The 144179-nt window shown below is 44.7% G+C and overlaps 2 protein-coding genes across 2 annotated transcripts in view; one reads left to right on the top strand and one right to left on the bottom strand.

Annotated features, from left to right (window-relative positions):
* Positions 1–41502: 41502 nt before the first annotated feature.
* Positions 41503–97450, bottom strand: LOC144695821 (class I histocompatibility antigen, F10 alpha chain-like). Its single transcript, XM_078566837.1, has 7 exons — positions 97266–97450; positions 91894–92154; positions 64766–65041; positions 64370–64648; positions 44941–45042; positions 43694–43759; positions 41503–43583 (listed from the first exon to the last, which is right to left on the bottom strand). Exons 1-7 carry the CDS (start codon positions 97315–97317, stop codon positions 43507–43509), a joined length of 1113 nt encoding a protein of 370 aa, XP_078422963.1. The 5' UTR covers positions 97318–97450; the 3' UTR covers positions 41503–43506.
* Positions 97451–142452: 45002 nt separating this feature from the next.
* Positions 142453–144179, top strand: part of LOC144695814 (interferon-induced very large GTPase 1-like) — a 5535-nt gene continuing 3808 nt past the window's right edge. The window contains exon 1 of the mRNA XM_078566824.1: positions 142453–144179. This exon is cut by the window's right edge and continues 3808 nt beyond it. Within this exon, the coding sequence (XP_078422950.1) occupies positions 142466–144179 (1714 nt within the window). The 5' untranslated portion in view covers positions 142453–142465.

The following is a 144179-nucleotide window of genomic DNA, read 5'->3' as shown; positions in this document are numbered from 1 at the left end:
GCACCTCATACAGAAACTGGTCTGTTTAAACTTTATGTAATGTCAAATTTGAACTGTTATATAACTATAACAAATTTTATGAATAAAGCACATTTCAGAGGAATAACACAGTGAAAGAACATTGGGGATCTCTACTGAGGGAACATTTTCTACCCCTATATAATAGCTGGATTGAATTATTTAAATCAGTGAAGCAGGATTAGGGATACAAACAGAAAATGCTGGAAATACTCTGCAGCATCTGTGGAGAGAGAAATAGAGTTAATGTTTCAAGTCATACATGACCTTTCATCAGAACTGACCTGTAGAATAAAGGATTATTTCATCAACCCAAGTAAAATCTGTCCTCTATATTTTGCCCCGATATTTAGGAAAATAACCTCATTACTGGTTCCAAACTTGAGTGGAGCCAACAACCATGGAGCACTTTATTTGATTTTCAAGCTTTAATATGCAGAAGCTCTGAAATGTTTTAAACAGAATACAGTTTAGAATCAGATAAAAACAAAATACTGCGGATGCTGAAAATCTGAAACAAAAACAAAAACAGCTGGAAAAACTCAGCAGGTCTGACAGCATTTTGTGGCGAGGAAGACAGAGTCAACGTTTTGAGTTCATATGACTCTTCATCAGGACTAAAGAAAAATAGAAATGAGGTGAAATATAAGCTGTTTAAGTGGGTGGGACAGGTGGAGCTGGATAGAGGGCCAGTGATAGGTGGAGACAAAGGAGAGATTTGCCTTTGCCTTCACCTATCACTCACCTCTATCTAGCTCTACCTGTCCCACCCCCTTAAACAGCTTATATTTCATCTCATTTCTATTTTTCTTTAGTCCTGATGAAGAGTCATATGGACTCGAAACGTTGACTCTATCTTCCTCTCCACAGATGCTGTCAGACCTGCTGGGTTTTTCCAGCAGTTTTTGTTTTTGTTACAGTTTAGAATCAGATTGCCAAAATTATTCGTTCTGAAAGAGTGAGTGTTATAGCATTCAGACAAGTGGTCCATCTTGACTTCATCTTCTGCTTCTCCTCGTAGCCACTCCTGGTTGCCTTGTGATTGTCCTTCTGAGAATAGCTGGTTTGTTCTCCTTTGTATACAGCTTTGAGGTAACTTGCTTAAAGGGTATTGATGAGGCTTTCTTTTCCTTAGCCTTATGGCTGCTGACTGGTGTTCAGGTACTGGTGTTCCCATGGAGCTACCCTTGCCCTTCTAGATGGTAGAGGTCATGGGTTTGGAAGGTGCTGTTGAAGGAGCCTTGGTGAATTGCTGCAATGCATCTTGTAGATGGTACACACTGCTGCCACTGTGCATTGGTGGTGGTGGAGGGAGTGAATGTTTGTGGATGGGATGCTGATCAAGTGCTTTGCCCTGGATAATGTCAAGATTCTTGAGTGTTGTGGGAGCTGAACTCATCCAGGCAAGTGGAGAGCATTCCATCACACTCCAGACTTGTGCCTTGTAGATGGTGGACAGGCTTTGGGGAGCCAGAAGGTGAGTTACTCTCCACAAAAATTCCCAGCCTCTGACCTGCTGTTGTTGCCATAGTATTTATATGGCTGGTCCAGTTCAGTTTTTGATCAATGGTAAGCCACAAGATGTCGATGTCCACCAGGAAACTGATGAGATCAGGTACAAAGCTGGCTCCATTACGTGAAAGCCCTTATAGTCAATTTTCAAGAAAAGGATATTTTGCTGGAACATTTTGCTTCACCTTATCTAGATCCAAGTCCTAGCCTTCATAAAGTAAAGCACCAGAGTCTCTAGTTTGTTGTATTAGCTCAGTTATTTACCTTGATAGCACTTTTTTCTCATTTCTCAGTTTGTTATGTTCAACAAGTGTAATTTTAAAAGCCTGGCAAAAATCTTGTCATCAGCACTTTCCTAGGTTAACAAGACTGGCTGAATGTCAATCTTAAAAGGAGCCAAAGCTTCTGAGGAGTGGTAATCACCGTTGGATTGCCATTCCACTCCTATGTTTTTAACCAGTGCTGGAATTCTGCATTTCTGGCCCAGACTTCAGAAATGTAGAGTGTACCTGCTCTAGGTGTGATGCCTTGTAGGGCAGGATCACCAGAAAGTGAAGCCACGACCTGTTTTTACGGCATTAGCTGCCGTTTTTTGGCAAGTCTTCATTCACTATCACGGCGCAAAGCTTTGGAAGATTTAAAGAGCTTTTCAGTGTGTTAGTGAATGAGTGCAAGTGAGGTAAGTGGGTCAGGTGGGTAGGTGGTAGGGTGGGTAGGAAGGCAAGGTGGGTAGGAAGGCAGGTTGGGTAGGAAGGCAGGGTGGGTAGGAAGGCAGGGTGGGTAGGAAGGCAGGGTGGGTAGAGTGGGTAGGAAGGCAGGGTGGGTAGAGTGGGTAGGAAGGCAGGGTGGGTAGAGTGGGTAGGAAGGCAGGGTGGGTAGGAAGGCAGGGTGGGTAGAGTGGGTAGGAAGGCAGGGTGGGTAGAGTGGATAGGAAGGCAGGGTGGGTAGAGTGGGTAGGAAGGCAGGGTGGGTAGAGTGGGTAGGAAGGCAGGGTGGGTAGAGTGGATAGGAAGGCAGGGTGGGTAGAGTGGGTAGGAAGGCAGGGTGGGTAGAGTGGGTAGGAAGGCAGGGTGGGTAGAGTGGATAGGAAGGCAGGGTGGGTAGAGTGGGTAGGAAGGCAGGGTGGGTAGAGTGGGTAGGAAGGCAGGGTGGGTAGGAAGGCAGGGTGGGTAGGGAGGCAGGTTCGGTAGGAAGGCAGGGTGGGTAGGAAGGCAGGGTGGGTAGGAAGGCAGGGTGGGTAGGAAGGCAGGGTGGGCAGGAAGGCAGGGTGGGTAGGGTGGGGTAGGAAGGCAGGGTGGGTAGGGTGGCAGGTTCGGTAGGAAGGCAGGGTGGATAGGGTGGGTAGGAAGGCAGGGTGGGCAGGAAGGCAGGGTGGGTAGGGTGGGGTAGGAAGGCAGGGTGGGTCAGGTGGCAGAGTGGTAGGGGGTAGGGTGGATAGAGTGGTGAGATCAGGCCAGGTTGCGTCGTGCAGGAGCCAGGGGTTCGGGGAGAGTTCAAGAGTTGGGAGTGGTTGGACTTTTGGAGGAAGCCGAAGGGTCGGGGGTGCTGGAGGGTCGAGGGTAACCAAAGGCTTGGGAGGGGTGTAGGAGGTTCAAAAGAGCTGGAGGGTTGGGAGGAGTCAGAGCGTTAGGGTTCTGAGGGTCAGGAGGGGTAGTCAGGTCAGGTCGGGGGAATTGGGGAGAGGGGGTGCGGGGGATCAGTGTGAGTGATTGGGGAATCAGTTGTAGTTAACCAGGAGATTGACCTGTTTTTTTTTAACTGTCTAACATTTCCTGGGTTTAACTGTCCAGGTGAGTAAGTCAAATCCATCTGAAGTATCCAACTCTAACTCAGAGTTGAAGTCTTTTTTGGAGGGCTCTGGATGCAGGGGATTTGCCCTTGGAAGTTCAAGCTTCCCAGGCAATTCCCACATAGCCAGTGTGTCAGGAATTCCGAGGGGTCCCATAGCCCATCTTCCAGGATATATCCAGTCTCCAATCATCCAGCGATTAGAAGTCCTGGGCCAAGATCTTTTGTTTTCTGAATTTCTGAATTCTCTGTTTTTAGTTCATTATTCCTCTCTCTCAATAAGTATAACTCATTGTAGTCTTCAGTTTCCAGACTACTTTCTATTCCTTAGCTTTATAACCTCTGTAATGAACTACGTGTTTTGCAGTTGTGAACAGCATTGGCAGTTGTCTCTGGGCCATGTCTGCCATTGGGAGACAGGGGCTCGCATCCTGTTTGGCCATTATGGCCGCCATGATTTGATTGTTAATCATTTTAATCCAATGTCTCCCATCTGGCAATACAAAGGGATAGAAGCTATCCTGGCTCCTTATCCTTTAAGACTTTGTGCCCATATTTTTTACAGCCAACCTGCAATGTCCACACCTATTCTAGTTTGACAGGGTGAACAGGATGGCTTAATACAAAACTGAGAATGATTGATTGGGAAGTATAACAGAGCAGATTGTAACTGTAACTGGCATTTTCCCCCTGACAAGAGGGAAGTGGACTTCTCTTCTGGACCTTATTGACTGCAGTAGGACTTCAAGGGAAGAGTTGAGAATGGCGAGGGTGAGGTGCGCAGCCTTCCCACGTCCTCCTTCCATCCTGTTATTTTCGAATTATATCAGGCCTCAACCTTCCCTGCAGCCATATTTTCCCTTGCTGCGGTCCCTTTAAATGCTGGGCCTTCATTGAGAGAGGATGGGTCAGCAGCACACCCACAATCTGTGACTGGTCAGGAAACCTGTAAACAGGATGTTGAAGTCCACTACCAACCCACTCCTGGCCTCTCTGCTGCTCCCTGTGGGTCGATTTTGATAACATTCTGCCCGTGGAGTGAGAGATCATGAGACACTGACCTGGCCTGCATAGGTGGGCTGGCTGGTGGAGGGATCATGTGTAGCACACCAATGGATGACAGAGCTAGGAGCACAGCTATCAGGAGTAGCCACATGGATATAACACGTCTAAACAGAGTGTGACAGTAATGCAACTATTGCATCTTGATATTACTGCTCGGACATTAGCATGTGTCAAGTCTTATTTATACTGGATAAAATATAAGCATGGTCACTAATACAAGGATCACTTGTTATGATCCTGACCCAGAGTCCCAAATTTTGGTATGATCCAGTTAAGGACTAGTAACTTTTTGTTTAAAGTGGATAAAGTTTGAGATCGCAGGTACTTGCTAAGAGAATAAGCCACAAGATTCCACAGTTTGAAACAAGCAAAATAAACTTTACTATACAAGGTCAGAAAAGTAAAATAATTTACAATATCTATCTTATACTCTAACATTCAGGATTATCATGAGGTATGTTTGAATTAACAGGCAAACTGTGGTCAAACATTCACACTACACCTTAAATAGCAAATGCGACCAAGAGAGATCCCACAGATTTCTCAGCTACACACCCATAAGTCAGTGAACACTGAGTCAAAATTCTCTCTTCTGCACAAGGGATTCCAAACTTTTCACTTTTGAAGATCAAGTCTCTGAATTCCCTCAAAGCCGCTCCAACTCAAAATGCCTCAACAACTGCTCACCTCCCAGCATTTAAATCTTGTCTCCTAGACGATGTTCCCCTGGATTCCCAAGTGTGCACTCCAGCACCCACTCACGGGCACAACTCCAGCTCTTTAGCCATGCCAAGCAGAACACCACTGCTCCAAAGATTTACCTTTGACCCATCAGCATGGCGTCACCGACCTTCCGCTGCCTTTTCAGCTTTTAAGGGCTTCTCCTGAGCCCTCACTACCTAAAGCCTGACAACAGTTAAACTCGTTCTGCATGGGGCCTCTTTCTTTATTCCTCTCCCCAATGATTTCTCTCCCTGGTGGTTTCAACTGGCGTTCTCCTCCTGGTGGCTTCTCCTGGTGGTCTCCCTCTATAGCACCTCTCCCTGGGTTCCCTCTCTCAGTCCTAGGACTCCGCTAGTTACGACACAAAACCTGGGTCCGGTGATCCTTGCTTCCACACCATGCAGGTGGAATGTCCCGTATGGCTGAGCCCTTGAACTGAAAAAGAACAAACCAGGAACAGAGCACGCGCGGCTTGTCACCTTGCCACGTTCTGCATGTGCCTGGAACCCTTGGGCCTGCCAGGAAACAGAGCTCTCAGCCTCCACCTGGACTAAGGTAAGTTCCTACTTCTGAATACACATTAAATCATTTCCAGACTTAAGAGTTAATTGGCTCAGACCACAAATTCTTATTCTCGCATTTGCTGCTTTTGTTCTTCTAGGTGGTAGAGGTACCAGGTTTGGAAGTTGCTGTCAAAGGAGCCTTGGTGAGTTGCTCAGTGCATCTTATAGATGATACACAATGCTGCTACTTTGTACTGGTTGTGGAGGGAGTAAATGTTGAAGGTGGTGGATGTGTTGCCAATCAAGCAGCTGCTTTGGTCTGGGCGGTAAGACCATAAAACGCAGGAGCAGAAGTAGGCCATTAGGCCCATCGAGTCTGCTCTGTCATTCAATGAGATCATGGCTGATCTGATAATCCTGAACTCCACTTTCCTGCCTTTTCCCCATAACCCTTGATTCCCTTACTAATTAAAAATCCGTCTATCTCAGCCTCGAATATATTTAATGACCCAGCCTCTACAGCCCTCCGCGGTAAAGAATTCCACAGATTCACTACCCTCTGAGAGAAGAAATTCCTCCTCATCTCTGTTTTAAATGGGTGACCTCTTACTCTGAGATTATGCCCCCTGGTCCTAGACTCTCCCACAAGGGGAAACAACCTCTCAGCATCTACCCTGCCAAGTCCCCTAAGAATCTTATATGTTTCAATAAAGTCACTTCTCATTCTTCTAAACTCCAATGAGTACAGGGCCAACCTACTCAACCTCTTCGCATAAGAAAATTCCTCCATACCTGGGATCAATCTAGTGAACCTTCTCTGGGCTGCCTCCAATGCCAGTATATCTTTCCTTAGATAAGGGGACCAAAACTGTTCACAGTATTCTAGGTGTGGTCTAACTAGTGCCTTGTATAGTTTTAGCAAGACTTCCCTATTTTTATACTCCATTCCCTTTGAAATAAAGGCCAACATTCCATTTGCCTTCCCTATTATCTGCTGAACTTATATGTTAGCATTTTGGGATTCATGCACGAGAACCCCCAAATCACCCTGTGCTGCAGCTTTCTATAGTCTTTCTCCATTTAAATAATATTCAGCTCCACTATTCTTCCTGTCAAAGTGCATAACTTCCATTATATTCCATCTGCCAAGTTTTTGCCCACTCCCTTAACCTGTCTATATTCCTCTGTAGACTCTTAAATCCTCACCACTTGCCTTCCCACCTAATTTTTGTGTCATCTACAAACTTGGCGATTGTACATCCACTTCCCACATCCAAGTCATTAATATATATTGTAAATAATTGTGGCCCCAACACTGACCGACTGGTGTTGACTTGTGAGTCGTAAATGATGGAAAGGCTTTTGGGAGTCAGGAAGTGAGTCATTTGCTGCAGAGTACCCAGTCTCTGCTCTTGTAGGTGCAGTATTTATATGTCCGATCCAGGTACGTTTCTGGTCAATGTTGTTAAATATGGTAGTTTTAAGAATCAGCCGATATTGAATTGTGAACCCTCAGCAGATGGTTATTTCTCTTTTGCTCTCTCTTTCACTTTGCGGCCGTGGATAAAGATAGACAAAGATGATAGCCAAGGAAAATGACGTTCTCCCTAGAGGGCCATATTGAGGTCACTTAACATTATAGACATTCCTGAGCTGATAAGGTGGACTCTTGTACCTTTTTATTATGCAATGCTGACAGGAGTTCATAAATGGCATCCAACAGGAGACAAGCTGAAAGATGAACTTGAGGGAAAATAATGGACAAGGAGAGGGTTTACAATGGTACCTGTCCCTCGGTAACTGGTCAGATGGGAGCGAAGGGATGATTGACACAGGATGACCACCAGCCCCTAGGAATAAAGAATATGAACAGGTGCTTGGGAGGGAACCCATCGGTATTTTTCAGATGGAAGAAAACCGGGAGAGAGAGACCTCGGTTAGCTCAAGAAGGCTGAAATCAGAAGAAATTGCAGCCACCAGCGATACTGATTAGCTTCATCCACCCATTCAATCTCCAGGACCGGAAAACTGTTCCAACTGTCATGGCTCATATCCTTTTCCCGTTTATTTAGCTGATCAACTGTTGCTTCTTATTAAACCATTTGATAAACTACTTTAAAATTACTTATGAGCTCAACCCCATGGTTTTTGGGTAATCTGAGATTACCAGTCAAATCTTACAAGCAATGTCAGACATAGTATACACTGTGGCCAAGATCATAGGCTTGAGAAGCAACAGTTTTACTTAAATGCACCTGCAGTTCTTAAGTGAACCAGTTGCATACAATGGGTGGAATCATCTCAGCTTTGCACTAAGTGTGTTAGCGGGTGGGTAAAACGATATTTTACCTGCCGGCCGCAATGGCGGATTTTCACACTGTATCGTCCCAAACCCGCTGCATTAATTATGCATTTATCCTGGGTCCCCCACCCTATTCCAGACCCTGGTCCTGGGTCTCTGTCCCTATTCCCGACCCTGGTCCTGGGTTTCTCTCCCTATTCCAGACCCTGGTCCTGTGTTTCTCTCCCTATTCCAGACCCTGGTCCTGAGTTTCTCTCCCTATTCCAGACCCTGGTCCGGGGTTTCTCTCACTATTCCAGACCCTGGTCCTGGGTCTCTGTCCCTATTCCAGACCCTGGTCCTGGGTTTCTCACTCTCCCTATTCCAGACCCTGGTCCTGGGTTTCTCTCCCTATTCCAGACCCTGGTCCTGAGTTTCTCTCCCTATTCCAGACCCTGGTCCGGGGTTTCTCTCCCTATTCCAGACCCTGGTCCTGAGTTTCTCTCCCTATTCCAGACCCTGGTCCGGGGTTTCTCTCACTATTCCAGACCCTGGTCCTGGGTCTCTGTCCCTATTTCAGACCCTGGTCCTGGGTTTCTCACTCTACCTATTCCAGACCCTGGCCCTGGGTTTCTCTCCCTATTCCAGACCCTGGTCCGGGGTCTCTCTCCCTATTCCAGACCCTGGTCCTGGGTTTCTCTCCCTATTCCAGACCCTGGTCCTGGGTTTCTCTCCCTATTCCAGACCCTGGACCTGAGATTCTCTCCCTATTCCAGACCCTGGTCCGGGGTTTCTCTCACTATTCCAGACCCTGGTCCTGGGTCTCTGTCCCTATTCCAGACCCTGGTCCTGGGTCTCTCTCCCTATTCCAGACCCTGGTCAGGGGTTTCTTTCCCTATTCCTGACCCTGGACCTGGGTCTCTGTCCCTATTCCAGACTCTGTTCCTGGGTCTCTGTGCCTATTCCAGACCCTGGTCCTGGGTTTCTCTCCCTATTCCAGACCCTGCTGCTGGGTTTCTCTCCCTATTCCAGACCCTGGTCCTGGGTTTCTCTCACTATTCCAGACCCTGGTCTGGGGTTTCTCTCACTATTCCAGACCCTGCTCCTGGGTCTCTGTCCCTATTCCAGACACTGGCCCTGGGTCTCCCTCCCTATTCCAGCCCCTGCTCCTGGGTCTCTGTCCCTATTCCAGACCCTGGTCCGGGGTTTCTCTCACTATTCCAGACCCTGCTCCTGCGTCTCTGTCCCTATTCCAGACCCTGGCCCTGGGTCTCTCTCCCTATTCCTGACCCTGGTCTGGGGTTTCTCTCCCTATTCCTGACCCTGGTCCGGGGTCTCTCTCCCTATTCCAGACCCTGGTCCTGGGTTTCTCTCCCTATTCCAGACCCTGGTCCTGAGTTTCTCTCCCTATTCCAGACCCTGGTCTGGGGTTTCTCTCACTATTCCAGACCCTGCTCCTGCGTCTCTGTCCCTATTGCAGACCCTGGCCCTGGGTTTCTCTTCCTATTCCAGGCCCTGCTCCTGGGTCTCTGTCCCTATTCCAGACCCTGTTCCAGGTTCTCTCTCCCTATTCCAGACCCTAGCCCTGGGTCTCTGTCCCTATTCCAGACTCTGGTCCTGGATCTCTCTCCCTATTACAGACCCTGGTCCTGGGTTTCTCTCCCTATTCCTGACCCTGATCCTGGGTCTCTCTCCCTATTCCTAAACCTGTTCCTGGGTTTCTCTCCCTATTCCTGACCCTGGTCCTGGGTTTCTCTCCCTATTCCTGACCCTGGTCCTGGGTTTCTCTCCCTATTCCAGACTCTGGTCCTGGGTTTCTCTCCCTATGCCAGACCCTGGTCCGGGGTTTCTCTCCCTATTCCAGACCCTGCTCTTGGGTCTCTGTGCCTATTCCAGACCCTGGTCCGGGGTTTCTTTCCCTATTCCAGACCCTGCTCCTGCGTCTCTTTCCCTATTCCAGACCCTGGTCCTGGGTTTCTCTCCCTATTCCAGACCCTGGTCCTGGGTTTCTCTCCCTATTCCAGACCCTGGTCCTGAGTTTCTCTCCCTATTCCAGACCCTGGTCCTGGGTTTCTTTCCTTATTCCTGACCCTGGTCCTGGGTCTCTCTTCCTATTCTACACCCTGGCCCTGGGTTTCTCTCCTTATTCCAGGCCCTGCTCCTGGGTCTCTGTCCCTATTCCAGACCCTGTTCCAGGTTCTCTCTCCCTATTCCAGACCCTGGCCCTGGGTTTCTCTTCCTATTCCAGGCCCTGGCCCTGGGTTTCTCTTCCTATTCCAGGCCCTGTTCCTGGGTCTCTCTTCCTATTCCAGACCCTGGCTCTGGGTTTCTCTCCCTATTCCAGACCCTGATCCGGGGTCTCTGTCCCTATTCCAGACCCTGGCCCTGGGTTTCTTTCCTTATTCCAGGCCCTGGTCCTGGGTCTCTCTTCCTATTCCAGACCCTGGTCCTGGATCTCTCTTCCTATTCCACACCCTGGCCCTGGGTTTCTCTCCCTATTCCAGACCCTGGTCCGGGGTTTCTTTCCCTATTCCAGACCCTGATCCTGGGTCTCTCTCCCTATTCCTAACCCTGTTCCTGGGTTTCTCTCCCTATTCCAGACCCTGGTCCTGGATCTCTCTTCCTATTCCAGACCCTGGTCCTGAGTCACTCGCCCTATTCCAGACCCTGGCCCTGGGTTTCTCTCCTTATTCCAGGCCCTGCTCCTGGGTCTCTGTCCCTATTCCAGACCGTGTTCCAGGTTCTCTCTCCCTATTCCAGACCCTGGCCCTGGGTTTCTCTCACTATTCCAGACCCTGGTCCTGGGTATCTCTCCCTATTCCAGACCCTGGTCCTGGGTTTCTCTCCCTATTCCTGACCCTGGTCCTGGGTTTCTCTCCCTATTCCTGACCCTGGTCCTGGGTTTCTCTCCCTATTCCAGACCCTGGTCCTGGGTCTCTCTCCCTATTCCTGACCCTGGTCCTGTGTCTCTCTCCCTATTCCTGACCCTGGTCCTGGGTTTCTCTCCCCATTCCAGACCCTGGTCCTGGGTCTCTCTCCCTATTCCTGACCCTAGTCCTTGGTTTTTCTCCCTATTCCAGACCCTGGTCCTGGGTTTCTCTCCCTATTCCAGACTCTGGTCCTGGGTCTCTCTCCCTATTCCTGACCCTGGTCCTGGGTTTCTCTCCCTATTCCAGACTCTGGTCCTGGGTCTCTCTCCCTTTTCCAGACCCTGGTCCTGGGTTTCTCTCCCTATTCCTGACCCTGATCCTGGGTCTCTCTCCCTATTCCTGACCCTGGTCCTGGGTTTCTCTCCCTATTCCAGACTCTGGTCCTGGGTTTCTCTCCCTATTCCTGACCCTGGTCCTGGGTTTCTCTCCCTATTCCAGACCCTGGTAATGGGTTTCTCTCCCTATTCCAGGCCCCTAGTCCTGGGTTTCTCTCTCTGTGCTTGGCTCTGGTGCCATATTAATTGGTGTAAAATGTCACCTATATAGTAATGAGAGATGTGGTCCAACTTGTTGCAGTCAGCTGAGTGAGTCGTGGCCAGCTCTTTGTGCAGTGACTTCAATGGAAAATGTGAACTGGATTTTTAAAGGTTATGTTCTAATTTCTGAATTTCGCAGGATATTGTTCCTTATACACAGCATGTAAAACAACATGAAAACTCTGGAAAACAGCTTCCCAGAACAGCAATGGCACGGCATGAGACAGTGTAGGCTGAGGAGATTGCTGATACCAGGTTAGTGACAGACACCAACATGATTACTGTGATATCCCTGTGAAGAATCACAGACACAAGCTTCCACTGCCTGCTCACATACTCTTTGCTCACTCCTTGCTTTGCTGCAGATTGACCACACTAACAGGAAGAACAGGGGGAGGAAGATGCTGATGAACAGGAGAAGGAGGGAGGAAGGGAGCCTATTACTGGACACAACCAGGAGCATCGATAGACATAACAATGACCATTGTTGCCATAATTCAGACTATCAATGGACACAACCCAGCAACAGCACACCTCCCCATGTGAACCTTGGGGTCACGGGATTTTGATTGTGATTGTCTCCTTGATATTTATCTGTTTTTGTTGTCGGTTTTGTTCTCTTTAAGAAGATCGCTCTTAAATTCAGACTTTAAGCAAACTGTGTTGATAGTGTTGATAACAATGGTCAGTTTGCTATGTCCCACAAAGTAGTAATCAATCCTACTAGAATGTTATTAACACATAATGTCACTTAACATATCACATGTTGCTGCTGATTGTGAATTTCTGAACTCTGATAACTCTGTGACATCACTTAACTTTGTCGCTGTCTAGATCGTCTGCTGCTGGAACCCTCATTCATGCCCTCGTTACCTCTAGACCCGACATCTTCCACTGAATGTGTCCCACATTCTACCCTCCATAAACTCGAGGTCACCCAAAACTCTGCTGCCCTTATCTTGACTTGCAGCAAGTCCCATTCCCCTATCACCCCTGTGTTTGCTGACCAATGTTTGCTCCTGGTTAAACAAGGCCACAATTTTAAAATTCTCATCTTTGCTTTCAAACCTCTCCATGGTCACTCTCCTCCATATTTCTGGAGCCTCCTCCAACCTTACAACCTTTTGCAATCTCTGTGCTCATCCATTCCTGGTCCCTTGCTTATACCCAATTTTAATCACTCTACCATTTGTGGCTATATCTTCAGCTGCCTCAGTCCTAAGCTCTGGAATTGCCTCCATACACATTTCCAACTCTCTGTCCTCTTGGAAACGTCCCATAAAATCTATTTCTTTGACTAAGCCTTTGGTCACCTCTCCTAATAAGTCTGTATGTGTCTCAACATAATTTTTCTTCTGCTACCACTTTTGTGAAGTTCCTTGGGACACTTTACTACATTAAAAATTCTATATATATGCCACTTGTTGTTGTTGACAGCCCAGTAATAAACACTCTCATCCAGAATTGAAACTTAGGAAGTTTATTTTCAATTGTATTACATTCAGTATTATTAGAGAAAGGAGGCACTGCTAGATCTGGTACTTGGGAATGAGGTGGGCCAAGTGTCAGGAGAAGAAATATTTAGGGACAGTGATCATTGTATCTTAAGGTTTAGGCTGACTATGGATAAGGACAAAGAACAATCCAGAATGAAAATGATTAACTTGGGGAAAGCGAACTTCAGTGGGATAAAAACGGATCTGGGCCAAATAAATTGGAGTCAAGGTTGGCAGGAAAAACAGTAGCTGAACAATGGGCTGTCTTCAAAGAGGAAGTATTTCAGGCAGACAAGGTATATTCCCTCAAAAGAGAAAGGTAAGGAAAACTAAGTCAGAGCTCCTGAATGACGAAAGAAATAGAAATTAAGATAAAGAAGTAAAAGTGTGCTTATGACAGGTGTCAGGTAAAAAATACACTGAGAACCAGGGTGAATATAGAAAGATCAGAGGGGAAGTGAAAAAGCGAATAAGAGAAGCAAAGATGGAGAATGAAAAGAAACTGGTGGCCAACATAAAAGGGAGTCCCAAAGTCTTTTATAGGCAAATAAGCAGTAAAAAGTAGGTAAAAGAGGAGTAGGGCTGATTAGGGACCAAAAAGGGGAGTTACACATGGAGGCAGGGGACATGGCTGAGGAATTAAATGAATACATTGCATCTGTCCTAACCAAAGAAGAAATTGGTAGCAAGAGGAGGTAATTAATAGACTACAGGAGTTTAAAATTGATTAGGAGGAGGTATTAGATAGGCTGTCTGTACATAAATTGCATAAAGTATCAGGACCAAATGAGATGCATCTAAGGATATTGAAGGAAATGAGAGTGGAAATTGCGGATGCACAGGCCATAATTTTTAAGTCTTCCTGAGACTCAGGGGTGGTCCCGGAGGTCTGGAGAATTGCAAATGTTACACCGTTGTTCAACAAAAGCGGCTAAAGATAAGCCCAGCAATTACACAGTGGTAAGGAAACATCTAGAAAATTAATAGTCATGTGGACAAGTGTGGGTTAATTAAGGAAAGTCAGCATGGATTGCCTAAGAGAAAAATCATGTTTAACTAACTGACTGGGGTTTTTTGTAGAGGTAACAGAAGATAGTTGATGCGGGCAATGCAGTTGATGTGGTGTACATGGACTACTAAAGGCATTTGATACAGTGCACACAAGAGGCTTGTGGGCAAAATTATAACTTTTGGTATAAAAGGGGCAGTAGCAACATACAGAATTGGCTGAATGACAGGAAACAAAGCATAGTGATTAATGGATGTTTTTTGGTCTGGAAGAAGGTTTGTTGTGGAATTTCCCAGGGGTCAGTGTTGGGATTGTTGCTTCCCCTGATATATATTAATGAGCTAGACCTTGAAGTACAGGATACAATTTCAAAGTTTGCAGATGATACAAAACTTTAGAAGCAATGTAAACTGTGAGGAGGATAGCATAGAACTTCAAAAGGACATAGACAAGTTGGTGGAATAGGCAGACAGATGGAAGATGAAGTTCAATCTGGAAAATGCAAAGTAATTTGTTTTATAACCATAGAACCATTGAAAAGTTACAGCACAGAAGGAGGCCATTTGGCCCATTTTGTCCATGCCAGCCCAAGGACACCCAGGTGCCCTTTCTAATCCCACCTTCCTGCACCCGGCCCATAGCCCTGTAGTTTACAGCACTTTAGGTGCAGATCCAGGTACTTTTTAAAAGAGTTTAGAGTTTCTGCCTCTACCACCAACTTAGGCAGCGAATTCCAGACACCCACTACCCTCTGCGTAAAAATGTTCTTCCTAATGTCCCCCCTACAACTTCTGCCACTTATCTTGAATCTATGTCCCCTGGTTCTACAACTCTCCACCAAGGGAAACAATTTTATCCTGTCCACTCTATCTATTCCCCTCATAGTTTTGTACACCTCAATCTAGTCACCTCTCAGCCTTCTTTGTTCTAAGGAAAATAACCCCAACCTATCCAATCTCTCCTCATAGCTACACTTTTCTAACCCTGGCAACATTCTTGTAAACCTCCTCTGCACTCTCTCCACAACTACTACGTCCTCCCCGTAATGTGGTGACCAGAACTGCACACAATACTTCAGTTGTGGCCTCACTAGTGTTTTATACAATTCCAACATTATATCCTTACTTTTATATTCTATACCTCTGCCAATGAAGGAGATCATTCCATACGCCTTCTTTGCAACCTTGTCTACTTGAACTACTGCCTTCAAGAACATGTGTACTTGTACGCCAAGATCTCTCACTTCATCTACCCCTCTTAGTATAATCCCATTTATTGTATAATCCCTGTAACTGTTTGACCTCCTTAAATTTATGACCTCACACTTCTCTATGTTAAAATCCATCTGCTACTTTACCACTCACTCCACCAACCCATCTATATCGTTTTGAGATTTTGGCTCTCCTCTACACTATCCACTACTCGGCCAATCTTTGTGTCATCTGCAAATTTCCCAATCGTGCCCCCCATGTTCAGGTCCAAATCGTTTATATATAACACAAACAGCAAGGGTCCCAACACCGAGCCCTGTGGAACACCACTTGAGACAACTTTCCATTCGCAAGGGCATCCTTCGACCATTACCCTTTGTTTCCTGTTACAAAACCAACCTTTTATCCAGTTTGCCACATTACCCTGAATCCCATGAGCTTTTACTTTCCTGGCCAATCTGCCATGTGGGACCTTGTCAAATGCCTTGCTAAAATCCATGTACACAACATCCACTGCACTACCTTCATCAACCCTTCTTGTCACTTCCTCAAAGAATTCAATCAAATTTGTGAGGCAAGACCTTCCTTGAACAAATCCATGCTGACCATCCCTGACTAGTCCATGCCTTTCCACATGACAGATAATCCTATCTCTCAGGATTGATTCGATTAATTTGCTCACCACCGATGTAAGACTCACTGGCCTATAATTGTTTGGCATTTCCTTTGATTCCTTTTTAAACTATGGAACAACGTTTGCATTTCTCCAGTCCTCCGGTACCTCCCCTGTATCTAGTGAAGATTGGAAAATCATCCTCAGAGCATCTGCTATCTCCTCCCTGACTTCCTTCAGCAGCCTCGGAAACAATCCATCTGGCCCTGGTGACTTATCAACTTTCAAGGATTTCAACCCTTCGAGTACTCCCTCCCTCTTTATGACTATCCTGTCCAATATCTCACAGTGTTCCTCCTGGACTAATATATCTACATCCTCCCTTTCCTTTGTAAACACAGAGACAAAATATTCATTCAAAACCCTTCCCACAGCCTCTGCATCTACACACAAGTTTTCATCTTCATCTCTGATAGGTCCTGCTTTTTCCTTAACTAACTTTTGAGCATTAATGTATTGGTAAAACACCTTTGGGTTTTCTTTAACTTTACTTGCTAATCTTTTTTCATGCCCTCTCTTTGATTTCCTTATTTCCTTTTTTACTTCGTCCCTGCACTTCCTATCTTCCTCTAGGCTATCAGCAGTGCTTAGTTCTTTGTGCCTATCGTACGCTTTCTTTTTCTGTTTGATCTTCCCCTGTATTCCTCTAAACAACAAATTTTGGTAGGAAGAACGTGGAGAGATAACATAAAATAAAGTATATAATTCTGAAGGGGGTGCAGTAGCGGAGGTGTACATGTACATAAGTCATTGAAGTTGGCTGGAAAGATTGAGAAAATGGTTAAACTTGTATAAACCACTGATTCAACCTCAACTGGAGTATTGCATCCAGTTCTGGATGCCGTACTTTAGGAAGGATGTGAAGGTATTGGAGAGAGTACAAAAAAGATTCATGAGAATTGTTTCAGGATGAGAAATTGCAGGTATGAAGATAGATTGAAAAGGTGAGGGTAGCTTTCCTTGGAGAAAAGAAGACTGAGAGGAGATTTCACAGTGGTATTAAAAATCATGAGGGGTCTGGACAGAGTAGGTAGGGATAAACTGTTTCCATTCGCAAAAGTATTGAGAACAAGGGTGCACAGATTTAAAATAATTAGCAAAAGAAACAAGAGCGATATGAGAAAAAACGTTTTCATGCAGCGAGTGGTTAAGGTCTGGATTGCACTGCCAGAATGGTGGAGGCAGGTTCAGTTGAAGCATTCAGACTGTTATATGAAAAGGAAGAATGTGCAGGCTTACAGGGAGAAGGTGGGAGAATGGCACTAAATGAATTGCTCATCCAGAGAGCCGGTGCAGACATGATAGGCCGAATGACCTCCTTCTGCACTGTAACTATTCTATTATTCTGTCAGGATTAGTATCAACCATTTATCACCTTACAGGAGAACAGATGTATTGAGCTGGAAATCCTCAATTAATCCCATTTAACAACACTGGAGACTCCTTTGTTTAAAAGGATCTGCAATCAGATGGTTATACCAGGTGCAACGACCTGACTAAACAACATGTTGCAAGTGTCAATTTCAGTTCTAAAGGGCAGTGATTATTATAATCCTTTCAGTTCAAATTCCAGTAGCTTCTATTTTGAACAGGTCCGTGTACAATACAATAGTGCATCTGTTTGGTTAAAAGACGAATTTAAATATGAACATATGAACATCTATTTCAGGTGCAGAGAGTTAGTCCACATCCAAACCATCAAAGGATGCTCATGGAGGGGAGACATGAATACTCTTTTGGCCTTGGCTCACATTGGTCGATATGTATGGTCATTTGGGCTGCTTTGTAGGTGAAAATAGTCCCTCTCAGTCACTAAAGTAATGTTCCTGATATTAGTCTCAACATGGCACTTAGAAAAATATAGTATGATTAGAACAAGTCAACATGGTTTTACAAAAGGGAAATCTGTTTGACAAATTTATTAGAGTTTTTTGAGTATGTAACTAGTAGGGTAGATAAAGGGGACCAGTAGATGTAGTATACTTGGATTTCCAAAAAGCATTCGATCTAGTGCCACACAAAAAGTTAATAGGCAAGATAAGAGCTCATGGAGTTGGGGGTGATATGTTAGCATGATAGAGGATTAGTTAATGGATAGAAAACAGAGAGTAGGCCTAATCAATTTGGCAGTGTGTGACAAATGGAGTGCTGCAAGGATCAGTGGTGGGGCTTCAGCTATTTACAATCTATATTAATGACTTAGACAAAGGGACAGAGAGTGATGTATCTAAATTTGCAGATAATGCAAAGCTAGGTGGAAATGCAAGCTGTGAGGAGAACACAAAGAGGCTGCAAAAGATAGAGACAAGTTAATTGAGTGGGCAACAAGATGGCAGATGGAGTAGAATGTGGAGATTTGTGACTTTGGTCATCAGAATAGAAAGGCAGAATATTCTTTAAAAGGTGTGAAACTTGTAAATATTGATGTTCAGAGAGACTTGGGTATACTTGTGCAAGGAACACAGAGTGAGCTTGCAGTTACAGCAAGCAATTGGGAAGGCAAATGGCATGTTGGCCTTTATTGTAAGGGAATTGGAATACAAAAATAAAGAAGTCTTGCTACAAATGTATGGGCTTTGGTAAGATAACATCTGGAATTCTGTGTGCAGTTTTGGTTTCCATATTTAAGGAAGGACAGACTTACATTGGAGCAGATACAACAAAGATTTACTAAATTGAGTCTTGTGATGAGGGAGTTATCCTATGATGAGAGGCTGAGAAAATTGGGTCTACATTCTCTGGAGCTTAGAAGATTGAGAGGTGATCTCATTGAAACAGTCAAGATTATATATATTTAAATATATATATTATATATATATATGTTTACCTGGGGAAGCAGTTATAATTCAATGTTGAAAGCAATAATCCATTCAATGTCTTCAGCTGACACAGTGTGAATGTTGTGATGCCATCAGGAATGGATTGCTCAGGGCAGGAGTTCAGTATATGAGCAATAGTCTTTGGATGACCACAGTCACAATCTGAACTGGTCCTCTTGTTCTGTTTGTAGAGCAAGTGGCCACATCTTCCCCCCGACCTCAAGCAGCTGAAGGTTGTCCAGATTTTTCATGGCAGGTTGAAACCTGGGACTTCACCCACCTGGGTCGGTTGCTAGGTTGGTGATGTTTGCAGACAACCCGGAGGTGTTCCTTCAAAAAGTGGGGCTGTCATCAATTTTTAGGGTGTGGGGTGTATTCCACTAGGAGCTACGGGATTTCACACAGGTGGTGGGGTTTTTCTTGAGGTCCTGTGTCAATGGGAGTGCTGTTTGCTTCATTGGCTGTCAGCAGATGGTGTTCTCTGAGGAGGATGTTTCCCCTGCAGACATCAGGAGGTTCGATGTGTGTTAGCACAGGGAAGACACTCCAGCCTGAAAAGTCCCAGAATAATCCTCGTCACTTCCAGGAGTTGGATATCTACCATGTTTGTGTGGCAGCTCCTGAGCCAGTTTGAACAGCAGTACTCTGCTGTTGGGTAGATCAGGGCGAGTGAAGCAATGCATAGCATGTTGCCTCTGCTGCTCCAGGTGGTACCAACCAGTTTCCATACGAGATCCACTCTCACCTTGACCTTGGCTCCGGTGATCTGGAGGTGTTGCTGGTAGGTCAATGTGCGATCAAGAGTGATGCCAAGATTTTTTGGCATTCATGGGTGAGTGGTCGGCCACAGTACTGGACATGCAGTACTTCCCTGGCCTCCGAGTTGAAGGGAAGCAGTGGCCTTCAAGTGATCCACCTGTTAAAGTTAAGTTTTCTAACCTGAAAATCTGCACACTAATGCTGTCAAATAAGGTGACCAAACCTTGGCCACTGGACTCCTGATCCGAGCAGTAAAACATTCACAGGAAAATTCAAGATTATGAATGAGCTTGACATGGTAGATATTGAGAAGTTGATTCCCCTGATTGGGGAAACTAAAATATGGGGGTAATATTCTCAGGCTAAGGGGATGGTCATTTCGGACTGAGATGAGAACTTTCTTCACTGAAAGGGTTTGAATATTTGGAATTCTTTAATCCTAAAGGTTGTGGATATGACATCACTGATTATATTTTAGGCTGAGATAGACAGATTTTTGGTCTCTCAGGGAATCAAGGGGAGTGGACTGGAAAACTTAATTGAAGCTGAAGATCAGATTAAATTGAATAGCAGAGCAGACTCAATGGGCCATATGGTCTTCTCCTGTTCCTATTTCTTATGTTCTTATGTGAATGGCTTCAGAATTATCAAACAGTGACTCACTGTGAACAAGGTTACCAGAGATCAACCAGTGAACATCTGCTGTCCATAAAGGAAACAACTGGATAAAGTTAGATAAATTAGTGAAGGAGATATTAACTGAGGAAAAATTTCCCATATTGGATACAGCTGGATGGAGTTGGATAAATCAGTGAAGTAGAATTAGGAACTTTTTTATTAATTGATGAACATAGTTGCTTTCTGGAAACAGCTGGATAATATCATCTGTCAATTAGATATTCTCTTATTTCTCATTATTTATTCCAGGCTGGAAGGGGCAAAGGCAGCAATTGCACACTTCAAAAGCCGCTCCTTTAACTTTCTTCCCAACACTTTTTCCTTCATTTGTAGCTCCACGTTCCGTTCCGGTTAACAGTTGCTCTTTCCCAGCAACTTCTGCTATTAGCTGAGCCCATTCTGTTCAGTGACTGAATTCTCTCCAGGAACCCAAGTTTCTCAGATTGAATCAGCAGCTTGATGTAAGATGGGGTTGATAACAGATTTGGGGATCTAAGAGCCATTTCTTCAAGACTTAAAATGTTCTGAGAAGATTGTTCAATCAGCTCCAACACTACATCCTGAACACCAGCCACTTCCTGCTGAAGTTTCTCCATGATTTTCTGCTGTGTCATTTTTCACCCAATGCCTTCTCTTACTTTTCTTTCAGATCATTGTACGTTCTCTTCACCTTTTATGGTTTTAATTTCTGTATTTTTATTATAATGAACAGACCACATGCATTCATGAGGACAGACTGAGAAGTGTCCACTCCAGTTCATTGCTACACATCCCAATTTATTATCATCATTAGGAATAGTGCAGGGACGGTGACAGGTGAAGTGACATTTCTGACAGTTGGTTATATAATTACCAGTCCCACTGATATCTATCTGTACAGGAACTGTGATTTCAACTTCATACTCAAAATCTTTATTTGCATTCAGATCGACCTGATGTTGGTTCAAAGCCTGTTGTGTCTTCCTGATCTCCTCCAGTTTCGTCAGACCCGCTTTGATCTGAGGCTGCAATCCCTCTATTGCAGATTCCAGCTGCTGACGTTCCCTGAGAACTTCCTTTGTCAAGCGTAAACTCTTTGTTTCCATTTTGCTCAGAGCTCTAAAGAATTTCTTCATACTGTTTGATCCCATCTTCCAGAACATTGCATCAAAGTTATCATCATCCTCCTCATCTTCCTCCTCATTGCTATCCTCAGGGCTCCTCTTGTTGACAGAGTTTCCAGAAGCTGAACTTTGAGCAAATATGGCCGAATTGTTGAACTTGAAGTGAACTGGAAAACCTTTTTTATCTTTGGGACACGGTACCTCAGCAACATTGATGGCCTCCAGAACTGGGGGAACTTGCCCATCTGCAAATGTCACCAGGATTTGGATGTTCTCTGCAAGTGGAAAGAATTGAATCAAAGACATATTTCTGTGTGAGAGTCAATCGAGCCAAAGAGGCTTGAGCAACAAAACACACGGTGTCGATCTGATCAACACCAGCTGGGGAAGTAAAGAACTCTTGTATCTGATCAGTGATCAATTTATCTTGGGTTATCCCCCTGGTATCTCCAAATCCCGGAGTGTCAATGATATGAGAGAGTAATCTATCTGGAATCCTTGATGGTAGAGTATATAAGCAGTGATTGAGGATGTCTGACTTTCAGCCTGGGATCTTTCTGTCCCTTCGTATATTAATTTATATCTGAAGTTGTCCTCCCATTCCACACCCAGGATGTAGTTGATCATTCCATTGATGAGGGTTGATTTTCCTGCTCCTGTTGCTCCAAGAACCATAATTGTCCTCACATTATGTTTTTTGGTAGGTTTTCCAAAAGAGCATTTTACACGGTGTCCATCCTTGTCAATTGTCTTCTTCTCTAAGGGGATTGTGTAAATGGAAGGGTTCCCTTTGAAAGTTGATGTACTTTCTCTGCGAAGTTTCTCAGTCAGTCTCATTGGCTCATTTTCTATTTCTATTGATGCACTTCTCCACAGTCAGCAGACACTCGCACTCTGTAGTTTGTCTTGGGTTTCAATCCCTCTAAAGTGTAACGACATTCACTGTCTGTTGTCTTTATTTCCTCCCATAATCCATTCTCTGTGCTGGAGGTAATTGCCCTTCCCTCTCTATGTTCTATCCTGTACTGAACTATATCAACACCAGCTCTAATCTCAGTCGGCCTGTCCCAGGTGACTATTACATCATACCAGTAAACCTGGAGTGGTAAAGATTTACCAGGTGGACTTATGGGAAATGTGGTAACACAGGAACTCTCACTGACCATGCTGACCCCTCCCTTAGTCACTGCTCTGTATTGGAATTGATACTCCTGGCTGTAACCCAGATATTGTGTAGGAATCAGATTTATCCAATGTATCCACAGTTGTCCATTCCTCCTGTTGAGTAGCTCGGTACTCCACCTCGTACCCAACAATCTCACCAGCATCGTATCTCAGTGGCTGTAATTGGAGTGTCACACTGTCATGTGTTGTTTCACTAACCACAGGTCTCTCTGGCAGTGACGGGAGTTCGAAGCAGTGACTCACCACAAACCCTCTCTCATACAGGTAAATCGATGCTCCTACATTACTGTCATCCTGCACAGAAGCAACAGTGAACTTTGTTTTCCCTCGTGCTCTGTTGGCTGTGAAAAAATCCAGGAATAAGCGAGAGCATTCCCTCATCTTCTGGGATACAGACACTGAGTTAAACCACTGCTGGTTATGATGTTCTACACTAACCCGGTTAGCAGGATTTGGTATCTGCATTTCCTTAGCTGTGTGAGATTGTAGGTAGCTGTCTGCTCCTGACAGATAGAAATCCTCTTGATGCAGTGATGTGAATGTGAAGCAGACCACATACTCTGTGTCTGGATTCAACACTTCTCTATCCAACTCACTCCTTGATTTCACAACGTGTATATCTTTCATTGTTGTGAGAGAAGATCTCACCACATTCACTTCCCACTCCTTGTCATCCAGCCACTTGATCAGTGACTGGTGTTTGACTGGTGACTGCTCCTTGTTCTTCAGAATATCCACCAATAATCCTTCCTCCTCCCCACCTCCTCGGATAGATGGTAACACTCTGGCTAAAGTCTTCTGGAAAACCAGTTTGTATTCCAGACACACCTCTTGGAATTTCGTTATCCTGTTCCCAATCTCTGGATATTTAACAGTGACACTGTCTCTCATCATATCATTGCATCTCATCACTGTCTCATTGAGCTGCTCCAGCACAGACTGGGAGCGATTGACCAGTCCGATACTTATGTCTCGTACCAGCTGAGCAGCTTTGGAGTCCAATTTGTTGAGTGGGTAGAGCCAGACACTCATCGGCACTGCGTGCTCTCCATCTGGTCCCAGTAACTTTGGGAGGGTTTTGTAGATTTTCATGGCATCTTTGAATGTGGTGGGATTGTTTCCTAAAGTGAAATCCCCATAAAAGGTGCAGTTCAATTTCTGGATTTTGGCTTGTTGTTCATCTGTCATTTTTAAGGAGGCCCAATCCTCAATAGCAATCTTAGCAAGTTCATTAATCATCCCCTCCATGTTACTCTGAATATCCTGTAGAGCCTCTGTTGATGAAACACAAAGAAAGCCTGAGCCCCATATAGCACTGCTGTAACCATGTGAGTAGCTGTCCCCTGATCAAACACGTACGGGTAGGTTACATTCTGCCACCCTAAAGTACTGAAAGGTCACTCAGGCCTGTCGCTTTGAGCTCTTTGTGCCGCTGAGATATTTTGCAGATCCTTTCACCTCTACCAGCCCACCCGGGAAAATTGCTTTCAATGATCCCGTCACATCCATAGCAGAGATTTTCTCTTCAATGGAGTTGGATCCAATGATAGGAAATTCTGTGTTATGCTGAGATAGTACATCACGGTCCTTTTTCAACCTCTCTAAGTCCCACAACATGACCCCTACAGAAGAAACAAAATAAATTGATCAATACTGATCAATACTGTTTAATGTTGATAAATGAAAAGAGAGCAAGGTCAATCCACTGTAGAAATTTCTGGAAGGAAAATCTGATCTGGGTGTTCCTACAGAGATTAATGTCTGTTGTCCCATCAGTTAGTATTACTGTATTACCTGGGATAAGGATGTCGGATCGACAGTCGTACAGCATTCCCGGCTGGAAAGAACAACCCAGGGCTGCCAGTTCAATAGCCATGGTTTCTCCCTGAGTCATTGTTCCGGAATATTCAATCCACAGAGAATTGAAGGTTTGAGACTGAATATCTGTCACAAAGCATCAAACAAATCACCAACATCAGAGCTTAGACTTTACAAATCAGAAGCAACATGTGACGTGTTAAGTTCCATAACATGTTCATAACATTCCAGTGGGATTGCCTATCACTTTGTTGGACACAGCCCACTGATAGTTATCAGCAGCATACTGTTTGTTTAAAGTCTGAATTTACGTGAAACAGTTTCTTAAAATGGAACAAAACTGGCAACTCAACAAGGCAGGGAAGTCAAGGTCACATGTTAAAGAGATGTCAAGAATCAGAATGAAGCAGCCTTCTGGTGTCAGCTGGGACTCATTTCATTGCACTCTCAGCTCAGAGTCAGAAAGTTGTGTGTTTACGTCTAAATCCGTACAAAAATCAAGCCTCACAATCCAGGGTAATACTGAGAGAGTGCTGCACTGTCAGAGGTACCGTCTTTCAGATGAGAGGAGAAACCTGTCTGCCCTTTCAGGTGGATGTAAAAAATCCCGAAGTATTATTTTGTAGAAGAGCAGTGTTATCCCCAGTGTCCTCACCAAAACTTAACCCTTAATCAACGTCAGAAAAACAGATTATCAAGTCATTATCTGGTCATTAACACAATTATTGTTCTGTGAGAGCTTGCTGTGTGCAAATCGGCTGCCACATTTCCTACATTACAACAGTGACTAAAATTCAAAAAGTACTTAATTGGCTATAAAGGGGGATGATCATGAGGAGGAAGGTCAAACTCTTCCATGATTCTTTCTGAATTGTGAGGATGACTAAGGTGAGGGTGATAATGATGATGAAGAGCGTGAGGAAGTCTGAATCAAGGCCATTCATGAGTTCCTGCTGTCTTTTCTTTCAATGATGCACACAGGCTGTCAACATTGTGGCTGAGCTAATTTTATAGATAACACATTTTCCTAACATGAACACATATCTGCAGTAATTGAGTTCTATCAAGACAGGCTCCAATATGTGCTATCTGACCTTCAACCCCATATCTAGTACAGACTACTGTATAGTATCTAATACTGGAGTCCACAACCGCAATCAACTATTATCATGACATTTCCCTTTTTTAAAACTTTTACACAACTCAAGTACACAATGTCTCTTATCTATTCTTTCTCACTCTGTTTTGATCAGTCTGTTTTGTCTTTTACTCATCTCCATATCTCTGTGGCTTTTTCACAGTTCTTCCACTGCATGTTCTGAATGGTGACAGAGGTGATTTTGAAGGACAAGGGGCCTTCTCCAGCTTTGAGTCGCTATCACCCCTTGGATAGTTTTCAGGACTCTCAGGCTTTGTCTGGTTATCTTCATTAGTGCATTCTGCTTTTTGATCTTCAGCTACACTTTCTGGTTCAGAGCAGGGTTGCATTTCACTTGTTTTCCGTAAGAATATCCAGTTTCTCCTGTACTCTTGTCCGTTTGGAGTCTGCATTATGTAAGACTTTGGTTCCCCTGTGATTCCTGTGACTACAGCAGGATTCCAGATCCCTTCATGCTGAATTCTGTCTCTGTCTCTCCCATATTCAGGTCAGGTAGAGGTCGGGCACCTCGATCAAAGTAATGTTTCTGCTTCTGCTGTCTCAGCTTGAGCAGGTCCTGCATGCTGCAGCTCACTGGCTGTGGAAATAACAGTTGGGGCACAGTTGGAAACTGAGTTTTTAGTCTTCTCCCCATCAGGAGCTGTGCTGGAGATGATCCAATGCCCTCTAATGGAGTATTCCTGAAATCCAGCAGAGCCAGGTCAGGGGCTCTTCTTTGCCTTCTTCAACCGGTGTTTTAAGGAGTGCATGTTACGTTCCACCATTCCGTTGGATTGTGGATATTTGGGACTTGATGTAGTGTGGCAAATTTGCAAAACTAAGTGCATGAGAATTGTCAACCGTTATCTGAGATGAGCACTTCAGGTATGCCGTGGCGAGCAAAAATTGATTTTAAATGGTTTATTACAGTGATGCTCTTACTATCATTTCTCAGCAGCACAGACTCAAAAAAAAGTTTGAGTGATAATCTACTGCTAGTAGGTACTCACTGTTGTCAAGTGTGAACAAGTCCACTCCAATTTTCTGCCAGGTCCTCTCTGGAACACTGTGTGGTTGAAGTGGTTCTTTTTGTTGCGATTTACTGTACTTTTGGCACACTGCACAGGCATTCACCATTTCCCTGATCTGTGCTCCCATTCCAGGCCAATACATTACATCTTGAGCTCTTCTCCTGCGTGTTTCTATGCCGAGGTGACTTTCATGTATGCGCTGCAGCATTTCTTTCCTCGATGTTGCAGGAATTAAGCTTTTTTTCTTCCTTGAAAAGTATTCCTTCTGCTACATGAAGTTCCTCATGAAAGTTCCAGTACTCTTGTACAGCAGAAGGGGCTCAGCTCCGATGTGTGGGCCAGGCAGTTTGCACAATCTGCTACAGTTTTCTGAGGGCAGCATCGTCCTTGGTGGCATCCCTGATCTCATCCAGTTTGGTTACAGCCACAGGTAAGTTCTGTGTCAGCATGTGAACCTGTGCTTCCTTTTCTTTATCCTCTACCTCTGTGATGGATAGGTGCACATGTGTCAGAATGTACATTTCCTTGCCCGGTTTGTATTTAACTCAGACCTGGTGTTTCTGCAGACGCATTAGTAATCTTTGGATTCTTGGTTGTGCACAGTTCAGGGGCTTTTTAAGTATAGCTTCTAAAGGTTTATGATTAGAATCTACCTCTACATCTTTGCCATAGACAAACTGATGGAAGCATTCTAGGCCAAACACAATAGCTAGTGTTTCTTTCTCTATTTGGGAATACTGCTGCTGTGTTTCAGTCATTGCGTTTGAAGCACATGCCACTGGTGCTTCATTTTTCAAGAGGACAGCTCCCAGGCCAGTCTTTGAAGCATCCACTGAGATCTTGACCGGCTGACTGACATCATAATACTTTAACACTGGTACCTGTGTTCTCAGTGTTCTCTTCAGACTGGTCAAAGCTTCCTGGTGACTTTGTTCCCAGTGCCATTCCACATCATTTTGTAGAAGTTCTCTGAGAAGGTACTGTCAGGTCTGACATGTTCGGAATGAATTTCCAGGATAGGTCACCATTCACAAAATCCTCTCCGAGTCTTTCTTACATTCTGGGGGCATGTTCACGACTGCTCGATTTTACTCAGGTCCGGCTTCAGTCCCTCACTTGTTAGCACGTGTATCAATTGCTTGATTTCATGAAAACCTATTTTGTACTTTTCCTTCTTCAACTTGAGGTTCCTTTCTCTAGCTCTGGCCAGCACCTGCCTCAGTCTGTGGCCGTGTTCTTCTCGTGAGGCAACCCAGACCAGCACATTGTCGATATAGGTTTCCACATCCTCTAACCCTTCAAACAGCTGCTTCACTGTTCTGTGGAACACCTCTGGAGCTGAATTAATACCTGTATGGTATGCTGAAGGTACAGAGATAGGAGCTGCGTTTATCCAGTTTGACCTGTCGGAAGCCTGAACTCGCATACAAGACCGAATAGTATTTAGCATCAGCTAGCTTACACGTGACCTCTTGTACTGTGGGCAGCTGGTAATGCTCTCTTTGTACTGCCTGGTTTAGATCTCTCAGATCCAGTCAGACTCGTAGATTCCCATCTGAGTTTTCTACAATTACAATTGGATTAACCCACTTTGTTGGTTCTTCAATTTTTTTGATGATGTTCCATTCTGTGCAACTCTGCTTTCAGCTGGTCTCTCAGCATTACTGGTATTTTCCTGCGTGGCTGTATTCTGGGTGTCACAGTTTCGTCAATCTTGATGGTGTGTTCTCCTATTAGGTAGCCAATCCCCTGGAACACATCTTTATACTCGCTCGGGATGTCATCAGTGGTGACACTCATTATCCTCTTGATTAGTGTCAGATTTTCACAAGCTTTGATTCCAAGAATGTGTTTTGCATCAGTTTTCACCACAATGAATGGAAGTGCTTAAGACTGTTTTTTGTAGTTCATTTTAAGTGTGCACTTTCCTCCTACTGTAATCTTTCACCTGTATAAGTAGACAGCTTCACTTCTGTTTTAGTAGCATTCGCGCCACACAAGTGTCAGGTAATGACCATCTCCAACAAGAGAGAATCCAACCAGCACCCCTTGATGTTCAATGGCATTACCATTACTGAATCCCCCACTATCAACGTCCTGGGGGTTACCATTGACCTGAAACTGAACTGGACTAGCCATGTAAATGCTGTGGCTACAAGAACAGGTCAGAGGCTAGGAATCGTGTGATGAGTAACTCACCTCCTGACTCCCCAAAGCCTGTCCACCATCTATAAAGCACAAGTCAGGAGTGTGATGGAATGCTCCCCACTTGCCTGGATGAGTGCAGCTCCCACAACACTGAAGAAGCTGGACATCATCCAGGACAAAGCAGCCCACTTGATTGGCACCAAATCCATAAACATTCACTCCCACCGCCACCGATGCACAGTAGCAGCAGTGTGTACCATCTACAAGATGCACTGCAGGAATTCACCAAGTCTCTTTAGACAGCACATTCCAAACCCAAGACCACTACCACCTATAAGGGCAGCAGATAGATGGGAACGCCACCACCCGGAAGTTCCGCTCCAAGTCACTCACCATCCTGACTTGGAAATATATCGCCGTTCCTTCAATGTTGCTGGGTCAAAATCCTGGAACTCCCTTCCTAACAGCACTGTGGGTGTACTGCAGTGTTTCAAGAAGGCAGCTGACCACCACCTTCTCAAGGGCACTTAGGGATGGCCCAGCCAGTGAAGCTCACATCCCGTGAATGAATAAAAAAAAAGTTAGCTGTTTCTCTTTGCTTATCTTGCTATACAGGCTAATGGGAATGACATTTGTTTGTGCACCTGTGTCAAGCTTGAAATTCACCATCATGTTGGCAATTCATAAATCAACCTTCAATTCGTCTTCTTTGGAATTTGTTGTTACTGCACCAACAAATAGTTCAGTTTCAGTGTTGGTGTCAATCGTGTGCATTTCCTTTGATTTAAACATCTTAGTGAAGTTCATCACAGCTCTTACACTGCTTTCCATAGGCTGGATAACTACGTGGTAAATGCTTTTCTGCATCAGCTACATTTAAATGTTTTAATGGCGGTTTTGTCCTTTTTACGTTCAGACTGTCTATTTGTTCTTTCCCAGGGCTTTTTCTGTTTAACTGCGTCTAACTGCTTGACCATGTGTGGCTTATCATCTTCTGTCATCTGTTTAATCTGGAATTTTGTTGTTTCTGCTGCTCTGAAGATATTTATTGCTTTCTACAGCGTGAGATCAACTTCTCTCAAAAGCCGTTCTCTCAGAGAGTCATTTGCGATTCTGCAAATTATTCTATCTCGGATGAGTGATCCTTCAAGCTCTCCAAATTCACACAATGTAGCTCATTTTCTCAACTCATGTCGACTACAGTTGTCACTGCCTTGCGTGCACGTAAAAAACCTTTGGCTTTCACACGTGATGTTTTTCTTAGGGCTGCAGTAGGCTTCAAAATTTTCCATTCTTTCTTTCATGCCATTTTGTTTCTCATCACTTTCAAACATGAATATGTTATAGACTTTTAGGGCTGCTTCCCCTGCTACATGAAGAAAGATGGAAGACTGTACCTGAGGGTCTTTTTTATCACTGCCCGTCACTGTGAAGTGCAGCTCAAATTGCTGCTGGAACCTCCTCCAGTTTTTGGTGAGATTTCCCTCCAAACTGAGCTCTGTCAGTTATTTCAGAACTCCATTGTTGCATTTAGTTTACTTCTGATACCATGTCTTGTTTTCTGTTTTAATGATGCACACAGGCCGTCAACATTGTAGCTGAGCTAACTTTATTGATAACACATTTTCATAACGTCAACACATATCTACAAAATCTGAATTCCATCAAGACAGGCTCCAACATGTGCTATCTAACCTTCAAACCCCAGGTCAGGTGACCCCATATCTTGTACAGAGTACTGCATAGTATCTAATATTGGAGCTCACTACTGCAATTAACTATTAAAATGACATATACTTTAAAATGGAATACCAGTAAAAACTGGGAAATAAGAGTATTTGTCCGAACTGTGTTTTTCTCCTAGGCAGTGTGATATGACTTGGGGGGGCGGGCTTCTTTCTCGCCTGTTGGCTGCCAGCTGACTTTCTTTCCAGGGGAGACATGAACAGTCTCCTCCTGCCAGTAAAATCCAGCCCACTGTCCCTGTGTGTCAGCGTGAATATGTTTTTGATTTTGTGTCCATCAGTGTGAGTCTGTAGTGGGTGCCTGTAGGCATTGGTGTGTGTGTGTGTGTGTGTGTCTGTGTGTGTGTATCAGTGTGTGTGTGAGTCAGTGTGTATTTTAATGTGTGTGAAAATGGTTGTGTGCGCGCATCAATGCCTATGTGTCTGTGTGCACGTGTGTGTGCCAGTGTACTTGTGTTAGTGTGACAGTATGTTTTCTGTTTTTCTTCAAAAAGGGATAACAGGAACATAGGAACAGGAGGAAGCCATTTGGCTCATCGAGCCTGCTCTGCCATTCAATTATATCATGACTGATTATCTACCTCAATGCCATTTTCCTGCGCTATCTCCATATCCCTCGATGTCATTAGTTTCCAGAAATCTATTGATTTCTGTCTTGAACATGCTGAATGACTGAGCTTCCACAGCCCTCTGGGGTAGAGACTTCCAAGGATTCACCACCCTCTGAGAAAAGAAATTCCTCCTCATCTCAATCCCTCAGTCTGTGAAAGCTAATGTTTTGAAGCTGATATCAGCAGGAATATTTCAATGATTGCCCTGGTCTTTGCGATCTCTTAAGTTCTTGTAAGAAAATGGTTTCCAGTTGATATCTTTATTCATGAAATTTGTCTTGTTCACAACACTCTCTGATAGTAGTTTCTCAGTAACGATATTTCTGTACCCGTTCAGCTCTTAGCTCCGGTGATATTCAGCACTGTGCTGCAAATGCTCCCTGTTTGTACAGTCACACAGGACACCACAGAATCGAACCTCTCCCCACAGCCACCTAACAATGTGCACAATTCTCTGGATGCATCTGTGGTGAGGGAAGTGATTTTCCCAGCAATATTCTTATCTCCGCTTTTAACCCTTTCAGTCAGATCATTCGTACCGATAAAACTTTCAAATTCTTGTTTAAAGTTTTGAGGGGTAATCTTTTTAGACTGAAAAGTAACAGGCCCCAAGTTCTCCTGTGGAACCTGTATCTCATCACCCAGCTTCTCTTTAAATTCCTGAATAATACCGGCCACTGAATTCTCGTTAATTGGAGGTGTTCTCTCCTCGAGAGCTTCCCTTACCCGATTGATAACCTCGCCCAGAATATCCAGCACAAGAGAGCACAGCAGAGGAACTGGTTTATCATTTGTGGCTGCACAGTGCTGTCTAACTTGTTCTTTCAGCCAGTCTTTTTCGAATGACATGGTGTGGTTTATATATCGGTGATAATCATCAAAACTGTCTCTTTCCTTCAGATGTAACATCAGAGCCAATTGATGTGGTGCCTCATATGCTGCACAATTTTCAGTTCTAGTTTTTTTACCAATGATTTTTTTCTCTCACTATTTGAAACCCGGAAATGACGATTTCCAATCCTGTATTCGTGAAAGTTTTTGCTACAATTATAAATGTTTTCAGACCTTGTGAGTATAGTTTGTCATTCTCATCTGTTGTAATATTCCTTTAAGGGATAGAAGCATGACATCACTTTAAGGGAAGTGTGTCATGTGATCCAGTCTCAGTTTCACTTTGGCCTGGAGCAGAACACAGACACACAGCTCTGAAGTCCTCAAGCTTTATACCTTTACAACTATGTTCACATGTGCCTAGAATTAACAAATTAATCCACAACATGTTTGCACAATTCATTATGAGTGACTGGTGCCTTTATATCATTATAAAAGCACACGACATGGTGTGCAGCAGTGGTTACTTCTAAGCAACATATTTCTCAGCCTGGCAGCAAGATTAAATACAGCTATGACATGGCGAGTGGTTTTAGATCATACTACATGGCATGAGATGATTCTCAATGTTCTGGTCAGACGGCAATGGAGTTGCAGCGTTAGAGAGAATTAAAATCACAGCGTAGTGACAGTACAGAAAAGCTTCAAAGACACAGCGCCAGGATAGTGCTCAAGTAAAGAGCTGGTGAGCAGACGGATCCCTCATGCTGAAATTGCAGTGCAAAGCCTGTCAGTTCAGTGAGTGGGTCAGTGCGTCGAGAGGACCAGCGCCAGGTTAGCTCCGTCAGGAAAGGGGAGCGTCCAGGGTGTGGGCTGGACTGATAGCGAGTGAGGGAAAGTCCAACAAATCAAAAAACAAACAAAGCTGTCATAAAAACCAGGCCAGAGAAAGTTGTGATTATAACAGGCGGAATTTCGGAAAAAAGTATAAAAGCAGCTACAGCAGCACTCATCCCAGGCACTACAGGAAAAGGAAGGTCAAAGGGTTATTGTCAAAATGTTCACAACAATCCCCAGTTTGAATTAGGAAGCAGCTGACCCACTGCCCGAATTAAACATGTTTAAACAGCGTACAGAGATATGGTTTCTTGATTCATGTGCGTCTGAGCCAGACAAGTAAGCCATAAAAATTCACCTAGCAATTGGGAATGAAGGTCTACACAGGCTGAACACATCAGGATTGACAGCAGAAGAGCTAAAGGCTGGGATTTTCCAGCCCTGCTGTGGCAGGACCTGCTGTGGGAGATTCAGTGGCCCAGCCGAAACTCCATTGGCTTTCGGTCCCCAAAAGATATGGATTACATTAGAAGACCAGTTCAGAAACAGGTTAAACTTCATATTCACCGACTAGAATTCATGCGTTTTAGACAACAGTCTACTGAATCCATGGACCACTTGGTCAGTAGATACAGAGAAACGGGTACATACTGTGATTTTTCAAATGCAGAGCTAGCAGACAAAATTATTGAGTTGGTCATCATATCCACTCCCATGAAAACCTTCCAGAAAGATCTGCTAGACAAGACCAAAATATAGAGCATCAAAGAGCTAATTAAGGATGGACGTAAGCATGAACTGATCCTCGCAGGTCGACAAAGCTGACAGGTCCTATGTACCACCCCAACTGCTGACACAATTACTAGAATACCCAAACCCAGCAAGACGTGGAAAGTGTGGATTTCTGCATGCACTAAGACAATCTTACTGAAATGGTTCCATGGGCATGGATGTGATCACCAACTCAACAATTCTATCTGCTAGTTCTACGTTTGAAAAATCACAGTGTGGTACGCTCTGCATCTCTGATGAAGTGGTCTATGGATCCTGTGCACTGTTGTCGAAGTGACATGAACTCTTGTCGATCAATTCGGAAGTTTAACCTGATTCTGAACTGGGCTTCCATTGTAGTCCATATCTTTGGGGGATCCTTTAGCTCTCCTTCTGTTAATCCTGAGGTGTTCAACCTGTGTAGAACTTGATTCTCAGCTTTCCATCAATTCTGCAAAGCATGTCCCTCCCTCCTGTCAATCACTCATCATGTGATATGATTACAGGGCCTTCGACCAATAAGCTTGTTGAGTAGGTAATCCTGTGGGCGGGGCTTCCGACAGAGAGATCGCGTTGAGTGTGCAAGCACCTCTACATGTCTCCTAAATAAAGTTTAGCCTTTTCTTTACCCAACCTGCTGCTCCATCAAGTGAATAGATTTGGAGACATGGATAAACCAGACTTCTGCTGTGTACTTCACCCTGGCTGATGTGAGTAAAATTAAGTTGAACAATATTTACCAGTCATGCCGCTGTTTGGAAGAATCGATCCATTCGATGCTAACATTGAAGATTGGAGTCAGTGTGTTGAGCGCCTCGGGTTTTATTTTGTGGTGAATGAAATTCCCGCTGAAGAAAAACGTAAAGTTCTCCTGCTGAGTGCACGTGGAAGCAACACATATAACCTGATTGGAAACCTGACTGCCCCGAACGCACCCAGTTCTAAGTCATACAGTGAGTTAGTGGAACTCGTGAAATTGCACTTTCAACCCAAGCCGCATGTGACCATTCAGTGCCTTTGTTGCTGAGGAAGAACCACCACTGGTTCACAGCAAGAAGAAGCCTTTGTAACGGCAAAAGAAACTGCTTCATTCATCATGCTTGTTGGTACGTTGTGACCCATTTAAAGAGCTAGTGTTGACGTGTGATGCTTTTTATGGTGTAGGAGTCATTCTATCACATTAAATGGAGGACGGATCAGAAAGACCAATTGGCTACATTTCAAGAACACTTTCCCAAGCTAAAAAGGGCTATTCTCAATTGGAAAAAGAAGGTTGGTTGTATTTGGTGTCAGGAGGTTTCACCAATACCTTAGGACGACATTTTACAATTGTGTCTGAGCATGAGCCACTGACGGGTTTGTTCAGCAAAGACACAGCTATTCCACCTATAGCTTCAGCGAGAATCCAACATTGGGCTTTGATGCTATCAGTTTATGAGTACACATTCATGTACCGCCCTGGCTGGCATAAAGCCAATGCAGATGCACTTAGTCATCTTCCATTACCGGGTACTCTTATCAATACACCCGTTCCACAAGAGTTAGTGTTATTGTTAAATTTCTTAGATCCATCACCTGTATGTGCCAAACAGATCAAGAATTAGATGAACAGAGACCCATTACCGTAAAAAGTCAAAGACTTTGTTTTACAAGGACGGTCAAGAACACTTGTGTCTGATGACTCACGGCCATTTTATTCCAGAAACACTGAACTGAGTTGTCAGGATGGAATTTTGCTGTGGGGCCCTCTCACAGGGTAAAGTGTCAATCTTGGCAGAGCCCCACAGTGCACACCCAGGCATATCGAAGATGAAGATGCTGGCACGTGGCTATGTCTGGTGGCCAGGAATAGACAGTGACATCGAGAGCGTGGTTAAACACTGTTCCCTTTGCCAGCAGCAACTGAAGCTGCCTGTTTCAGCTCCTCTTCACCCATGGGAATGGCCTGATCCACCTTGGGTTAGACTGCATATTGACTATGTGGGACTGTTTCTAGGCACCATGTTCCTATTAATCATCGATGCACATTTGAAATGGCTTGATGTCTACGAAGTAAAAACGCCAACTCCAGCCGCAACTATTGAAAAGCTGCGTCATTCCTTCAGTATGTATGGTTTACCTGAGATTATTGTTTCTGACAATGGAACAGCTTTCACCAGAGACTGTACAAACGCTTGCTGGATTTTCTGATTTTTTTTATTGTAAATGTAAGAAACTTAAAGGGGGAGGAAGTATAGTAACTAGATGTATTGTCTCTCCCTCCTGTCAATCACTTATCATGTGATGCGATTGCGGGGTCTTCGACCAATAAGCTTATTGCATGGGTAATCCTGTGAGTGGGGCTTCTGACAGAGAGATCACATCTAGCATGTAAGGACCTCTACATGTCTCCTAGATAAAGTTTAGCCTTTTCTTCACCAAACCTGCTACCCCATCAAGTTATTACACAGCGGCAGTGCACTAGAGCAAAGACTGATGCAGCTACAAAGAGAAATCCAAACAGACCATACACAATGGGTACCTTCAAATAACAGAAATGAATGTCTGGTATCCCATGGAAAACATGTACATGAGGTGGTTGACAAGTGACAATGATGTGCATGACGAGGCGAAGAGAGGTGAACATGTTTTACACCATCAACCTTGTGGAACACAAAAGTTCCATCTCACCATCCAAAGTGTTTGCCAAGATTCAAATTATCTGTCCTAAGAAAGTCGGCAACTACCTGTTATTGGCCAAGATTGACACAGGGTAAGTGCCAACATACTATCCCTGCGAATTCGAAAAGACGTGTATCTACAGACATGGAAGCTGTAAAACTCTCCGTGTGCAATCCTAGTGCATCTAGGACAAGGTCCCAAATGCAACCAAGAACAACATCCAATAATGACAATCTCACAAATCACTGTGATCAATTAAAGAAACCTCCAGACAACGTTACCATTACAAGATCTGGGCACGCTAGCAGATTACCTCTATACTTTAGAGACTCATAGATTCATCATTTCTATAGTAAGTAAGCTTAGATGGTAATTTTTCAAAGCAACAATCAATCATTTTCTGTCTAAACTCACTGAATAAACTAACAGGGCCAAAGGAAACCCTCTTATAAGTAACATGTGATTCCTTGACAGTAATTGCTTTACATATTGTCATACTGACAATGAATTAGACAAGCCAGCAACAGATGATTTTAAGATAGTGAACTTCAATTAATTTTGAAGACAAGAAGAATTAATAGTTGTTATAAAAGTCTTGACTATATGTAGTAGTTAGTTTCTGATAAACGATAGGACTGTAGCTGTAAGAATAATCCTAACTTGTAAGATCACATGATCTGTGTAAACCAATCAGTTAGCAGCACAAGGAATCTCTAGGGGAAAGTTCTCCTTTAGTTATAGAGTTTGATATACACATGTAGCTGCTGCTGCTGTCTTGTAAATAGAGTTAAATGTTTCCACCAAAAGAAGTTGCCTGGAAAATCAACTCTATAACAAACTGGCGACAAGGATCAATCAGATCCAGTGCTGTCCTTTGCCCAGCGATTGTGAGTAGCTAAGATAATTAAAAGGAAAGGAAGATATACTCATCCGAGATGCCACAGTTTGGCAGAATCGATCTCTCTGAGGCAGCCACAGATGACTGGTCTCAATATATAAAACATCTTGAGTTTTACTTTCAAGCCATCAAAATCATGAGGGAGGAAAAGAGGAGACCGATACTCCTAGGTATTTGTGGGAGCAAAACCTACAGATTAATTAGAAGCTTGATGGCCCCCAGTGCCCCTGATTTGAAGGCCTTCAGTGAATTAATAGACCTCGTGATAGGACATTTCCAACCCGAGCCCTCAGTCACAATGCAGAGGCTCAGGTTCAATTCACGGAATAGAGCCCCGAGGGAGACAATTGCTATCTATGTGGTGAAATGAAAACAACTAATGGAATATTGTGATTTCAGTGAAGCCCTGAATGAGATGCTCAGGGATCGTTTGGTCTATGGCGTGCAAGAGGATGCTATTCTGTGAAGATTGCTAGCAAAAGTTGATATTGATTTAGGAAAGCGTTAGAAATAGCGCTTGTGATGTAAAACGTTGTAAGGAATTCACAAGTGATTCAGGATGCGCAAAATGGCACTGTTTTCCTAGTTGGACGGTCAGCCGAAGGTGGTGCGAAAAGCCGGGACTCTGCCGCGAAACGGGAAACAAGTGCCACTAACCGAAAATTTAGAGGAAACAACTCAACAGCAAATTTGAAAACTAATTTTTATCAATGTGAAAGCAATCATACTCCTCACAATTGGCAATTTAAAAACGTGGACTGTTATTTTTGTCACAAAAGTGGACACACATTGAAACATTGCAAAGTGAGATTAAAACAGGCTTCCAGGCAACAAATGAGGTCCAATAAAGCATATAGTGTGGAAGTGCCAGAAACAACCAATTCTGACATTTATTCCTTATCCAGCATGAAAGTTAGGAAGACAGAGTCAATTATTGTCACATTACAAACCCTTAAAAATGGAAGTAGACAGGGGTGCTTCTACCACTATAGTAGGAGAACACACTTTCAGATATTTAAATAAAAGTGCTCAACAATTAAATTTGGAACAAACTTCTGCCAAGTTGAAAACCTACACAGGTGAAGAAATACAGGTAAACGGTATCACCAGTGTACCTGTTATGATAGACACCAATCGGCACAGTTACCAGTGATGTTGATAGAAGTTGAAGGTTGTGATTGGTTGAAAAGGATTAAATTAAACTGGTCCAAAATCTTCCAGTTGCGAGCAGGGGGAGCTGCCAGAGCTGCTAAAAATATATGACATCGTCTTCAAGGATAAACTGGCAAAAATCCAAGGCCTATAGGCCAAGATTTAAGTGGACCCAGAAGCAACTCCTCGCTTCTTGAAAGCAAGACCAGTGCCATACGCCCTGAGAGAGAAGGTTGACACAGTTGAACCAGCTAGAGAGGTTGGTTGTCATAAAAGCAGTTCAGTTCTCAGAGTGGGCAGCACCCATAATCCCTGCCCTAAAACCAAATCAGACCGTCTGGATCTGTGGGGACTATAAACTAACGGGCAACAGAGCAGCCAAACTGGACAAGTACCCTATTCCCAAGATTGAAGACCTCTATGCCAAACTAGCAGAAGGGACACCATATACAAAGCTTGACATGAGTCACGCATATCAGCAACTGGGACTGGAAGATGCCTCCTGAGAATTTGTGACCATAAACACCCACAAAGGGTTACATCAATACACACACCTGCCCTTCAGTGTTTCTTCGGCCCTTGCCATTTTTCAAAGAACGATGGAGTTAGCAACTGGATTCATGGAAATGGAACACTTGGCTAATCTAGTGGAAGTCCTGAAATGATTTTTAGAAGCAGGAATGTGCCTAAAGAAGGAAAAAGTACTTTTCAGGAAAATGAAGTCATTCCTTCTAGCCACTGGTATATGCCCAAGGGTTACACCCTGTTGAAGAGAAGGTTAAAGCAATCAGAGAGGCACCTGCACCTAAGAATGCCTCTGAACTTAAATCATTTTTAAGGATGGTAAATTATTGTGGCCGATTTCTACCAAATTTATCCACAGTTCTGGCCCCTCTACATTCACTGCTAAAGAAAAACCAGCATTTGGTTTGGAAGTCACCCCAAGAAGAAGCCTTCATGAAAGTAAAACAGCTCTTGCACTCTTCAAATTTGTTACTGCACTACAACCCGACAAAGGAATTGGTGCCAACCTGCGATGCGTCCCCCTATGGAGTGGGAGCGGTACTATCTCACAAGATGGACGACGGTACAGAGGCCGATAGGCTATGTATCCAGGACACTTATCACAGCTGTAAAGGATACTCTCAGATTGAAAAGGAAGGTCTGGCGATTATTTTTGGTGTAAAAAAATTCCACCATTACATGCATGGGTGACACTTAATGATAGTATTAGACCACAAACTACTTTTGGGCTTATTTAGCAAGGAAAAGGCTATCCCTCTCATAGTTTCGGCACAAATTCAAAGATGGGCCCTAATTTTAGCAGCATATGAATATACCTTTGTGCATAGACCAGGGATTCATGTAGCCTATGCCGATGCCCTAAGTCGCTCTCCTTTGCAAGAGAACAATATCCATGTCTCAATTCCCCAAGCGCTCATATTAGTGATGAATTTCCTGGATTCCTCACCAGTCTGTACCAGGCAGTTAAGAAACAGGGCGAATTGTGATCCTGTCTCGAGTGAGAGGCCAAGTGTCACATGGATGGTCCCAGGAACCAGTCTCTGATGAATTGAAGTCATTTTTCAACCAAAGACATGAAATGAGCAGTCAAGATGGTATTCCATTATGAACTTAGTAGAGTTGCAGAGTGCCGATCTGGGGATCTCAAGAATGAAGACAATAGCGCAAAGTTATCTTTGGTGGCTGGGAACGGACAGTGATGTTGTGAAGATGGTTAAACAGTGTGTGCAATGCCAACAGCTACAGAAGTTGCCAATGGCAGCTCCATTACACCCATGGGAGTGGCCTGGTAGACTCTGGGTGAAATTGGGCATAGGTTACATTGGTCCTTTACTTGGAACCATATTGTTACTGATTATAGATGCTCATCCCAAGTGGTTGAACGTTTATGAGGTTAAGTTGCAAATGTCAGGTGCTACTATAGAAAAATTACGACAAAACTTTTCTAAAATGGATTGCCAGAAGTAATCGTCTCAGATAATGGTACTGCATTTACTAGCGCTAAATTTCAAAGGTTTGTCAGCCTGAATGGTGTCAACCACGTGAAAACTACACCATACCATCCATCATCTAACGGATTGGTGGAAAGAGCAGTACAAACTTTTAAGGCGGGAATGAAAAAGTTAACAGGTGAATCGTTGGAAACTAAACTTGCTCATTTCCATTTCACTACAGAACAACCCCCCCACTACTACAGGTGCAATACCTGCAGAGTTACTGATGAGGCGCCGTTTTTGAACAAGACTAAGCCTGATACTTCCCAATTTGGATGGGAAGGTGGAGAAAAGCCAAGGGAATCAAAAAACAACTCATGATTTGCATAGTCATGAGCGACAATTTACTGCTGGAGAAGTAGTATATGTAAGGAATTTTGGTGGAGGACCAAAGTGGTTAGCTGGTAAAGTGAGTTCTGTGACTGGACCATTGTCGTACCACATAGAAGTTGAGCGCTGGATCACACGTAAGCATGTGGATCATTTAAGAAGAAGGGAGATACCCCATCAAAATGATGTTCCACCTGTTGAACCTGTGGGTCCTGTTGAAGTTGCTCAACCAAGGACAGACAGGCCCGATGTCTCTATCGGAATGGTCGACACTGAACTGCATATGCCTGATGTTAATGCGATTCCAGAGAATGTGGTTCCTGTCAAAGAATCAGAAGTCGTGGAGCTACGACATTCCACATGGATCAAGAAACCACCTGAAAGACTGAACTTGTAATTTTATTACCTGTGTAAATATTGTAATGTCATAAGATAAAAATACTTGTAAATACAAAATGCAAAGAAAAGTTAAGGAGGGAGGAATGTAGTAATTATAGTTTCTGATAAACATTAGGATTGTAGTTTTAAGAATAATCCTGTATTGTAAGATCACATGATCTGTGTAAACCAATCAGTTAGCAGTGTGGGGAACCTCTAGGGGGAGTTTTTTTTCTAGTTATAGAGTTTGATGCACACATGTAGCTGCTGCTGCTGTCTTGTAAATAAAGTTCAATGTTTCCACCAAGAAAAGTTGCCTGGAAAATTAATTCTATAACACTAGATTAATACCACTTTTGAAAATCAGTCACTTAAAATACATGACACTGTAATTTTGAAAAACTTCTGTTAAGTTCACCTAATTACTGCATGTACCTTACAGTAATACAATGTATTGAAATGTGTGCCAATAATATCAAATTGCAAGCAGTATGTCTTTTAATGGCAATTGAAGATTTAACCCTTGATCATTAAGAGAACTGACATTATTAGTTATACTTATTACGTTACTGTTGTCTTTACATTAAATTAAGATTAGCTCGCCAGAATTACTTTTGTAGTTTTAAATGAAGACAGATCTGCACAGGTCTGTATATAGCTATGAAAACAACAGATAAGGACCATTGGCAGCGGAGACTTTGATCCATCAACTCATATGAATAGTTGGACCCCAGCCCAGAAACTAAGGTTAAATAAACTAATTAAGTTATAATTAAATAACTATCAATTAATTAGTAGTTTTACCACAAGATTAGCCTTTAAAACCACACAGGTTATTCATAAGTGATTTTAACTTAGTTTATTAAGAAGTAACAGTTTAGATATGATGCATTAGCTAAATAGACAGAAAAAGTGCATGACCCGTGACAGTTGAGAGCGGTACACTGATCCCAGAGGATGAATGGACAGTTGGCACAGAGTGTGCTGATCTCAGTAGCTTGTCATAGCAGCATTCTGCTCTCTAGTCGAAGTGTTAGGGAACTCTTCCCTCGGTTTTCCTCCAGCTTTCCTGGTCCATCTTTCACCTGAAGAAGGCAGTTGCCTGATGAGCACTGCCAGCTGACAAGGACTTGTTCATATACTTTATTTATGGGGGGCTGGTATTTTACCCTGTGTCAATCACCTGATCAAATGATTCTGACCAATGGATACAGGTCAGGTATACAAGATGGCAGGGTGGTTACTTCCCCCCGCTGTTCAACACCCCGGCTTGAGGTCACTGTGGTACGCAGGGTGCCAGCAGGCTTTCTGCTGTGGTTCAGGAAATGTTTCTAGATATTTAGAGACCTCAATGGGGGGAGCGCAATCATTGTGACCTTTATCTCCACCTTGTCTTGGTCCCTGACTCTTAAAAATTGTTTATGTTTTATTTTCAGAGTGTGAGAGAGAGAATTAAATGCTGTGCCAGCTAGTTCCATTAGCATTCTATATAATTCTAAAAAATACCATTTCTAGCATTATGTAATGATAAACAAAACATGAATATGTATTGTAAACAGGTATACTTCATTGGAAGGGGTCAAGTATCTTTAAAAAGAAAGGGTATGTTGTAATATTGAAACATATAAGACCCTGAGGGACCTTGACAGGGAGGATGTGGAGAGGATGTGTCCTCTTGTGGAAGAATCTAGAACTAGGGGTCACTATTTAAAAATAAGGGGTCACCCATGTTAAACAGAGATGAGGTGAAATTATTTTACTCAGAGAGTCGTGAGTCTTTGGAACTCTCTTCCTGAAAAGATGGTGGAAGCAGAGTCTTTGAATATTTTTAAGGCAGAGGTAGAAAGATTCTTCGTAATCAAGGGGTGATAGGTTATTGGTGGTAGGTGGGATGCAGATTTGAGGTTATTATCATATCAGCCATGATATTATTAAATGGCAGAGCAGGCTCAAGGGGCTGAATGGCCTACTCCTGCTCCTTGTTCGTATGTTCATAACATTCCTTTAAGGGATAGTAGCATGACATAAATTTAAGGGAAGTGTGTCAGGTGATCCAGCCTCAGTTTCACTTCGTCCTGAAGCAGAACACAGACACACAGCTCTGATGTCTTCGAGCTTTATACCTTTATAAGTATGTTCACATGTGTCTAGAATTAACAAATGAACCAGAACCTGTTTGCACAATCTCTTATGAATGATTGGTGCTTTTACATCACTTGTGGCTGCACAGTGTTGGACAACTTGTTCTTAAAGACAATTGTTTTCAAATGACAAATTCAGTTGTACATATCGGTAATACTTATTAAAACTGTGTCTCTCCTTCAAATGTAACATCAGAGCCAAAATCCCACCTTTGATGTACTGCACAGTTTCCAGTTCTAGTTTTTTCCCAATGATTTTTTTCCCTCACTGTTTGAAACCCTGAAATGATGATTTCCAATTCTGCATTGGTAAATAGGTTCTTTTTCCATACGATTGTAAATGTTTTCTGACCTTGTGGATACAGCTTGTCATCCTCATCTGTTTCTGTTCCCATGTCCCTGGCAATGACTGCCAGTCCCTCCAAATTCTCAGGGCTCTGATTAGTTTTCTAATGTTGGGTTACTTCCAGGGCTTTTTTCAACGTGGATCACAGTGCCTCAGTAAACTCTGTGTTATTTCCCCTTCCTCGTAATTTGTTAGGAGTTCTGTCATGTTGTTACCTAGGTTACATTTTATTGTATTTACATCAGAAACATTGTTTGCAGGATTTGAAGCGTCTATTTGGACTGAACTCTGTTCCTGCTCAGCTGTGGGTTTGTTACCTTCCACTGGGTCTGAAGAGGCTCTGGTTAGAGCTGAGGGTGGGGTTCAGTCAGCTCCAGTTCCACTTATTATCCATGGTGATGATAGAGTAGGGTCGGTCTCCAGAAATGGTTGTGCTGAATCTAATTAAAATATTAAGCACAGTCAACTGCACTATTTTTGAGAAAAGTGTAAACATGAACATTAATAGGCTAATAATTTAAACAGTATTTTGTAAAACTTGGAATCTCACCAATTTGATGTCCTTTCCCAGGATTCATATGGCATGGTTGCTGTGGGATTCCTGTTTTATCAGTTTCTATGGACAAGAGTAAGGAGCTTTAATTGCAAATACTTTTCCACTACATGTTATCCACTGAGATATGTTAACTCTGGTGAATTTTAAACTGAAGTATATTTTTTATCCTGGGCAAAAGTGGTTGAGAGGTTACAATGGAAACCTGTGAACATAAGAACAGTGGAAATGGGAACAGGGAGTTGACCATATGGCCTGTCAAGCCTGCTCCACCATTCAATATGATCATGGCTGATCTTTGGTTTTTAACTCCATTTTCCCAGCTGCTTCTCATATCCTTTGATTCACTAAGGGACAAAAAAGGCCTGTTTATCTCAGTCTTAAATATGTTCAATGATGGAGCATCCACAACCCTTCTGGGTAGAAAATTCCAAAGATTGACAACACTCTGAGTGAAGTTATTTTTCCTCATCTCAGTCCTAAATGATTGTCCCCTGAGAATGTGTCCCCTAAGTTCTAGTTTCCCCAGCCAGGGGAAACAACCTTTCTGTGTCTACCCTATTAATGCTCTTCAGAATCTTTTATGTTTCAATGAGATCACCTCTCATTCTTCAAAACTCAAGAGAAAATAAGCCCATTTACTCAACCTCTCATCATAGGGCAACTCTCTCACCCCAGGGACCAATCTAATGAACCTTCACTCGATCGCCTCCAATGCAAATAAGATCCTAAAAAATAGAGGCAAGAGAAGGCCATTTGGCCCTTTGAGCCTGCTCTACCATTCAATAAGATCATAGTTTATCTAATGTGGCATTAACTCCACACTGCTGCCTGCACACTGCCCAATTTCTAATTCAATAACAAAAATGAGAAAATGGGCTAATATTGACAGAGAGTTGATGATTTTAACAAAAACAGCAAAACTGAAACCAAAGAAAGAGGCATACATTCAATCTGTGGACATTAAAGGAGAAAGTGACAATAGAGAATACAAAGAAAGGAATAACACAATACGCTGAAAGGTTTGGATAAAGTATGGTAGGAGGAGGCATTTGTGAAGTATAAACCCTGGCAAAAAGCTGTTGGCCCAAATAGCCTGTTCTTTTCAATAAATGCTATTTATTTCCATATAATTCCCCTCTCTCTCACTATCTCCTCTCAGTGTCCTGTACTCGCAGTACTGGAGATTGCCCCACACTCACTCTGTCCCCTCAGTTCCACATTCCCCTCTCTCTGATTCTTACTTCTCCATGATCGCTTCACGATGACTATTCCAATTATTCCAAATATAACAGTCACTGCAGCAATCACTGGTCCAGTTATAATTCCATTGTTTTCTGGGATATCTGAAACACATATGAATAATATCAGTATTGTCTCTCTGTTCCTGGGTAAATTCCCAGCCTGTGTTAGTTTGTTTGTTTGTTGCTCTATCTCCCATTATTATATCGGGCGGAATCGTCCCAGATTTGCACTGTGTGTGGCAGCGAGTGGGTAAAAAGACATTTTACTCACTGGCCGCAATGGCGGGTTTTCACACGGTATTGTCCAAAACCCGCCACATTATTTCTGCATTCCCGGGAAACATGGCATATCCAAACATGGGCTCTCATTCGTTGCATCGTCACATCTGGCACCAGATTTAAGGTACAGCCATGCTCAGTGCTTCCAGCCCAGGACTGCAGCAAAGAGGACGTGGCCCTGAAAGGCAAGAAGACGGCAGCTCTCGAGTGCTTTTTGGACACTGGAGGCCTGCTGCGATGTCCTCTACCCGCATTCTGGCTGCAGGAGGGGCAACTACATTACCATTTCAGCTTGGTAAGTGATGGCAGTGGTGATCAATGCCAATGCTGCAGGGGAGACTTTGGCCATCCAATGCAGTTAGGGGATGAATGATCTCATCTATGAAGCCAGGGTATGGCAGCCATTTCATCTCTCTAAACTCACACACTCAACCCCATCACACATTCACTGGCAACTCACTCACTGCCAGCTCAAGGGTCATCACCACCCATTCTCACACACATACCCTCACAAGTCCATCTGGCCTCATCTCCTCTGGAGACTGCTTCCTCAGCCCTCACCACCTTGAGGCCTCTTGCACAGATCAACTTGTGTCCCACACACACCCTGGGATACCCTCCTTCCCCCATACAGCCTTCGTCCTGCAGCCTCTTCCCTTGCCTGAGGCCACTTCTCCCCCTTCACGAAGCAGGCCCTAGTCCTGCAGTCATTGAAAAGCCACCCACACATGGCTGATCAGGTAGGTAGAGACCTGCCGTGAGCTCCCCCTAAAAGTGATGAGGTGCTGTCCATGAAGCCTGGCACTGATGACTGCGAGTATTGCCCGAAGCAAAGTAGGCAAACAAGCCTTGAAGTCCCTAGTGAAGTGCAGCCCATCAGGTGCACATTGCTTGTGTGCTGTTGTGAAACATGCCAGCGTGTTTTCCCGCCGACGTAAGCAGACAATCCAGCAGTGGGGGGTGGGAGGAGGGGGGGCTGGCCTGGTAATGATATGCTGCTATATTATAATGAGGTTCCTGATGTTCGATGGTGGAGAATGTGGCCCATCATCGGCTTGTTGAGTGGATGATTGGGAACTGGTTTCATGCTGTGAAACCAATAGCACCATATTGTCCACTCATGCCCAACACGACCAACACCAGCGGGCATGGGAAATTCTGGCCATTGTATGGCCCAGGAGTCAGCATCACTCCAGATTCCCACATGTCTGCTGATAGGAGATACCAATTTTCTATTGAAATAAAGGCAAACTTTATACATGAACAGCAATTTAAAACATCGACCCCTGGAACTCAGATTAGTAGCCTGACAACACTGGGTTAGGGCAGGGATCGAGAGAGGTCATGGACAGGTAGCAGTGAGCACATTTGAGACACAATTGAGGCTTCAGCACAAAATCTAAGCTGTCACTCCAATGTAGCACTGAGGGGGTGCTGCACTGTCAGTACTGAGGGAGTTCTGCACTGTCAGTGAGTGAGTATTGAGGGAGTTCTGCACTGTCGGAGGGCCAGTACTGAGGGAGTGCTGCAGTTTCAGAGCATGAGTACTGAGAGAGTGCTGCATTGTCAAGTGGGCAGTACTGAGGGATTATTGTACTGTCAGAGATGCCATCTTTTGATGAGATATTAAAATGAGGCCTCTCTGTCCTCTCGGGTGGACTTAAGGTGCTACCTTGATTAAGGGCGAGGAAGTTCTCCCCAGTCCAAAAACAAAATATTGCAGATGCTGGAAATCTGAAACAAAACAGAAAATATTGGAAATACTCAGCAAGTCTGGCATCATCTGTGAAGAGAAAGAGAGTTAATGTTTCAGGTTGTGACCTTTCATCAGAAACAGAACAAATGGCCTCATTATGAATGCTTGGCTGTGGTCAAGAATGGCTAATGCACTTAGCTCAGCAGGAGCCTGGTGACACAGGTTATTTGTTTGATTGACATATTTATTACCTTGTAATAAGTTATTTTTTCTTTGATGTGGTTTTTCAATGCCTGTGTGTTCATTTACAAATGATTAAGAAATGTGACATGAATGAAAGCTTTTGACACTGATAACATGAATGACTATTGTTTATTGACACTTATATGAGGTTGGAAAAAAAATCTTCTCAGTTCAAAAGTAGATGTTATTGGTTTCAGGGGCATTTTAAAGACTTGCCAGATTTTCAATCTGCTTATTTCTTCTGTACATAGTGGATACCGGGAGATTGGTTATGGAGGATGCAACAAGGTGGGCATGGAAGGGTTTCTGGAGTAATGGAAGTGGTATGGATGGGACATGGGGGCACTGAGGTGGCATGGAATAGATATGGGGGGGCATGGGGGTGTAGGGATTACGAGGCATACGGAGGAGGCATGGGGATGGGGGGAAATGGATAGGGTATATGAGGGGGGCATGGATGGAGAATGGGGTCTGTAGGAGGTATGGGGGCATAGATGGAGAATGGGGTCTCTAGGATGTATGGGGGCATGGATAGAGAATGGGGTCTGTAGGAGGTATGGGGGCATGAGTGGAGGATGGTGAGCATGAGGGTTGAGGGGAGTGAGGGGTGAGGGCTAGAGTACCTAACAACTATGTAGAAGACTGGGCCAATGTCCCAGAGAGTCGAGATGGGCCTTCTAACCACCCTGCCTTGGCACTTGTTCACCTCTATCGTAGCCTCGGGTCCAGCTAGGGAATCTGGAAACTTGCCCGTCCACTTCTCACGAGAAGAAAATGCTGTGAGAGCAGGAGGAGGTGTTGGGTTCAGGATCACAGTGTTGGAGAAGATTTTGCCCTCTAAGTGCATCGTTAAGACTTCCTTAATAATAGATTCCAGCATTTTCCCGATGATTAACGCCGGGTTAATTGGTCTGTAGTTCTCTGTTTTCTCTTTTCTTCCCTTCTTGAATATTAGTGTTACGTTTGCTAAATTCCAATCTGCTGGAACTGTTATAAGAATCTTGGGACTTTTGTAAAATCATAACCTGTGCAACAACTATCTTTGCACCTACCTCTGTTAGAAGAGTAAGAAGTGCACGGTCAGTGAGGGGAGGCTTCGGCCTGAGTGAGACAGACACCGAGTGAGTATATTTAGGAATTTGGTTCAAAGTGGGAATTCGATGGATGGGGGGAAAAAGCTGCTTTAGGCAAGGTTTTCTGCAATAAATAAAGTGTGCTGAGTGGGGAGTTCGGTGAAGGGTCATGAGAAGGTGCTTTTCTCCTTCTACGTTTTTTCAGCCTCCGGTATTTGATTTCCACTTTAGTGCAGCAGAAGGAGCAGGTAAACCAGTAACTGGTATTATTAATTTCATCAGGATTGTAAGTACTGCATTGTTTTATTGTTATTGTAGAGTTTACTGGCAATGCCAAAATCTATTGGGAGGTTTAGGCTTTCTTAATTATAATTAATTAATTGGCAATTATTAATTAATTAATAAATATTGGAGAAGGCAGGGCAGGTGATGTACTGCAATTGCAGGATGTGGAAGCTTCTGGATACTGGTGGGCAATAAGTGTTTGCGGCTGCAGGAACTTTAGCTCCGAGGTATTGAGCTGGAGGCTGAGATACAGAAACTGCAGTATATCAGGAAGGGGGAAAGCTACCTGGACACTTTATTCCAGGATGCAGTCACACCCCTTAGGGTACAGTGTTCTGATTTGGTCAGTGGTCAGGGACAGGAGGGTGTGACTGCAAGTGAGGCAGGGAAGCAGACCCAGAGGGCAGAAGCCTCAGCCCTTGCAATTGTCCCACAGGTTTGAGGTTTCTTTCAGTTTGTTTCGATGAGAGTGGGGGCTGCAGGATGGATAAGCTAACTGGCCATGGCACTGTGGTACAGGAAGCCTTTCAAGTGGGGGGAGTTACAAGGGTTGTATTGGTAGTAGGGGACGGATAGTCTGAGGGATTGATACTGTTCTCTGCAGCAAATAGCGTGAACCTAGATGGCTGTGTTGTTTGGAACATCTGCTCAGGGATGGACAGGAACTTGCAGTGGGAAGGGGAAGGACCCAGTCATTGTAGTCCATGTTGGTACCAACGACATAGACAGAGAAGGAGGTTCTGCATAGTAATAATGAGGAACTTGGGGCTAAATTAAGATGCAAAACCTCAAAGGTCATAATCTCTGGATTATTACCTGAGCCATGTGCAAATAGGCATAGGACATGTCAGATTAGGGAGATGAATGTATGGCTCAAAGACCGGTGTGGGAAAAGTAGATTCCGGTTCGTGGGACGCTAGCACCAATACTGGGGAAAGTGTTATCTGTACCATTCAGATGGTGTGCACCTGAACCGTGCTGAGACCAGTGTACTCATGAGCTGCATAACTAGGGAAGTAGAGAGGGTTTTAAACTAAGTAATGGGGGCAAGGGTACAAATTTGGGAGGATGTGGTAAACTAAAGAGCAGAGGCAAGGCAAAAGAGAAAGGTATTATTACAGGAAATGAAAAACAGACTGTGACAGGAAGGGACAGAGAGTACAAACCTAACAGTAAATCAACTGAAGAAAAGAAGTTATAAAAAGAATAAAAGGATAAAACTAAAGGCTCTATATCTGAATTTATGAAGCATTTGAAACAAAACAGATGAACTGAGAGTGCACATAGAAATAAATAAGTATGATTTGATAGCCATTACAGAGACATGGTTGCAGGAAGGTATGGATTGGGACCTGAACATTAAAGAGTATAGGACATTTAGGAAGGACAGGCAGCAAGGAAAAGGTGGAGGTGTGGGCCTTTCAGTTAATGATGGTATTAGCACAATAGAGAGGGATGACCTAAGTTCAGGAAACCAGGATGTGGAAACAGTTTGGGTAGAGATGAGAAATGGTAAAGGCAAGAAGTCATTTGAGGGAGTCGTGTACAGGCCCCCTAATACTAACCACATGGTAGGGTGGAGCAGAATGGAAGAAATAATGGGAGCTTGTCAGAAAGGCATGGCGATAATCATGAGAGATTTTAATCTACATATGGGCTGGAAAAGTCAGATGGGCAAAGGTAGCCTACTTGAGGAGTTCATAGAATGTTTCCGGGATAGTTTCTTAGAACAGCATGTTCTGGAGCCAACCAGAGAGCACACTGTACTAGACCTGGTATTGTGCAATGAGATGGGATTAATTAATGATCTCATAGTGAAGGCATCCCCTAGGTAGCAGCAACCATAATATGACTGAATTTTACATTCAGTTTGAGGCAGAGAGGAGATAGTCCAAGATTATCGGCAGGATTTTCCGCACCTGCCCGTCGCTGTGATCTTCCAGTCCCACCGCAAGTCAACGGACTTCTGGCTGGGGCACCAGCTTGCCCGTGGCGGGTACCGCCCACGACGAGGCAGGGAAATCTAGGCCTATGTTTTTAAGCTTAAACAAAGGCAATTATGACTGCATGAAAACAGAGCTGGCTAAAGTAAATTGGCAAATTAGGTTACGGGATAGGTCAACAGAGATGCTTTGGCAAACATTTAAGAGGATATTTCAGAATACACAGGGTAGATACATTTCAATGAGTAAGAAAATGTCCAAGGGATGGACACACCATTTATGGTTAACTAGAAAGGTTGAAGATACTATCAAACTATAATTGTGCAAAGAGAGGTGAAAGCCAGAAGATTGGACAGAATATAAGGAACAGCAAAGGATGAGTAAAAGATTAATTAGGTGGGAAAATTTTGAGTACAAGAGAAAGCTAGCCAGGAATATAAAAACAGATAATAAGAGTTTCTATAAAGCATTGAAGAAACTTAAGGGACTAAAACTTGACAAATCCCTAGTACCTGATGGTATTATCCAAGGGTTATGCGAACAAGGAGCACGAGTAGACGATTCGGTCCCTCGAGCCTGCTTCGCCATTTAATAAGATCATGGCTGATCTGATAGTAACCTCACATCCGCATCCCGCCTACCCCTGATAACCTATCACCCCCTTGCTTACTAAGAATCTATCCACCTCTGCCTTAAAAATATTCAAAGGCTCTGCTTCCACCACCTTTTCAAGAAGAGAGTTCCAAAGACTCACAACCCTTTGAGAGAGAAAATTTCGCCTCATCTCCATTTTAAATGGGTGACTCCTTATTTTTAAACAGTGACCCCTAGTTCTAGATTCTCCCACAAGAAGAAACATCCTCTTCACTTCCACCCTGTCAAGACCCCTCAGGGTCTTATATATTTCAATCCAGTTGCCTCTTACTCATCTAAACTCCAGTGGATACAAGCCTAGCCTGTCCAACCTTTCCTCATAAATCAACCCACCCATTCCAGGCATTAGTCTGGTGATCAATACTGTACACAGTACTTCAGATGTGGTCTCACCAGTGGCCTGTACAACTGAAGCATAACCTCCGTACTTTTGTATTCAATTCCCCTCACGATAACGGACAACATTCTATTAGCTTTCCTAATTTTTGCTGTACCTGCATACTAGCCTCTTGTGATTCATGAGCTTGTAGATCCCTCTGCACCTCAGAGCTCTGCAATCTCTCATCATTTAGATAACATGCTTCTTTTTTATTCTTTTGGCCAAAATGGACAATTTCACATTTGCTGAGATTATAATCCATTTGTCAGATTTTTGTCCACTCACTTAACTTATCTATGTCCCCTTTGTAGCCTCCTTATGCTCGCTTCACAACTTACTTTCCTACCTATCTTTGCATCATCAGCAAATTTAGCAGCTATACCTTCGGTCCCTTCATCCAAGTCATTTATGTAAATTGTTAAAAGTTGAGGCCCGAGCACTGATCCCTGCGGGACATCACTTGACACTTCTTGCCAACCAAAAAATGACCCACTTATGCCTACTCTCTGTTTCCTGGTAGCTAGCTAATCTATCAGTGTCAACATGTTACCTCCACAGCATGAGCTTTTAATTTCTACAATAACCTTTGATGTGGCCTTTGGAAATCTAAATACAGTTCATCCACAGGTTCCCCTTTATCCACAGCACATGTTACATCTTCAAAGAACTCCAATAAATTGGTTGAACATGATTTTCTTCTATAAAAACCATGTTGATTCTCCCTGAGTACCTTGATTTTTTTCTAAGTGCTCTGCTATAACGTATTTAACAATAGCTTCTAACTTTTTCCCTATGACAGATATTAAGCTAATTGGCCTGTAGTTTCCTGTTTTCTGTCTTCCTCCCTTTTTGAATAATGGAGTTACATTAGCTTTTTTCCAATCTAATGGAATCTTCTCCGAATCTAGGGAATTTTGGAAATTAAAACCAATGCACCAACAATCACTTCAACAATCACCAACAGTCACTTCTTCTAAGACCCTAGGGTGAAGTCCATCAGGACCTGGGTGTTTCTCGGCCCGCAGTTCGAACAATTTGCTCAGTATCACTTCGCTGGTGACTATAATTTTCTTGAGTTCCTCCCTCCCTTCGATTTCCTGGTTTGCAGCTATTTTTGTGATGTTACTTGTATCCTCTACAGTGAAGACCAATGCAAAATACCTGTTCAATCCATCTGCTGTCTCCTTATTTTCCATTATTAATTCCCCAGACTCAATTTCTGTTGGACCAAAGTTCACTTTGTTAATTCTTTTTTAAATATCTATAGAAACTCTTACTACTTGTCTTTATATTTCTAGCTAACTTTCTCTCATGCTCTAATTTTCCCTCCTTATTAATCTTTTATTCATTCTTTGCTGTTTTTTATATTCTGTCCAATCTTCTGACCTGCCACCCATCCTTGTGTAATTGTATATTTTTTCTTTAAGTTTGGTACAATCTTTAACTTTTTTAGTTAACCATATTTGGTGGGTCCTCCCTTGGACTTTTTCTTTCTTGTTGGGATGTATCTATTCTATGTATTCTGATATATACCCTTAAATGTCTGCCACTGCATCTCTATTGACCTATCCCTTAACCTAATTTGCTAGTTCACTTTAGCCAGTTCTGCTTTCATGCCCTCATAATTGCCCTATTTACATTTAAAATACTAGTCTTAGTCCCGCTCTTCTCGCCTTCAATCAGAATATAAAATTCAATCATATTATGACCAATTATATTATGATGGCGACGCCTTCACTTTAGGTCATTAATTAATCCTATCTTGCTGCATAATACCAGGTCTAGTATAGCCCCCTCTCTGGTTGGCTTCAGAATGTGCTGTTCTAAGAAACTACTGGAAAGCATTCATGAATTTTTCATCTAGGCTACCTTTGCCCATCTGATTTTCCCAGTCCACATGTAGATTCAAATCTCCCATGATTATTTGCCGTACCTTTCTGACAAGCTCCCATTATTTCTTCCTTTATACCCCATCCTACGTGTAGTTAGGGGACCTGTACACCACTTCCACAAGTGACTTCTTGCCCTTATCAAATCTTATCCAAAACCACTTCTACATCCGCATTTCTTGAACTTAGGTCACCCCTCCCTATTCTGCTAATGCCATCTTTAATTAATAGAGCCACCCTTCCTAAATGTCATGTACCCTTCAATATTCAGATCTCAATCTATGTCTTCTGGCCGCCATGTCTCTGTAATGATGATTAGATTGTACTTATTTATTTCTATTTGTGCTATCAGTTCATCTGATTTGTTTTGAATGCTACCTGCATTCAGATTCAGAGCCTTTAATTTTGTCCTTTTATTATTTTTCTAACCTCTAGCCTTATCTTAGATTTGTACTCTCTGTCCCTTCCTGTCACTGTCTGTTTATCATTTCCCATATTAATACATTTCTTTCTTGCCTCATCTCTGCTCTTTACCACAGCTTCCCAAATTTGATTCCTTAACCCCGCTATTTAGTTTAAAATCCTCTCTAGTTATGCAGCTCGCAGGGACACTGGTCCCAGCAGTGTTCAGGTGTAGGCTGTCCCAACAGTACAGCCCTCACTTTCCCCAGTTCTGGTGCCAGTGCTTCATGATCCAAAACCCACTTCTCTCACAGCAGTCTTTGCATGCTTTCATCTCTCTAATCTTATTTGCCCTATGCCAATTTGCACGTGGCTCAGGTAATAATAGAGATTATTACCTTAGAGGTTCCACTTCATAATTTGGTGCCTAGCTCCTCATACTGACAATGCAGAACCTTTTTCCTTGTCCTGCCTATGTCATTGGTACCTACATGGACCATAACAACTGGATCTCCCCTTCCCACTGCAAGCTCCTCTCCTGCCCTGAGCAGATGTAGAAAACCCTGGCACCAGGAAGGCAACAGAGCTTTCTGGACTCTCGCTCTTTGCTGCAGAGAACAGTGTCAATCCCCCTCACTATACTGTCCCCTACTATTACTACATCACTTTTCTATTTCCCCCGCTTGAACGGCTTCCTGTACCATAGTGCCATGGCCAGTCAGCTCATCCACCATGCAGATCTCGCTTTCATCCATACAGGTTTCAGGCACCTCAAACCTGTTTGACAATTGCAAAGACTGAGGCTCCTCCAATACTGTCTGCTCGGTCCCATTACCTACCTCACTGACAGTCACATCCTCCTGTCCCTCACTGCTGACCAAAACAGATGTTTAAGAGGTGTGACCAACTTCTGGTACAACATATCCAGGTATCTCTCCCCCTCCCTGATGTTGTGCAGTGTCTGCATTTTGGCTTCCAGAATAATGTTGATTCACAATTCCTCCAGCTGCTTACTCTTGTTGCAGACGTGTTTGTCCTGGATCACGTTAGTGTCGATGAGTTCCCACATTCCACAGTTGCAACACAACTCCTGTCTTGCCATTGTTATTTATGTTGTTTAGTTAATTTAATAACTTTTTCATTAATTTGGACTAATTGTTATGTATACTACAATTTATTGTGTTTATTTGATGCTAGTAGCTAATTGGCTAAATATTCACGCACCAACCAGCTCCTCCCGCTGCATCGAAGTAAGAAAAAGGTAGGGAGAAAAAAGAGGAGCACCTCCTTCCCCTTCACCAAACTTCCCACTCACCAAACTCATATCAACTCACTTTGCTTGCAATCTGCACTCCACTTGCACTTTATAGTCTTTGGAGCTGAGACAAAAACAACTAGATTGGACTTGTTAGCCAATTAAATAATCAGCTGCTCTCCAGTCATGTTTATTTATCCCTCCTAAGGCAAACTCGTATCAGCTGACTCTGCTTGCAATGTGTGCTCCATTTTCCTCTTTCTTTTCTATTCTAACTGTCTTTGCTAACCTTGGTCACTTTGTAACCATGGAGAGAATTTTCTGTGCCATTTGGCGTCAGACGTCATGTTGGGCGTGAGCGGACAATAAGTAAGGAAGGCCAAAAATCAGTTTCAAGCCTTCGTGAAACCAGTTTGCAATTGTCTGCTCCACCCGTCAATGGCGGGCTGCGTTTCCCGCCACTGCACATCAGGAAATTTATTGTAAGTCCTGCTCATGGGAATCATCCCCCACATCAAATTTACTGCCCGCATAGGCAGGAAAACACGCTGGTGCAGAACACGCCTTGACAAGTGTGACGTGCAGAAGTCTAGGCTTACAGTTAGGGCCTTGCTCACATCGCGGACATCCGAGGAGCAGAAGATTCTGAAGCCCTACAGCAACTGGACCCTGGAGGAACACCTACATCACATGCTGGGTGGATTCTCATGGACATGGTTCCACCATGAAGCAGCTCACGGAAGGTGAGAGGTGTCCGTTGAGGGTCTGCTTCAGGACATCAATTTCTTGGCCATGGTCTGCTATGGATGATCATCGAGGGGGCTGGAGAGGAAGATCTAGCTATGAGTGGGAGAGAGATGTGTCCTGGGGGCGTTGGGAGACGAAGGTCTAGGTGTGACTGGGAGAGGAAGGTGTATTGGGGTTGGGGTGTGAGGTGAGGTTGAGAGTGGGGGGAGCTATGGTGTCGGGAGGGGTGAAGTTGTGGGGGGGAGCGGGAATGATGGTGTCGGGGGGTGAGGTTGGGAGGGGAGGAGGGTATGACGGAGGAGAATGCGGAGCTGGGGAGGTAGTTGTAATGGAGGAGGAAGGTGTAAGGGAAGGAGTTCGGAGGGGGGAAAGAGTTCAAAGGAGGTAGGAGTTCAGAGGGGGAAGGACTATGGGGTGGAGGAAGGAATTCGGAGGGGGGCAGGACTTCGGGGAAGGAAGAGGTTCAGAGGGGGCAGGACTTTGGGGAGAGGAAGGAGTTTGGAGGGGGGAAGGAGTCCAGAGGAGAGGAAGGAGTTTGAAGGGGAGAAGGAGCCCGGGGGAGGAAGGAGTCTGGGGCGGGGAGGAAGGAGTAAAGGTGGAGGAAGGAGTAAGTGGGGGGGGTCAGTGTCCAGGTGAACATGCAAGGGAGAGGTCTGTGGAATCGATGACTGCCTCCTGGGGAGTGAAATGAGGGTGGGCATGACAGGAGGGAATGGTGAGAATGAGAGAGGGCAGAGTGAGACGATAGGATGGGAGGGTGAGGGTGCGATGGCAGCGGTAGAACAGACGGCGAAGGTGGCTGGTGGAGACTTGGAAGCAGTCACGGACCCTGGGGATGGGAAAGAGGAGGTCAGGGAGCTCAATGTGGATGGGGGTGGGATTCTCGGGAAGGTCGGGAATGTGCATGTTTACGTTCGGGTTGGTGGGTGATGGTGGGGAGGTGGAAGGTGATGCCGGGGGCGGGGGTTCAACAATGATGGGGGAAAAGAGGTGGGTGACTGGGGCCGGGGAAAGTACAGGGGAGCTAAAGACAAACTTCATCAGCACCATGCTTCGAAAATCAAAATTGAAAGGAGCCACGTGTTGGCTGGAAACAGGTGCTGCATGGGAGTGCGATCAGTGTGGGTGGAGATGCGGGTCAGCTCACGTAGATAACTGAAAGTTAACCACAGCAGGCAGCATTCAAAATGCTCTGGACATTGAGATGAGTATGATGGAGGAAAGATTTGTGAGTGTGGGAGTGCTCTAAAAGGCCCTGCCCCACACACACACTTCTCCCTCCAGAATTACTCATGGGTGGGCTATGTGCAGCTGAACTGCTAGAGGGGGAGGGGATGCAGTGGAGGACTCGCAAAGCCTGTCAATGAAGGTGAAAGACACCATTTCACATTATTCAGTGAAAGTGAATATATTTTCAGATTATAAAGTGACAAAATTTGTTTACCTGTGCAGCCTCTTGTGATCAGAAATTCTTAACTTTCCTTGGTCTACCCCTTCTAGGTGCTGCCCTGACATCCGCAGCAGGGGTGGAGACAGCCTGTGCAATGGTCGGCCTTGTTGCCTCTGATGACTTCAGCGTGGGTCCTCTGGAGAGCCGAGGCCTTGAGGGTCTGGGCTTGCTCTGGCTGTCCTCCTGTGGGCCAGCTGCTCCCTGTGCGGTGACAGAGGACAAGGTTGAGGGGGGTCACAGGCAAAGGAGACTCGGAGAGGGAGGACAGCCTCTGAGATTCCTGAGTGGATGACCCAAGCGTGTCCAACTGCCACTCCTTCTCCCTTCAGGTGTCTGAGGGCCCCGGCCTGACTCCTTGAGGGGAAGGAGCACCTGGAGAGACGTTGAGGTGCCCTGTTTCCCTTTTGTGTTGCCACTGCAGGAACTTACCCATGGCTGCTGCGATGGAATGAAGGTCTGCATGCATCTCCTGATGGTCCAGGGTTTCCATGGCGTCTGCCATCCTTCCCATGGAGACCTCCATGCATATGTGGGCACCACTTCATCAGAGAGCAGGCAGATGCACTCCTCCCACTCATGTGCCACTCTGTTGAGGGCTTCCAACAGCTCTGCATGATGTTCCCACGCCTTCTGCTGACTCTCCACGATAAGCTGAAAGGCCAATTCCAGAGGCTCATCATCTGACTCGGGCCTCACAGATGCCTCTTCCCCAGCAGTCCTCCGAGTGCCGGGAAGCTCGGCTGAACCTGCCTCCTCCTGCTGCAGACACGTGTCCGTGCAGTGACTCCCAGATTGTGAACCCGAGCATGCTCTAGATCTAGGTCCCACTGATGTGTGTGTCTCTGTGTTGGTGGAGGGTCTTCCAGGCTGCTTATTTCCAGCTCTTCAATGGAGGAGGTGGCCTCTTGGCTGGAGGTGAGGACCTGGATGGAGCTGAGGGACTGGCTGGCTGAGGGTGTCGGTCACTGGGCAGAGCTCCCTGTGAACCAAAGTAGAGATAGTTAGTGCATGGCAACAGAGTGAAAAGCAGGAGAGAGAGAGAGAGCTCTCACAGTTGTGTTGAGAGAGGGATGATGTGGTGCAGGATCCACACGGAGGGTGCTCGCCTCTGGCCTGTCACCGCAGGCAGGGTCCACATTCTCACCAGCCAGCGCGATGGCACACTCCTCAAAGTGAGTGAGGGGCCTAATGTGGGCCACTCCACCCCCAGTCTGGGGCCTCTCCCTGCTGTTGTGAGCCAGCTTCTCCTGCCTGAAAACAGATGGAGAGAGTGTGAGCAGGTTGCATGGCAATGCCTGGAATATTTGTTCGCTGAGCGGAGCCATGTACAGGATGAGGATGTGAGCTCCAGAGGATATGAGACTGATGGAGATGTGAGGGTGTGTGTGAGAGTTAGTGGTGTTGGTCCCTCAAGGCGTGAGATCCCTGTGGATGTGTGCTGGGTTTGTGAGTGTGTGAGTTGAGAGTGCTGAGAAGAATGACTTACCCTGGCAGAATGGGTGAGACAGTTTATCCTCTTCTTGCACTGGCTGGCTGTCCTCTTTTGCAGGGCATTGGTGCTGGCCTCCGCTGCCACCGTCTCCCATGATGGATTCTCGACCTTGCTTGCTGGCCTTCGCCCTGAGCAGGGGTTGAGGACATCGCAGTGGTCCTGCACAATGTCCAGCAGGCGCTCGAGAGAGGTGTCACTAAATCTGGGGGCAGCATATTTCCTCCATTTGGCAGCCATCAGTTCCCAGCAGCTTCCTATCCCTTGAAGAGAGCTGGCTCTGTGCAGGAGCAACTTTTAAATTTTACTGGTGATCAAGAGTAGACCGATGAGGCAGTAATTGGCCGGATTGGATTTCTCCTGCTTTTTGTGTACAGGACATACCTGGGCAATTTTTCACATTGTTGGGTAAATGCCGGTGTTATAGTTGTATTGGAACAGCTTGGTTAGGGGCTCAGCAAGTTTTGGAGCACAAGTCTTCAGTACTATTGCCAAAATATTGTCAGGGCCCATAGCCTTTGCCATATGCAGTGCCTTAAGCTGTATCATGAAATCATGTGGAGTGAATCGAATTGGCTGAAGACTGGCACCTGTGATGCTTGGGACCCCTGAAGCAGGCTGAGATGGGTCATTCACTTGGCACTTCTGGCTGAACATTGTTGTGAATGCTTCAGCCTTATCTTTTGCACTCTTGTGGTGGGCTCCTCCATCATTGAGGATGGGGGTATTTGTGGAGCCACCTTTTCCAGTGCGTTGTTTAATTGTCCACCACCATTCACCACTGGGTGTGGCAGGACTGCAGAGCTTAGATCTGATCCATTGGTTGTGGGATCACTTAGCTCTGTCAATCACTTGCTGCTTATGCTGTTTGGCACGCAAGTAGTCCTGTGTTATAGCTTCACCAGGTTGACACCTCATTTTTAGGTGTGCCTGGTGCTGCTCCTGACATACCCTCCTGCACTCTTCATTGAACCAGGGTTGATCCCTTGGCTTGATGGTAATGATAGAGTGGGGGATATGCTGGGCCATGAGGTTACAGGTTGTGTTTGAGTACAATTCTGCTGCTGCTGATAGCCCACAGCGCCTCATAGATGCCCAGTCTTGAGGTACCAGATCTGTTAAAAATCTATCAAATTTAGCACAGTGGTAGTGCTACTAGTGCATTTCTGGTGGTTTCTCCAGTTTCATTCCTTTTTATTGGCTTTTTAATAGTTTGATACAACTGAGTGGCTTGCTTGTATTTAAGAGTCTGGAGCCTTCTCATCTGGAGCAAGACCAGGTAAGGACAGCAGATTTCCTTATCTAAAGTACATCAGTGAACCAGATGAGTTGTCACGACAATGGTTTCATGGTCATCATTAGACTTTTAATTCCAGATTTTTTGTTGAGTTCAAATTCTTCTGCCATGGTCAGATTTGTTACCGGGTCCCAGAGTATTACCTTGGGTTTCTGGATTACCAGTCCAGTAATAACACCACTATGCCACTGCCTCCCTGATTCCACCTCTATCTCTCTGTAATGGTGATTAGATTTAAACCATTCAGATAAAGCGTATCTTTTTTAACTACTATTGTTTGCATGGACCTTATTATCTGGTGCACTATTAGCGTTAAGCTCTCTGTATCTTCTTGTCCCATTTTTCTTGTCTTTGCCCAAATCGCAACATTGTTCTATTATCTCAACTTTTCTCTTTAGATCTCTAAATCTCCATTCACCCGAACTATCCCGCCACCCCTATTAGTTTAAAGCCTTGTCCGCAGCCCTAATTATATGACTCGCCAGGACAATAGTCCCAGCCTGGTTTAAATAGAACCCATCCCAACAAAAAACTCTCTCTTTCCCTGAATGTTGTTCCAATGCCCCTTGAATAAAAACCCCTTCTTCCCACAACGCTCTTTGAGTCATGCGTTAATCCTCTAATCTGCTTGTCCCTATACCAATTGCCACATTGATCAGGTAGCAGCCCAGAGCTGATTATCTTTTAAGTTCTGCATTCTAAGTGACACCCTAACTCCTCAAACTCTCTCAGTAAAGCATCATTCCTAGTTCCACCTGTATCGTTGATTCCTTTGAGGACCATGACACTTGGATTCTCTTCTTGGTTTCCCCCCACCCCGCATCCCAACCACCACCCCACCCCACCTCCCCCATCCCACATCAGCATCACACTCACTCCAAGCTTGTCTCCACCATGAGGAAATGGTTTTAACCCTGGCATCAGGCGTGCAACACAACCTCCAGAACTTTCAGTCATGGCTGCAAGGAAGAGAATCTATCCCATTGACTATACTTTCCCCCAACACTACCACATTCCTTTTTCACTCCACCCCCTGCAGTCCTTGTTCTCATTGCACAGATGGCAAGTACCTCGTATTTGTTGGTCAAAGTCGGGGACCAGTGCTACATCCTGAATCCCAAATTCTGCCTGACTCATAGTCAGACCCCCTGCCCCCTGTCCCTATCAATTGACCAGCTCTGAAGTTCTACTTAATCCAAGAGGTATGACTGCCTCCTCAAACAGAGTGTCCAGGTAACTCTCCACTTCCCTGTTGCTCCGTAATTCTGCAGTTCAGACCTCAGCTCAGTAACTCTGATCCAAGGTATTAAAGCTGCAGACACTTAACACAGATATGGTTGATAAATGTTGTAATCATGGCACACGAACTCTCCTGCCATCTTGACCTAACCTTATTTATTTATTTGATTAGACAACTAGTTAATAATTTAGTTAAGTAATAATAGGTTACTGTCTACTAGATTGGAGACAAAAGAAGAACAATCACCATTTACCGGAGATGCCAAACAAACCTTACCCCACCCTCTAAGTGCTCAGCCCCTAGCAACCACTCTCATGCTTTGCTTGAAGGATCAAACCCATTATAATGTTATATGTATGTTTGTAAGCATGATAACATCGAATCCCATTGTGTCAAACTAAGTTGGTTTGTGAAAAACACAATTCTGAAGGCCATTTCATCAAATCCCACCTCCTGGTTGAGTTACTTTCTCAGAAAGTTTGAGTGCTGTGTGGATTTAATCACCTGTCTTGAATTTATATGAACAGCTACACAGCAACATAAATCAGCTCAAAATTCCTGCAGTCAAAGATGGTAAAAATCTCAAAACATGACAATATATGACTTGCTTGGTGATGTCTTTCATTTTAATTTTCTTCTTTAAGCTTGTTATGGACAAAGAAATAGACATGTTGCAAAAAAATGTTTTGGAGTGGGGGAGAGTGGATTTTAGTAAAATAAGGCAGGATCTGGCCAAGGTAGACTGGGAACAGCTACTTGTGGGGAAATCTACAGAAGAGCAGTAGGGGGCGTTCAAAAAGGAAATGGGGAGGGTACAGGCTCAACATGTTCCCTCTAGGGTGATAGGAAGGAGTAACAAGCCCAGAGAACCATGGATGACCAGAGATATTCAGGATACGATGAGAAGGAAAAGAGAGGCTTTTAGTAGGTACTAGGGGAGCAAATCAGCAGAGGCATTAGTGGAGTACAGACAGTGCAGGGTGGAGCTTAAGAAAGCAATTAGGAGAGCAAAGAGGGGATATGAGAAAGCTCTGGCTGGTAAAAGTAGGGAAAATCCCAAGATATTCTACAAGTATATCAATGGGAAGAGGATAACCAGGGAAAGAGTAGGGCCCATTAGGGACCAAGCGACCAATAGGATCTATGGGTGGAGCCAGAGGACATCAATAGAGTGTTGAACGAATACTTCACTTCCGTCTTCACCCAAGAGAATGAGGATGAAGGTATGGAACTCGGGGAGAGAGACTGCGAGGTTCTTGAGCAAACTGATATAGGGAGTGACAAGGTATTGGAGGTATTGGGAGGCTTAAAAGTGGACAAATCTCCAGGTCCAGATGATTTGTGTCCCAGACTGCTGAGGGAGGCAAAGGAGGGGATTGCAGGGGCTCTCACCCAAATTTTTAATTCCTCTCTGGCCATGGGGGAGGTGCCAGAGGACTGGAGAACAGCTAATGTGGTTCCGCTATTTAAGAAGGGTTGAAGAGATAAGCCAGGGAACTACAGGCCAGTTAGTCTCATGTCAGTGGTAGGGAAACTATTGGAGAAAATTCTGAAGGAGAGAATCTATCTCCACTTGGAGAGGCAAGGTTTGATCAGGATAGTCAGCATGGCTTTGTCAGAGGGAGGCCATGCCTAACAAATTTGATTGAATTTTTTGAGGAGGTGCCAGGTGTGTAGATAAGGGTAGTGCAGTTGATGTAGTTTATATGGATTTCAGCAAAGCCTTTGACAAGGTCCCACATGGGAGAATTATAAAGAAGGCAAATGCACATGGGATACAGGGTAATTTGATGAGGTGGATTCAAAATCGGCTTAGCTGTAGAGGACAGAGGTTGATGACAGAAGGCTGCTTTAGTGACTGGGAGCCAGTGTCTGGTGGCGTACCACAGGGATCTGTGCTGGGTCCCCTGTTATTCGTCATTGTCATTTATATAAATGACATAGATGACTATGCGGGAGGTAGGATTAGTAAGTTTGCAGATGACACAAAGATTGGCCGGGTGGTTAGCAGTGAGGTTGAGTGTCTTGGGCTACAGGAAAATATTGATGGGATGGTCAAGTGGGCAGATAAGTGACAGATGGAATTTAACCCTGAAAAGTGTGAGGTGATACACTTTGGAAGGAGTAATTTGGCAAGGAAGTATTCAATGAACGGCATGACACTAGGAAGTTCTGAGGAACAAAGGGACCTTGTCCTGTGTGTCCATAGATCTCTGAAGGTGGAGGGGCATGTTAGTGGGGTGGTGAAAAATGCATATGGGACACTTGCCTTTATCAATAGAGGCATAGATTACAAAAGTAGGGAGGTCATGTTGAAGTTGTATCGAACCTTGGTGAGGCCACAGCTGGAGTACTGTGTGCAGTTCTGGTCGCCACATTATAGGAAGGATGTGATTGCACAGGATGGGGTGCAGAGGAGATTCACCAGGATGTTGCCTGGGATGAAACATTTAAGTTATGAAGAGAGGTTGGATAGACTTGGGTTGTTTTCATTGGAGCAGAGAAGATTGAGGGGCAACCTGATCGAGGTGTACAAGATTGTGAGGGACATGGACAGGGTGGATAGGGAGCAGCTGTTCCCCTTCATTGAAGGGTCAGTCATGAGGGGACACAAGTTCAAGGTGAGGGGCAGGAGGTTTAGGGGGGATGTGAGGAAAAACCTTTTTACCCAGAGGGTGGTGACGGTCTGGAATGCACTGCCTGGGACGGTAGTGGAGGCGGGTTGCCTCACATCCTTTAAAAAGTACCTGGATGAGGACTTGGCACATCATAACGTTCAAGGCTATGGGCCAAGAGCTGGTAAATGGGATTAGGTAGGTAGATCAGGTGTTTCTCACGTGTCGGTGCAGACTCGATGGGCCGAAGGGCCTCTTCTGCACTGTGTGATTCGGTGATTCTGAAGTCTCTCTCTCTCTTTCATTTTCTTATGAATCATTTTCCTTGGCACAGTCTCAGTTTCCCTTCCCCGCTACCATCTATATTTCACTCATTACCAAAGCCACAAACTCCCACCCCTCTCAATCTCACATACACACGCGCACATGCACACGCATGCACATACACACACACACACACACACACACACACACACAGAGTACAATTCCTTACCCCAATGATAGAGCTGGGTCACTGCCAGGCTGCTGTGTTGAATTTGACAGGAGTATTGATCCTCATCTCCAGCATTTATTTCAATCTCTTTCTGGATCTGATGGGTCCCATCGTGGTTGGGTCGAACCCCCGAGGATAGTGTCTCAGACATTACCTCTCCATCCCTTAGCCAGCTCACCTCGATGTCTAAGGGATAAAACCCAGTAACCAGGCAGGAGAGAGTGAGCGGCTTGTACTGACTATTGGAGTCACTTCTGGAGATGAACACTTCAGGCTCAGCTGTAATGGGAAAGGGTGAAAACACAAACAATAGACAGACACTGAATGGAATGGGAGAACGCTTTCATAGACCAGTGAAGTTAGATCAGAACTTGGGGTCAAAACTGAAATAATCACCTTTCTTTTTGAGATATTCCTTTCCAAATTGTAAGCGCACTTTTAAACGTTTAACCAGGTCTACTTCCAACTGCCATTTCCAATACTTGTTCCATGATTCATCGGAATCCCATTTCTCTTTAGTTTTCACTGCATTAGGATTAGTTGCGACCCATCTCATTTTGTCTGGCTCTAAACTAATATAATCCTTTCCATCAAACCCAAACCGCATCGATCTCTTAATGGAGCCGTCATCACTTACTTCAACATTCCTTATCCATTGGAAAGTGTGAATTCCTGTCAATAATCAGCAGAAAAACAAAAATCAATGAATAATAGAAAAAGTCTGTTACATTGCAGGATTTCGCTGTGGGCTCAGTATCACAGTAATAGATCTCGCTGTGGGCTCAGTATCACAGTAATAGATCTCTCTGTGGGCTCAGTATTCCAGCAATAGACCTCTCGCTAGGCTCAGTATTACAGCAATAAATTGGGCTCAGTATCACAGTAATTGATCTCTCTGTGGGATGTCAAGGAACTATCATCTAACCCTGGGATACTTTAAAGCAGCTTTTGTTTGTGTGTGTGTGGCCAACTTAATTAAACTAGAGATGATTCGACTGCAATATTTAAATTAACAAAGGATTTAGGTGTGAAACAGGCATTTGAAATGGAGATGAGTAAACAAGGGTGAGGTCTCAGCAGGGAGTGTGAATGAAATTTGAATTTTTAGATAAGTCGGAGAGACATTCGATTTTCAAAGGGACATGCAAAATGTTTACAACTGGAAGATAAATAAGGCAAGGAAATTACATTGATTTTTCCTGAAAGTGCTGGCCATAATAATAACATGAATGCCTGTTATAGTCTGGGAAAAGTAACTTCTGAAGACAGGTTGAAACAATGGGATTTACAGATCAAAAAGAGAGAAATATATTTAAAGACTGATGGAAGGCTGTGTGAGGGGTGGCCATGTGTGATCCTGAAAGGTGCACTGTGTGAAATAGACTGGTGGGAAAAGCCTCTAGACCCCCTGCAGAAGTTAGCTGTTCTAGTAACCAAAGTTGTGTAAAAAGCCTTTGGGAGTCTATTGTCCAGTAGGTGCTTGTGGTAAAATTGCTGGATAACTTTATAAATTTAGAATTTATTTAGACTGTTGCCTTAAATAAGGTGTGTAGTTGGGAGTCTGGTTAAGTAGAAATTTTGGTAATCGTTAGAACTGAGTAACTGTAATTTTGTGCGTGTTTAAGTTTTTTCTTCTTTTGTTAGTGAATGTTTTAAATTAATCTTTAAGATCTCTAAAGGTGGTCGGGACTCATTACTTCTGACTTTAGTGCAGAAGTCTTCTCGTAATGAATGCGAATTGCAAAAATCATCATGATAGCATGGCTAAGTTTCCCTTGTGGATTTGGTCAGCCTGGCAAATACCACCTGCCATATCATAACAAAATTGGGGGCTCTTTGCGGGATTTTTGAAAATCCTTGATTGGCTTGGAGTTGGTGAATTTTAAGTCTATGAGTACGAGAAGAACATTGAACTCAGGAGTTCGTGTTGAGGGATTTTAAAGTGGTGAGACTGCAAAAATGGCCTAACAATTGCTAAGACCTTTCTGGGATGTGACCTTGATTGGTTTACAAAGGCTCAGGTAACGGAATTGCCAAGTAAGTTGCAGTTAGGATGAAGCACTGGGCCAAAGACAGTGGACATAATTGAAGTAATAGTGCAACATCTAAAATTGAACGGGATACCTGAAACTAGTGAGTCACAGTTGGAGGTAGTGAGACTTCAGTTATGAATTAAGAATCTTGAACTTGAGCAAGCAATGGAAATGAAGAAACTTGAATTAGAGGAAGAGGAAAAGGAAAAGGAAAGAGAACCAGCATTTAAAAGGGAGCAAGCAGAAAGGCAGGAGAGAAAGAAAACAGGAAAGGGAATTGGAACTGGAGAAATTAGCAATGGCGGAAAGAGAGAAGGAAAGGGAAAGAGAATACTAGCTTAAAAGGCTGGAAGTTAAAAAAGAGATCTCAGATGCTGAGAAAGGTTCTGATGGTGAAACAATCACATTCAACCCAAAGCCCAGTGGGGAGATGTCTAAATTTGTGCAAGCTCTTCTGAAGTTTGAGGAAAGGGATGTAGAGGTGTTCTTTATTTTGTTTGAGAAGATAGCTAAGCAAACGAAATGGCCACAAGAAATCTGGACATTGCTTCAACATCTAGGTTGGTAGGTAGAGCTCATGAGGTATCTGCATCGTTGTCAGAAGTATCGATGGATTGTGATGCAGTAAAAAAGGCTACTTTGAGTGCATGTGAGTTGGTTCCGGAGGCGTGCAGGCAGAAATTTCGGAATGAATGGAAGTAATGAACAGCCTGGGGATAAAACAGCTTAAATCATCAGCTTATCACAAGGTGCCTTAGAGAGATGGCATCAAACTTTAAAATCCATGATGAGAGCTTATAGTCAAGGCTACCTACAGGGCTAGGATCAAGGGATTCCATTCGTGGTATATGCTATTAGGGATGCCCGGATGAATCGACTGGATTTAGTCCTTTTAAAATTGTCTATGGTCATGAAGTAAGGGGACTACTTAAGTTGATTCAGGAGAAACTAGTGGGTCAGAATTCAGTAACTACTCTCCAGGATTATGTGACAAACTTCAGGGAAAGATTGAACAGATCATGTGAGTTACCTAAGGAACAGTGAAAGATATCACAGGAGGTGATGAAGACAAGTGCAGATAAGAGTGCAAAAACTCATAGTTTTGTTGCTAGTGAGAAGGTGTTAATTTTGTTACCAGTGTTAGGCAAACCATTAAAGGAAAGGTTTAGTGGGCCTTGCTGGATTGAAAAGAGACTGAATGAAGTAAATTATTTAATAAATACTCCAGAAAAAATGAAGAAGCAGAGAGTGTGTCATGTAAATATGCTTAAAAACTACTTTGACAGGGAAGAGGAACAAAAAGAGTTTTAAGGTGGTAAATAAGGAGAAAGAAGTAAAAATGAAGGATTCTGAAAATGATTTTCCTCTAATCAAATTGGATAATGAGGGGGTACTTAAAAATGTAAATGTAATATGGAGGTATCTTCCAGACAGGTGTCAAAGTGATTTGGAGAAGTTATCGCAGCCACACAAAGCTATTTGTGGGAATAAGCTGGGGAAAGCAAATTTAGCTACGCATGATGTAGATGTGGGAGATTCAGTTTCAATAAGGCAACATCCTCATAGATTAAATCCAGTAAAATTAACTCAGTGCACAAAGAAATCAAATTCATGCTTCAGAATGACATAGAGTCTAGTTGCAGTAACTGGAGTTCACCTATTGTGATGGTGCCGAAACCCGATGGAACACAAAGACTGTGTGGATTATCAAAAAGTAAAAGCAATGACAAAAGCAGATTTATATACTATTTCACAGTTGGGAGATTGTATTGAGAAAGTGGGACAATCACAGTTTTTGAAAGTGAGGTAGTTCACTCTGAAGCAAGGGTGTTAAAGTTGAATAAAGGAAATTATGAAGGCAAGAGGGACAAATTGGCTGAGGTACATTGGGAAAATATGTTAAAAGGTATGACTGTACATGGGCAATGGATAGTCTTCAAAGAACTATTACATAGCTTACAGCATCTATACATTCCTTCAACGTGCAAAAACCCAAAAAAGTCAGTCTAACGTGGCGGACAAAGGAAGTTAAGGATTATATAAGCTTAAAAGAAAAGGAGGCTTATAAAGTTGCCAGAAGTATAAGTAAACCTGAGGATTGGGAGGTTTTTAGAATACAGCAAAGGAAGACCAAGAAACTGGTAAAGAAAGGGAAAATAGAATATGAATGTAATGTAGTACAAAACATAAAAACGCACTGTAAAAGCTTCTACAGGTATGTAAAAAGGAAGCGTTTGGCTAAGACAAATGTGGGTCCATTACAGACAGGAGAATTCATAATGGGGAATAGAGAAATGGCAGAGAAGCTAAATGATTATTTTGTGTCTGTTTTCACTGAGGAAGATAGAGGAAATCTCCCAGATTTAGAGATCCAAGGGACTAGGGAGAATGAGGAGTTGAAGGAAATTAGTATAAGTAAGAAAGTTGTGTTGGAGAAATTAATGGGACTGAAAGTTGATCAGTCCCCAGGACCTGACAATCTGCATCCCAGAGGGTTGCTGTAGAGATAGTGGATACATTGGTGATCATTTTCCAAAATTCTGGAATGGTTCCTGAAGATTGGAAGGTAGCAAATGTCACTCCACTATTTAAGAAAGGAGGGAGAAAGAAAACAGAGAACTGCAGACCTGTTAGCCTTTTATCAGTAGTAGGGAAAATGCTAGGATCTATTATAAAGGAAATGATAAATGGATACTTGGATAATCATGATCTTATTGGGCATAGTCAGCCTGGATTTGTAAATGGGAAATCATGTTTGACAGACTTGTTGGTGTTTTTTGAAGATGTTACTAATAAAATTGATAGAGTCGATGGACTTAGTATACTTGGATTTTCAGAAGGCTTTTGATAAAGTCCCCCCACAGGAGGTTGATTCGTGAAATAAAAGCACATGGGATAGGAGGCAATATACTGGCCTGGATTAAGGATTGGTTAACAGGCAGTTGGACAGACTTAGTGAGATTAGAAAGTGTAGATGTACAAAGGGACCTGGGTGTCCTTGTCCATAAGTCACTGAAAGCTAACATGCAGGTGCAGCAGGAAGACTAATGGAATGTTAGCCTTTATTGCAAGAGGATTTGAGGACAGGAGTAGTGAAGTCTTGCTTCAATTGTATAGAAGCTTGGTTAGACGGCACTTGGAGTATTGTGTGCAGTTTTGGTCCCCTTACCTCAGAAAAGATATTATTGCCATAGTGGGAGTGCAATGAAGGTTCACCAGTCTTGTTTCGGGGATGGTGGGACTGTCTTATGAAGAGAGATTGCGCAAACTGGGCCTGTATTCTCTAGAGATTCATAAAATGAGAGGTGATCTCATTGAAACCTACAAAATACTAAAAGGAATAGACAGGGCAGATGTAGGTAAGATGTTTCCCCTGGTTTGGGACTCTAGAACCAGGGGAAAATTTTCAAAATAAGGGGGAGCCACTTCGGACTGAGATGAGGAGAAATTTCTTTACTCAGAGGATTGTGAATCTTTGGAATTCTCTACCCCAGAGGGCCGTGGAAGCTCAGTTACTGCGTATGTTTAAGGTAGAGATTGATAGATTTCTGATTAACAATAACGTAAAGGGCTATGGGAATAGTTTGGGTAAAAGGCATTGAAGTGTTCAACCAGCCATGATCATATTGAATGGCAGAACAGGCTCGATGGGCTGAATGGCCTTCTCCTGTTCCTAGGTTCTTATCACAAAGATTGACTTGCCGCGAGGATATTGGCAAGTACTATTATCGGAAAGAGCAAAAGTGATGTCGGCTTTTGTGACACCAGATGGACTATATCAGTTTAAAGTTATGTCATTTGGTATGAAGAATGCACCTACAACATTTCAAAGTCTGACAAACAAAGTAATTGCAGGACTGAGCAATTGTGCTGTTTATATTGACGACTTGGTCGTTTTCAGTCAAACGTGGAAGGAGTATTTACAACATCTGAAAGAACTGTTTGATTGACTGCAATAAGCTAATTTGGTGGTGAATTTGGCTAAGAATGAATTTGCAAAAGTGCAAGTTACATATCTAAGCCATATTGTTGGACATGGCTAGGTGGCTCCGAGAGGTGTGAAAGTAAAGCTTTCGTAAATTTCCCAGTGCCAATAACAAAATGGGAAGTTTTGAAATTTCATTAGTGGATTTTACTGGAAGTTTGTAGCAAATTTTAGCAGTCTAGTTGCTCCATTGACTGAACTACAAAAAAAGAACAAGCAATCTCAATGGGCATAGTAGTGTCAGAATGGACTTGACAATTTAAAAACCTTTGTTGACTATTACACGAGTTTTGACAGTACCTAATTATGCCAAGCAGTTTAAGTTGGCAATTGATGCAAGTGATTTGGGTGTTAGTGCTGTGTTGTTACAAGGAGATGAAACAGGAGTTAAAAAGCCGGTGGGATATTTTTCACAGAAGCTGAATATACATCAGAAAAGATACTCAACCATTGAAAAACAGACTCTAGTGGCAGAATCGTCCCAGATTTGCGGAAAGTGGGTTAGCGGGTGGGTAAAACATCGTTTTACCCGCCGGCCGCGATGGCAGGTTTTCACACCATATCATCTCAAACCTGCCACATTATATATTCATTCCCGGGAAACACGCCATTTCACAGGGTCAGAATCACAGAATCACGCAGTGCAGAAGAGGCCCTTCGGCCCATTGAGTCTGCACCGACACGTGAGAAACACCTGACCTACCTACCTAATCCCATTTACTAGCTCTTGGCTCATAGCCCTGAATGTTATGATGTGCCAAGTGCTCATCCACGTACTTTTTAAAGGATGTGAGGCAACCCGCCTCCACCACCCTCCCAGGCAGCGCATTCCACACCGTCACCACCCTCTGGGTAAAAAAGGTTTTCCTCACATCCCCCCTAACCTCCTGCCCCTCACCTTGAACTTATTCCCCTCGTGACTGACCCTTCAAATAATAGGAGCAGCTGCACCCTATCCACCCTGTCCATGTCCCTCATAATCTTGTACACCTCGATCAGGTTGCCCCTCAGTCTTCTCTGCTCCAATGAAAACAACCCAAGTCTATCCAGCCTCTCTTCATAACTTAAATGTTTCATCCCAGGCACCATCCTGATGAATCTCCTCTGCACCCCCTCCAGTACAATCACATCCTTCCTATAATATGGTGACCAGAACTGCACACAGTACTCCAGCTGTGGCCTCACCAAGGTTCTGTATAATTCCAACATGACCTCCCTACTTTTGTAATCTATGCCTCGATTGATAAAGGCAAGTGTCCCATATGCTTTTTTCACCACCCTATTAACATGCCCTTCTGCCTTCAGAGATCTGTGGACACACAAGCCAAGGTCCCTTTGTTCCTCAGAACTTCCTAGTTGTTTGCCATTCATTGAATACTTCCTTGCCAAATTAGTCCTTCCAAAATGTATCACCTCACGCTTTTCAGGGTTAAATTCCATCTACCACTTAACTGCACATTTGACCATCCTGTCTATATCTTCCTGTAGTCCAAGACACTCAAGATCACTGTTAAGCACCTGGCCAATCTTTGTGTCACCCGCAAACTTACAAATCCTACCCCCAACAAAGTCATCTATGTTGTTTATATAAATGACGAATAATTGAGGACCCAGCACAGATCCCTGTGGTACGCCATTGGACACTGGCTCCAAGGCACTAAAGCAGCCTTCTGTCATCACCCTCTATCTTCTACAGCTAAGCCAATTTTGAAACCACCTCATCAAATTACCCTGTACCCCATGTGCCTTTGCCTTCTTTATATGTCTCCCATGTGGGACCTTGTCAAAGGCTTTGCTGAATTCCATATAAACTACATCAACTGCACTACCCTCACCTACACACCTGGTCACCTCCTCAAAAAATTCAAATTTGTTAGGCATGACCTCCCTCTGGCAAATCCATGCTGACTATCCCTGATCAAACCTTGCCTCTCCAAGTGGAGATAGAGTCTCTCCTTCAGAATTTTCTCCAATAGTTTCCCTAACACTGACGTGAGAATCACTGGCCCGTAGTTCCCTGGCTTATCTCTACAACCCTTCTTAAATAGCGGAACTACATTAGCTGTTCCTCAGTCCTCTTGCACCTCCCCTGTGGCCAGAGAGGGATTAAAAATTTGGGTCAGAGCCCCTGCGATCTCCTCCCTTGCCTTCCTCAGCAGTCTGGGACACAAATCATCTAGACCTGGAAATCTGTCCACTTTTAAGCCTGCCAAAACATCCAATACCTTGTCACTCCCTATATCAATTTGCTCAAGAACCTCGCAATCTCTCTCCCCAAGTTCCATACCTTCATCCTCATTCTCTTGGGTGAAGACAGATGTGAAGTATTCATTCAACACTTGACCGATGTCCTCTGGCTCCCCATAGATTGCCCCCTTGGTCCCTAATGGGCCCTACTCTTTCCCCGGTTATCCTCTTCCCATTGATATAATTACACCCTCCTCATTTCCTTATTGAACGCCCCCCCACTGCTCTTCTGTAGATTTCCCCACAAGTAGCTGTTGCCAGCCTACCGTGGCCATATCCTGCCTTGTTTTACTAAAATCCGCTCTCCCCCAATCCAAGACATTTTTTTGCAACTTGTCCATTTCTTTGTCCATGACGAGCTTAAATTGTACTATGTTATGTTCGCTATCACTAAAATGCTCCCCCACCATCACCTCAGCCACCTGTCCGGCTTAATTCCCCCGAATTAGGGTCAGCACTGCGCCGTCCCTTGTTGGGCCCTCTTCTTATTGACCTAAGAAGTTCTTCTGTATGCATTTCAAGAAATCCACTCCATCCAGGCCCTTAGCAATTAGTATTGGGAAAATTGAAATCACCTAATATAATTACCCTATTGTTATTGTCTTTACACACCTCCGTGAATTGTGCACATACTTGCTCCTCAATTTCCCACTGACTACCTGGGGGTCTATAATAACCTAACAATGTAGCTGCCTCTTTTTTATTCCTAAACACTACCCAGAAAGCTTCATTCAATGCCCCCTCCATGATATCCTCTCTCCTTACTGCAGTAACTGACTCCTTAACTAATAATGCAATGCCTCCCCCCTCTTTTACCCCCTCCCCTGTCTCACCTGAAGATTCTATATCCCGGAATGTTGAGCTGCCAATCCTGTCCCTCCCTCAACCATGTCTCTATGATGGCTAATATATCACAATTCCACGGCGGGCAGGCTCTCATTCGCCCGCCCTCCATCACCTTGCTGCTTCAGCACGCTGGGTGCCATATTTAAAGTCCAGCTGTGCGCGCACATCACAGTGCTTCCAGGCCACGACTACTACAGGAAAGACATGGCCCTGAAAGGCAAAAAGACTGCAGCCCCCAGGTTCAGAGATGCCATGGAGGCCCGCAAGAACGGCCTCTACACCCGCCTGGCCGCAGGATGGGTAGCAACATCACTAATCCGGCTTGGGAGGTGGTGGCAGCAGTGGTCAGCGCCAATGCCCTTCAAAAGAGGACAGCCACCCAGTGCCGCAAGAGGATGAATGATCCCCTCCATTCTGCCAGGATAAATCGCTCTTCTCATCACTCTCAACTCACAGACTCAGAAACCCATTACACATCCACAGGGCGCTCACTCATTGCCGGTTCATGGGACATCATTCACTCTCTCACACTCACCGTCATTGTCCATGGGACCACTCAGCACCCACACATGTCAGGCATACTTATCATCTTACCCGGCAGATGCCCTGCTTACACTCTCTCCATCTCCATTCATGCAGGACAAACTGGCACACAAGAGGGACAAGTCGCAGACTAGTGGAGGAATGCCTGAAATCAAGGTCCTTAGGGCTTTGAAAACAGAGCCATTCAGCTGGCCAACGAGGATCTGGACCATTCAGGATCTGACAGTGAGGTTGGCGGTGCTCTAACAAGTGAGGGTCCAACAGTGCAACATCCATCAAACAGTGCTGCGAGTAATGTGTCCTGATTCACAGGCCCTGGGTTGCACTAATTATCTCAATCTTGCTTCTGCAGACACGTATGGGAAACAGCCAATGGAGTCCATAACCCAGGGCCTCCAATAAAGCTCCGAAGAAATCTCTGAAGAGGAATCTGAAGCTATCTTCCTCAAATATCCGTCGTAGCGCTAACCCACAGTCCCCACCAGCGCAGAGACACACACCTCAGTGGGACCTAGAATAGCCTCGGGATCACAATCTTTTGAGCGCATCGCACTCTGATCCACAGCAGGTGGCAGCAGGGACCTCCCTAGCATCCGGCACTCAGAGGACTGCTGGAGACCATAAATTTGCTGAATCCAAGTCAGATGACAAGCCTCTGGACTCAGTCATGTCACAGTTGCTTTCGGCTCAGTATTACAGCAATCGATTTCTCTGTGGGCTCAGTATTACAGCGATGGATCTCTCTCTGTAGTCTCATTATCACAGTAATAGATCTCTCTTTGGGATCAGTACTACAGCGATACATCTCTCTGTGGGCTCAGTTTTACAGTAATAGATGTCTCTATGGTCTCAGTATTACAGTAATAGATCTCTCTTTGGGATCAGTATTACAGCAATACATCTCTCTCTGGGCTCAGTATAAAGGAATGGATCTCGCTGGGTGCTCAGTATTACACATAAAATATATCTCTGTGGGTTCATTATTACAGTAATAGATATATCTCTGTGGGCTCATTATTACAGAAACAGATCTCTCTGTAGCTTCAGTATTTTAGTAATGGATCTCTCTCTGTGGGCACAGCATCACAGTAATAGATCTCCCTATTGGCTAAGCATCACATCACAGTGATAGATCTCTGTGTTGCCTCAGAATTACAGTAATGGATCTCTCTCTGCGGGCTCAGCATAACATGCAATATATCTCTCTGTGGCTCACTATTGCAGTAATGTAGCTCACTGTGGGCTTGGTGTTACAATAAAAGATGTCTCTGTGGGTTCAGTATTACACTTATAGATCTCTCCCTGTGGCCTCATTATAACAGTAATAGATCTCTCTGTGGATCAGTATTATAGTAATATATCTCTCTTTGGGCTTAGTATTACAGCAATAGATCTTTCAGTGGGATCATTATCACAGTAATAGATCTCTCTGTGGGCTCAGTATTATAATAATAGATCTCTCTGTGGGTTCAATATTACAGTAATAGACCTTCCTCTGTGGCATCAGAATTACAGTAATAGATTTCTTTGAGTGCTTAATATTACAGTAATAGATCTCTCTGTGGGTTCAGTATTACAGTAATGGATCTTTCTGTGGTCTCCATATTACAGTAATAAATCTCTGTCCGTGGGCTCATTATTACAGTAATGGATTTCCCTGTGCACTCTATTACAGCAATAGATCTCTCTCTGGGCTCAGTATTATAGCAATATATATCTCTTTGGTATCAGTATTACAGCCAAACATCTCTCTGGGCTCAGTGTTACAGCAAAACATCTTCCAGTATTAAAGGAATAGATCTCTCTCTGTGGGTTCAGTATTTCAGTAATAGATCTGTCTGTGGTTTCAGTATTACAGTAATGGGTCTCTCTGTGGGCTCAATATTAAAGTATTAGATCGCTCTCTGTGGGTTTAGTATTACTGTAATGGGTGTCTGTGTGGGTTCAATATTATAGTAATAGATCTCTATTTGGGCTCAGTATTACTGTAATTGATCTCTCTGTGGGCTCAGCATCACAGTAATAGATTTCTCTGTGGGCTCAGCATCACTGTAATAAATCTCTCTGCAGACTCAGTATCACAGTAGTAGATCTCTCAATGTGGGCGTAGTATTGCAGTAATAGATCTCTCAGTGAGTTCAGTATTACAGTAATAGATCACTCTCTGTAGGTTTAGTATTACTGTAACAGGTGTCTCTGTAGGTTCAGTAGAAAAATAGTAGATCTCCCTGTCGGTTCAGTATTAGTGTAATGGATCTTTCTGTGTGCTCAGTATCACAGTAATAGATATCCCTTTGGCTCAGTATTACTGTAATAGATCTCTAAGTGGACTCAGTATTACAGTAATAACTCTCTCTTTGGAGTCAGTATTACAGTAATAGATCTCTCTGTGGGTTCAGTATTAATTTAACTGATCTCTCCGGGTTCAGTATTACAGTAATAGAGCTCTCTGTGGGCTCAGTATTAATTTAATTGATCTCTCCGGGTTCAGTATTACAGTAATAGAGCTCTCTGTGGGCTCAGTGTTACTATGATAGATCTCTCTCTGTGGACTCAGTGTTACAGTAATAGATCTCTCTTTGTGGGTTTAGTATTACTGTAATAGGTGTCTCTGTGGGCTCAGTATTACTGTCTTCTGCGTCTTAGATGACATTTTAATTTGCATTTCGATAGAGGAAGAGCACATCGTAAGGTTCAAAAAAACCCTAGACCGACTTCAGGAAAAATGCATCAAAACAAAAAAGCACAAATGTTGCTTCACGGCGTCATTTGTAACATACCTGGTTCAACAAATAGATGATGAAGATATCCACCCAATGCAGGAGAAGGTTGTGGGCTTTTGTAAGCAAAGACTAGGTAACAAGAAAGGACTTAGAACACTCATTGCGATTGTTGTGAATTATTCTAAGCTCATCCCCGAGTTAGCTAATACAATGCTAGCAGATAGATGGAAGTTCCCCTCCATGTCACTCCCAAATCCTGGAACTCCCTCCCTAACAGCACTATGTGTGTACCTACACCGCATGGACTGCAGGGGTTCAAGGAGGCAGCTCACCACCACCTTCTCAAGGGCAACTAGGGAGGGCAATAAATGCTGGCCCAGCCAGCAAGGCCCACATCCCATGAATGAATTGAAAAAAAAGAAAAATTCACTCCACTGTATCAACAGCTCAAAGATGAAATAGTTTGGGAATAGTCTGTGGAATATCAGAAAGCATTTGAAGAAGTGAAGGAAGTTCTGACTACTGATGCTGTGATCCCAATAAACAATAGGTTTTAGCATGTAGTCCCTGACCCCAATGGTGCGATGTTATCTCAACTAATGGAAGATGGTGTAGAGAGGCCTTAACATCTGCTTCATGTATGTAATGAAGTCAGAGCAAATTACTCACAAGTTGAGAAGGGGGAGTTAGCGATCAAATATGGGGCTACAAAGCTCCACAAATAGCTGTAGGCTGGGAAATTCAAATTGCTAACCAATCACCAAGCCCTTATGACCATAGTTAGTTCAAAGAAGGGAATATTATCCCTAGCAGCAGTATGGCTTCGGAAATGGATGTTGATTTTGATGGCCTATCAGAATGATTTTAAATATCTTAAGTCAGCAGGTCATGCAAATGCAGAAGTTCTTTCAAGATTTCCAAAGAAGACTGACTAATTCTTAGTCAGTGATTTACTGAGTTGGCAAAGGTGTAGAACATACTCTGGGTGGGGACTTCAATGTCCATCATCAAGAGTGGCTCAGTAGCATCACTGCAGACCGAGTTGGCCGAGACATAGCTGCTAGACTGGGTCTGCGGCAGGTGGTGAGGGATCCAACAAGAGGGAAAAATGCACTTGATGTCATCCTCACCAACTGCCTGCCACAGATGCTTCTGTTCATGACAGTATCAGTAGGAGTGACCAGCCCAAGATCCTTGTGGGGACGAGGTCCTACCTTCACATTGCACATGCCCTTCATCGTGTTGTGTAGCACTACCACCGTGCTAAATGGGATAGATTTCGAACATATCTAGCAATTCAAGACTGGGCATCCATGAGGCACTGTGAGCCATCAGCAGCAGCGGAATTGTACTCAGACACAATCTGTAACCTCATGGCCCTGCATATCCCCCACTCTACAATTACCATCAAATCAGGAGATCAACCCTGGTTTAATTGAGAGTGCAGGAGGGCATGCCAGGAGCAGCACCAGGCATACCTAAAAATGAGGTGTCAACATGGTGAAGCTACACATTGGACTACTTGTGTGCCAAACAGCATAAGCAGCAAGTGATAGACATACCTAAGCAATTCCACAGCCAACAGATCAGATCTAAGCTCTGCAGATTTGCCACGTTCAGTCATAAATGGTGGTGGACAATTAAACAACTCACTGGAGGAGGAGACTCCACAAATATCCCCATCCTCAATTATGGGGAAGCCCAGCACATCAGTGCAAAAGATAAGGCTGAAGTATTTGCTACAATATTCAGCCAGAAGTGCCAAGTGGATGATCCACCTCAGCCTCCTCCGGAGGTCCCCAGCATCACAAATGCCAGTCTTCAGCCAATTCAATTCTCTCCACATGATGTCAAAAATCAGCTGAAGGCACTGGATATTGCAAAGGCTGTGGACCCTGATAATATTCTGGCAATAGTACTGAAGACTTGTGCTCCAGAACTTGCCGCACCCCTAGCCAAGCTGTTCCAGTACAGCTACAACACAGGCATCCACTCAGCAATGTGAAAATTTACCCAAGTATGTCCTTTATACAAAAAGCAGGACAAATCCAATGCGGCCAATTACCGCCCCATCAGCCTACTCTCCATCATCAGTAAAGTGATGGAAGAAGACATCAACAGTGCTATCAAGTGGCATTTGCTTAGCAATAACCTGCTTACTGATGCCCAGTTTGGGTTCCGCAAGGGCCACTCAACTCCTAAGCACATTACAGCCTTGGTTCAAACATGGATAAAAGAGCTAAACTCCCGAGGTGAGGTGAGAGTGACTGCCCTTGACATCAAGGCAGCTTTGCCCGAGTGTGGCATCAAGGAGCCCGAGCAAAACTGGAGCCAGTGGGAATTGGGAAAAAGCTCCCTGCTGCTTGGAGTCATACCTAGCACAAAGGAAGATAGCTGTGGTAGTTGGAGGTCAATCATATCAGTCCCAGGACATCACTGCAGGAGTTCCTCAGGGTAGTGTCCTAGGCCCAACCATCTTTAGCTGCTTCAGCAATGACCTTCCTTGTATCATAAGATCAGAAAAGGCAATATTTGCTGATGATTGTACAATGTTCAACACCACTGATGACTCCTCAGATACTGAAGCAGTCCATGTCCAAATTCAGTAAGACCTTGAAAATATCCAGGCTTGGGCTGACAAGTGGCAAGTGCCACACAAGTGCCAGGCTGTGACCATCTCCAACAAGGGAGAATCTAACCATCGCCCCTTGACATTCAATGGCATTACCATCGCTGAATCCCCTGCTATCAACATCCTGGGGGTTACCATTCACCAGAAAGTGAACTGGACTAGCCATATAAATACAGTGGCTACAAGAGCAGATCAGAGGTTAAGAATCCTGTGGTGAGTAATTCACCTCCTGACTCCCCAGAGCCTGTCCACCATCTACAAGGCACAGATCAGGAGTGTGATGGAATACTCTCCACTTGCCTAGATGAGTGCAGCTCCAACAACACTCAGGAAGCTTGACACCATCCAGGACAAAGCAGTTCCTGCACTGCAGGAACTCACCAAACCTCCTTAGGCAGCACCGTCCGAACCCACAACCACTACCATCTAAAAGGACAAGGGCAGAAGACACATCGGTATACCACCACCTGGAAGTTTCCCTCCAAGCCACTCACCATCCTGACTTGGAAATAAATCGCCGTTCCTTCACTGTTGCTGGGTCAAAATCATAGAACTCCTTTCCTAACTGCACTATGGGTGTACCTACACCACATGGACTGCAGCAGTTGAAGAAGGCAGCTCATCACCAGCTTCTCAAGGGCAATTAGGGATGGGCAATAAATGCTGGCATAGCCAGCGATGCCCATATCCCATGAATGAATAAAACAAAAACTTGTGAGGCTTTACGTACACAAATGACAGAGAAATTAATGAAGAAACTTGCAAGAATGTGATACTTAGTGGGTGCTCAGTTATGTCATGAATGCCAGGTCTAAACATTATGATAATGAGAAACAAAGGAGAATTTCACTCCGAGTGTAAATCAAGCCTGTCTCCTCCGGGTTAAGTGTCATTATTCAGCCAAGGTTTAGAAAGATGTTGTTAGAGGTCTTCTTGAAGACTATACAGGAATAGTCCATGCGAAAGCAGTAGCATGTAATTATTTTTGATGTTTGGAAGTAGATAGGGATATTGAAAGATTGCTGAAAAGTTGTGAAGAGTGTCTCAGAATGAGGAATGATCCATCCAAAGTTCCTTTCATTCCATGATTAAACACAAGAAAATCATGGGAATGAGTATAAGCTGATTTGTCTGAAGTGGAAAGACCATTTTGCTTTGGTCGATTGCTATAGCAAGTGGATAAATGCTGAGTTGAGGTTTTGAGAAGTTGGTTTCAATCTATGGGTTGCCAGAGGTGTTGGTGTCAGACAATGGCCCATAGTTTACGTCAGAAGAGTTTGAAATATTTCTGAATCAAACACAATCCAGTACTACCATATCGCCCAGCATCAATCGGTTTTGCAGATGGTGGTGTTCCCGTGCATCTGCTGCCCTCATCGTTCTAGGTGGTCAAGGACGCGGGTTAGGAAGCTGCTGTTAAAGGACCCTTAACATTGATTTGAAGAATTCCATGGAAATAATGCAAGCCACGGAAAGTGCTGCGAAAGACTCGGAGGATTTGCACCATTTACAACATGGCGCTGCTCTTGATGTGGGGTGGGAACCCACCACCGAGCATGGCACGAAAACCAGAGGCACAACAACGAAGCGAGAGGCAATGTCCACTGTTAGAAACACAAAAAAGGCCTAGCAGAAACCCTTCAGCAGCGACCCCAAGGTTAATTTGTTGTAGATGTGAGGGTGACCGCGTACCAGACACCTGCAGATTCAAGGAGGCAGAATGCCATTACTGCCACAAGAAAGGTCACGTAATAAAGCAATGCAGGGCAAAGTCAAAACAGCTCATAAAGCAGCAAACCAACATGACTGAATTGAATAATGCACAGAACCTGAAGTTGCCGATACCGACATCTAATCCCTGTATAACGTCACTGCTGTAAAAACCAAACCTATCACTGTCACAATACAAGTTAATGGGAAGCCACTACTAATGAAGGTAGATATGGGATCCTCAATCATAGTGGTAGGAAAACACACATTTAGACACCTAAGTGAAGGTACCCAGCCACTGAATCTGGAGTGAACGACGGCTCAATTGAAGACATGCCGTGGAGAATCCATACAGGTAAGGGGCACCGCCACAGTACCTGTGTCTTATAGGCAACAGACAGCCCAGCTTCCAGTGATCATAGTGACAGATGAAGGACCGAGTCTTCTGGGCTGGGACTGGTTACAAAAAATCAAGCTTAACTGGTCTGAAATATTCCACTTGAGACCAGGAGGAGTTCCTGAACTGCTAAGGAAATGTAGCAATGTATTTTGTGACGACTTAGGGAAGTTAAAAGGCTTGCAAGCTAAATTATATGTGGATCCTCAGGCGACACCACATTTCTTCAAGGTCAGACCTGTGCCTTATACACGGAAGGAGGAGGTAGATGTGGAACTGTGCTGGTTAGAAAAGCTGGGCATCATCCAACCTGTCCAATTCTCGGAATGGGCAGCACCCATAATTCCAGTGGTTAAACCTGATCAAATATATGCATTTGTGGGGACTATAAATTGACAATAAACAAGGCGGCCAAACTAGATAAATATCTTATCTCGAGGATAGATGCAAAGCTAGTTGGAGGCAAATCTTATACAAAACTGGACATGAGCCAAAAATGCCAACAGCTAGAGCTGGATAGCACGTCTAGAAGGTATGTAACCATCAACATGTACAAGGGTCTGTATCAACATACTTGCCTACTCTTTGGAGTATCGTCTGCATGTGCAATCTTCCAAAGGACAATGGAGCATCTTTGGCAAGGACTTCCCTGAGTAATAGTATACCTAGATGATGTTCTGATCACAGGGTCAACTGAGACCGAACGCTTGACCAACCTGGAAGAGATGCTAAGAAGATTCTTGGAAGCTGGTGTGAAATTAAAGAAAGAGAAATGTACATTCCAAACACCAGAAGTTACTTACCTGGGTCACAGGGTGGATGCCATGGGTTTGCATCCGTATAAGAGAAAGTTTGGGCAATAAAAGATGCGCCCTCTCCGTCCAGTGTAACCAATCTCAAGTCTTTTCTAGGCATGATCAAGTATTATAGCTGCTTCTTGCCAAACTTATCGACAGTGTTGGCACAATCACACTTGTTAAAAAAGAACCATCGTTGGTGGTGGAATTCACAACAGGAAAGAGCCTTTGTGAAAGTTAAGAAGTTTTTACATTCATCATGTTTATTGGTACACTGCAACTCATCAAAATAATTGGTATTAACCTGTGATGTGTCTCCTTATGGTGTGAGAGCTGTGTTATCACATAGGATGGAAGATGGATCAGAAAGGCCAATTAGCTATGACTCCAGAACCCTCTCTGCAGCCAAGAAGGGTTATTCCCAACTACAAAAGGAAGGTTTATCAGTGGTATTTAGAGTGAAGAAATTCTACCAGTACCTGCATGGACGACATTTCACTATTGTGTCGGACCATAAATCGTTAATGAGTTTATTCAGTGAGGATAAGGCCATTCCGCCAATAACATCAGCAAGAATTCAATGTTGGGCTTTGACATTATCTGTGTATGTTTATCCTGGCTTGCGTATTGCAAATGTGGGTGCACTCAGTCGTCTCCCATTACCAGATAGCATTGTACATGCTCCAGTGCCACAGGAAGCTGTGCTTTTACTGAATTTCTTGGATTCTTCACCTGTATGCAAAGCAAATTAGAAATTGCATGAACAGGGATCCAATTTTGTCAAAAGTTAGAGACCTTGTATTGCAAGAGTGGTCAAATTCACCAGTACCTGAAGAGATGAGTATCCGAAGAGATGACATCATTCCATGCCCGAAAAACAGAGTTAAATTGTCAAGATGGAATCTTGTTGTGGGGATCAAGCATTGTTGTTCCTTCAAAAGGAAGAGAACCACTCTTGACAGAGCTGGTTAAGAAGGCATAAGGGATATTTGCCTTTATTAGCTGAGGTATAGAATAAAAGAGCAGGAAGGTTATGCTGGAACTGTATAAAACGCTGGTTAGGCCACAACTGGAGTACTGTGTGCAGTTCTGGTCACCACATTATAGGAAGGATGTGATTGCACTGGAGAGGAAGCAGAGGAGATTTACCAGGATGCTGCCTGGGCTGGAGGGTCTGCGCTATGAGGAAAGATTGGATAGGCTGTGGTTGTTTTCCTTGGAGCAATGAAGGTTGAGAGGGGATCTGGTAGAGGTGTATAAGATTATGAGGGGCATAGATAGGGTGGATAGGAAGGCACTTTTTCCATTAGTAGAGGGGTTAATAACCAGAGGATTTAGATTTAAGGTAAGAGGTAGAAGGCTAAGAAGGGAGTTGAGGAGAAATTTTTTCACCCAGAGTGTGGTGGGAGTCTGAAACTCACTGCCTGAAAGGGTGTTTGAATCAGAAACTCTCATAACGTTTAAGAAGTATTTAGATAGTCACTTGTGTAGCCATAGCCTCCAGGGCTATGGGCCAAGCGCTGGAAAATGGGATTGGTGTAGTCAGATCTTTGTTGACCGGTGCAGACACGATGGGCTGAATGGCCTCCTTCTGTGCTGTAGATGTCTATGAGACTGACACTATGAGCTTCACAGTGCACATTCAGGCATATTGAAGATGAAAATGTTTGCATGAAGCTATGTCTGGCGACCAGGCATTGACAGTGACTTTGAAAGCATGGTCAAGCACTGTCTCCATTGTCAGCAACAACAGAAGTTGCCTCTTTCAGCTCCACTGCATCCGTGGCAGTCGACCCTGGGTTAGACTACATATAGACTATGTAGGTCCATTTTTAGGTACCACATTTTTATTGATCGTAGATGCGCATTCTAAATGGATGGATGTGTATGAAGTCCGATCACTGACATCGAGCACAGCTGTCAAAAAGCAGCATGAATGTTTTAGCATACAAGGCCTATCAGAAGTCATCATTTCAGTTAATGGTACAGTCTTTACCAATACAGAGTTTCAGAGGTTCATGAGTTTAAATGGAATGAGACATATTAAAACAGTTCCATACCAGTCCTCATCAAATAGTTTAGCTGAAAGAGCTGTGCAAACTTTCAAATCTGGAATGAAGAGGTTATAGAAGTTACTCTCAAAACTTGACTTTCCTGTTTTCCTCTCAACTATTGTACAATAGGTTCTAAGGGTACTAAGGGTTCAACACCATCTGAAGAAACACCACCTACGTACAAGTTAAGTCTAGTGTTTCCAAACTTAGAGGGAAAGGTAGAGAAGAATCAGAGTATTCAAAAATTGAATCACGATATTCATAGCAAGGCTCACAGATTCACTGTAGGAGACACAGTTTTCATGCGGAGTTTTGCAAGTGGACCTTGTTGGGTTCCTGGTACAATTGTCTCAGAATCTGCTCCCTTGTCCTTCCAGGTGGAAGTGGAAGGACAAATTGTTTGAAAACATGTGGATCATCTTTGGAATAGAGAGACATTCAAGCAACCAGCTATTCCGCCTGTGATTAACATCAAGCCATTAATCCCTGAGGTGACAGATTGACCTAGAGTTGTCTATAGAGTTGCCAAACCCCGAACTGCCACTTTCTAACGATATTTTTTTTTTTATTCGTTCATGGGACATGGGTGTCGCTGGCTAGGCCAGCATTCATTACCCATCCTTAATTTTCCTTGTTCAGAGGGCATTTTAGAGTCAATCACATTGCTGTGGGCCTGGAGTCATGTGTAGACCAGACCCATGGTTGTCATCAGACTTTTTAATTCCAGATTTTTATTGAATTCAAGTTCTACTATCTGCCCTGGCAGGGTTTAAACCCACATCCCCTGAGCATTACTCTGGGTCTCTGTCCAATGCTAGTCCAGTGACAATACCACTCTGCCACCACATCTCCCAGGTGTTGCAGTTCCTGATCATGTCGATCCAGTGAAAGAACCTCACGTGGTAGAGCTATGCCGCTTTAACCGAATAAGGAAACCACCTCAGAGGCTTAATCTTTAATCAGCTGAGTTGTATATATGTATATGTTATAAGATATTCAAATTTTCTCTGTAAAATGAAACTGAAAGAAAAACTAAAGGGAGAGGAAGTGTAGTAATTGAAGGTATAGCCTTCCATACTGCCTATCAGGGATTACGTGATTGTTCTTGGAGGCTCCGACTAATGAGCCCTAAACACAGGTAATCCGGGGAGGGGCTTCTTGTCTAGGACCTGGTTCAAGCATGTAGCATCTGAAAAGCTCTCTGTAATAAAGTTAATTGTTTCAAGTTGAAACCTGTCCAGTACATCAAGTCATAACAAATACTCTTGCCACCCTGCCTGTGATGTTATGACCTGTTTGAAATAAAGGCAATGCAGAGCACTGGCACAGCAATGAAAGAATCAGGACTGCTGCCAGGGTAGCAGGCACAGACCTGCACAATGTGCTGCCTGTGGTTACAAACCAGCTGAACATTCAAGAGAGTGAAATCGCTATAGATTGATGAATATTCCAGGATTCTGATGAAGAGAGGCAGAGACATGTGGGTGAACTCAATGACACCTTGCACCGTAGAAAATGGGTAAAGTTTAGTGAGTCTCTTGTCCTCACTCTACCATTGCAGTGTAACCTTGTTGACCTTCATGACATAGTGCTTGACTGCAAACTGAGAAACTCTTAGGTCACAGGCCATAGCCTGAAAGAAGCCCGTAGCATAAAAGTTGATTGGCGCAGTGAGCTAGACAACCCCAGGTTGTGCTGTTCAGGCCCTGCTTCAAGGCTGGAGTTGTGACTGTAGCAGGTGGCTTTGCTCTGTGATAAGTCTCCTTTGGTAAAGCAAAGATGCCCCATACGTTGCTGAGGTAGTAGTAGTGCTCCCCGAGTACCTGTTTGGATATGGCATTCTGCGCTGCACCCTCAACCTTCCCCTTCTCCCAACTGCTTATCCTCTCTCCTGTTTTCTTGGCTGTTCCCCTTCTTCGGCACCAAAAACAGCCTGCATAGACCAAGCAGGACTGCAGTAGAATGATGTTTGAAGGCAGCAAAAAACAGTGCAGCGCCAGAAAAGCTTGTTCTGATGAAAAGTCTTTGACTAGAAATGTGAACCTTTTCTCTCTCCACAGATGCTGCCGGTCCTGCTGAGGATCACCAGCATTTTCTGTTCTTGTATCAGTGAAAGCTTGCTTGCAGACATCAAGAATGAAGTCCAAAAATATAGGGCAGAAAATGCCTAGAAGTTAACCTGCAGTCTGAAATGAGAAACCGTTAACTAACCCGTAAATGCTGCACCATCCCCATAAATAAGCATTGAGGGACCCTTCTTGTCTAATAGCACCAGGAGTTATATGATGAGTCAAGCTCCACAGGAAGTCAATATAAGAACAGGGTTCAACAACAAGCGCAGGACCCTTATTGCAATACTTGAATCATTGTTTTACTTATTTCCCACGTGCATCCTCGATGCTATGCAGATGCCCAAGTCAATATGATGGTACAATTCCAGTGTGCAATTAACCTGCCCACCATAATAGATCCCAAGGTATTGGTTTTACACCTGTATAATGGGTGTGGCCAGGGTGGTCCAAGTACTGTACAATGTCACAGACTGCAGTATAACTATGGCTGGATACCTATCTGGAACTCAATAAACGGGAATCAGTGAGAGATAAAAAGAGAAAATGCTTAAAATACGCAGCAGATCAGCTAGCATTCAGGGAGAGAGGAAGAGTTTTAGTTTGATGGCCTTTCATCAGGCTGTAACAGGTTTTAAGCAAGTGAAAGGGAGGAGGGTAGGAAAGGAACAAAAGAGAAGATCAATGATAGGTTGGAAGACAGGAGAGGTTAAGCGACAAAAGAGTTGGTGTTGCTGTGCCAAAGGGAGTGGTATTAGGACAAATAAGGAAACAAAAGATGTGTTTGTGAAAGATACACAGAACAGGCCCAACCAGTCTATGCTGGTGTTTATATTCCACTTGAGCCTCCGCCCATCTTTCTTCATCTAAATTTGCCTTCGTAATCATCTATTTCCTTCTCCATCATATGATTGTCTAGCTTTTCCTTAAATGCATCTATGTTATTCACTTCAACCACTCCCTGTGATAGCGAGCACCACATTCTCTCCACTCTTTTGGTGAAGAGGTTTCTTCTGAATTCCCTATAGCATTTCTAGGTGACTATCTTGATGGCCTCTAATTATGCTCTTCTCCATCAAAGGAAACCTTCTCCCTGTATCCACTCTATCAAAACCTTTCTCAATTTTAAAGACCTCTATTAGGTCATCCTTCAGCCTTCTTCTTCCAACAAAGAGACACAACCTGTCAATCCTTTCCTGATGTGTATATACATGAATTTCTGGTATCATCCTTGCAAATCTTCTCTACACCCCCTCCAACACCTCTTTATCCTTTTTATAAAATGGCAACCAGAACTGCACACAATTCTCTAAGTGTGGTCGAACCAAGGTTTGTTACAGGTGTAGCATAACTTCCCTCATTTTCAATTTGATCTCTGTAGAAATAAAGCATAGTGAATAAGGTCAGAGAATGTGGAGTCAGGGGACAAGTGGGAGCTGGATTGCTAGCTTGCTGGCTTCAAGGCAGAAAGCAGAGAGCAGGAATAAAGATAAAAACAAAATACTGCGGATGCCGGAAATCTGAAATAAAAACAGAAAATGCTGGAAAAATCTGGTCTGGCAGCATCTGTGGAGAGAGAAACAGAGTTGACGTTTTGAGGATTGCATTTTTATGGCCTTGCTCATTTGTGGCGCAACTTTTAGCGATTGACGCAATTGTACTCTGAGGTCTCTTTGTTCCTCTACCCCATGTGGACTCACAGCTTTCAAGTAATAAGTGACAACTGCCAAAATGTACCATCTCACATTTATCTGTATTGAACTTCATTTGTGAATTATTTGCCCATTGTGCACATTTATTAATGTCCTCCTGTAAGTTTGTTGCAGTCCTCAGTATTAACTGTCATTACCCCTTCCCACCCCACACCACCACTCCACCAGTGTCATCTGCACATTTAAGAATTGCATTTTTGACTCCAAAATCCAAACCATGAATGTAAATTGTGAACAGCAATGGTCCCAGCACTGATCCTTGATGAACACCACCTTCTGTAGGGTAATTATATTAGGTGATTTCAACTTTCCCAACATTAATTGGGATAGACATAGTGTTAAGGGCTTGGATGGAGTGGATTTCTTGAAATGTGTACAGGAGAACTTTTCAGGTCAATATGTAGAGGGTCCAACAAGGGACGGTGCAGTGCTGGACCTAATTCTGGGGAATGAAGCTGGACAGGTGGCGGTGGGCGAGCATTTTAGCGATAGCGACCACAACATGATACAGTTTGTTATAGACAAAGAAATCGACAAGTTGCAAAAAAATGTTTTGGATTGGGGGAGAGTGGATTTTAGTAAAATAAGGCAGGATCTGGCCAAGGTAGACTGGGAACAGTTACTTGTGGGGAAATCTACAGAGGAACAGCGGGGGGTGTTCAAAAAGGAAATGGGGAGGGTACAGGCTCAACATGTTCCCTCTAGGGTGATAGGAAGGAGTAACAAGCCCAGAGAACCATGGATGACCAGAGATATTCAGGTTACGGTGAGAAAGAAAAGAGAGGCTTTTAGCAGGTACAAGGGAAGCAAATCAGCAGAGGCATTAGTGGAGTACAGACAGTGCAGGGTGGAGCTTAAGAAATCAATTAGGAGAGCAAAGAGGGGATATGAGAAAGCTCTGGCTGGCAAAAGTAGGGAAAATCCCAAGATATTCTATAAGTATATCAATGGGAAGAGGATAACCAGGGAAAGAGTAGGGCCCATGAGGGACCAAGGGGGCAATCTATGGGTGGAGCCAGAGGACACCGCTAGAGTGTTGAATGAATACTTCACATCTGTCTTCACCCAAGAGAATGAGGATGAAAGTATGGAGCTCGGGGAGAGAGACTGTGAGGTTCTTAAGCAAATTGATATAGGGATTGACAAGGTATTAGAGGTGTTGGCAGGCTTAAAAGTGGACAAATCTCCAGGTCTGGATGATTTGTGTCCCAGACTGCTGAGGGAGGCAAGGGAGGAGATCGTAGGGGCACTGACCCAAATTTTTAATACTTCTCTGGCCACGGTGGAGGTGTCAGAGGACTGGAGAACAGCTAAGGTAGTTCCGCTATTTAAGAAAGGTTATAGAGATAAGCCAGGGAACTACAGGCCAGTGATTCTCACGTCATTGGTAGGGAAATTATTGAAGAAGTTCAGAAGGAGAGAATCTATCTCCACATGGAGAGGCAAGGTTTGATCAGGGATAGTCAGCATGGCTTTGTCAGAAGGAGGTCATGCCTAACAATTTTGAGTGAATTTTTTGAGGAGGTGACCAGGTGTGTAGATGAGGGTAGTGCAGTTGATGTAGTTTATATGGATTTCAGCAAAGCCTTTGACAAGGTCCCACATGGGAGACTTATAAAGAAGGCAAAGGCACATGGAATACAGGGTGATTTGATAAGGTGGATTCAAAATTGGCTTAGTTGTAGGAGGCAGAGGGTGATGACAGAAGGATGCTTTAGTGACTGGAAGCCAGTGTCCAGTGGCAAACCACAGGGATCTGTGCTCAGTCCCCTATTATTTGTCATTTATATAAACAACATAGATGACTATGTGGGGGGTAGGATTAGTAAGTTTGCGGATGACACAAAGATCGGCCGGGTGGTTAACAGTGAGGTTGAGTGTCTTGGGCTACAGGAAGATATTGACGGGATGGTCAAATGGGCAGATAAGAGGCAGATGGAATTTAACCCTGAAAAGTGTGAGGTGATACACTTTGGAAGGAGTAATTTGACAAGGAAGTATTCAATGAACAGCATGGCACTAGGAAGTCCTGAGGAACAAAGGAACCTTGGTGTCTGTGTCCATAGATCTCTGAAGGCAGAGGGGCATGTTAGTGGGGTGGTGAAAAAGGCATATGAGACATTTGCCTTATCAATTGAGGCATAGATTACAAAAGTAGGGAGGTCATGTTGGAGTTGTATAGAACCTTGGTGAGGTCACAGCTGGAGTACTGTGTGCAGTTCTGGTCGCCACTTTATAGGAAGGATGTGATTGCACTGGAGGGGGTGCAGAGGAGATTCACCAGGATGTTGCCTGGGATGAAACATTTAAGTTATGAAGAGAGGTTTGATAGACTTGGGTTGTTTTCGTTGGAGCAGAGAAGACTGAGGGGCGACCTGATCAAGGTGTACAAGATTATGAGGGGCATGGACAGGGTGGATAGGGAGCAGCTGTTCCCCTTAGTTGAAGGGTCAGTCACGACGGGCATTAGTTCAAGGTGAGGGGCAGGAGGTTTAGGGGGGATGCGAGGAAAAACCTTTTTACCCAGAGCGTGGTGATGGTCTGGAATGCGCTGCCTGGGAGGGTGGTGGAGGCAGGTTGCCTCACATCCTTTAAAAAGTACCTGGATGAGCACTTGGCACGTCATAACATTCAAGGCTATGGGTCAAGTGCTGGTAAATGGGATTAGGTAGGTAGGTCAGGTGTTTCTCACGTTTGGTGCAGACTCGATGGGCCGAAGGGCCTCTTCTGCGCTGAGTGATTCTGTGATTCTGCCTCTCTCAGTAAGCACCCTTTATTCCTGCTCTGAAGAAGAGTCGTGTGGACTCAAAACATCAACCCTGTTTCTCTCTCCACAGATGCTGCCAGACCTGCTGATTTTTCCAGCATTTTCTGTTTTTATTTCAGATTTCCAGCATCCGCAGTATTTTGTTTTTATCTTTATTCCTGCTCTCTGCTTTCTGCCTTGAAGCCAGCCAGCTAGCAATCCAGCTCCCACTTGTCCCCTGACTCCACATTCTCTGACATTATTCATTAATCTATTACAAGGCACCTTATCAAACGCCTTTTGAAAATCCAGATCAACTGAATCATCAGTGTCTACTCTCTTTGTTACCTTCTCAAACTGACCAATAAGGTTGGTCAAGCAAGGTTTGCCTTTGGAAATCCATGCTGACTATTCATTATTATGCTTCCCAATTCTAGAGATTCTTCTATTTTCTCTCCTTCAGTAAGGGTTCCAAAACTTTTCACAGCACTGACATAAAGCTACAGGGGATTTGAATGGAAGAATGATGAACAGCTCCTGCCTGAAAGCAAGGACAAGAGGAAAATGCAAACAAAAATGAAACTTGTGAAGAATAAAGAAATAAAGTGGGGACAGGTATTAGAGTCTAAAATTGTTGACTTCAGCATGGATTCAGAAGGCTATAAAAAGCATAATCGAAAGGTGAGGTGCTGTTTGTTAAGCTTATGTTGAACTTCACTGGAACACTGTAGCAGGCCAAGGTCAGAAGGGTCAGAGTGGGAGCAAGGTGGAGAATTAACAATGACAGCGACAGGAAGCTCAGGGTTACACTTCTCAACAGAACAGAGGTGGCCTGAAAAGTGGCCTCCCAATCTGTGTTTGGTCTCCCCAGTGTACAGAAGAACACATTGTGAGTAGTGGATAAAGTGTACTAAATTGAAAGAAGCACACATAATTCACTGTATAACGTGGAAAGAGTATTTGAGGCCTTGGATGGTGAGGAGGCAGGAGGCAATAGGTCAGCTGGGAGACTGTGCATCGCTGTTCTTACCGGATGTCTGGTTTGTCCCCTTCATGACCATATTCAGATTTTCCTTTGCAATGGTATGATGTTTATTCCCTTGATTTGTGAGATATTCCCAGTACTCCTCATCAAAAGAGTCCGTCATCCACTGATGTAAGGAAACCGTCTGGCCGGTGTCACTGCCAAAATAGGTCACTGGAATGTCATTGACTTTTGTTACACCAAAATATTCAGGTAATTCACTAGTGCCAAAGGTTGCCAGAAACACTGTAGTAATGGAATTACTGTCTGTAAAACAAACAATTAAAGGATGCGTTAATAGACATTTACAAACGCGGCCACCTCATCAAGTGAAACCCATCCACATAGTGAGATTCTCTAAATAATCCCCCAAATTATATCAATGACAGGAATTGTGAAATAAAGCCAGTTAGCACAATCACTCTACGAAATATCAACCATGGGCTGAATTTTTTAGTCTGTGGCGGTAGGCAGGAGCCTGACCCGAAAGTGCATCGATTGCCGACTCCAGCTCCCACCTTCCCAAATTCTGCATAATACGCTATGTGTCCAGTTAGTAGCAACTGAGCAGGTTGGAGGCCAACAATGTTACTGAAGGATGGGCTGCTCACCCAATGGGCAACTGTGGGTGGGAAGTCAGGGCACCCACCTGGCAGGCCACGACCCAGGAGGACACCGCCACTCATTTGAAGGGACCTCTGACAAGGGGCTGTGGCAGGTGTACCAGGAGTATTCATTTGCCTGATGGAAGAAGACTTTTGTGCTGAATCTAATAATCTGGGAACATTGCCAAAGGTGAGTGAGGTTTTTCTGTTTTTCCTGAACGTTTTCAATGAAGGGAAGATCTCTTTAGCAAGGAAGAGGAAGCCTTGGAATACATTTGTAGCATGACCCTGATGAACGAAGGGAAAAATGGAGCATCTGGCTGTTTTCTCTCTGCCTCTCCATAGGCCGAATGAAGGGAGGCAGGTGATGGGGAGGGAACTAGAGTGGACCCAAGGTTCAACGGCTACTCCCTGCGAGCCCTCCACCAGGCTGTAAGTGATAGGCAGAAGGGGGGTGGTGGGGTGGTACTTATGCCAGCCGATAGAAAGCAAAGACTTCCCAGCCTGAATGGAGGTTGCAGTGGAGGTCAGCAACCTTGGGGTTGTCCCACAAACCGGGATGCAGTGCCGAAAATGCCTCAATGACCTCTTAAGATCTGCAAGGGTGAGTGAGGGTCCATTATGGAGAGCTACATACTCAAAAGGTTTTGGGGCAGGCACCTTTTGGGCATTGCCTTGCGTATGGCCCATAAGTGTGAGGCAACATGATGCGCAAATGTTACTGCACATAGCCTCGAGGCCTATGATATGAGGGGGTGTTGGTGGGGGTGGGTGGTGGGCGCAATGCTCACTGGTTATTGGGCGCTAATCATTGTGCAGATTTTGTAGTCTGTGGAATTCTCATAGGCCATATGTATGAAAGAATGAATGCACAGGAGATTAGAAACCATGTCATGCTTTAATGCAGGATAAAGAGGGTGCACAGTGTCAGGGAGAGGAGCAAGGCAGGAGGCGCTGTGGCAAACCTGGCCATCCTCACACCCATCGAGGAGGAGGTGCTGGAGTTGCTGCAAATGAGTGGAGCCATTCCATTGGCAGAGGCGAGATCAGAGGAAGGAGTCGGGGTGGTGAGATTGCCAGGGGCATTATTTACATTTGAAGGAGAGCGCTGTTAAGAGGGCTAAGGAGAGGCAGCATGATGCCTGGTATGCTGTTATGAATGAGGCATTGATGGTTCGTGATTTTGAAGCTCTCATGTACTGGGGAGGAAAGATGACTGCATGCTGGAACTTCTGAAATGCAAACAAACAGTAACATCTCACATTGCTTGCAGTGCTGCCAATATGGATACTTGCCTCTGCACGCTCAACTCAAAGGTAGAAGATGGCCATAACCTTCCCTATTTTTGTCTCTTGCTTGGGTGCACCATCAACTGCTGCTGTCCTAAGCCCTTAGGATCCCACATGAATCTCTGAGGAGGAGGAGGAAGCCTCCGAGGGTGCAGCGTCACATCCTTGCTTTGCACCCAGCGCCAGCACAGATACCAGCACCTTGGAGGTCATGTGCACTTGGCAAGTAAGGGAAACACAAACTGGTGAGGGCCAGACTATCACAATCGCATGTGCTGCTGCCGGAGACTGAGCTGGATCAGTCACAGGAGTGCTGGAGTAGAGCCAGATTCGGAGTCCCAGTCGGATATCGAGCCTCTGGAGTTGTTCATAAGGCAGCAGATGATGAGCGTCCAGCGTGTGTGTGGAGACGTGGCAGAGATAAGAGAGGGGTTGCGCATTCTGGGATGGACTTTGGAGTCATCCATCCAGGCCATGAGTGCTGTAATCAACCACTCAACAGAACGTATGATTTCCTCCATTAACAGACTGGAGACAGGCTCTGAGGGGAAAACCCAGCAGATTACTGAAGCAATCGTGGTCATGCATTCTGACTTATACTTCATCACCTTGTCTCTAAGCTCAGGAGCCCAGAGCCATGGCGACAGGGGGATGGTGAGCCTGGAGTCACATCCAGCTCCTGGCCCCTCACAGAAAAAGCAGAGAGGGCCAAATGGGCCACATGTCAGAGGATGAACAGCAGCTGATGCCATCTAGGGGGCACCTCTCAGGATGCTTCTGATGTGGACAGTCTCTCCTCTGCCCCTCTGCCATTGGCACAGATACTTTTCTTTGCCATGTCAACCGACGGGCCTCCTGCCACTGTGCAGGAGAAACCCACCAAGCCAGATCCCACACGGGTTCAGGCGAATAGAGGACAGCCCTCAAAGTCATAGCAGTCATGGGGGCATAAGGGTCAGTAGCCTGTCTCCATCGCCGCTGCCAATGGAGGGGGAGGCGCGGCTGTGAGCACCACACTGCAACACCCGGGGAAGAGAATCAAGAAAACCCACAATAGTCATGCTTGGGTGCACATGGGTGAATTTATAAGTTGTATTATTTGCTAATGATACTGAGGTTCTGTGTAGATAAATTATGTATTGTTTGAACATCCTCGAGAAAATCACCGGTTTAATTAACTTGTGTAAAAATGCAGTGAGGTGGTTTTCATGGACGATCTTATTTAAATGTGTCATCATGTGCAACCACATGACTGAGATGGTTTAGATGTTTGTGATTGTTTTTTTGTGAGGCAGGAGGGAGAAGAAGGAAGCGCTGGCCAATATGATGAAATGTTTTAATGGACTGAAATATTGGAATCCTTGCAAGACTAAAGCCTCCCTTGTTTCATGCCCACCCAGGCGCTCTCTGGCATGACCTTGCACATATGGCTGTAGTGGTTCACTCTCCTCTTCCTCTATCTCCTCATCCGAGGAATGGATTGTCTCATGTGGCTCGTCCTCTGATAGGGGATCCCCTCTCTAAAGTGACAGGTTGTGCAGTGCACAGCAAACACTATGAAAGACACTCTCGATGTGTCTACTGAGGAGATCCACCTGATTGGTCAAGGCATCTGACTCTCATTTTGAGCAGACCAATGGTGGACCTGGTCATGCCTTGGCTCTCATTGCTCAGTGCTCAGCTTCAGCCCTAGCACCTCGAAAAAGTATCATGAGCCAAAAGTATCAAAGGGTACCCTTTGGCACCCAGCAGGCATCCTTGCAATGTATCAGGTCCACAAAACATGCCTGGCACCTGGGAGTGCCTGAGGATGTAGGAATTGTGGCTGCTCCCTGGATATCTTTCACAAACCTGGATTATACACTGCTGGTGGTTGCAGACTATCTGGACTTTGATGGGCCCCTGGCCGTCCTGCTGGTGTCTTGATGGTGACATGGGTGCAGTCGATGTCACCTTGCACCTTTGGAAAACCTGCCTAGGCCGTAAAGCCTCTGGCACTTTCCATCAGACCATAATGATAAGTGGTGAAGGCAACGAATTGCTCTGCATGATGAAACATGGCACCTGTAAAGACCTTAATACAGTGGTGTTCTGCAGGCTGGGTTATGCCACTCAGATCTCCGCAGGCAGACTGAAATTACCCTGATGCGAAAAGATTTAGAACTCTGTGACTTTCAATGACACAGGCATTGGATGCACCTCCTCCCCACCACCCCCCTGCACCCTCCCTCCCCCACCCAACACAGCTGGATGTGATCTCTGGGGCCAGCATGTTACACAGAGATGCCACAGTGTCTCTTGAAAGGTGAAGTCCCCTCAGGCATTGCCTCTCAGTCATCTGCAGGTATGTCATGCACACCCTGTACACACAGTTGGCAGGATATGGCCTCCGCTCATGCCTCTGTACCTGCTGCGGCCTGCCTTCAGCAGACCCTTGCTCCTCAGCAGCTTGACCTCCTGTGGATCCTGCTCGTCTGGCCTCCACCTCCTCCCTCCCTTTCTCCTCCTCTTTGTCCTCTCCTTCTCCATGGAAGAGGTATCTCCAACAGAATAAAAAATGCCCAATTGGACTAAGCAGCAATGCTGCTGTGATAATATTTCACCGTATCTACCAGATTGAAGACAGTGTATTTCCCTGATACTGTCCAAGGAATCCTGCACTTCAAAGATCTGCCAGTTAAAAGCCATTTCAAAATGTTGGGTTCCCAACTTTGGAGCCCATAGTATTATTGCCAACTGACATGATGATGTTTAGTTTGTGACGCTATGTCACCATGCCAGATATTACCCTTCCAAGGGACTTAAATAGTTCCATATTTGGAGTGTAAAATTCAGCCGCACATCTCAAAAAGCAGCTGAAACGGTACTGAAGACAGTGAATCATTACACAATGACAAGAGCTTGGGAGGCACCAGAAAGTCCCTTATGGAAAAGAAGCTGCTTATTCATTACATATAATTCATCCAGATCAAACATGAAACAGACACCTGCAACTGGGCCTCAGAAACCCACAGCTCATTTTGAGCAAGGAAGTGAGAGACAGAAAAAGGTGTTTGTGTCTTCAATCCCAGTAAAACTGCAGAGAGACAAAGACAGGCAGAGAAAGAGAAAAAGAGAGAGACAAGAGAGGGAGACAGGGGGAGACACAGAGAAAGAAAAAAGCAGACAGAAAGAGGGGCAGAGACTGAGAGAAAGAGACAAATTAAACCCAGGGAGAGAGTGTGAGACAGAAAGAAAGAGAGAGATCTACAGCAGACCGACAGAGGGGAGAAACAAGGAGAAACATCAAAATACACACACACACACACACACACACGGAGTGAAACAGACACAAAGGCCAGTTCTCTTCTGTTAGTGCAATATTGTGACACATATTCCCCACAGACACTGACATTCTCATTCCCAGTAAAAATTTCCTCCGCAGACCCTGAGCTGGGGAAGTAAGGGTGACGAGTGAGAATAGAGGGCTGAATTCTGTACTTACCGGGAGAGACCCAGGAAATACACAGGGAGATGGAGAAAGGGATCAGCAACATTCTGGGAATCCACTGTCCCTGTTCCAATCAGGGACTGGGAATGAAACACTCTGAGGGGTAACAACTACTGGCTACAGATGGGAAAAATAAAATAAACAAAAAGTCTATCTTGACTCCGTTTTACTGTTTATCTTGAAATACGATTATTTTCTGAACTCAAACCACAAAACCGGAGGATGATGATTGGTGAGTCTCAGAAAAATGCCCAATAAAGAAATAATCAGTCGTCTGTCACCAGTTACCAGGAAGATCAAATTCAAACAGCTTGAGTTCCAGGCTGGCATTTAAGAGTTATTTTAAACAGACCTCGTCCAACAGCTCCAGTGTAAAGAGAGCAGACCCTGGGGTCCTGGGCTCCCCCCTCACAGTAAACACATTGGGCAGAATTTTCTGCCTGTCGGGCAGGCAGGCTCCACCCAATCCCCGCCGGAGAAGCGGGCTGCGCCGCCACTTTACGTGGGCAGGCCAATTAAGACCCGCCCAGTGTGACGTCCGGCGGGAGGAAGTGTTATGCGCTCCCTGTGAGGGCAGGGGGGGATTCCCCAAAAGCTAGAGTGCGCTCTTTCACGCATGCGCACGAAAGAGCTCACATCTCCCTGAGGCTAAGTGCAGCCTCAGGGAGATCGAGCTTCCACTTTGAAAAATATTAAAAATAGAAAAAAAAAATCCCTAACATGTCCCCCTCATGTGACAATATCACATGAGATGGGACAGGTTCATAATTTACACTATAACTTTATTAAACTTTTTAAAATGCTGCATGAAACCTCATCCTGCCACTGGATGAGGTTTCATGTTTTCTCTACTTGCCGCCGGGGCTCCTGGCCTGCCCGCTAACCTTAAGGTTGGACGGGCAGGTCCTTTAATTGTTTAAATGATCCTCTCAACAGCTGATTTTGCTGCACCCCCGCCTTCCTGAAAATTTAAATGGGGTGTGGTGACATCAGGGGTTCCGCCTGACGTCATCCCGCGTAATTTTACATGTTGGCGAGCGGGCCCCGCCCCCTGCTTGCCAACAGCAAAATTCTGCCCATTGACACTGGTCCCACTACCCCCGGGAACTGTTAAACTGGCTCTGGACAGACTGGAGTTATACCAAAACAGATACCCCGTTTAATATAGTGACCATCACACAGAGAAATCATAAGGAAACTCACTGAGCAGGAGAAGCGAGGGGAGGGAGTCAAACTAACGGGAGGGGAGTGAGGGGAGGGAGTCAAACAGGAGGAGAGTGAGGGGAGGGAGTCAAACTAACGGGAGGGGAGTGAGGGGAGGGAGTCAAACTAACGGGAGGGGAGTGAGGGGAGGGAGTCAAACTAACAGGAGGGGAGTGAGGGGAGGGAGTCAAACTAACAGGAGGGAAGTGAGGGGAGGGAGTCAAACTAACAGGAGGGGAGTGAGGGGAGGGAGTCAAACAGGAAGAGAGTGAGGGGAGGGAGTCAAACAGGAGTGGAGTGAGGGGAGGGAGTCAAACAGGAAGAGAGTGAGGGGAGGGAGTCAAACAGGAGTGGAGTGAGGGGAGGGAGTCAAACTAACAGGAGGGGAGTGAGGGGAGGGAGTCAAACAGGAGGAGAGTGAGGGGAAGGAGTCAAACTAACAGGAGGAGAGTGAGGGAGGGAGTCAAACTAACAGGAGGTGAGTGAGGGGAGGGAGTCAAACAGGAGGAGAGTGAGGGGAGGGAGTCAAATTAACAGGAGGAGAGTGAGGGGAGGGAGTCAAACTAACAGGAGGAGAGTGAGGGGAGGGAGTCAAACAGGAGGAGAGTGAGGGGAGGGAGTCAAATTAACAGGAGGAGAGTGAGGGGAGGGAGTCAAATTAACAGGAGGAGAGTGAGGGGAGGGAGTCAAACTAACAGGAGGAGAGAGAGGGGAGGGAGTAAAACTAACAAGAGGAGAGCGGCTCTGTCCACATTAACCACACCCTCCCCCCACCAGTACCTGGGATAGGGGTGCACACAAGGTACAACATACCAGGGTCCGAGTTTTTAGATGGCCTGGGATTGTTGTCACAAATGTATCATTGTCCAGATTGAGCTGTCAGTGCTTCAGACCTAAGAGGCCAGCTTTAAACAAAAATCAGAACTGTTTGTTCTACTGATGCTCGCTGCGAGTAGGAACTGCTTCTTCCAACCTTCAGGCAGCTTCATGGTTCTGTTTGTTTTTTAAAAATCCTGCTGGAAATCCAGAAGCTACCTGAGTGTCAGAAGCAGCAGTTCCTATTGCCAGCAACTGTCAGTTAAACTGACAAGCTGATTAATCATGAAGCTGCCCAAAGGTCTTGTTCAGTCTCAACAACTGACTTTTTTTTTAACAAGAACCATTGATTGTCATTTAAACTGTCAGCCGCTGAGAGTGGGAACAGACAGCAGAGCAATGATTGGAGGAGCAACATGCGCGTGATAGACAGATGTGCTCCTCCAATCACAGATTCTGTCTCTCCCTCACTGGATATATGAAATTCTTCCTTTCATTCTTTGATTTTTAGTGATTTGCTTGTCAAGCTGGCTTTCCAGTGGCTCTATCTGCTGCTGTCTGCTCCTCTCTCCCTCATGCTGATTGGTCTGTAAAGGTCATCTAGCAATGCACTCATCTTATATATATGAAAAAGAAATGAACAAGTTATAATGTATGAATAGATCTGCAGTGAGTGTGCTGCTGAGGGCTTTCTTTTGAAACCCTCATGTTATCTTCCCTTGAAGTTGCTAACATCCATTGAATGCATTGGGTCCAATGATCCAAGACTGTGTATTCAGTGCTCGTTAGCCATTGCTACAGCTCCTCCAATCACAGGTCCTCTACGTCCTACTCTTGCCGCTCCTCCAGAAACAGAACCTATGATTGGAGAAGCAGCTAGAGTGGGAGAGAGGGAACCTGTGACTGGAGGAGCTGGAGCAGTTATCCTGGCTGCTCCCACTGGCCACCATGTTGGAGTCTGTCAGCTACTAAACTCATTGTGACCACATCTTCTGGGAGGTCAAGGAGTGGAAACAGAAAATGGAAGAACAGGAGGGAGTCTCCACCGGTAACAAGGCCAGAGCAGGCCTTGACACACAGGAGAAACAGTTAGCACTCAGTGAGAAATACCAATGATTTTTGTCTGCAATTGATAGAATAATCTTAGTCAATTTGGGCCGAAATAACTTTTGCACAAATTTTATCACCTATCCACATTAATACAGACACAGCACTATCAGTTTGAGACCTGGCCTCTCTCTCTCTCTCTACACATACAGCACTGTCAGTTTTAGACCTGGTCTCTCTCTCTCTCTACACATACAGCACTGTCAGTTTTAGACCTGGTCTCTCTCTCTCTCTACACATACAGTACTGTCAGTTTTAGACCTGGCCTCTCTCTCTCTTTCTACACATACAGCACTGTCAGTTTTAGACCTGGTCTCTCTCTCTCTCTCTCTACACATACAGCACTGTCAGTTTTAGACCTGGTCTCTCTCTCTCTCTACACATACAGTACTGTCAGTTTTAGACCTGGTCTCTCTCTCTCTCTACACATACAGTACTGTCAGTTTTAGACCTGGCCTCTCTCTCTCTCTCTCTACACATACAGCACTGTCAGTTTTAGACCTGGTCCCTCCCTCTCTCTCTCTACACATACAGCACTGTCAGTTTTAGACCTGGTCCCTCCCTCTCTCTCTCTACACATACAGTACTGTCAGTTTTAGACCTGGTCTCTCTCTCCCCCTCCCTCTCTACAGGTACAGCACTGTCAGTTTTAGATGTGCTCCCTCCCCCTCTCTTTATAGATACAGCACTGTCAATTTTAGACCTGGCCTCTCTCTCTACACATATAGCACTGTCAGTTTTAGACCTGGTCTCTCTCTCCCTCTCTCTCTCTCTACAGGTACAGCACTGTCATTTTTAGATGTGTTCCCTCCCCCTCTCTTTATAGATATAGCACTGTCAGTTTTAGAACAAAAACAGAATTACCTGGAAAAACTCAGCAGGTCTGGCAGCATCGGCGGAGAAGAAGAGAGTTGACGTTTCGAGTCCTCATGACCCTTCAGTAAAACATGAGGACTTGAAACGTCAACTCTTTTCTTCTCCGCCGATGCTGCCAGACCTGCTGAGTTTTTCCAGGTAATTCTGTTTTTGTTATGGATTTCCAGCATCCGCAGTAGTTTTTTGTTTTTATCACTGTCAGTTTTAGACCTGGTCTCTCTCTCTCTCTCTCTCTACTCATACAGCACTGTCAATTTTAGACTTGGTCTCTGTCTCCCTCTCTCTCTCTCTACAGGTACAGCACTGTCATTTTTAGATGTGCTCCCTCCCCCTCTCTTTATAGATACAGCATTGTCAGTTTTAGACCTGGTCTCTCTCTCTACACACATACAGTAGTCAGTTTGAGACCTGGCCTCTCTCTCTCTCTACACAGATACAGCACTGTCAGTTTTAGACCTGGGATCTCTCTCTGTTGTAGTGTTAACTTGTCACCTAATTGTCGTAGAGTTGATCTTCAGACAGACTTTCTTAGTGGAAACCTTTGGTTTATTTACAAGACAGCCAGCAGCAACTACACATGTACCTTCCACTCCATAACTCTACCTCTACTGCCTGCAGAGTTAGCCCAGGCTGCTAACACATTGATTTACATAGATCATGTGATCTTGCATCACAGGACTATTCTTAAAGCTACAGTCCAACATTTAACAAAACTATAATTACTACATTCCTTCCCCTTTAACTTTGCTGTACATTTTGTATTTACAAGTATTTTTGTCTCATGACATTACAATTTTTACACAGGTCATGCAATTTACAAGTTCATTCTTTCAGGTGGTTTCCTGATCCATGTGGAATGTTGCAGCTCTTCAGATTCTTTTCCAGGAACCATGTTCTCTGGAACTGCATTAACATCAGATACCTCAGTGGGCACTTGCAGTTCAGTGTCTTCTACTCTGATAGAGACATCAGATATGTCTGTCCTTGATTGAGCATCTTCAATAGGAAACACTGGCTCAGTTATGGTTACATGTGGTACAATATCTTGTTGTGTTATCTCTCTTTTTCTTAAATGGTCCACAGGCTTACGGGTGATCCAGCCCTCCACTTCCACGTGGTACGATAATGGTCCAGTCACTGAACTTGCTTTACCAGGGAACCACTTCGGCCCTCCACCGAAATTCTTCACAAATACTGCTTTTCCAACAGTAAATTGTCTCTCATGACTATGCAAATCATAAGTCGCTTTTTGGCTTCCTTGACTCTTCTCCACCTACCCCTCCAAATTTGGAAATATTAGGCTTAGTTTTTTCCTAAGACGGTGCCGCATCAACAATTCTGCAGGTATTGCTCCTGTTGTTGTGTGGGGGGTTGTTGTGTAGTGAAGGAGAAAGTGAGCAAGATTGGTCTCCAATAAATCCCCTGCTCACTTCTTCATGCCCGCCTTAAAAGTTTACTGCCTTTGTGGAATGTTCTTCCTTTTTGTCTTCTTCTTTCTACCACAGGATTTTGTCTCGGTCTTCTTTTTGACTTCACTGTTGGCCAGACTTCTCTCAGATGCAATCTCAACTTGTCTACATTCAGTGGCTGAGTACCCCAAAACTCCATTATCTGCTCACCTCTTGGAAAATTCTCCGACTTTTGCTTTCAAACCCTCTTTGGATTAATTTAGCTGATTCTTCAGCTCTTCCATCTCTTTTTTGTATTTGTTTGCTTTCTCCTGGAAACTTTGAATATTGCTGTGTCTTCTCTGCCAACTCATTCTTCAGTTTGTTCAGAGAGGTGCTAAATTCTTTCTGTTTCTCTTCATACTTTTCCAGAGGTACAAACTTTGACCTGAGAGAATCTTGTAGTGTGTGAAGGTCTTTTAACAGGTTTTCCTTTACCTTCTGAAGATTACTCACTTCGTCTTGAACTTTGTCATTAAGCAGGGTCTCCTTGAGTTTCTTCTGCTGTTCTTCCGTGTTTGGTTTAAGATAGTCTGCATTTCTTCACGTTGTTGAGTCTTTACACACTCCTTTTTCAAGACAGGAATGCTTCCAGCTTCCTTTTGAAATCTCACTGGCCAATCAAGGTTGTTGTCCCCTAGCTAATTTCACCCTGGAAGGCTTGTTCCTCTGCCTCTCAATACCAACACTGATAGCTGTGCCAATTGCTTTCTATAATGAACAGTTGTTCTGCTGATACCATTTACTTGGATTTCTTCAGCCATGTACATTTTCAACTTGACAGATGTTTGCTCCAAATTTAATTGATGTTCACCATTATTTAAATATCTGAAAGTGTGTTCTCCATTTACAATAATGGAAGCTCCCATGTCTATTTCTATTTTTAATGGTTTACCATTCACTTATACTGTAATAAATATTGGCTCTGTCTTCCCAACTGTCATGTTAAATAATGATTAAATGTCAGAATTTGTTGTTTCAGGCTCTTCTACACTATAGACTTCATTGGACTTCGATTATTGATTGTAAGCCTGCTTAAATCTCGCTTTGCACTGTTTCACTGTGTCCACTTCTTTGACAAAAATAACATACTACTTTTTAGATTGTCAATCGCTAGAAGACTGATTGTTTCCACATCGATTAAAGTTGTTCTTCAACGAAGTTGCTAAACTATTGCTTCTCATTTTTCGGTTAGCCACTTTATCGTGCCATTTTCGGCTTACTGTTCCTGCCCGATTTGGAGTATGGTGCCATTTTGCGCTCCTTGAATTGCTTGTGAATCCCTTACAGTGCTTTCCATGGCCATCACTATTTCTAATGCCTTTTTAAAATCAAGATTCACTTCAGCCAGCAATCTTCGCTGAATAGTGTCTTCTTTCACACCACAACCAAACGACCTCTGAGCATGTCGTTCGGAGTCTCATCAAAATCACAATATTCCGTCAGTTGTTTTAAGTTCACCACGTAGCTAGCAATTGTCTCATCCTGGGCTCTATTTCATGAATTGCACCTAAACCTCTGGATTGTGACTGTGGGCTTGGGTTGAAAATGTCCCTTACCAAGGACCACTAATTGACCAAAAGTCTTTGAACCTGGGGCACTGGGGGCTGTCAAGCTTCGAATTAAACTGTAGGTTTTGCTCCCACAAGTACTCAAGTGGATCGCTTGCCTCTTCACTTACCCTGTGATTTTGTTTGCTTGAATGAAGAACGCAAGACATTCTATATTCTGAGATCAATTGTCTGTGGCTAGCTCAAAGGGATAGATTCTGCCAAACTGTGGCATTTTGGATGAGTATACTTCTGTTACTTTAAACAAACTTTGATACTCACAATTGCTGGTTGAGGTACAGTACCAATTCCGATTTATCCATATTTATCTTGATTTATCATTATTTATCCTGATTTATCCTCATCACCAGTTTGTTATAGTGTAACCCCATCACTTAATTGTCATAGAGTTGATCTTCAGACAGATTTTCTTAGTAGAAACATTTGGTCTATTTACAAGACAACCAACAGCAACTACATATGTGCATTCCATTCCATAAACTGCCTGTGGAGGTAACTCACGCTACTAACACATTGGTTTACACAGATCATGTGATCTTACATCACAGGACTATTCTTAAAGCTACAGTCCAACATTTAACAAAATTATAATTACTACACAGTGTCTCTCTCTCTCTACAGATACAGCACTGTCAGTTTTAGACCTGGTCTCTCTCTCTCTCTCTCTGCAGATACAGCACTGTCAATTTTAGACCTGCTCTCTCTCTCTCTCTCTCTCTCTCTATCTCTACAGATACAGCACTGTCAGTTTTAGACATGCTGTCTCTCTATCTATTTATTTCACCTCTACAGATACAGATTTGTCAGTTTTAGACCTGGTCTCTCTATCTCTATAGATACAGATTTGTCAGTTTTACACCTGCTCTCTCTCTCTATCTATCTCACCTCTACAGATACAGACTTGTCAGTTTTAGACGTGCTCTCTCTCTCTCTCTCTATCTGTCTATCTCACCTCTACAGATACAGACTTGTCAGTTTTAGACCTGGTCTCTCCCTCTCTCTCTATAGATACAGATTTGTCAGTTTTACACCTGCTCTCTCACTCTCTATAGATACAGATGTGTCAGTTTTAGACCTCTCTCTCTCTCTATCTGTCTATCTCATCTCTACAGATACAGATTTGTCAGTTTTAGACCTGGTCTCTCTCTCTCTCTACAGATACAGCACTGTCAGTTTTAGATCTGGTCTCTCTCTCTGTATACAACACTGGTCTTTTTTGAGGCCTATAGCACTGACAGATGTAGCTGCTTTCTTTTTGTTTTCCTGTTCTTGACCCAAAAATCTTTAACTGAGACACTGGTCAAAATGCAATCTTTATAACAAAGGTTCAGTTTGTTGTATCAGAGTGTGGATTATGTAGTTACTGTAAGAATATCACGGACTGTACTCACATCATTTACTGGTGTTGATTTAATTTATTACTGATCTGATTCACACATAACGGAGTATCTTGTCTCAGTGTTAACCACTGAGTGTGTCTATTTTCTGAGCTGCATAGATCTTATATTCATTTTGTGCCTTTAATGATTTGATGATATCCCTAAGAGCTGCACAGTTAATGAAGAACTTTTCAACTATCATCAAGTTGGAATGTAGGGAAACAAGTTAGCCAACATGCACCACAAGAAGTTTCTACAAACAGTAACCTGACCTGATAATCTGATTTAAGTTAAAAGCAAAATACTGCGGATGCTGGAAATCTGAACAAAAACAAAAATACCTGGAAAAACTCAGCAGGTCTGACAGCATCTGCGGAGAGGAATACAGTTAACGTTTCGAGTCCGTATGACTCTTCATCAGAACTGAGGGAATATAGAAATGAGGTGAAATATAAGCTGGTTGAGGGGGGGGCGGGACAGGTAGAGCTGGATGGAGGGCCAGTGATAGATGGAGACAAAGAAGAGATTGCCAAAGATGTCATAGACAAAAGGACAAAGGGGTGTTGACGGTGGGGATATTATCTAAGGAATGTGCTAATGGGGATATTAAGGGTAACAAGCAGGATCAGCTAGTGGCAGATGGCTCTAGGCACTTTACAGTCTTCCGGACTTAATATTGAGTTCAACAATTTCAGATCACAAACTCTCTCCTCCATCCCCACTCCCTTTCCGATCCCCCTTTTCCCAATAATTTATAATTTAAAAAAATCATATATTTTTTTCCCAACCTATTTTAAAATTTATTTTGATCTATTGTTTTATCTCCACCTTTTAGCCCATTTCAATCCCTTCCCTCCATCCCACCCCCACTAGGGCCATCTGCCACTTGCTTGTCCTGCTTGCTACCCTTAATGTCCCCATTAGCACATTTCTTAGATAATATCACCACCGTCAACACCCCTTTGTCCTTTTGTCTATGACATCTTTGGCAATCTCTTCTTTATCTCCACCTATCACTGGCCCTCTATCTAGCTCTACCTGTCCCACCCCCCTCTACCAGCTTATATTTCACCTCATTTCTATATTCCCTCAGTTCTGATGAAGAGTCATAAGGACTCGAACCGTTAACTGTGTTCCTCTCCGCAGATGCTGTCAGAATCTGATTTAAGTGTTGCTTGAGGAATGTTTTGTTTCCATGAACTTCAGTGCTCCTTTTTGAATAATGCCATGGGATAATTTATATAACCTGAGACAAGGACATGGTTTAACAACCCAACTGAAAGTCAGCACCACTGACATTATAGCACCCCCTCAAAGATAACCCTTCCACAAAGCGCACACTTTCAGCACTGCCTCTCCAACAGTGACGCATTCCATCAGTATTAACATTCTGACAGCACAGCACGTTCTCAAGCACTGTCCCTCTGACAGTGCAACACTCCCTCTTTTAAGACCATTGCTGAAGGTGAGGCTGTGCGTGGCCAGGATTTTCCAGCCTCGCGATGGCGGGCTTCCACACGGTGGATGCACCGATTAAGCCAAAAGTCCATTGATTTCTGTGGGACTGGAAGATCCCATCAGTGGGCGGAGCCAGAAAATTCCGGCTTCTGTGTGTGTGTGTGGGCGGAATCCTGTTGTGACATTGGGGTTGTTGCCTGCCAACAAGCAAGCCAGCAAGTGACCCGCGCTGCCTCTTTCACGGAAAGCCCACCAAACCACGAGCCAATCAGGCAGTGGTGAGGCCAGCAGTGGGCCTTCCCCTGGAATCAAGACCCCGGGGATGGAAGCCCTGCCTACTGAAAGCTGCCAGTAAATCAGAGCTGGCATCTCTCGTGCTCAGCAGCACCACTGGGGAGCCCATGGATGCTTCTGGAAGGACAGGCACTGGCGTCCCAGGGTCACAGAGTCACCTGGCCCACAGGTAAGGAATGTGATGTGGAGTGGTGTGGGGGGTTTGCGGGGGGAGGGGGGAGGTGATGACAGGGAGAGGGGTAGAGGGGAGCTGGCAACAAGGGTAGGGGATGACTCACAGCAGGCATCCCTGCCCGATGCTGAGTCCCTCGATCGGGCACTGATTGCTTTTGATCGAGGGACACCCCCACACCCCGCCCCCAGCAGGTGGCAAGCTGGCCACACAGTTTCAGCTGCAGTCCATGCTGCAGAGTTAATACCAGTGGGGGCAGGATGAGACTTTTAAATGGTCATTAGTTGGCCACAGATGTAGAGATAATTTACACAACAGATGGGAAACTGTTCAACCTACACCAGCTGCAATCCAAAACTAAAACTCCTTCATAGAGCAGATGACACGTGTGTGCGCGTGTGTGCGTGTGCGTGTGCGTGCGCGTGTGTGCGTGTGCGTGTGCGTGTGCGCGTGCGTGTGCGTGCGCGTGCGCGTGTGTGCGCGCGTGTGTGCGTGCACGTGCGTGCGCGTGTGTGTGTGTGTGTGCTCACTCAGAAAATGAGCTCCAGGTCATTGTCACCGCCTCCTCCCAAGCATATGAGAAAATGGGCCTTTCACTGAACAAGTGGAAAGCTAAGGTCCTCTTACAACCAGGTCCCACAGCAAACCCTGATACTAGGGTCATTGTTAACCAGACAGCAGTGATCCCTGTAATCCTATACGCTTTGGAATATTTCGCATTCTACAACAGGTATCTCAAAGCACTGGATAAGTACCACCAGTGGTGCCTTTGCAAGATTCTCCAAATCAGACGGAAAGAAATATCATTCAACAGCAATATCCTCTGTCAAGCCGACACGTCCAGCATCAAGGTGCTAATTACTCAAAATTGGCTCCGCTGGTCTTCAGATGTCGTTTGTATACCAGTCACCAAAATAACCACTCTATTGGGAACTCGGTCATGGCAGGAGACTTCCAGGAAGCTAATGGAAACTCTTGAGGGATGTCCGTAAGTTATCGCTGAAGTGGTCAAACATCTCATGAGACACCCTGGATTGTGACCAAACAAAATGGAGAAGGCTCATTCAGGTAGGCATTGTACACATTGAGAAACTTGGGTTCACAATAAATTACGAAAAATGGCCAATTACTGACTGCTTAAGGGCCGTTTTCCACCCAGCCTCAATTTTTAGGTTAGTGGGAGCCCGAAAATGATTGAGTTTAGCACTTGGGCCTAAGTGGGGGAAGCCCCTTCTAAATTCAGGCATGCCCACCAACCCTACCCGCCCTACCTCGACTTAAGGTCCGGTGGCCACTGGACCCCCCTCTCAACCCAGCCTCTAGCCCAACAGCATAATCTCCCACCATCCACACTCCAGGCCTTCCCTACCCTCCTTGCCCTGACACTCCAAAAACTGACCGTTCTGTCCTCTCCTGAGGCTTAGGGTCTGTCATCTTCATGAAGTTCCTCTTCTGTCTACCACAGCCTCTGAGGTTGCAGGGACTTGAAAGCTGTCAGCCAATCAGAATGTCCCACCTGCAGCCAACTGATGGTCATTCGAGCGTGAAATGGCTAAGGGGCAGGCAGAGTCAGTGGGGATCTGCTCCCACTGACTTTTCAGATAGCATGAAGGGAAACCCACCATCCAAAATATCCTGGCCAATGTTGTTTCTGCTCATAACATGTTGTAATACTCCCCAGAATGAATTATCCCCCAATTTGGTGTTGTCCACAAATTTAGAAATTGCGTTTTTTATTCCAGTGTCTAAATCAGTAATATAAATCATGGACCATCACATCTTACATTCTACCGCTCTGAATAAATACCCTTTACTCCTACTATCTGCTTTTTCTCTTGCAGCCAGCTAGTAATCCATTCTGTTATTTAACACTGACTCCACATTCTCTGACCTTATTCAATGGTCTATTTTGTAATAAGACATCACAGCTGCAATAAAAATTCCAGCATTTCAGAAAAACAGTCTTAATATGGAGAAGAACTGCAACTGATAAACAAAGAGAAAGTAAAATCTATGAGACTCCACCTTTCAGTCTCTCAGAGCTGCCGGCAACATTTCCTGTGTGAGTTATCCGGAAAAACAGCCAGTTGCATTGCTGCCAGCTATTAAAAAATCTTCATCTGGGTCTGAAAGCAGTTTTACTGCGTATCTAACTCTACCCAACACTAGGTTTTGAGCCACTGAAACAACTGGAGCTGGATTTCATTTCCAACCAGTCAAGATAGTCTTACCAAATCCCAGTTCTTCCTGGTTTCCATCAGTTGCTGTCAATACAGGAGATGAGATCTCAGTGAACGTACTAGTACATCCAGTCACTGCAGCAATTCCCCACAGCTGGAGCATAGACATTTCATGTACTGGTCAGTGAAACAGTTTCATGTATGAGGAAACTTGTGAGTGCAAATTTACCTGTTTAATCTGTGTGAGTGCTTTTTTATTTTCTTCTTTCACAGGATGTGGCTGTCGCTGGCTGGGCCAGCATCCATTACTCATCCCTAATTGCCCTTGAGAAGGTGGTGGTGAGCTGCCTTCTTGAACTGCTGCAGTCCATGTGGTGTAGGTACACCCACAGCGCTCTTAGGCAGAAAGTTCCAGGATTTTGATCGAGCGACAGTGAAGGAACGGTGATATATTTCCAAGTCAGTGTGGTGAGTGACTTGGAGGGGAACTTCCAGGTAGTGGTGTTCCCATCTGTCTGTTGCCCTTGTCCTTTTAGGTGGTAGTGGTCGTGGGTTTGGAAGGTGCTGTTTAAGGAGCCTTGGTGTATTCCTGCAGTGCATCTTGTAGATATTATACACTGCTGCCACAGTGAGTGTATGTCTATCTGTTTGTGTGTCAGGGTGTGTCTGTGGCTGGGAGTTTCCAGTCCTGCCCACCATCGCGAATGGGACAGAAAATTTGACGGCCCATCAAAAGGTCCGTTGACTTCGAGAAGGAATTTCCTGTCCCATGGAAAATCCTGCCCTATGTTTTTATGTTTGAGTGTGTCTGTTTACCAGTTTTTGATTGTGTGTGACTATGGGTGGAATTTTCCAGCCCCATTGGCTTTGGGTGTTATGGCGGGCAGTGGGGGGGGGAACAATATGTCAAGAAGGCCAGAACTCAGTCTTACGCTACTACGAAATCAGTTTACGATCATCTGTTGCACCCGTCAATGGCGGACCGCGTTTCCTGCCACTGCAGATTGGATACATCATTTTAATAAATTTGTATCTAATTATAAGCCGGTGCTCGCTGGAATCAACCCCACACATCAAATTTACTGCCCACGCGGCATGACTTCACAACGGCGTGCTTCATGGCTGCCTTTAAAAGGTGTGCACCTGGCGACCTAAACTTCAAGGGGACTCGAGTGTGAGTGCACACAAGCTTGTGCAGTGCTTGCGAGCATTTCCCGTAGGCCATGAAGGAAGAGGCACTGTGCAATGGCTTGAGGCACAGGCAAGTCACATTTTTCCAGCTGACTTTCAGTGCGGTGCTGGGCAGGGGCTCCAGTGTAGATCAGGCCACAGGGTGGGGGTGGGTGGGACCGGGGGGCAAGGCAGCACAGACTGAAGGAAGTACACAAGCACATGCCTGGGGCAGTGTGGGGTAAGCAGGGTGTGAGGGAAGTGGTTATGCACTTGGAAAAGCTTATCAAAAGTAAACCTTCTTCTGCAGCTGAGACAGTTCAGCTGCAGTTCCAGTGACATGCTTGCAGTCCGGCCTCTGAAGCTTTTCTGCCCATTTAAGCAACGCAAAAGCACGAAAGTGCCACCAAATGCTCCAAAACGTTTCACCCCTCAGGCACAGATTGCAAATTAATGTGGGTTTTAGGAGTCTGCAGAGCAATTGGCCGACTGGGCAAGTTGTACAGTCCCCTTGCAAAAGGTGGCCATGGCACAGTCACTAGTGGAAGCGCTGATAGCCCTTTCAATGTCTTTATTAAGGTTTGGACTAGTATCTGTTATGGTTCAAGCTAACAGCGCAGCCTTGCAGTGCGGGTTAGGAGAATGCCTGTGCCTGAGCTACGAGTACAGCATGCAGTCCAATGGGCAAAGCTGCCGCCAATTGGCCAGGCAGAGTGGGGCAGATATGGGGTGTGTTATTGGACAGCCATGAAGTGCACTACACACTGGCCATCCAAGTGGTGGCCAGCACTCTCCTGCATGTGTGAGCAGACCTTCAGAGAGATCCAAGAGAGGTTCTTAGGGCATGTATACTAACCCACGTGCCTCTCTCCTTGATGGAGGAAAACATTAGAATCATGGAGCCTGATGATTTAGCGGTATGCCTCATTACTTACTGCGAGTAGAGAAGAAGAAGAGAGCGGTGAAGGCCCCTGGCTCGGCAAAGGGAAGAGCGCCTCTTTCAAGATGGAGGGGCAGCAGGTCCTGCTGCGCACACAGCTGAAGATCCACAGAGAGCCAACACTCGTAGGCACCTTGCTAGACACAAGGCCTATCGACAGCACCTGTCATTCCTGCAGATGCCTGAGAACGTGTCGCTGTAGACTGTTCACGTCTAGGGAACTGGTCAGTCACATCTGCCACCTGCTGCAGGATTTGGCTACCCACAGAGGACGGGGCTGATGACGCCCATGCAGTGGCCTCAGACTGCAGCAGAGCGACGATATAACAGGGCTCAAGCCACAACCCCGGCTTTGGTTGAACAAATTATAGACATTTTGAAAATGAGGTTCCAGAGCCTCGACAGGTCCGCCGCAATATAGGCCTCAGAGGATGTCGTGCATCATCGCCGCTTGCTGCACGCTGCACAACATGGCGCTGTAACAGGTGGAGGATCTGGCTGGGGAGGAGATGGAGGAGTTGCACGTATCTTGTGATGAGGAGGATGTCGAAGGAGATGATGGTGATGAAGTCCTCAAAGTCGAGGATGCCAGCGATGAGGTCCTCGCACTGGCCAGTTATTGCAGACGTGCTTGGGAGGCCCTCATAGCCACAAATATAGTGGAGGATGATGATGTCATGCAGTGAGGAGGCAGTGAGATCCTCACCCTGCATCTGTGAATGTTTGACTCCTGTGTGGCTGATGGCAGTGCACGTACCCTCAGTGCTCAGGATCGTCATGAAGATGCAATGGAGGCTCGAAAAGTCATTCGATTCCAGGAAAGTGATGATGACCTCATACAGCGAGGACACTCCATTGATCTTCACATAGCCTCAGTCAATGCCTGACTCCTGTCTGGCCGAGGGCAGCTCGCTTGCGCTCTGTGATCAGGGTCATATCATAGAAATGCAGCCACAAAACTTTAAATGCTCCTGATCCTTTGTCAGCCTTCAGCACCTGTCCCCTTCAAGAGCACAGCATCACCGGTCACAGATGATGATGAGATGGAGGGCCAGCCCCAACCTAAACGTGCTGAGAGCACACAGAGAGAGTGACAGAACTCTGTGACACCTGCCCACGGCCTTTCTGGCAGCAGTAATAAACTGCTGAGATGCAGGCATCAGTAATGTGTCCTGGGAGTGTGAAGCCAGACCATCACTTTGGTGTGAAGGTTATACACTGCACAGGGAAGAGGCCCTGGACTGAGACACCTGCCTTTCCCTTGTGCAGAAAGGTTTGACATCTGAATGACACGAACACTGTTCATCAGAACAAGGAGTCATAGGCAAGGAGACATTCTTGGGAGTTTATTTACAATAGTGAACATTATGTACAAGTAATTAACACCCGTGCCCACTTGTACATTCCCGGAGTCACCTGGGTGGGTGGCCCCAGTGTGTCAAGCTGCTGGTCCTCTTCCCTATGGGTACCCAATGGCCCCTGGCTGACTCCTTGAGGAGAACGGGAAGTGAGATCGAGGTGCCCCACACCCCTCTCAGGTTGACACTGGTGGAGGCCAACTATGGTGTCAGCGATGAAGTTGACCCATGCAGCAGTGAAGGACCAATGTCTCCATGCTGCCAGTGTTGACCCTGATGCGTTGGCATGCCAGTGCTATCACCTTGGACTGAAGGCAGACAGACTGATCCATCATCCCTTACAATCTGAGGAGTGCACTAGACGTCCCTTCCTGGTGTTCCTGTGATTGTATTTGCAGCTCCAACAACTGCTTGAGGACTGAGTCCGAGGGGTCACCACCTGATTTGGACTCAGCAGATTCCTTGCCTACAGAAGTCCTCCGAGTGCCGGAGACCAAGGATGCCTCCACCTGCTGTGGAAAAAATTGTCCTCCATCCGAAGTCCTTCACCCCTGAACTCCTTCATCCACCCGAAATCATCCCCCAACCTAACTCCTTCCCCCCTCCGAACTCCTTCCTTATGCCTTTGTCCATCCACCTACCTCCTCAGTTGCCACATTCTCCCTTTACACCCTCCTCCCCCCATACTCCTTCCCCCCTCCCAACTTAACATCCCCTGACACCTTTGTTCCCCCACCCCAACCTCCCCCTTCCCCCTGACACCATTGGTCCCTCCATCCCAACCTCACCCACCCATGGTACACCTCCCTCTCCCACCCCAGTGGTACACCTCCCTCTCCCACTCACAGCTGGACCTTCCTCTCCACTCCCTCAACGATCATCCATAGCAGACCATAGCCAAGACACTGATGTCCCAAAGCAGACCCTCAACAGTGACCTTCGGCCTACCAGGAGCTGGTTCGCAGCACAGCCATGTCCATCAGAATCCACCCAGCATGTGATGCACGTATTCCTCTAGGGTCTGATAGGGTCCCTCACAAGGGGAAACATCTTTTCAACATCCACCCTGTCAAGTCCCCTCAGAGTCTTGTAGCTTTCAATAAGAGCACCTCTCATTCTTCTAAGTGCCAATGCGTGTACCCTTGTAGTATATGTCCTTGGGGAACAGCACTGTCTACCCACCTTCAGTCTGAAAGATAACCATTTAACATGATTTAAAAACAAAAAGCTAAAAGCTACTGCGGATGCTGGAAATCCAAAACAAAATAAAAACAGAATTACCTGGAAAAACTCAGCAAGTCTGGCAGCATCGGCGGAGAAGAAATCAGTCAACGTTTCGAGCCCTCATGGCTCTTCGGCAGAACTGAAGCATAGTTTCAACAAGGGAGAAATATAAATTGGTTTAAGGTGGGTGGGGGGGAAGAGACACATTGAGGGCGTGGTGTGAGCAGATAATCAAAAGATGTCAGAGACAAAAGGGTCAAAGAGGTGTTGAAGGTGGTGGTCTTTGTCTGAGAAAAGTGCTAATTAAGAATGGAAAACAGGATATTCAAAGTACAGCTCTAGTGGGGGTGGGGTGGAAAGACTAAAGGTTTTAGTTTTAGATTTAAAAATAATGGAAATAGGTGGGGAAAGAAGAATCTATATAAATTATTAAAAAAAAAGGCGGGTGGGGGGGGAAAAGAAACGGGGTGGGGATGGGGGGAGAGGGAGTTTAAGATCTAAAGTTGTTGAATTCAATATTCAGCCCAGAAGGCTGTAAAGTGCCTAGTCGGAAGATGAGGTGCTGTTCCTCCAGTTTGCGTTGGGCTTCACTGGAACAATGCAGCAAGCCAAGGACAGACATGTGGGCAAGAGAACAGGGTGGAGTGTTAAAATGGCAAGCGACAGGGAGGTTTGGGTCTTTCTTGCGGACAGACCGCAGGTGTTCCGCAAAACGGTCGCCCAGTTTGCGTTTGGTCTCTCCAATGTAGAGGAGACCTCATTGGGAGCAACGAATGCAGTAGACTAAGTTAGGGGAAATGCAAGTGAAATGCTGCTTCACTTGAAAGGAGTGTTTGGGCCCTCGGACGGTGAGGAGAGAGGAAGTGAAGGGGCAGGTGTTGCATCTTCTGCGTGGGCATGGGGAGGTGCCATAAGTGGGGGTTGAGGAGTAGGGGGTGATGGAGGAGTGGACCAGGGTGTCCCGGAGGGAACGATCCCTACGGAATGCCGTCATGGGGGGTGAAGGGAAGATGTGTTTGGTGGTGGCATCATGCTGGAGTTGGCGGAAATGGCGGAGGATGATCCTTTGAATGCGGAGGCTGGTGGGGTGATAAGTGAGGACAAGGGGGACCCTATCATGTTTCTGGGAAGGAGGAGAAGGCGTGAGGGAGGATGCGCGGGATATGGGCCGGACACGGTTGAGGGCCCTGTCAACGACCGTGGATGGAAAACCTCGGTTAAGGAAGAAGGAGGACATGTCAGAGGAGCTGTTTTTGAAGGTAGCGTCATCAGAACAGATGCGACGGAGGCGAAGGAACTGAGAGAATGGGATGGAGTCTTTACAGGAAGCGGGGTGTGAGGAGCTGTAGTCGAGGTAGCTGTGGGAGTCGATAGGCTTGTAATGGATATTGGTGGACAGTCTATCATCAGAAATTGAGACAGAGAGGTCAAGGAAGGGAAGAGAAGTGTCAGAGATGGACCATGTGAAGATGATGGAGGGGTGGAGATTGGAAGCAAAATTAATATATTGTTCCTGGTCCCGACGAGAGCATGAAGCAGCACCGAAGTAATCATCGATGTACCGGAGAAAGAGTTGTGGGAGGGGGCCGGAGTAGGACTGGAACAAGGAATGTTCCACATACCCCATAAAGAGACAGGCATAGCTGGGGCCCATGCGGGTACCCATAGCCACACCTTTTATTTGGAGGAAGTGAGAGGAGTTAAAGGAGAAATTGTTCAGTGTGAGAACAAGTTCAGCCAGACGGAGGAGAGTAGTGGTGGATGGGGATTGTTGGGGCCTCTGTTCAAGGAAGAAGCTAAGGGCCCTCAGACCATCCTGGTGGGGGATGGAGGTGTAGAGGGATTGGACATCCATGGTGAAGAGGAAGCGGTTGGGGCCAGGGAACTGGAAATTGTTGATGTGACGTAAGGTGTCAGAGGAATCACGGATGTAGGTGGGAAGGGACTGGACAAGGGGAGAGAGAAGGGAGTCAAGATAACGAGAAATGAGTTCCGTGGGGCAGGAACAGGCTGACACGATCGGTCTGCCAGGACAGTTCTGTTTGTGGATTTTGGGTAGGAGGTAGAAGCGGGCCGTCCGCTTCTTCCGACTAGGCACTTTATAGCCTTCTGGGCTGAATATTGAATTCAACAACTTTAGATCTTAAACTCCCCCTCCCCCCATCCCCACCCCGTTTCTTTTCCCCCCCCACCCGCCTTTTTTTTAAATAATTTATATAGATTCTTCTTTCCCCACCTATTTCCATTATTTTTAAATCTAAAACTAAAACCTTTAGTCTTTCCACCCCACCCCCACTAGAGCTGTACTTTGAATATCCTGTTTTCCATTCTTAATTAGCACTTTTCTCAGACAAAGACCACCACCTTCAACACCTCTTTGACCCTTTTGTCTCTGACATCTTTTGATTATCTGCTCACACCACACCCTCAATGTGTCTCTTCCCCCCCACCCACCTTAAACCAATTTATATTTCTCCCTTGTTGAAACTATGCTTCAGTTCTGCCGAAGAGCCATGAGGGCTCGAAACGTTGACTGATTTCTTCTCCGCCGATGCTGCCAGACTTGCTGAGTTTTTCCAGGTAATTCTGTTTTTATTTAACATGATTTGCTGTGTTCTGACCTTTAGCCAATGTTTTTTATCCACGCTGACACTGACCCTCCTGTTCTATTAAGCTCAATTTTGTTAACCAGCCTTATCTGTGGTATTTTGTCCAACATTTCCTTAAAATCTATTTCTTAAAATCCATTGCATACCCTTCAATGCATACCATTAAAACTGTGAGTAGATTAGTCAAGCATGATCTGTGTTTTACACATTAGTGCTGGCTTTCATTAATTAACTCAATTCTTGTAAAATCCAGCCCACTGTGTGAAAAAGGCTAGTGATGTGCTGATGTGAGAGATATTCAATCAGTGTTGAGATTTCGGACTCAAGCTTTGGTTCTTATCCTTGTGTTCAGGTGTGTACTTCTGGAGGTTGAAACATGGAATGGAAAGGTTTCTACAGCTTTCTGCTGTTGCTGTCTCCAGTTGCAGCCTCTGGTAAGTAGAGTTTAAATACAATGTCTAATTGTGGTTAGAGAAACTGCAAAGTTTGATAAATTATGGGTCTTACCAATATTGCTATAGATGTTGTAATACCTTGTCGGTAGTTGGTTTGGTTCCAATAAGACATGTAAAAGAGTCAGGGTGCCGGGTGAGCAGTGTTTTTCACTGATCCTTAGTGTGATCATTCCTGCATTATGACATAGAGGGAGAAATGGAACTGTCACAATAAGATCTATTGCAATCAATGTCTGTGAGATCAGTGGAGCAAACTGCAATGAATGGGGAAATATGATATTGTGGGACGAGGTCTGTATAAGGGACACCACCATCAGTGACAAATAGAGAGTGCGGGGAAGGGTCTTTGTAAAGGAGAATACCAGCACTGAAATAGAGAGAGATAGATAGATAGAGAGATAGAGAGAGAGAGAGAGAGAGAGAGAATGGGTCGGGGTCTATTTAAGCATGAACACTATCATTGAAATAGAGAGAAAGTGAGAGGAGGAAAGAGAGAGAGAGAGAGAAAGAGAGAGAACGGGGCATCATCTGTGTCAGATCACCATCAGTGAAGAAGAGATAGAAAGTGTGTGAGGAGGGATCTGGAGGGATCTGTGTAAGAGAGATCACCATCAGCGAAGTAGAGAGAGAGAGGTAGGAGGAGAGATCTGTGTAAGAGATCGCCATCAGTGAAGTAGAGAGAGGGGGAGTATGGGGAGGGATCTGGAGGGATCTGTGTAAGGGAGATCACCATCAGTGAAGCAGAGAGAGAGAGACAGTGGGGAGGAATCTGAAGGGATTTGTGTAAGAGAGATCACCATCAGTGAAGTAGAGAGAGTGTGCAGAGGAATCTGGAGGGATCTGTGTAAGAGAGATTGCCATCAATGAAGTAGAGAGAGAGTGTGCGGAGGGATCTCTATTGAAAGGTCACCATCAGTGAAGTAGAGAGAGAGAGTGGAGGGATCTGAAGGGATCTGTGTAAAAGAGATTGCCAATAGTGAAGTAGAGAGAGTGTGAAGAGATCTGTATAGAGAGATCACCCTCAGTAAAGTAGAGAGAGAAACAAAGAGTGTGGAGGGATCTAAAGGGATCTGTGTAAGAGATCACCATCAGTGAAGTAGAGAGAGAATGATAGGGTGCAGAGGGGTCTGGAGGGATCTGTGTAGAAAGATTGCCTTCAGTGAAGTGGAGAGGGCGAGAGAGGGAGTGGGGATGGATCTGTGTAAGAGAGGTCACCATCATTGAAATAGAGAGAGACAGGGAGAGAGAAAGAGAGAGCGAGAATGGGGCACCATTTACGTTAGAGAGTTCACAAGTGAAGGGGAGAGAGAGTTGGGAAGGGTTTGTGTGAGGAGATCACCATCAGTAAAATAGAGAGAGAAAGAGACTGGAGAGGGTTGGTGTGAGGCAGTTCACCATCAGTGACATAGACAGAGAGGGAAAGAGATATTATTTCCTCTGGTCTGCGCACCTGTTTGGTGAGGTGAGACTTCAACAAGCTGGGTGGGCTGCACCTCAATGATAGGTCTTATATTGTTGTGGAACGGTTTGCTATTGCTGTTGAGAACAATTAAACTAGCTTGATGGGGAGGAATGGGAACCTGAGGTTATTTTCAAATGGGAGAGAAGCAAAGCTTTAAATAAAAGGCAAAAAATTAATTAGCGAATGTGAAAGGCAGAGGACTCAAATAGTATAAAATAGACAAGAAAGGAATTGGCATTGTCCAATGGTATATATTTCAAAGCAAGGTGTCTGGTGAATAAGGCAGATGATTTGAGGGCACAGATGGACATTTGGATGCATGATATCATAGCTATTACTGCAACATGACTTAAAGACAGGCATTAGGTAGTGACATAGTGGTAATGTTACTAGGCTAGCAATCCAGATGCCCAGGCAAATGCTCTGGGAACCTGGGTTCAAATCCCACCATAGCAGCTGGTAGAATTTAAATTCAATTAATCAATAAATATGAAATAAAATGTGATTAAAAGAAATGATGGCAATGAAACTATTTTCAATTTTCATTCAATCTCATTGTTCGCTAATATCCTTTAGGGAAGGAAATCTGTCGCCCTTAAGCTGGTCTGGCCTACATTTGATTCCAGACCCACAGCAATGTAGTTGACTCTTAAATGGCCTAGTAAGCCACTTAGTTCAAAGTAGACATACCATCTGGCATCGGCCTAAGCACCGTAAATGACAAGGGCACAGAATGTACTCTAGGTGGGCAACGCCAATGTCCATCACCAAGAGTGGATCGGTAGTACCACCACTGAGTGAGCTGGCTGAAGGATATGGCTGGTAGACGGGATCTGTAACAGATGGTGAGAGAACCAACAGGAGGGAAAGACATGCTTCACTTCATCTTCACCAAGCTACCTTTTGCAGATGCATTTGTCCATGACAGTATTGGTAGGAGTGACCACCACACAGACCATGTGGACACGAAGTTCAGTCTCACATTGAAGATACCATCCATCGTGTTTTGTGGCACTACCACCATTGTAAATGGAATAGATTTTGATCAGATCTAACAACTCAAATCCGGGCATTCATGAGGCCCTATGGGCCATCATCAGCAGCAGATTTGTATACAATCACAGTCTGTAAACTCATGGTCCGGCATATCCCCCACTCTACCATCACCACCAAGTGGGGGATCATCCCTGGTTCAATGAAGGGTGCAGGAGGGCATGCCAGGAGCAGCACCAGGCATACCTAAAAATGAGGTGTCAACCTGGTGAAGCTACAACATAAGACTATTTGCATTCCAAAGATTGGAATCAGCAAGTGATAGACAGAGCTAAGCGATTCCACAAGCAATGGATCAGATCTAAGCTCTGAAGCCCTGTCAGGTCTGTGGTGAACTGACTAAAGGAGGAAGCTCCATAAAGGTCAAAACTCAATAATGGGTGAGCCTGGCACATTAGTGCAAAAAACGAGGCTAAAGCATTTGTAGCCATCTTCAGTCAGAAGTGACGAGTGGATGATCCATCTTGGCCTCCTCCTGAGGTCCCCAGCATCACAGATAATCACAGCATCAGGCTATTTGATTCACTCCACATGATATCAAGAAACAGCTGAAGTCACTGGATATTGCAAAGGCTATGGGCCCTGACAACATTCCAGCAACAGTACTGAAGACTTGTGCTCCAAAACTAGCTGCGCCCTTAGCCAAGCTGTTCCAGCACCGGCATCTACCCGGCTATGGAGAAAACTGCCCAGATATGTCCTGTCCACAAAAATCAGGACAGGTCCAAGTCAGCCAATTACCCTCAGTCTACCCTCCATCATCAGAAAAGTGACGGAGGGTATTGTCAACAGTGCTATCAAGCGGCACTTACTCAACAATAACATGTGCAATGATGTTCAGTTTGGGTTCTGCCAGGGCTACTCAGCTCTTATCCTTGGTCCAAACATGGACATAAGAGCTGAAATCCAGAAGTGAGGTGAGAGTCACTGCCCCATACATCAAGGCAGCATTTGACTGAAGTGTGGCATCAAGGAATCCTAGAAAAAATGGAGTCAATGGGAATCAGGGGGAAACCTTTCCGCTGATTGCAGTCTTACCTAGCACAAAAAAAGATGATTGTGGTTGTTGGAAGTCAACCATCTCAGTTTCAGCACATCACTGCAGGAGTTCCTCAGGGTAGTGTCCTCGGCCCAACCATCTTCAGCTACTTCATCAATGACCTTCCTTCCATCATAAGGTCAGAAGTGGGGATGTTTGCTGATAATTGCACAATGTTCAGCACCATTCGCGACTCCTCAGCTACTGAAGCAGCCCATGTCCAAATGCAGCAAGACCTGGCAGGCTTGGGCTGATAATTGGCAAATAACAGTCACACCACACAAGTGCCAGGCAATGATCATATCCAACAAGAGAGAGTCTCACCAATTGATGCCCAGTGGCAACAGTGTGTCGAAGATCGATTGCAGCAATTCACCAAGGCTCCTTCAATAGCACCTTCCAAACCCAGAACCTCTACCACCTAGAAGGACGAGAGCAGCAGATGCATGGGAACACCACCACCTGCAACTTCCCCTGCAAGCTACACATCATCCTGACCTAGAATTGTTGGTCAAAAGGAGCTCTTTTCCTAACAGCACTGTGGGTGTACCTACACCACATGGACTGCTGTGGTTCAAGAAGGCAGCTCATCACCACCTTCTCAAGGGTTAATTAGGGATGGGCAATAAATGCTGGCCCAGCAGTGATGCCCACATCCTGTGAAAGAATAGAAAAATACATAAAGAGCAAGACGATAACTAAAGAATGAGTAGGACGAATTAGAAACCAAAAAGATAATAAAAAGAGAAAACGTTGGAAATATTCAGCAGGCTAGATGGCTCTGTGGAAAGTCAACCAGAGTGCAGAATTTAATGGTTGGTGGTCTTCACCCCATCCCTGAACTCCTCCCGAATATGAGCGAGAAGTGGTCGTTAATTGGCCTGTTAAGGGCCTCAATTGTGGCAAGGGTGGGTGGACCACATATATTTAATAGTTTTTATCTGATGATATTAATTGCTTTAATTTTTTCAACCTGGTTCACCCCTTGGTCACTCTTTATTTGCTGGAATGTAATTTGTGTCTTCTCTTGTGAAGACAGGCACAATCAGCCAAATTTTTTGCCTTGGTGAAGAGGCATGTTACAGTCTGCTAATGGCCATTCTTTGATCTTTCTTTGGAGGAAGTCTGATTTTTCTCCACATTCCTGACACACAACATTTTCCTCTGGCCTTTTTGCGGGTCAGGAGTGCCTGGAGTGCTAAACTCACACCCATCCCTGCTGAGGTCAGGTTCTGCATTTTATTTTCGTCTGGTGTGGGCTTTTGGAAGCCTATTAAAAACACACCAGGTTTGAGAGTTCAGGAAAAAATGGTAAACCTGCTGAGGAGTTGGAAACGTTCTGCAAGATAAGTGTAAAATGTTTTGACACATTCAAATGTCACTATTAGTTGCTATAGTGTAATATAGATGTGTTTTGAAAATGGTGATTCCTCACTGGCATCTGTCCTTTAAAGGTAAGCTGACCCTTACATTGATATTGCGTAAGTGTCCAACAGAGAAATGTTACAAAATGTCCTGTCAATCTGTACTGTCACCTTTTAAATTGGTAAAAGAAAACTGCTTTTGACACTTGGGAAAAAAACCCTGCAACTGAAAAAATTTACACTTGAGAAAGATCTACACTTGAAAAAAAAATCTAACGACCTGCTCCCAACTATTGATAGACAATCACTCTGCTTTGAAATTTAGATGACAGCCTTCTGTTCTTTCCTTCTTAACCTGTCCTCTATTGTTTGAACAACTGTGGCCATAATGAATGCTTGACTGAGTTTCAATGGGTTTCTATGCTAATGATTTTCTGCACAGTGTGTCTCCCATTCAACTAAGAATGAATGACAGTTTCATGAGGTTGTAACTCTTGATTGTGCCTTTGATGTGACTTCTGGTTTGTTGACTCAAGCCAGTAGGGATATAAGTGTTAAAACACTCTTTTCACACAGCACAATGCATTTTTCTCTGAGTGCTAATGATAGTGTGTTTGGCGGAGGCATTTATTGGACGGTGGAATGTTTATTTTTTTCCAAGTGCTGTAAAATGTTTTCCATTGATATTGCATCAAATGTGAAGATGGGTATATAGTGTATACTGGGTGAGTTGCTATGGGGGATACATGGCTGGGGGGAAGGCACATAGAGGTGGAATGTTGTGTCATGGAGAAATCTAAGGGCACATGCAGGATACATGGGGGCCATAGAGGTGGCATGGGGTGATGTGCGAGATCTGAGGGGGAGTGGGGTTTCATGGGGTAAGTGGGGGTGAGGGAGATGGAGCATAAGATGGAGGGGAACCTCTAAACAATCCTAGGAACTGTTGCTGAGATCTTAGGCAGGCCTTCTCATCAGCCCACCTCTACATCTAAGCTCTCCCACACCGGTGCACAGTTTGCACAATGAAACTGAACCCTGTAGGAAAAGACAAAAATCCTTTGCAAATGTGCACTCCAGTCGGGAGTGCAGTTTGCAATCAGTAAAATTGCCTGACTTGAAAGACACGGCCCCAAGAGGAAAATCCAACACAATAGATTTGTTCAATTTCTCTGCCATTTCCTCATTCTCCAGGATCATTTTTCCTGTCTCCACCTCTTGGGGTCCAACCTTTACTTTAGGTACTCCCCTTTTTATTATACTTGTAAAATCAAGCTCTTACATTCTACTTTTATATTCCTTGCCAGTTAAATCTCAATCTGTTTTTCCTTTCTTATCAATCTTTTGACCGTCCTTTACTGGTTTCTAAAACACAGCAGATCCTCAAGCTCCTATCATTTTTCACAATGTTATAAGCCTCTCCTTTGCATCTAATACTGTCCTAAACTTCCTTAGTAAAGCACAGAAAGATCTTCCTTGCTAAGATTGTAATCAAAATATATGTTGAACATTTTTTAAATCATTGCTTTAAATGGTTCCCACTGATAATTTACCATCATATCTTTTAGTCTATTTACCCAATCAACCTTAATGAGATCTCCCATCATTTCTATAAGAAATTCAATATGAAACTCAATTTATTATGATAACCTTTTTCTCGACACTCTTTGAGATTACTAATTAACCATGTCTCATTTCAGAATACTAGATATCAAATAATGTTGTTAATTCCACAATGTATTGTTCTAGCAAGCTGGCCCAAAAGCATTCTACAAATTCATCTCCCAGACCATCCTTGCCAATTTGACTGGTCCAGGCAGTAAGAAGAATAAAATCTCCCACAATTATTACACTTTCTTCGCTATAAGCTGCAATTATTTTTTGCTTAAGGCCCTTTTATATCTACTGCTAGGGGGCCTATGAAGTATTCCCTTGCCTGATCTCCACCCATGATGATCCTATTTACTGATCACCTGACCAAGGCCCTTTCTTACTCCTGTCCTTATTATCAGGACCACTCCACTTCCTTTTCCATTCTCCCTGTGTTTTCTGTACTTCGAATAGTTATTTCCCAAACTTGGTCGCTTTGTTACAATGCCTCTGTAATAATGATTATAGCAAACCTATTTATTGATATTTGTTTTGCTATATTTTATGAAAGTTTTGTGCACTCAGAGAAAGAGCCTTTAATCTATTTGTATTTTTAACCACCATTTTTGCATGGACCTTGTTCACAGATATACTATTGCTATTAAGTTCACCGTCTCTTCCTATCCCACTCTCCTGGTCTTTACCAAAATCACTTTGCTGCTCTTCTGCCTTGATTTATCTCTTGATTCCTAAATCCTCCTTCACCTGACTCTTCCTCACCCCACGTTTCATTCAAATCTCTATCTCCTGTTTAAAAAGGGAAGAGGGAAATTCTGAATAATTACAGGCCAGTCAGTTTAATCTTGGTGGTGGGTTAATTATCTCTAAAAGATTCTGAGGAACATTATAAATTGTAATTTGGAAACGCATTGATTAATCAAGGACAATTCGTGTGGATTTGTTCTGGAAGGTTATCTCTAACTTGTTTTATTGAGGAGGTAACAAGAAGGGTCAACTGTCAATGTATAAATAATCACACTGAATAGCAAAGACATTGTTAAATACAATTGCTAGTTAAGCAGGTGATGGGCATTGATTATCCCATATAAATAGAATAAAAAGATACAGCTGGAACACTTTGTGGGGAAGTTATTTAGAAGTTAGTAGTATTGAGGAGTTGTTTTGAAAATAAACCAGCTTGAACTGCAAGACCAGCCTGGATTAATTCTTCTACCACAATCTCTTATTGTGAGTAACATCAATGAGGGTAGCACATTTAGTGTATTTTACTTGAAAGTTAGCAAGGCTCCATGTAACAGACTGGTCAGAAAAGTAAGAGTGGAAGGGATCTGAGAGAAAGTGGCAAGTTGGATCCTAAATTGGCTGAGTAAAGTAAGCAAGGGCTAATGGTTGGTAGCTGCTTCCTGTGTGGTTCTGCAGGGTTCAGCAAAAGTTGCTATTTGTAGAATGCACCATTGACTTAGGCTTCAATATAGGAGACATGACTAAAAGGTTTTGCATGTGATACAAAAGCTGGCCATGTGGTTGACAGTGAGGGAGAAAGCTGTAGACTGCAGGAAGATATAAATAGATTAGATAGGTGGATGGAACTGTGGCAAATAAGAGTTAAATCAGAAGTGAGGTACTTTATCTGGGGAGGGAAAGTAAGGCAAGAGAAAACACAAGTGATAGTATAGTGAGAAGAATGGGGACATTTTAGTTCATGTCCACAGATCTCTGATGGTAGCAGGATAGCTAGATAAGGCAAGAATGCAACTGGGACACTTTCCGTTATTAGCCAAGGAATAAGATGAGAGGGAGGTTATTCCAGAACATCATAAAACACTAGTTAGCCCTCAGCAAGAGCACTGTGTACAGTTCTGGTCACCACATTACAGAAAGGATATGATCCTCGAGAGGTTAAAGTGGAGATATGATGGATGTTACCAGGATGGTGAATGTTAGCAACGGGGAAAGATTGGTTAGGCCGGGGCTGCTTTCTTTGAAACGAAGGAGGCTGAGGGAAGATTTTAATTGAGGTGCATAAAATTAAGCTATATGGATAGGAAGATCCTATTCCAAGTTAGTGGAGAAGTCAGTAACCAGGACATAGATTTTAAAGTTTATTGGTAGAAGAATTAAAGGGAAGCAGAACTTTTTTCACCAAGAGGGGGTGGGGATCTGGAACTCACTGCCTGAAAGTGTGGTAGATGTAGAAACTCTTAACTGTATTAGGGAAAAAAACACTTAAATATGCCTTTGGAAGTACCATAACCTCCAGGTGTATAGACAAGAACTGGAAGGTGGGATCAGGTTGGAAAACTCTTTCAACAGTTATAGACTTGGTGGGATGAATGGCCTCCTCCTGCACCCTACTTTTTCTGCTTCTATGGGTGGAATAGCCCTGAGTTGCACTAGCCCTGAGTTGCACTAAGTGTGGTAGCAGGTGTGTAAAAAGGTGTCTTACCCACCTGCCACAATGGTGGCTTTTCATGCTGTGTTGTCCCAAAACTGCCATGTTAATTGTGCATTACTGGGAAACATGCTTTTTCCATGGTGTTGCTTCATTACACTGAGTGCCATATTTAAAGTCCAGCTGTGTGCACCCTCTGTGCTTCCATCCCATGACTGCTGCAAAGATGATATAGCCCTGAAAGACTGGCCCCCAGGTTCAAAGACGTGTCCCTTGAGTGCCTTTGGTATGCAATGGAGGATTGCCATGATGTCCTTTACCCCCTCTCTGGTTGCAGGATGGGCAGCAGCCCCACTAATTCAGCTTGGGAGGTGGTGGTCAGTGCCAATGCCCTGCAAAAGAGGACTGGCACCCAGTGCTGCTACAGGATGAATGGTCTCATCCATTCCACCACGTAATTCATTCTTCTCCTCACTCTCAACTCTCTCACTCTCAAACCCATCATACATCCACAGGGATCTCTCACCTCAAGCGGCAACACCTCTAACTCTCACACCCTCACATCTCCATCAGGCTCTTACCCCCTCAAGCTCATATCCCCATCCTGTTGTTATGATCCCAGCTGAGGTTATCCCTGGACAAGCCTGATCCCAGAGTGGAATCCAGCTTGATAGATCCTAATTTTTAATTTGTTTGTTTAGATATGTGGGGAGAGGCTACTGAATAGAGTCACTGGAGTCAGCTAAAGAACTCTTGACAAAAGAATAAAGCACTTTTTAAACAAGAAAAGATGAACTATGTTAAAATGCTCCTTCACCCACACATGTACTTTTACAGATTTGTAAGGCTAACACAAGTTACAAAAGCTATCTTATACTCTAATGTTCACAGCAAGTATGTAGTCTATGTAAACCAATAAGCACCCTGTGGTCAGCCACACCACCCACTGAAACTAAGTGACAGATGCCATCTCAATCCGATGCTATGGAACCCTCATCAACTCCCCCCACACACTTGTCCCACCATGAGCTAACCAGATCCCAACTGCTGTATTTTGTAAACTAGCACTGGCAAGCACTTGTAAATCGGTGTCTCTGGTCATTCACCTGAAAGAGTCATTTTGCTCTTTCTGTCCTTTTTGTTAACACTTCTTAAATTCCAATTCTGTAGGCACTTCAGTCGCTTTCACAATGTCCATTACTGAGGTTGATACATCAGTAATTTTACTTGGATCAGTTCTTTGCTGTTCGTCCAGTTGAGCAGAGTTTTTATTCACAGGAACAACTTTGGAATGTGACACTCCATACCACATATTTTCATTTCTCCAGAATTTCAAGAATCTCTTTGTTCCTTCCATGATGAATTTCTAACAGTTTGTTAGTTTTGGTTTTTAATTCTGCATTCAACCAATTACTGATTTACCAACAATTCCTTTTCTTGTTCAAGGCATTTTCCCTGATAGTTCATAACTTCCGATGCTTGAAATTCAAGTTTTAACTGAAGATTGACCTTTGTTAAATTTGCTTCTACTAGTTTATCATTTAGACATTTCAAGTTCTCAGTCAAGTGTCCTAATTTCTGTGACTGATTCTCAATTGTTCCCACCAATTCTCTTGTTTCATTAGCAAACTCTTTTATACATGAAAATTGGTTTTCTGTTAATCCGGTTTTCCTTCAATTGCTTGTTATTGGCAATAAGCATCTTATTTTTGGCCACAACAGTTTTCTGAAGTTTAAGATTAGCATGATCAACTGCCTGCTGCAATACAGGCCTGCTGCCTTGCTACATTATTGTCTCCACTAGCCAAATCATGACCCAGAATAAAATCTACCCCTTCAATAGGTGATTTAGGAATAATTCCCACTGTAACAATTCCATTTCCAAACTGACTTTGTAAGTTAGCTTTACACAAAAGAAACATGCTCAAATTTTATTAATACCTCTTATTAATACTTTTTCCTTGATACATTTTGTGTCCTGGATAGTTTTATGATCAGCCACTATCAATGATTGATCTGCTCTGTAACTCAAATTTTAATCTGTTCACTTATTGTTTTGGAGGAGTAAGGGAACACTTCCCCCTTTGAGAAAGAAAAAATCCAGAATCTCTGTTAGCTTGACCTTCTTCACCAACAATCAAAGAAGAAATCTCTGATCTATCCTGAACCATGTCCCCTCTTTCCTGCATGTTCTGAGGGAAAACATTTCACTGGTACCACTGCTACAATTTTAACAATCATTTCCTTTTCTGTTGCAATCTTTCCTGAGGATTCCTTTGGCATTCCTACTACTGCAATAGGTCTACCATTTAATTTCCAGCAATCTTCCCTAACATGTCCCACCTTGTTACAATGAAAACACTTAGGCTTCTGAATCTCACTTCCACTCTCAGTACCTCCCTTTCTGGTCTGAGGAGAAATTTCCTGAGAATTTCCAATCATTCCTTCTCTTCCCTGGCTACTTGCCTTCCTTTCACCTTTCCATCTTCTATCCTTCTTGGGTTTATGGTGATGGAAAAAGGGTTTGGATTTGTAGACCAGCTCATAATCGTTCGCCATCTCTGGTGGCTGTCTAGATGTTTTAACCTTCTGGGCTTCAACAAGGGTTCTAACTACTAGAGGAAGTGAATCTTTAAATTATTTCAAGAGAATTATTTCCTAAGAGCTTCATATGTTGTCTCTACCTTTAATACCCTTATTCAATGGTCAAAATTACTTTGCTTTACCCTTTCAAACTCAATATAGATCTGCCCAGGCTGTTTCCGTATATTCCAAAGTTTCTGCCTGTACGCCTCAGGGACTAACTCATATGCACAGAGAACAGCCTTTTTATTACTGCATCGCAATCCACTGATACCTCTTCTGAAAGTGAAGCATAAACCTGGCGAGCTCTACCTACCACAGTAGACTGTAAAAGTAATATCCAATTTCTTTTGGCCACTTAATTTGCATAGCCATCTTTTCAAATTAAATAAAGAATGTCTCTACATCCTTTCCTCAAATTTTGGGAGATCCTGCACACACTTAGACATTTCACCACTAGGTTTTGGATTGAAGGTTTTTTATCATCAGAACTTTCCTCAGCATCTGAGATCTCTTTTTAACTTCCAGCCTTCTAAGCTGGCATTCCATTTCTTGTTCCTTCTCTTTCCCTTGCCACTCTTTCTTTATCCTTCTTCCTTACCTGAAATTCCAGTTCCAGCTTCCTAAATTATCTCCTTTTTCCTTTGCTGTTTTCAATTCCAATTCTCTTTTTTATTCTTTTCTTTTGCATATTCAAGTTGCTTCATTTGGAACAGGATCTTGGCTAACTCAATTGACTCACCCAGCAGAGAATGTGGTCTCTGTTATCCCTTCCAGTTTTAAATGCTGTGCCAATACCTCAATTATGTCTGTTTTCTTCACCCCTTCAGGTAATTCTAACTCTAATTTATCCTCCAATTCTATTATCTTACTCTTGGTTAATTTCTGTAAACTGGTCAGGGTTACATTTTTCATCTGTAAAAATGTCTTAGCAACCTCCAAAGCCATTTCAAATTCCAGCTAGTATTATATATCTTGCAGCATCTCCAATTCCTGTTACCAGTACCTCTTTACCACTATGAACTTGTTTTATAACGATTCACTAAGATGCCACCAATTTTCAGAGATTTCCAATCCCACTTTATAATGATAATCCCGAGCCAATTATTATTCTGTCACCCACCGTCCACGTTTCAAATCCTGGACAAGCCCCCACTTTATGATCCCCCAGCTGAGGTTACCCCTGGACAAGCCTGACCCCAAAGTGGAAACCAGCTTGCTAGACCCTAACTTTTAATTTGTTTGTTTAGATATGTGGGGAGGGGCTACTGAACAGTCACTGGAGTCAGCTAATGAACCTCTAACAAAAGAATAAACATTTATTAAACAAGAAAAGATAAACTATAATACAATACTCCTTCGCCCACAAGTATACCTTTACAGATATTTACAGATTTGTAACAATAGCACAAGTTACAAAAGCTATCTTATACTCTAATGTCCACAGTAAGTACCAGTCCATGTACCAATTGGCACCCTGTGGTCAGACACACCGCACTGTAAAACTAAGTGATAGATGCCACCTCAGTCAGATGCTATGGATCATTCAATCAAGTCCTCCCAGACACTTGTCCCACTATGAGCAAACCGGTCTCACTGAACTCCATCTTTCACACGAGGGTTTCTGATTTTCATTCTGCAAGAACTCAATTTGGAATCTTCTCCAAAACTGACGCTTTCTCTCAGACGCCTTATGCAAGGCTTTCAAAATCCTTCCGATGTTCCTCTCCCCTGGGTCACCATATGCATTCAAGCTGTCTTCCATGCACTCTCTCTCACTGACACAGCCGTCAATAGTGCACCACTGCTTCACATGCCCATAGCAAAGAGTTACAGACATTCAGCCATCTCTTTGGACCTTCTTGCCTCTTGCAAGCTGTTCTCGCTTTAAATCTGCTTTCTGAATCTTTTGTCACTTTAAATCTGAAGCGTGGAGCCTTTCTCTCTGCTCCTCACTCTTAAGTTCATTAACTGGTCGTTTTCTAGGTTTCTGACCTTCCTTTGACTAGAGGTCTTCTTGGGACTTTCTCCTGTTCCACTCCCTTGGATTTTGGGGTCTTTTCTTTGGTTTGCGACTGGCTATCTGTCCCCTTTGCTCCACTCTCTCCTGGCAGCCACTTTCAAACCAACTGAACTCAAACAGCTTCCAAATCAAACACGTGTTTCTAGTTTCTTCTGTATATTTGTGGGTCGGACCTGCCTCTCTGGACACCTGTTGCTAGGCAACAATCCAGTTTCTCTACTCTTGCTTGTTTAACTTAGCTTAGTTTGTGTAGTTTAGCTTAGCCATAAAACTCATTAGAAATGCTGGCACATTTTAAAGTCAAACTACAACTCCATTTGACCTTTCTTAACACACACATACAGAAATACAAATCAAACTTAAACATTAAAGCTAAAACTCATTCCTAACACCCGCAACTACAAATATAACTTAAACTATCTCTATTTCCTAATACTGTCCATGGCTTTGCTCAGCACACAAACATTCCACACAGTGCCATGTGTCCTGCTCACACATTGTCCATCTGTTTTCATGAAGGAGAAGCTGCTCAAATCAGTAGAGAGAGGTCCCTGATTGGGGATGGAATGGCCCACATTAGCCCCCTCACTCACTTTGAGGAGTGTGTCATTGCACTGACTGGTGAAGTGACGGTGAGGCCAGCAGCGAACACCCTCATAGGGATCCTGCACCACATCATCCCTCTCCCAACGCAAATGTGAGCACTCTCTCTCCTGCTTTTGACTCTGCTGCCATGCACTACTTATCTCTACTCAGTTCTGCTCTGCCAAGGGACCAACACCCTCAGCCAGCTCCATCCACGTCCTCACCTCCAGCCAAGAGGACACCTCCTCCAAGAGCTGGAAATAAGCAGCCTGGAAGACCCATCACAACACTTACCCACACCCTGAACCAGTGCAGAAATACACGCCTCGGTGGAATCTAGGTCTAGAGCAGGCTTGTGGTCACCGCACGGACACATGTTCGCAGCAGCAGGAGGCAGGTTCATGCGAGATCCCTGGTACTCAGGACTGCTGGGGATCAGGCATCCGTGAGGTCCAAGTCAGATGATGAGCCTCTAGATTTGGCCTTCCAACTCACCCTGGAGAGTCAGCAGGAGGTGTGGGAACATCATGCAGAGCTGTTGGAAGCCCTCAGCAGAGTGTCATGTGAGTCAGGGAGTGCATTGCTTCCTCTCTCAAGTGGTGCCCACATGTACGCGTATGAAGGTCTCCATGGGGAGGATGGTGGATGTCATGGAGACCCTGGTCCAGCAGAACGTGGAGGTGTGTGCTGAAGGGGTTCCCCTTTTCCCTCAGAGACCCTCCCCACACAAGTCCGTGACACCAGATTCACAAGTGTATGGCTTAAACAGAATGGCCAGCGAGACAAGTTTCTTCTGATAATTCACAAAGGCCTTGACGGTAAGTCCCAACTCCTGCAAGTCACACTTGTCGAGATCTGTTCTGCACCGGCATGTTTTCTTGATGACATGGGTGGATGATTGAGCAAGGGGGGATGAGTACAGTGGACTGGCCCTATAATGATAAGCTAATGTGTTACAAAGAGCTTCCTGACACCCGATGGGAGGGAACGTGGCCTGCCATCGACAGCCAGAGCGGATGATTGCAAACTGGTTTCACGCTGTTGTGAAACCGTTTTTTGTCGTTTTGCCATATTGTCTGCTCATGCCATCAACATGCCTGACACAAGCGGGCACAGAAAGTCCCGGCCTATGTGTGTCAGTGGCATTATAAACATAGCCAAAACATTTGAAATAAGTTATTGTAACTCTTTTGGAATGTTCATGAATTTGCTTCAAGCAAGATCCTGTAACAATATTCTCTCATTACAATGGTGATTCTGTGATGATTTGTATGAATTGTTTACTATTATTTTCAGGTCTACCTTGCTGTTGGATCACAACTTCAAAAACAGTTCTTCCAGTCGTTCTTTCTATTATAATTGGTGCTGTGCTGATTTTGATCTGGCTCTACCTTCAGTCTCAAGGTATGGAACAGTCTCAATTACTAAATTAACTGCACTGACTGTTTCTATCAGTTTAGGATTCCCAGGACTCTGTTCCTTCACCAAAACAATGATGGTTTTCCAATCAAGATCTCTTCTACCCCGGCCCCTGTGAGATAGATTTCACTCGCCATTCTGCTGTAGATTGTGCACAGCCTCCAGTCCTCTTAGCATACAGTTGCTGACTCCTTATGTCTTGATTGCTGTTATATCCCATAATGGGGCAATGGAAATAGGAAGACAATTTTTGGCTGAAATGGACATTGTGGATCAGTTGCTCAATATATACTCTGCTAAATTTCCTTTCTTTGAATGTAAAGAAATTGAATATGTGCAAAACCAGCAGCTAGCTCACTGCTGTCCATTTTCCCATCTCACCAAGGTTGATAGTTAGCACCAAACATTCTCAACAACTTGCATTTATATTGTGTCTTTAACGTCCTAAAGTGCCTCACAGAGGCGTCATCAAAGTTGACATCAAGTGTAAAGTATTAGGAAGGGCCAGTGAAAGTTTAGTTAAAAAGTTGATATCAAAGGAGGAGAGGTGGTGGGAACTCGAGAATTTTGTGCGCAAACAGCTGAAGGCACAGCCGCCATTGGTAGATCGGACGGAGGGGGATATGCAGAAGAGGCTGTGGAAATCACTCCATGTGGCAACATATAAATGAGCCTAGCGAAGATCCTTGGGGAACACAGGATGAGGTATAGAGTGGAAAGAGAAACCTTTGTTGGAGATGTTCTGGCTACAGTCAGATTGTTAAAGTGGGAGAAATCAGAAGCAGTTCCAATGAGATGGACAATGGAAGAGGATGCTGAGCCTGGCCAGGTCCAAGGCTGCAGACCAGTAGAGGAGGGATCAGTTATAGGGAGGAGGGCCACATCACAGTGGATGAAATTTCTGACTCATTCTTTCTCGAGATACTGGTCTCATTGGCATTTATTTCCCATCTCCAGCTACACCATACAACTTCAGAAAGAGTCACATGCAGACCAAGTTAGGCAAGGAAAATCTTTCCCTCGAGAACGTGGCTGGAACATTTATAAAATGTAATAGCTTTTTGTTGACACCAGTGCTTTATTTCCAGAATTTTAAAAAACTGAATGCAGTTTGAAAATCTGAAATGTCGGGATATATAGGCGATATCCCCTTTCTCCCTCAGAGACCCTCCCCACACTCAAGTTTGTGACACTAGATTCACAAGTGTATGGCTTGAACAGAATGACCAGTGAGTCAAGTTTCTTCTGATAACTCACAATCGCTTTATTGAATCACCCACAGCCCGTAGGGAAGGGCTGCATTCAGCAATCACCAAATACAGTTACCTAGAACCCTGTCCCGTCACAAGCTAAACCCCATCTTGTTCCTAAATTAAATCTTTATATCCTAACTTAATACTGACAACGACCCCTCGGCAGGTCTTCCAATGGTGTTGTAGGTCCCTTGGTGGAGTTGACCAGACTCGACCAATTTCCTTGACTGCCTGCAGAAAACACTGACGTCTTACAATTCTGTCCTCAATTAGACCATTTCTGCTGCTGGCCTGGTCAACACATTTCAATATCCAGTAGTTAGCACTCTTAGTTTATTTTACACGTGGTCCAGACAAATATGGTCAGCTCATGCTGGTTGAAACAATAGTCTTTCCGTGGGAAATATATCCCAGATGAATATGATCAGCTCTCAGATAAAAGCAAGATCAACTCTCACATTGTTTAAACAAACCTCCTGCTGTTTTGAAGCAATACAACGCCTGGCTCCAAGGTCGATGAAAGTTCCTGTTCCTTGTGCCATTGTATTGGGTAATCAGTCTCTTAATCGTGTTAGTCAATGGGAGGAAATGGTAAATCCCTGGTACCATTGTTCCATGATAACAATCAGTCAATGTCCAAACTCTTTTCTTGAGCCACTGTTTTTTACTAAATGTCTGAATTAATCCCTTGTTTCCCAGTCCAGTGCTGTTGGCTGTAGCTTAGTTTCTGTGTTGTGGTAAAAGACATGAGGTCAAAACATTTCTGTAGGTTTGGGTTTTATACTCCAAAAATTTCCCAGGTGGAGGGGATTCCAATCCTACAAGTTTGGCCAGGGTGACCCAGCTCCTGACCTCATTTGAGACTTGGTTCAAACAGACAAAAGAGCTGAACTCCAGAGGTGAGGTGAGAGTGATTGCCTTGGCATCAAGGCAGCATTTGATCATGTGTGGCATCAAGGAGCCTTGGAAAACTGGAGTCAGTGGGAATCGGGGGAAACTCCACTGGTTCCTTTGGTAACACAAAGAAAGATGGTTGTAGATGTTGGAGGTCAATCATCTCAGCTCCAGGATATCACTGCAGGAGTTCTTCAGGGTAGTGTCCTCAGCCTAACCATCATCAGCTGCTTAATTGATGACCTTCCTTCTATCATAAGGTCAGTAGTGGGGATGTGCGCTGATGATTGTACAATGTTCAGCACCTTTCGTGACTCCTCAGATACTGAAGCAGTCCATGGCCAAATGCAGCAAGACCTGGACAATATCCAGGCTTGGGCTGACAAGTGGTAAATAAGATTCACGCCACATAATTACCAGGCAATGACCATCCCCAACAAGAGAGAATCTAACCATTGCCCCTTGACATTCGATGGCATTACCATCGCTGAATCCCCACTATCAACATCCTGTGGGTTACCATTGACCAGAAACTGAACTGGACTAGCCATTTAAATAGTGTGGCTACAATTTCCCAAAGCCTGTGCACCATCTACAAGGCACAAGTCAGGAGTGTGATGGAATACACTTCACTGGATGAGTGCAGCTCTAACAACGCTCAAAGCTTGACACCATCCAGGACAAAGCAGCCCACTTGATTGGTACCCCATCGACAAACATTCACTCCCTCCACCACTGACACACAGAAGCAGCGGTGTGTACCATCTACAAGATGCACTGCAAAAACTCACCAAGAAACTCCTTAGACAGCAGCTTCCAAACCCACAACCACTACCATCTAGAAGGACAAGGGCAGCAGGTAGATGGGAACATCACCATCTGGAAGTTTCCCTCCAAGCCCCTCACCATCCTGACTTGGAAATACATCGCAGTTCCTTCACTGTCATTGGGTCAATATCCTGTAACTCCCTCCCTAACAGCACTGTGGGTGTACCTACACCACATGGACTGCAGCGGTTCAAGAAGACAGCTCACCACCACCTTCTCAAGGGCAACTAGGGATAGGCAATAAATGCTGGCCCAGCCAGTGATGCCCACATCCCATAAATGAATAACAAAAAAAAAATGCTGATAACGCTTCATTGGCAAATAACAAATTGAGACAAAGGGCAGAATCGTCCTAGGTTTGCACTAAGTGCGGCACCGGACGGGAAAATCAACGTTTTACCCGTCGGCCGTAATGGTGGCTTTCCATGCCATATCGTCCCAATTCCACCTCTTTAATTATGCATTGCTGGGAACCATGCAGTTTCAATAGTGGGTGGGCTCGCATTTGTCTGCCACACCGCCACTCACCACTTCATCATGCTGGGCACCATTCTTAAAGCCCAGCTGTGTGCACACCTTTCAGTACTTCCAGCCCAGGACAGATGTACAGAAGACATGGCCTCAAAAGGCAGGAAGACTGCAGCTCCCCAGTTTAATGACACGTCCCTCGAGCACCTTTTGAATGCATTGGAGGCTCGCTGTGATCCTCTACCCCCGCTCTGCCTGCAGGATGCGCTGCAACATCACCAATCTGGTTTGGGAGACAGTGGCAGCGGTGGTCAGCACCAATGCCCTACAAAAGTGGACAGCCCCCCCAGTGGTAAGAAAGGATGAATGATCTCCTCTATTCCACCAGGGTAATCACTCTTCTCCTCACTCTAAACTCACACTCTCAAACCCATCACACATTCACAGGGCCGTCACTGCCAGTTCAAGGGACATCACCATTCACTCTCTCACACACGCCTTCATTGTCCTCATTCCGTCCATGGGATCACTCACCACCCACACAAGTCAGGCCGACTGATCATCGGACCTGGCAGGCATCCTGCTTACACTCTCTCCATCTCTTCATGCAGGACAAGCTGGCCCACAACAACAGCGAGAGGTCACTGACCAGTGGAGGGATGCTGCAAATCAAAGTTCTGACAGAATTTGAAAACCCAGCCATCCAGCTGGCCGGCGATGACCGGGACCGGTCCTGTGCTAACGGTGAGGTCAGCGCTGCTCCACCAAGTGAGGATCCAGCAGTGCAACATCCATCAGATAACCATGCTGTGAGTGATGTGTCCTGTTCCACAGGCCACTGCCATGCACTGATTATCTCCCCTCGCTTCCACAGACACAAACAGCTGACGGAGTCCATGACCCAGGGCCTCCAATCAAGCCCCAAAGAAACCTCTGAAGAGGAATCTAAAGGCACCTTTGTTGAAGACCCGTCACAGCGCTCACCCACACCCTCCACCAGTGCAGAAGTGCACACCTCGGTGGGACCCATCTTTCGAGTAGTCTTGGGAATACAATCTAGTGAGTACATCGTACTGTCTGATCCAAAGCAAGTGGTGGCAGGGACCACCCAGGTCTCTGGCACTCGGAGGACTGCTGGAGGCCAGAAATTTCCTGAGTCTGAGTCAGATGACGAGCCTCTGGACTCGGTCATGTTACAGTTGCTGGAGCTGCAGAGGCAAGCTCGGGAACATCAGGAGTCCACTGCACTCCTCAGATTGCAAGGCACGATGGAAGAGTCCACATTTAGTCTAAGGTGATAGCACTGGCATACCAACACACCAAGGTCAACACTGGTAGGATGACAGCTACCATGGAGACTTGGTCCAGGACATCGCTCCTGCACTGCTGCGCGGGCTGAACTCCATCGCTGATGCCATAGTTGGCCTCCAACAGTGTGTAGGTGAGAGGGGTGCGGGACAGCTCAATCTCACTCTCACTCCAGCTTCCTCTTCTCAAGGAGTCAGCCTGTGGCCTCGGGCACCCATAGGGAGGAGGATCAGCAGGTGCAGACCCTGGGGCCATCCACCCAAGTGACTCAGGAGTGTCTAGCCCATCCAAACGCCTTCTTCCTGTGACCTCACCAGCTCCAGTTCCACAGGCTGAGGCGGGTTCCACAAAGCAGACCGGGGCCCTCCAGGTCTCGGCCTTCCAGACGACGCCCAACAAGGTCATCACAGACAGGGCGTAGCAGTCAGCAGGCTGCCTCCAGCTCCGCTGAGGATGTTGGGGAGCACCAAGACGTAGCGTCAGGGTTAAGATGGTGAAGATGATGTAGTTGCACACCCTGGGCATGGGTGTTAATCATTTGTGCATTATGTTCACTATTGTAAATAAACTCGCAAGAATGTCTCCCTACCTGTGGCTCCTTGTTCTGATGAGCATTTTTCGTGTGTCTCAGATGTGAAACCTTAGTTCCTGCACAAGATAAAGGCAGGTGTCTCAGTCCAGGGCCTCTTCCCTGTGCCATGTGCAGATCAAAGTGATGGTCCGGCCTCGATCTCTGGACAAATTACTGATGCCTGCACCTCAATTGCTGCCAGAATGCCATTGGCAGGCGTCACAGAGTTCCATCATTCTCTCTGTGTGCTCTCAGCACCTTTAAGGTGGGGCTGGCCCCCATCTCATCACCATCTGTGACCAGTGATGCATTTAAAGTTTCACAGCTGCGTCTATATGATATGACCCTGATCAGACTATTAGGGCCTCTGCTGCGTCTCCATGACAGGAGACTTATCACAGAAGGTATGTGCCCTGCCATAAGCAACTGGAGTCAAATGTTCATAGATGCAATGTGAGGATCTATGGAGTGTCCTCACTGCATGTTGTCAACATCCTCCACATATCTAGTGGCTATGAGGCCTCCTGAGCACGCTGCCTCGTCTGGCCAGTGTGATGGCCTCATTGCCATCATCCTCGCCTTTGAGGATCTCCTCACCCTCAACCCAGTCAATGTCCTCCTCATCGGAGGAGACCTGCAGCTCCTCCATCTCCTCCTCAGCCAGCTCCTCCGCCCATTCAGTGCCAGGTTGTGAAGGGTGCAGCAGACGATGACAATGTGTGACAGCCTCTGCGGACTGTATTGCAGGGCTCCTCCAGACCGGGCCAGACACCAGGACCTCATTTTCAGCATCCTGACGGTTGGTTCCACCAAGTTTCGAGTTGCAGCATGAGCCTTATACTTTCTCTCTGCTGCACTCAGGCCATTGCACAGGTTTCATCAGCCACATCGTCTGCGGGTAGCCCTTGTCCCCAAGGAGCCAACCCTACAGCCTCTGTGGACCTTGGATGACATCAGGTATGTGTGAGCTATGAGAATGTAGGAGACGTGGACTCTCGTTGGAAATCTTGCGCAGACCTGCAGGATGTATTAATGGTTGCACACCAGCTGAACATTCAGCGAATGGAAACCCTTGCAGTTGACACAGTTAACCGCTTATTGCATTGGAGATCTGAGTACCACATGAGTGTAGTCAGTGGCATCCTGCACCTGTGGGAAACCCGAGTTCTGGGCAAATCCGATCGCTCTTGTATCCTGGTTGTCCTGATCCTGGACGAAATGCACAAAATTATGTGCCCTTGCAAAGGTGGTCTCCATGACCTCATGGATGCATTTTTGAGTGGAGACTTGCAATATCCCACAGAGGTCACCTGTGGATCCCTGAAAGGAGCCACTGGCATAAAAATGGTGTGCCACAGTCACTTTCACAGCCACTGGAGCTGGATGCCCTCCATTTCCCATTGAACTAAATCCTGCAGCAGCTGGAAAATGTGACCGACCAGGTCCCTAGACACACGCAGTCTTTGGCAACACTGGTTCTCGGTCACCTCGGCAGGAATGAAAGGTGGCGTCTATAGAACCTGGGTCTAGCTAGGCGCCGACCAGTGATGGCTCACTGTGGCTCTTCAGTGTGTGTGTGGGAGGCCCAGCCACCCCTTCCTGAGGGTATCTCTGTGCAGCCAGACAACTCCGTTGCTCTCTTCTCCGTCATCTTCGCTCTCTGTTTACCAGGCTGCATGCTCCTGATGTTGTACTCCTGCAGGATGAAACAGAGATCTGTGGGTTAACTTGATCATCCTAAGAACCTCTCTTGGTTAAATCTTAAGGCCCCTTAACGTATACTGGAGAGTGCTGGCCACCACTTAGATGGCCAGAGTTTAGTGTGATACATGGCCGCCCGAAAACCCACTCACCTCCGCTCCACTCCACCCAACTGATTGGCAGCAGCTTTGCCCACTGGACTGCATGCTGTGCTCTCAGCTCAGATTCAGGCATCCTCCTAACCTGCGCTGCAAGGCTGCACTGTTAGGTTGAACCACGGGGGAGACAAGTTCCAACCTGAATGAAGACATTGCAAGGGGCTGTGAGAATCTCCACCAGTGAACTGCTCCATGGCCAGCTTTTGCAAGCAGATTGTACAACTTGGCCAGTCGTCCAACTGTTCTGCAGTCCACTAAAATGCTCATTACTTTGCAGTCTATGCCCGGGGGGTTACAAGCTCTGGAGCACTTGGTGGCACTTTCAAGCCTGTGTTGCTTGAGTGGGCAGATAAGCTAGAGGCCTTTCCTCAAGCATCTCAATGTGGCTGTACCTGAACTGTCTCAGATGCGGAGGAGTGGTTATTATATGCAATGTTTCCCTAATGCATGGCCACTTCCCTTTCCCCCTCCACCCTGCACGTGCTTGTGCACTACCATCAACTGCAGGGCTGCCTTTCCCCACAGCCCCCTCCCCCACCCCACTAAGTCACCTCAACCGCAGTGCAGCCCTTGCAACACTGCCCCCCCACCTCCGCACAAACATGCCTCAACCTTGAAGTCCAACAGGCAGCCCTCGTGAGCACTGCGCAGCATTCCTGTCCACTCACCTCCAAGTTCCCTCGATGTGCAGTCCGCCAAGTGCACGCCTTATATATGGTGTTGTGAAACATGTCGGCGTGCTTGGATGATCCAGCGTGAGGGGCTGATTCTGGCGAGCTAGGCCTATAAAGATTTGCAGATATATTACAATGAAGTTCCCAATGTCTGATGGCGGGGAACACGACCCACCATTGACGGGCGATTGCAAATTGGCTTCACAATGTCGTGAAACCAATTTTTGGCCTTCTCACCATATTGTCCGTTTATGCCGCAAAACACACCCGATGCCAGTGGGCATGGAAAATTCCACTCAAAGTTTGTAACAGATTGCAGTAGGACACAGGCAGGATAGCAGTATGGGAGATGGTTAAGCAGTTTAATATTGAGAAATATAAAGTAACATATTCTGGAAGTATGATCAGGAAGAGGCCTCTAATGTCCACATACACACGTTCATTAAAGATGATAAGCACAAAGTACTAAAGAAAAGCAATCCTCGGTTTTGTATTGAGAGGCAGAGAAAACAATCAGAAAAACTTTGGGGATGAGCCTCCCACCTGTCTTTCCCCTGTTAACCTCTTAAGATCAAGGGACACAGTGAGGCAGAGAGGGACCAAGGGGACTTATGAGGGAGGATGGGGTCATGGGCTGGGGGCACAGAGCAGAATTGTCAGAGGCACAGAGTGGAAGATGAGAGGAAAACACACAGGTGCAATCCTAGTTTTTATAAATATTGTTTCAATTACTGGCCTAATAATATTGACCATTACCACTTCTCTTAATGTTATATATTGATCGGTTTAAATTTTTTATTCATTTCACCACAATCACTTCCAGACACAGACCACACACTCCGTAACCAGGAAGTCATGGATACTAACATGGAATTCCAGCCAAGTGTATCCAACCCACAGCTCAAAATGGAGCCTCTTCAGACAGAGTTACAAACTGGAACAAATCCACATGACCCAGTGGAAGGAAATGAAACCACAACTGAACAAGAACTGAATTCAGTCCAAACAGACACTTCAATTCCTGAAAACAACAATTCTAATGTAAATACTCAGAAATGTAATCCAAACAACAATATTGTAGAACTCTTAACTGAACTGGGATTAGAAAGCAAGATATTGTCCCTGAGTGATGTCCTCAACATAAGCAGAGAAACACTTCAAAATAAGTCCTATGATTCATCTCAGGATATTCCAGGATATTTTCTCCAGAATTTAATGATGGTCAATTCAGAGGCAAGAAATTTGAAATACAAACCAACTCAGACACAAAATCAATCAGAACTGGATAACTTGGATTGTTTTTCTCTGGATGAAACCTGTCAAGGTTTATACCATCCCTTGGATATCATTGTGTCTATTTTCCTGTGTGCTGACACATTCCTCCAGCAGGAGCTGATGTTAAAGATGTCCCTGTGTCAGTTTGCATTGCCACTATTACTGCCTGCTAGTAACAAGGGCTGCACCTTCCTACTGTGGGCCCTGCGCTCCATTGTGAAGAAATGGCGTCCACTCTCACTCCGAGATAGCACGGGGTTTAAGGAGGTAAACATGGTGACTGCCAGAATCCCAATCTTTTCCTTCATTCGATTTGGTTCCTGTTCTCTCTCCAAATCTGAGATTCTAAATAAAGTCCTCAGTCCCTCACAGCAACATCACAACTTCTTTGTCCATTACAATATGGAATGTGGTGATTTACCTCACAGGATTTCTGATGGCCTTGTTGAGCTGTGCTGGTACCTGCCCAGTGGGAGTGAGGAATTAGATATTTTCCCAGAGTCAATGACGATATTAAACCTTCGAGGTGACGCTAAAGAGTTCCAGACACAGGTTCAATTTCTGGCAAACATCTCTTCAGCTGTTTTTATTTTGATCGATAATGTTGACAGCAGTTTAAGCAAAAGCCTGAAATCACTCGTCCAGTCTCCAGTGAGTACATTCATAGTGCTTATTGGGAACAGTGTGAGCAAAGAGACTAAAGAATATTTAAAGGGCATTGCATCCCCAGAGTTTAAGAAGATTCAAATCTTATCACGAGGAAAGAGAAACAGTGCAATGTTTACTGAGACACTGCGATCTACATTGAGAACAGCTCTGGAAATAGCCCATCAACAGAAGACTAGTCAGGGCCCCAGGAGTCTGGAGGAATTGGTAGTAATCGCAAGGGACATGGGAATTGAAACAGATGAGGATGACAAGCTGTGTTCACAAGGGAAAGCAAGATCTGAAAACATTTATAATGTTATTAAAGGAGAGGCCATTAGTAAATACAGATTAGAAAATTTGTCTTTTCAGGGTCTCACCTGGCAACAGATTTCCAAAATAGAAAAAAATCAATGTCGTCCAAAACAGCAAGAGAAAGAGTCGACCCAAAAATATTGTAATGATCTTGAAGAAGAGAAGAAGCATCTTCGAAATGAGCAACAAGAGAAAGGCATATCAGCTGATATGAAAACATTCATCACAGCTCTAACAGACAGGGATGAGAGGAAATATTTCCTGCAATGGATGAAACTCGGGTTGGATTCCAGATCGAGAGACACTCTCTCTGTTTTACGTGAAAAGTACAAAGCTCTGATTGAGAAATCACAGGATCAGTCAACAAAGCAGAAAGACTCTCCAACCAACAACAAACAGTTACAGGAATTAGACCAACAGATAACTGACAGCTCCCTGGGACTCGAACATTTCATGCGAGAAATCGGGCTGATCTACGAAACATTTATAAACCAGAATAATTGGAACATGGAAGAGAAATGCATTGTGCAAAAATTACCCTACATTGCCGCTGACCTGATGTTGGATGGGTTCCCTCTGGAGCTCATCAATGGAGATGTTTCCAACATCCCTTTACAGTGGATCACTGATGTACTGAAGGCCGTTGAACACAGGATTGGCAAAGGGACCCGTGTATTTGTGCTGACAGTGCTGGGTGTGCAGAGCACAGGCAAGTCCACGCTTCTCAACACCATGTTTGGTTTGCAGTTTGCTGTGAGCAGTGGCCGGTGTACCCGTGGGGCCTTCATGCAGCTCATTAAGATTACAGGAGATCTACAGACTGAGCTGGGCTGTGGGTACATCATGGTGATCGATACTGAAGGGCTGAAAGCACCAGAACTCTCGAACATTGACGGCAGTTATGATCATGACAATGAGCTAGCTACCTTGGTGATCGGGTTAAGTGATGTAACATTGATAAACATGGCGATGGAAAACTCCACCGAGATGAAGGATGTACTGCAGATAGTGGTCCATGCATTTATAC

The sequence above is a fragment of the Cetorhinus maximus genome, chromosome 21 (assembly GCF_964194155.1).
Source record: "Cetorhinus maximus chromosome 21, sCetMax3.hap1.1, whole genome shotgun sequence".
Classification (NCBI taxonomy): Eukaryota; Metazoa; Chordata; class Chondrichthyes; order Lamniformes; family Cetorhinidae; genus Cetorhinus; species Cetorhinus maximus.
The sequence above is the reverse complement of the archived record's forward strand: the minus strand, read 5'-3'. Positions and strand labels throughout refer to the sequence as shown.

Coding starts and splice junctions, on each gene's coding strand:
- LOC144695821 (XM_078566837.1), bottom strand. CDS start 97,317: ATGTTGCTGATCCCTTTCTCCATCTCCCTGTGTATTTCCTGGGTCTCT. Junction 92,155..97,265: donor TATTTCCTGGGTCTCTCCCG/GTAAGTACAGAA, acceptor TTTGTTTTACAG/ACAGTAATTCCATTACTACA. Junction 45,043..64,369: donor GACCCAGCTCTATCATTGGG/GTAAGGAATTGT, acceptor TATGTGTTTCAG/ATATCCCAGAAAACAATGGA.